The sequence below is a fragment of the Convolutriloba macropyga genome, chromosome 8 (genome assembly GCF_964194025.1).
Source record: "Convolutriloba macropyga chromosome 8, txConMacr16.3, whole genome shotgun sequence".
In the NCBI taxonomy this organism is placed as follows: domain Eukaryota; kingdom Metazoa; phylum Xenacoelomorpha; order Acoela; family Convolutidae; genus Convolutriloba; species Convolutriloba macropyga.
Genome location: NC_134475.1, coordinates 24,602,853 through 24,747,031, shown reverse-complemented (window position 1 = coordinate 24,747,031; position 144,179 = coordinate 24,602,853). Strand labels below are relative to the sequence as shown.

The 144,179-nt window shown below is 35.6% G+C and overlaps 5 protein-coding genes across 8 annotated transcripts; 3 read left to right on the top strand and 2 right to left on the bottom strand.

Moving 5' to 3' along the window:
- The first annotated feature begins 187 nt into the window (after positions 1-187).
- On the top strand, positions 188-3,443 carry LOC142344616 (clathrin heavy chain linker domain-containing protein 1-like). The gene is made up of 2 exons (XM_075396420.1): positions 188-1,173; positions 2,229-3,443. The coding sequence occupies exons 1-2, from the start codon at positions 462-464 to the stop codon at positions 3,341-3,343; spliced, it is 1,827 nt and encodes a 608-aa protein (XP_075252535.1). The 5' UTR covers positions 188-461; the 3' UTR covers positions 3,344-3,443.
- Positions 3,332-10,349, bottom strand: LOC142344617 (beta-hexosaminidase subunit beta-like). The gene is made up of 2 exons (XM_075396421.1): positions 9,313-10,349; positions 3,332-4,599 (listed from the first exon to the last, which is right to left on the bottom strand). The coding sequence occupies exons 1-2, from the start codon at positions 10,094-10,096 to the stop codon at positions 3,785-3,787; spliced, it is 1,599 nt and encodes a 532-aa protein (XP_075252536.1). The 5' UTR covers positions 10,097-10,349; the 3' UTR covers positions 3,332-3,784.
- Positions 10,350-21,704: 11,355 nt separating this feature from the next.
- LOC142344615 (uncharacterized) lies at positions 21,705-43,861 on the top strand. The gene is made up of 3 exons (XM_075396419.1): positions 21,705-23,083; positions 26,613-26,974; positions 42,853-43,861. The coding sequence occupies exons 1-3, from the start codon at positions 21,972-21,974 to the stop codon at positions 43,281-43,283; spliced, it is 1,905 nt and encodes a 634-aa protein (XP_075252534.1). The 5' UTR covers positions 21,705-21,971; the 3' UTR covers positions 43,284-43,861.
- Positions 43,862-49,671: 5,810 nt separating this feature from the next.
- LOC142344613 (ciliary microtubule inner protein 2B-like) lies at positions 49,672-62,956 on the bottom strand. The gene is made up of 8 exons (XM_075396418.1): positions 62,655-62,956; positions 61,589-61,822; positions 56,533-56,608; positions 56,065-56,230; positions 55,677-55,904; positions 55,120-55,297; positions 50,501-50,619; positions 49,672-50,075 (listed from the first exon to the last, which is right to left on the bottom strand). Exons 2-8 carry the CDS (start codon positions 61,690-61,692, stop codon positions 49,939-49,941), a joined length of 1,008 nt encoding a protein of 335 aa, XP_075252533.1. The 5' UTR covers positions 61,693-61,822; positions 62,655-62,956; the 3' UTR covers positions 49,672-49,938.
- Positions 62,957-63,328: 372 nt separating this feature from the next.
- LOC142344030 (transient receptor potential cation channel subfamily V member 6-like) lies at positions 63,329-127,410 on the top strand. 4 transcript variants are annotated; one of them, XM_075395485.1, is made up of 17 exons: positions 63,329-63,842; positions 66,515-66,647; positions 77,420-77,637; positions 80,405-80,650; positions 81,330-81,464; positions 81,888-82,057; positions 87,546-87,758; positions 88,131-88,193; positions 89,503-89,670; positions 90,182-90,241; positions 90,353-90,460; positions 90,568-90,722; positions 116,180-116,393; positions 116,812-116,859; positions 121,974-122,192; positions 122,434-122,712; positions 127,163-127,410. In XM_075395485.1, the coding sequence occupies exons 1-17, from the start codon at positions 63,701-63,703 to the stop codon at positions 127,211-127,213; spliced, it is 2,622 nt and encodes an 873-aa protein (XP_075251600.1). In that variant the 5' UTR covers positions 63,329-63,700; the 3' UTR covers positions 127,214-127,410. The 4 variants fall into 4 exon arrangements, with proteins under 4 accessions (XP_075251600.1, XP_075251599.1, XP_075251602.1 ...); XM_075395484.1 differs by having other exon boundaries at positions 89,500-89,670; XM_075395487.1 differs by having other exon boundaries at positions 121,974-122,090; positions 127,163-127,409.
- Positions 127,411-144,179: the final 16,769 nt, after the last annotated feature.

The following is a 144,179-nucleotide window of genomic DNA, read 5'->3' as shown; positions in this document are numbered from 1 at the left end:
AGGTCCAAGCACCACTACTATTTTTCGTAATTTGAGTTAGTTAACTCTCTTTTTCCACCAAACTGAATCATTTCGTGAAAACGGCGTGCTTCCTTATTTCTACGCTAATTTTAATATACGCTATCACGTACTGTATTAAACAGGTGATGCATTGAAACAATAATGCATATTTTTAATGCTTATTTTAAATGTGCGTGCGTATTATGAATGTACGTATAAGCATACTGTTCAGATCACTGTGTATTCATAGAGCTTAATACATTAACAAATTTAATTTAGCTGTCTAGTGTATGCTTAAACATTACTGCTTTTTTCCTGTTATCAACGGATTTAGCAAATTATTAAACAAGCGTTTGGGCTGATAACTATTTTTGAAACTCAAATACCGACGTTAAAAGGAAATATATCAGGTTAAAATCGACATTTTTAGGCAAAAATAGCAATTATTTTGTCAAACCATAATGGATTTTGCATTTCACAAATCAATAGCCGAAAATCTGCTTCGGAAAACGGAACAGGAAATCAACGAAATTGAAGCTTCCGACTTAGTTTACGAAATGAAAGTTGCCCAAAGGTACCGTGTAATGCAACTAGCCTTTGATGAGCTGATCGAAGAGTCAAAATCATACAAAGATATTCTCAAGACCATCAAGATTTCCTACGATGACTATCTGAAGTTTCTTGAAGACAACAACTACAGTTCAATAGCTCTATCGAGTAAGTTGAAAAACATGGCTGCGAAACAGACAACTTTGACAAACTTACGAAAGCGAGGCGATCAACTTGAAGAAAATCTGATGCGATTACGCGAGCAAAACGAGATGTTGAAAGACGAATTGTTAAGTTTGGACTTCGAGTCCACGGTATCGAAAGATGGCGAAAATTCTTTCATCGCATCTAAGCAAATATTCACGAGCAGAAAACCGGCAAAACAGCAAAAATATGTTAAGGTTGAAAGTCCTGGAACAAAACCATTGTTTGACGAAATGGATATTTCAGAATGTTTAGATGAGGAAAAATTGAGAGAGACGCTAAAGGCTTTGACGTCACAGTTTGAGATTGTGAAACAGAATCGCGACGAGAAGTTTATCAGCAAAGACGTCCATGATGCTAGCTGGAATGATTACTCGAAGAAAGCGGAGCAGAAAACGCTTCTGGAAAACACTTACTTTGGCAAGTATTTCAAATTTATTTTTGTTCCTCGCTTTTTTCGAACCACCCTCCATCAGCGGAGAACAGAAATGTTTCAATCGGATGTAAATTTTGTGCAACTGTTTAACTCTTACCCAAGGAAAAGTGGGATTTGTGGGATAAAAAAAACTGTCACGAACGCAAACTACTCAACGAATTAACTAATGTATTATTTCTGATAGATTACATAACTATTACATAACTTTCGGCTTGCTTTTTTTGACTTCAACTAGAAAGCAGATGAGATGTGTTCGTATTGGGACTAGGTAAAAAGTCGACAAAAAGCAGAGAGAAAAGGGGCTGGAATTCAAAGAACCGTTGAATTTTTTGGTACAAAATAATTTGAAAAGTAAAAGAAATCAGCTTTCAAGTTAACATCGGTTATGACTCAAATACCAATAGGAACGATGAAGTTTGCATCACACGAAAATGATTGGGACTTCTTATTGTTGAGGCTAAGTTAAAATTTGACAAAAGGCATCAAAAGAAATCGAAAATCAAAAGATCATCGAAAATATTCTGTATTTTTGAGCACTATTAAAACTACAATCATTAGCTGTCTATTGACGGCCTTGAAGAAGAAGTGCATTTACATCTCAATAGGAAGCTAATAAACCCTGTCATTTGTTAGATAAATTTTTGGCTGCAAAAAGAACACCAAATACAGGCAAAACTAGAACTTTAATTTAAAAAGTTTGAGTGAAGAGTGTCGAAGGCTGTAAAAGAGTTGTTCAGTGAAAATCGTTGTTTATTATCAATTTATATTCTTTTCGTTTCCAATGAGATTTCTCAATATCGTGATAATAAGACTATAAATAAATATTATGAATTATAAACAATTATACCAGAATCACAAAATTTTCAAGAAAACTCGTAGTATCAAGGGCTTTCTAATGATACCACTCGCAACTCTACAATGAACAATATACCGATCGGCCATAATTTACTGGACAAAAAACCAGTTGAGCATATAGTCCCCCATGTTGGGTCGGAACAATTAATTGTCCCTGTATCAATTTGTCAAATTATTGGTTTAGATTTACAAAAAGAGCTCTATCTGGTCTCGGTGGCAAACGACGCTGCTCGCAGCTATAACGAAGCAGAGGTCAAAGGCAAAACGATTGCTGCTCACGTATACGACACATTAGTTGAAGCATTCAAACACTCTCTGCAATTCTCTGACCAATTAGACGAACGTTCTCGAGATCAAATGCTCGGAGATTCAGAAGCAGCATCAATTATCACTCACGTAGAACATTTTCACATACTTTTTGATGAGAAACGTTATGAACAAGCTGCATTTCACGCCTCTAAAAGTCCTAAAGGAGTTCTAAGAAGCATTGAAACGTTTCGTAAGTTTAAAGAGGCGCAAGACAGCAACCCAGGAGACCCGATAATGTACCATTACGCAATGGCTTTAATGTCAACCACCCTGCACGATGGGATTCCCAGTAAAATTCTGAATGACGAAATGAGCGTTGAGTTTGTCCGGGCCATGGTGAAAGCTGGCGAACAAAAACTCGTATACCAATGGTTCCAAAATGGACTGATTAGCACCTCGAAACAAGTTGCGGATTTGCTTGCATGCGATAAGCATAACCAAATACACGGAACAGTTGTCGCGGAGACTATCTATATGAGGTTAGGGTTGTACCATGATGCCATAAGGTGTATGGCATTTCGAGGGGACATACCTGCGGCCATTTCTTTTGCCCAAGATACTGCTTGCTATGAACGCGATGACTACATTGATCTTCTGCTTAGCGTGCCTTCTGTTAAATTAGCGCGGGCTCTTTCGGTCCAGAAGTACCCTGGAACCAACAAGGTTCTTCTGCCATGCGGTCAAATTGCGTTGCTGCTTCTCAAGGATATAAATATTGACATCGTTGGTGAGTTTTTAAAGGGATTGGACCTAACACCGCCTGTTGTTGCGAGGCAGACGAACTCAGACGAGGAATTGGCTGACATAAACAGTTTGACAGTTGAGCCAAACTGCATTTTCAGCGACCAACAGACATCGAGTGAAGATTGGTTCCATATAGTTAAACATTTAGAACATACTGTTTATGAGAACTTAGGCGTGGAAATTGTTACGGCCCTGTCCCTAAATGATGCTTTGGAAGCAGCTATGAAGCAAGTGTCATCAGCATGAATTCAATTAATCCGATTCATTTACGATAGTTGACTTGAAACTGTTTTCTTTCCATTGTAGATTATGAATATCTGGAATTGATATTTTTAAACCTTCATAATGGCATTTGTGCTTCTAATGGTTATTTTTACGATTTATTGGGCTACATAAACCATTATTAGTGCCAAATCACGCATTAGTTTGTTCCTGGGGGACAGATCCGTTGACTTGATAGATTTTTTTGCAATGATCAATAATCCAACAAATCAACTTCTGCAACAGATGCAGAAAAATTCTCTTAGAACCATTTTTAGTATTAAAGTAATTACTTTTAGTCGTTGATAATAATTTCTTTAGCTCAATTTTCTGTAAGTCCTAACGATACTCACAAACAAACAGTTATCCGATTATTTCATGACAAGATTAAAGTTAATGACCAATTTGTCGCTTAATTTTTGAGATTCAGTCCCAATTTTTCCTGCGGTAGGAGCCGCTGCTCCCGTAGGAATCCCATTCATGTTGGCAGAAACCTGGGTTAAGAGGCTCAGCCGGAATCCCACGTTCGACCAACTTGCATCGCAACTCCCCCAATCTCGCCTCCGCGTCGTCAATGTCAGTCGTGTCCTCGCTGCTCCACGCCCGTTCGGCAACAGCAGATGCTCGAGGCCATGTTCGAGAGATGAAGTTTGTATCGTCAACATACTCGCCCCACATACATGCCTCGCAGCCCGCGAAATGTGCTTTCTGTGATTCGGTACCGTTGAAGTCCAATGGTTCCACCTCGTAGTAGTTCTTCCAGTCCTCGCCGTAACTTATGTAATTAAGGTACCATGGAGCAGAAAGCATGACGTCATAACCTTGCTCGGTAATCGCCGAGAGTTCGTCTTTATAACCTCCTGATTTCCAAACATTGACGACTGCAGTCTTGGAGATGTTGAGACCATTGTCGAATACCTCCTGCCAAACAATCGACTGTCTCTTTTTGGGTAAGTTGTCCACTAGCTGCAGAAGTTTTTGTACATAATAGCTCTCAAGACCGGCGTAGTCACCGAGATTGTTTGCATCGATAAAATCTTTGTAAACCGAATTGCTTTCCCAGCAGTTGTAGGCAACTTCGTCCCCTCCCAGGAAGAACGTCTCATCTGGGAAAAGGCTGTTGACTTCAGTGAACAACGTCTGAACGAAATCATAGGTGGACTGGTATCTGGGCTCCAAGGGTCCAGTGAAGGATACATTGCCATCGGAGTCGACGCACTGGCTCAAAAGGTAAGGGTACCCTGAAATACAATATGCTGGGGATAACATTTAGCCGGGAAGAAGAAATTCCCTAATCTAAGAGCATGTTTTTGATGGTCTACTATAACCATCAAGAATTATTTGGAGCATTAAAACAAAGAGTGAGGTATGACTTGTTGAATAAAGGTTCATAATTGGTTTTAACAATAGATTAAAAAAAACCTAAGAACAAAAAGGAATAGAATGCATAAATAGCACAAAAATAATGAAGATCACTTAATCTCCAAATTAAAATTCAATTTTGGCAACAGGGGACAAATTGAGAAATCGAATAAAAATTATCAGAACAAGTTTAAAGCTGCCATTTGACTATCATGGCAAACCTTTAAATTGCTAAACGAATTAAATGGGACGAGAAGTCAAAAACGCAATCAAACGTACTCTCATCATATTATATTCGTCATGAAGAAGCACTAACAGGTGAAAAATGCCAATGTTTTTCATAATCACATTGCCATCATTGGCAAAAAAGTCAGCGCACAACTCTCTGCAAGAAATTTTGCTAGCTTTTGTCGAATCCCTTTTCACAAAGAAGGTTCAAAAGTTGATCGAAACAAGGAGGCGCGGTAATGTGCGTACGCACATAAGGTTCCGACCCCGCTCATCCACATTCTTCGCTTCATTGGCTACCAAATGAAGAAATGATAGAAAACTTTCAAAAACATACATATCGTTCCATAAACAACCAATGGAATACAATAATGCCACCCTAGAGGGCCGATTAACGTTGTTGACAATATGACTACTAGAAGGGACAATAATAAATATCAAACAACAAACATTATTTACGACCAAAACTCGATTTCCATAATAAATAAAATCATAACAAAATCAAACTCGCATCAGAAAAAATCTTAGCGGAACAATTTAATCTATACATCTTTAAAAAACACTTGGAACCTGTTCTCAACGCGACTGGTTAATAGGTCGACAAAAAGGTGAAAATAGATGCGAAGTTTAAAAATAAGTCTCTTTAAGAAAAGAAATAATTTCACTGAAATGCAAAAAATGTTCTTTTATATCTCCATAAGAAGCAACTGCGACATGTCAATATCCTAAGTTTATTTGCGCAAAATTTCAAAGCCAATGGGACCTACGATTAATGTTATAAATTAAGAAGAAAAAATCCTTCAAAAAAACAAATATAAAAAATCTCAAATATTTTCTGAAATCTCGTAGTAATAGCAGTAACGAAGCCAAGAAACAAATGTTCGAAGCTGAAACCATTATAGAAATTGGATTATAGTTCACTGGAAACGGGTTGTTACCTGTGTTTGCAGAGACTGAGCTACAAATCGACCAAAAACTTAATTAAGAATGAAGCTCAAAAACCCAATAAAATTTTGGAAAACAAATATTAAATGTCATAACTGAAAAAATTTAAAACACCGCGAAGGATTAAATTCCAATACCTCATGAAGCCAATTGGACCTGTTAAAAATGAGACTAAGCCACGACACCTCAAAGAAAAACAACAAATATATAAAGAAGCCAAAACTTTAAGTAATTTTACGAGATCATACTGTTCAAGGCACTATAATTATGAGATGTTAACTGCAAGAACTGTATATCGTCATCTTCTCCTCATTTAATTGAACCAGTTAAAGAATTCAGTTCATAGCTGTTTGTTTTAATGACTTTCAAATTCAAACAAGAAAAATTATTTTCAACTCTTTCATTTTTGCTTTCTTTTTCGTAACCATGTGACTCAATCTCACCAATTAAAAAACTCAATTACTTTTGTCGACCCAAGTTTTCGTTTATAAGTTTTGCGCTTGGTTATACGTCGTGACTGATTACTTCGACCATTAATTTCATAAAAATTTTCGAGCTTTGCTGTTCAATTTCTGGTTTAGAAATCTCGATATTTTTTAATGAAATTAATGGTCGAAGCAATCAATCACAACGTATAACCAAGCGCGAAACGTATGAAAAATTGCTTGAATCGTCAAAAGTAATTGATTTTTGTATCTGGTGAGTCGCATGGTTACAAAAGTGAAAGCAAAAATGATACAGTTGAAAAAAAAAGATCTTTTTTGTTTCATTTTGAAAGTCATTAAAAAAACAGCTGTGAACTGAATTCCTTAACTGGTTCACTTATACGCCCAGGGGAAACAATTGAGATCTATCGTTACTAGGTGTATGGCGTATAACAACAAAAAGAAAGACAAACATAGGCAAAATTAAAAGAAAATACAAAATTTTGAGAGATAACTGTGTCTCAGCGCAAAAATCATAAACTATAAAACAAAAATTATTAAATGCTCAGATACGCGTTTTTCCAAACTGTACTCTTCTTCAATTGCACCTGTCCATAATGCAATGATACGACAAGGAAACAAACTGAACATGAAATTTACAGTGAAGCTCAAAAAATTGAAAAAGCGTAGTATCAAATCAAAGAGACCATTAGTTGAACATAAAACCGTTACGTAGATCAATTTGTAACCCACAGAAAATCGGTTTCTGCTTGTTTTTAATGCGCCCGAAGTTAAGAGAAATAAGATAAAGTAGTTGCAAAATTCAAAAATTAACCGAATCTTTTTTGAAACAAATGTTTTCAAAGTCATAATGTACATTAGACAACAACTGAAAGAAGTATCAAGGTTCAATTATGCCTCCTCAAAAACAGCTGGTTCTTTGACTGGGTACAATAAATTATTGGGTTTAAAGATTGGACAAAAAAGATAACACAAGGAAGCAAAATTCAAGAAGTACATAATTTTTTTACGAAAATAATGGTCAGAGCCATAGAAATCAAAACCACACGCTTAACTCTAAAACCATAATATAATATAGGCCTCGCTTTTTGTAAATAGTATCTGTCGGTAATTGAGCCCTGATTTGAAATTGTTGTAAGTAAAGTGAATGTATACATAAAAATCTTTTACATAGCGGAAATATTTTGAAAAAAAAAAACTCGCGCCCCATTAAAATCTAAACAATTTTTTATTGTAGGGATCCAAGGCGAGATCAAGATGAGCCCAGATATTGCTGCCCGCCTAAAAAAATACTTATTCAATAAAATTGTTGCAAAATGGAAAATTTTTTTAACAAAATCTTTCAGTTTGTCAAAAAAAATGCATTTTGTAGATTTAATGAGTTTGAAAATTTTAACTCCAAAAGATTCTCAAAGCCAGTGGGTGTACAACTGGCTTGATTGTCAGCCTAAAAAGAAAAATACGCAAATTAAGGTATTTACTTCCGGCAAATTTTAAGCAAGTGGGCTGAGAGAGCAAATTGTAGAATTGCAAATTGCAAAAATGAAGAATTGTGAAAAATTGAGCATAAATTCTAGCCAACAAACTCGGACCGAACAATTCATCAACCCTCCTCTATCTTTAGATATAAAATTATTTAACACTACACAATTTGAACAGTTCACAATTTGAACAATTGGTAGCAAAATTGAGGAAAATTTGGTCAAAAATACCGAAAAAGTGAATAAAAATGGCCAAAATACGTCTAATATTCACTAAACTTTAAACCTCGATAATTCCCTATGAAAAAAGAAAATTGAAAAAATCTTTTAAATTCCATATTCTACGCAGGACGGGCTTTTTAATGATACCATTGACAACTCTCTACGATGATTATATCGATCGGCCAAAGTTGTCTGAAAAAAAATCCATTTGAGTATATAGTTCCTCCCCCACTAAAGTGGGTCGGAACAATAAATATTGTATTATATCATTAATTACTGTCTGGAGAAAAAAGTTTGAACGTGCAATTTACTACACGTTATATAGTTTTGTCGAAAATCAACATCTGGTTTATGAAAAACAATTAGTTTCAGACCTAAGCAAAGGACTATTGATGCATTGGTTGAACTGACGGCAAAGATGAGACTAGATAGTAAATTGAATAACGCAACACTTTTAGATCTGAAGAGGTTTTTGATCTACTATACTCTTTTATTCAGATTAGAACCATATGAGATAAGAAGTAAATGCGTGGAATGGTTCAAATGGTACTTTAAACAGATAACAAATAGTACATGTAAATTGAGTTTCATCGGAGTGACAGAAATGCAAATTAAAGATCGATCTTATGGCAGCTGCTATTTTTTTGTATAGGTGATCCACGGAGAATTTTTCTGTTTGCTGATGATAAAACTGTTGAAGCAATAGGATATAGACATGTATATCTACAAACTGAGCTTTTCAATTGAGCACTTCAATACCATTATTACTCCAGTCGTTCAATATGGTGCTTTAGTTTTTTGCTGCTGCTGCTTTTTTTCCAAACTTTAGCAATTGCAAAAAAATTTCAAAAATCTTTCACTTTCGAAAGAAGCGTAATTAATGCGTGTCAGGACTTGTTCATAAAAAAATCAATTCTATCAGTGTATTACTTTCACATATATAAGTTTCTGAAATTTTGTATTGAAATCAGTGTATGTTGAACACATTCAGGTTTTTGTAATGAACAGTTTGCGATCAATGATAAAGTGAGAACAATCGGATGCTTTGACTCAGATTTGTTAAGATTACATCTTACGAAAAGTACATAAAGTTCAGTTGCAAAGCAATGCCTTTTGTGTGTTCTATCGGATCAGAAACAATAACTTAATAATTAGAACAAATGCAAATGCTTGTTTTTTGTGATCCAAAAATAGTTCGCTATTTTTCTGAAAACAATATTAATAGTTAAAATAGTCGTTTTTTGATTCACTTCAGAAATATCAGACTAACCTGCACCCCACGACAATGTGTGTCCTGGTGTATCGAACTCTGGTACCACCCGAATTCCCCTCAATCGACTGTACTCTAGAACCTCAATCACATCTGAATACGTGTATATGTGCGTGTACGGATTGTAAGACCCTTTAAACGACAGATCCGGGTAAACTTGACTTTGGAAAGGGAAGCTCTGATCATCCACAATATGCCAGTGGAACACATTAAACTTGCTCATTTCCATTGCATCAATGTGCATTTTGATTGTATCCAAACTCAAATAATGCCTCGAAGTGTCCACTAGAAAACCCCTGAAACTGAATCTTGGGAAGTCACTGATGGAGGTTTTGTTCATGACCCGTGTTAGGGTATTTGAGTCGGTGTACAGAAGCTGTGAGAACGATTCGATGCCTCGCAACGCACCCCAGACTTCGGGGCTTTTGAGTGTGCTGGTTCCAGCGTTTACGTACAGGTAATAGGATTCGTCCATTTTGGAACTGGGATAATCGTCGGAACAGCCCGATCCAAGGACGATTTGTAAACTTTTAACAGTGTTGGAATCGTCTTTTCGCGAAGCTGAGTACTGGTTTAGACCCATGATATAGGGGTAGTGTCGCTGGATAGATTTCTCTATTATTTCGCAATAACTTCCCTCGTAAATCATTTGAAATGAAGTTGAAATTGACAACACCTGGTCTGTTTTTGTTTGTTGCTGCGGCTTCGGCCATATTTCACCGATAGTTTGCGGTGTACAAAAGCACCCACAAATACTGGCTGCAATAATCAGCAGAGCCAACATTTTGAGAAGACAATCAAATCTCGCTTAATTTTATCCCACTTGAGTTTTGTTTAAGTCACAGAAAGATCGAAATTCAAAATAGCAAACTTTATAAGAAGGGCGTTCAATGCTGTGATGACTTTATCTACTCAAACAAACTTTGAGCTCTATTTTAGAATTTGCGACAGACAACTGCAATGACATTTAAAATGTACTAGAAGTTATGTTGATTCAAAATTTGCAGACTAAATAGAACAAAATTTCAATATTCTACTAAGCTGCAATGTTGCTTTGCTTCAATTTAAGATCTATATTGTTTATTCATCGCCAATTGGAATAGAATGGACTGAATTGTATAAAAACTTTGTAGTGGTTGGTAATTGGCTACTTATCTTCTACATCAACATCCGTTGTTTTGGTCGCCGCGCCGGGCAGTTGGTGTTGAAGTAATTTCCTGTGCCACTTTGAGATATAGTGATAAAAAATAAATTTCGTAAACAGTCTAGTAGATATATATCCAATGGAAGGAGCTGCATGTTGCGATAATATTTTGCAGTTGAATTGAACCTGGGGGCGATGCTTTGTGCCGACACACTATCTTTAGTTTTACATAGTAATATTGGAAGGGCTTAAATTATTGTTCTCTATTGTCCTCTATGAAATTATAGCAGGTAATTTTATGCCAGCTGGGTATTTTGTTGATCCGATTTGGGCCAATCGAAATCTTTACTCAGAGAAACGGAAGTGGCACTATTGAAAAGGTGTAATGACATTCAATCAGAGGGTAGCCACAGTGCCACGCATAAATTGAAAACCCGATTGTGTGGTTTCGTTGGCTCCAATTGGAGACCTGATTATGCGGATCCATTGCTGCAACACTTGTCTGGTGTCTTAATCAATTGAATACTTTCGAGAGCTGAACTGCTCCTGAGCAATTCCATAAACTTATTCAATTATCAAGAATAACCATGTAACTTAACCAAGTAAATTTGCAAATCGTTCAAGATTAGTAATATTGAAAAGGTTTCGAAAACCTGAATCGATTGTTAAGGACTTTATATCTACCTATAGCATTTCAACGTCTATCAGACGGTTTGTATAATTTTCATGCAGTTTTCTAAGGACATCTGGGTCAATTTGGTTCCACATTTAACAATTTTTCTAAATTTTCCTAAAAACTCTGTTCTCGTCATCGCTGCCTCGAAATTGGCCATAAAGTTTCTATTGCATTTAGATCTGGACCATTTGTTGTCGATTATCTTCGATTTATGCACAGGAGCATTATCTTGTTGAAAATAATGTCCTAAAAATGCATTTTTCTCCGTATTTTTCAGAACTTGTAAATAACAGGTACCGTTTACCTTGTGTGAACACTTAACAAGCATTTTTCATCCGTCTAATCGTATTGTTCCCCAAAATAAGCGATAGTTTGTCGGAACTCTGATTTTTTTGTTTTTTTTCAATTTCTTCAAAGAACTCAAACAATTCCATCGCTTGAGATGCGCACCCTCGTTTCATCAGTAAAAATAATATTTTTACAGGAAGAGAACAGCTGCTTGAGCACATTGATAAACCATTTTGAACGAAAGCGCTAGATTTTTTCAAACTAACTATTTTGCAGAATTTCTTGAAAAATTTGAATTCGTGTATCTGTACCGCTGGAAAATGTATCGTAGCAAGAGAAAATGTTATGAGTAACACTGATACACTCCAGAGGGGTTTTGGGATCTCATAAAACATCCTAAACTCTTTTTTTGTATTTTTGGCAATTTTGGGTGTGCCGCTCGATTTTTTTTGCCGCAAAACTTTTTTCAGATAACCTGAGTGTGCATGCTGCGCACTCTATCTTGGTTTCAAATTGATTTGTTTTTGTATTTTTGTCCATGAAAACCCGATAACTTGTTGCGTAACAACTTTTAAAAACTCAAAAACTTCAAACTTTTTTTCACGCCTTAGCACACCTTTTTAGCACCAAGCACAAATCATTGTTTAAAATAGAAAACGATGTGCGTAGCTTTTTGGTACCATAGTGTATAAAACATTAACTTACTCACCTTGCACTATCTCACTGATAGGTAAATGATAGGGAAATCTACTATGAAAATGGACCAGTACTGAATTTGAACCAGCATCTCTCAATTGCAAGCCTTATGTGCCAACATTACACCATTTAATCTTGAGCTCTTGAACTTTGGCATCTCTTATTACCCATTCTCATTTTTTTGCTCGCTCCTCAAGGCTTCCTTTCTCTAGCCAAGTATACATTGAACAAGTAGAAATTCTTGTCAATCTAGGCCGAGCTTATCTTATGCTCAAGTTTTTTAGGTTGTCCTCTCTCAACCTTCTGGCACTTACTGAAACTTAGAGCCATCATCCATGCTACCTAAAATTGTGAAACATTCGTCATTTTCAAATATCTTGGCCCATTCAAAGACTTTAATTAACGAAAAAATATATACAATAAAAATAATAGAAACGTTTATATCTAATTCGGCTTCACAGTCAAGAATTTCGATAACGTCAACAGTATTCTTTTATATTCATCTCAAAATTTGCCAGAAAATTAAAAATTATGGAGTTCAAATTGATATGGCATTGGCTTTTCATACAAGTGATAAAGTTTTTTTGTGGTGAAAAAGGCTTGTAGTCATTAAATAATTCTTTTCCACATTCGTTTGTTTCATTTCTCATAATCAAACTAAGTGGGTAAATTTGACTGCCTTGAGCTTCAAGTGACTCCATATTTGTCACCCCTTATTCTTTAAATTACTCAAAAAATGACTTTGTCTTATAAACAACAATTGATGTGATAATTTATCGAAATACCTTTTAAAAAACTTGCCCAAGAGGCGCTCGTTTTATTGTATGATTGAAAAGTGTTTATTTTGATACTGTATTTTGGAATGAGCAGAAACAATATCTTTATTGAATTTAACCTTGGCGTGAGAGGCTTCTGCAGAAAACTTAAATTGAACAATGGTTGCATTGCAGAAAAACGTACATTTGGTGTTAGACTAGTTCAGAGTAGATTTTTTTTCAAAAAAAAATTGCTTCAACATTTTCAATAATTTAAAAAAGAACATGATTTCCAATTTGTCTTCCAATGCAGTTTAATTTGCCCTTTTGATAAGAAAATAATGTTTTGATACTAGGTTGCCTGTCTTCCTTAGTTTAGTAATGTTTATAAATTTGAAACTTTGAAATGGCTGCATCCTAAGTAGCAATTAAAGACTGAATTTTGCAAAGATTTTTTAAATCTATTATGCTCGTATTTTCATACTAAGATACATTTCTGCTTTAATATTATAATAATGTTGCCTTTACCAATTGATTGTTAGACTCTTGTGCCAATTAATGTCCGTAAATGTCCAAATAAATCAATGGAACTATCACAGAACCCATAATTGTCTCCACTTCGTTGGCACTTATCATGAAACTCAATCTTGCATTTTTCTGACGTTTCTTGGAAGATGGATTTCCTTTTTTGTTACTTTTTGTTTTTGCTTCTGAATGTTTGAATGATGTTTTCAGGTTTATTGCTAAAAAAGATCTGCCCACTGTTTTGAATTGGAATGAATGATGCCAATTTGACCCCGGAGAACTTACGGCGCTATGTTCAATTGAAAAATGTTTTGTTTGAAAGTGTTTTTCCCTCTTGTCCTCTTGACTAATATTTGTCTGAGGTTTAATTGTAATTGTCAGTTTTATTAATAGATGAGTTAACTCTTATTTGAAATATTAGCGTTGGCGGCAAAGAATTCGGAAAAAAAGATGTATGTTTACCGTCAACCATAATTTTTTCGTACTGTTAATCAATAATGAAAGAATCCTACTTTTGCATTCATAATTAATGTAATCAGTTGACTCTTTTGATCTCAATAAGTCGGGATTTGAAAAAGAAATGAAGTCGAATTTATTAACAACAAAATACACAACTATGTAGTTCTACGTTTGTTGCGGTTAACTGATTAAAAAAAAGTTATTTTCAGTTTTTCATTTAGCCTCAGTTGTAGTTCTTTTGTAACTGTTATAGATTTTGAAATGATTTGTAATGATTGTTGTGATATTTTGCAATTATTGTAAGTGATTTTAAAAACAATTTTATCAAAAGTATTTTAATAAAATTATTCGCCTCTTTAAGCGTATCGTAAGATTTAGCTATCTTGGTCTATGCGTGCTTTAGAGATTTTTTCTTGTTTAAATTCAAACTGTTTATATGGAAAGGTCTGGAATTTGTATATACGTTTCTTCTCTTAGTCAGTAGTAACTCGACTTTTGGTGAAACGTTCCTAAATTTTTGTTGTTTAGTGGTCTAGCAAAATAATTTGGGAAATAATTTTGGAAAAAGAAGACCACATTCAATTTAATGTCATTAAATTTTGTTTTGATTTTTTTCATTGGTTAATAAATTTTTGGTTGGTTCTTGATAATTTTATTTGAAACTCAAATTTTTTGTCAAAACTTTTCATAGGTGTATTGCCAATTTTGTTTTCTTGATAAAAAAATTTTGCTTTTGAAAATCATCAAGTATTTTGGGGAATATGAAATAAGTTCTTGTTCAATCTAATTTTTCTTGAGTTTCAAAAAACTTCGGAGCTAATTTTGTTATATTTGTTTGGAGTGAACCTCTGTTAAGTAATCAATTGAAACTCTCATTTTTTCCTGTTCTCTTTGGTTTTTTATTGTGATGACTGATTATTGGTTTCATTATTAGTCTTTGGGTCTTTAATTGTTTCAGTTTGTTAAAATGATAATGCACTCCGCTTGATGAAGTGCTGTTTCTATTTGTTCCGACCCCTTTGTGAGGCGAGGAACTATATACTCAAATATTTTTTTTGTTCAGACAATATACTCAAATGTTTTTTTGTCCAGACAATTTTGGCCGAAATTTTGACAATTTCATCGTAGAGAAATATGAGAGGTATCATTAAAAAGCTCGTCCAGCGTAGATTTCAAATTTCATTTTTTTTGAATTTTGTATTTTTCGAGAAGTTGTCGAGTCTTAAAGTGTTGTGTGAACAAGTGAAAATTACATGATTTTGTTCACTTTTATCAATTTTTGTTCAAATTAAGGCATTTCTATAAAAATGTTATTTCAAAATTACACTTCACGCTAAAAAATGAAAAAAATTTGTGTTGCCAATAGATCGATAAAAGCGCTGGCTCTGGTCTAGTGAGGAAGTTTAATATAAAAAAACTCGAATTCATTTTGAGAGCTGTTTTTTTAGGAAACTTTTTTATTTATTTTAGTTTTTTAGTCACTTAGATACTAGTTAAAATCATATCAAGGTTCCATTAATGACTAACCTTGTTTACAGCCTAATGACACTCAATGAACAAAAAATTTGTTTTCAAGGAATCCCTCATGTTCTTTTCTCTCTTCGACTCATGAGTTTTCGAAATACTTAATGAAATTTTGAGTTTCATTTTGAGTTTTTACTAAATTTTGTGAGTCCTATGGCATAAAATTTCTCAATAAAGTGCAATCAGCTTTCCAATGTGCATGAGGTAAACCTATATAGAGCTTTGAGAGGACAGCTAATGGCTGTCAAGACTTTAAAAAATACTTTTTTGGAAATCTTTTTGAACGTTAACCGATATTAAACTTATTTTGATGAACATGAAATCACTCTCATTAAAAACAGGACCCCTCTTTTACTGCAACCAAAATTATTTGAAGAGCGGTCTAATCTTCTAACTATTGGTTTCATGACTTCCATGCCACCAGTTTTCATAATTTTATAAAAAGATTTCAGAGTAGCGCTTATGGTTTAAATGGCTTCGACTCTTTCTTCGCGCATTTTTCTACTGATTTTTTTGTTTTTGCGTGTATTTGTCGTTGTTTTGATAATCATAGGACTTATTGTGATGTCTTATTAATGACTTATTGATGAAAAACATCTTGTTTTTCCCATCAAGGCATCACGTATTGTATTTTTTGACTTCCGTTGAAAGATCTTGAATTTAATGGCTGTTAAAACTTTAAAAATAAATTTTTAGAGGTTTTTCGGACATTAGCCAGTCTTAAACTCGTTTTCGTGAACTGTAAGTCATTCTCCTTTTTTTACTGCAACTAATAAGAATCTGGCTAGCCGTTTGTTAATCTAATTTTTTGTTTTATGACTTTGATGCCACGAGCTTTCATATAATTTTTTTTAATTTTTGGATTTTTTGAAATTTTGTTTCCCTTTGAAACTTTATCACATTATCCTAATTTTAATAGTTCTCAGTGGCTTAGAGAAATAGAAAAAGTCTTCATTGGATCATATATAAAGTTTTCAGAGAAAAGTTTATGATTTAAATGGCTTCGACACCATCTTGAACTTTTCTAATAAAATTTTTGGTTTTTACCTCTCTTTGTTGTTGTTTTCATAATCATAAGACGTATTGAGATGTTTTTTGATAACTTTATGATGATTAACATTTTCATCTCCTTTTGGAGGCATAATTCTTCTTATTTATTGACTTCTGTTGAGAGCTATTGAGTTTAGTCGCTGTTATGATTTAGTCGCGAGTTTTTTTGGACACTAAACTTATTTTCATGAGCTGTGAGCCAGTCTCAGTAATAACAGGACCCTCTTCCTTTTCACTGTAACCACAATTATTCTGTTAAGTGGGTTTATCTGCAAACTATTGGTTTTATGACTTCGGTGCCACGAGATCTTAATATTTAAAAAAAAAATTTTGGATATTTTTTTTCGTAATTTTGGTTCCTTTAGAATAATCTTATCTCATTATCCTAATATTAATAGTTCCAGTTGGCTTATAGAAGGCGTTCAATGGTTCAAAAATAGAGTTTTCAGAGAAACGCTTATGGTTTAAACTGCTTCGATACTTTCTTCTCGAAACTTTCTACTGATTTTTTTGGTTTTTTCATGTATTTGTCGTTGTTTTCATAATCATAGTACTTATTGTGATGTGCTGTTGATAACTTATGGTTGACAATCATCCCTGCCTTCTCATTTAGGCATAACTTTGAGGCGTACTTTTTGTCGTCCTTTGAAAACTATTGAATTTAACGGCGTTGTTATAACGTGTTTCCTAAAAAATTTCGTAGTTTAATTATATTTGTTCACACTTGTTGACTTTCTGAAGTATTATTGTTAAAAAAGAAGAACTCCATTGCTCTTTAAAAATTATATAAGATTAGAGAAAATTTTATCAAAAATTTCTTTATTTATTGGCTTCGACACTTTTCTCGCTCAATTTATTTTTGAATTTGCTGTTTTTGCCTTTTTGTTTTAAATTCTTCATGTAGTCGCAAAATGGTGAGTGGTCTCAAGAGCTTCTAAATGAGGATTGAATGAATGAGGGTGCTCAATGCACTCTATTTATAGCCAAAGTATTAAAGTTTAAGATTTTTTCTTTGTCAAAGATTTTTTTATACTTTTCAGTTTTTGTTCTTTTCGTAAACTTGTAATTTATTCTCATCTTTGAGAGGTTCCATCCAATTCCTTGTATTTCAAAAACTATTTTTCCATTGATATTTTGTCGTAACTGATGTTTTGTTTGTTGAACAATATGGGTTTTCATGAAAGTTTTGTGAGTGGTCAATATTTGTGTTTCGTTTCCTCTTCTTCTAGCACATTCGCTGAAAAATTTATGTTTTGGCTTATTTTGCTGTTTGTTTTTTTCTCGCAGTCTTTCTAATGGCAGACCTTGTGAGCGCTGTATTGAGGCATGGTATTATCCAATTCAATTAGTAGTTCGGCTTTGTAACGATTTTTTAAACTGAAACATCTATTTTTAATTATCTCATCATTAGGTTGACAATTGTGTCAAAAATGTAGATGAGCTCGGGTCGGAACAAAATGTGCGATTGCACATTAACGAGCATCCTTGTTTGTTTCATTAATCAGACATTCTTTTATGCAATTGTGGTGAGATGTGTTCCCGTTCATGGTGTCTGTCGAATGTTAAATGCAACGATAGGATAAAACGAAAACGTGCAGTTAAAACCATCTAAGACAATGTAGAAACGTTTCTGGGACTGTTGTTATATTGCAGTAATGGAATTTCGATACTTGAGAGAATTAACATCATTTTATTTTTTCGAAACATGTGCAGTCATGAAGTCAGTTGTTTTTCTTCAACTTAAAAAAGATTAAACAAATTCATATTCTTCTGCAATAGGCTAACGAATGCAGTGGTATGACGCTGTCTATGCTGTGAATTACGAAGATGGGAGCTTGCACTGCCGCTTGCAGGCCCAAGCAAACCTTCTTGATAATTTGGTTCTTATGAAACAAGGAGGCTCGGTAATGTGCGATCGCACATAACGTTCCGACCCCGCTCATCCACAATTTTGGCATAATTGTCTACCAATTGAGGAACATATTGAAAAACGCAAACATTTTTTTGGGTATCCCAGAAAACCAAAAAAAGCAAAAAAACCCAAATATTTTTTAACAAATAGTGTATGAACGAAAAAATAGCTCACAAAGCAAATAACTCAGGGGAGTAAAAAATGATGCACTATATTTAGGAGCCAATGATATGCCAATAATAAGAAAGCGATCTAAGGCGAACAGCAAAATCAAACAACAATAACAAAAATTAATTACATCAAAAACTTTATGTCCGTTTTAAAGAAAAAACCTGAACAACTGGACAAAAAAGAACAAAAACAGTAAAGTTAAAAAATTCGCTTGTTTCTTTAAAACAATTAACTTCAAAAAAATGAAAACCATTAGAAATCAAGTAAAATATCCCAAATAATTACGATTACCAGTGCTTCTTTTGAAGGGCATTAAGACCTGTGCGGGTTCAATTTTTTTGTGCGGCTAAAAAGACCAACAAAAAGACAACAGAGAAAAATTCAATTAAAACTTGCCAGAAAACGCTGTTCGAAGACGTAAAGCCATTTTTTGGCTCTCAAAATACGTTCGATTGCGCACTCTTCAAACGTCAATAATGTAGTATGTGGCCTTTCATCTTTTCATTACTGAGACTAGGTAACAAGTAGACAAAAAAAAGAAAAAAAGGGCAAAATTAAGTAATACTTTTGATTTTTTTTGGAAACAAAATTTTTTCCAAAGTCCTGAAAGCCGTTAATTACAAAATGAAATATTTGAACAGGTTGGTTTATTCGTCTAATTGAAGCCTTGAGAACTGCATGTATCCAGAATATGTCTTGCGTCAACAAAAAACGTCAGAGATGACAAATCAATTTATTGTGAAAAACCGAAGTCGAAGCCACAAAGGTCACAACGAATTCTTTAATTATATTAGATTTTCAGACACCAATAACTTTTGACAACTTGAAATATTTGAACAGGTTGGTTTATTCGTCTAATTGAAGCCTTGAGAACTGCATGTATCCAGAATATGTCTTGCGTCAACAAAAAACGTCAGAGATGACAAATCAATTTATTGTGAAAAACCGAAGTCGAAGCCACAAAGGTCACAACGAATTCTTTAATTATATTAGATTTTCAGACACCAATAACTTTTGACAACTTTTTTGACCCCATAATTTCATATTCGATCTGCAATTAACGAGACTAGGTAGCAAAAACACAAAAAAGACAATTGCGAATTAAAAAAGTTTTTTTTTAATTTGGAAAACAAATGTTTTCAATGTCATGAAAGCTATCAGCTATCTATTAATATCAAAAAATCCTTTCATATATTCTTCCATGAAAAGTCAATGAGATCTTTCGTTATTCTGGAAATTTCATACGACTAAAAAGATAAAGCAAGAACGTCAATCAAAGACAAATTTTAAAAAAGCTGATTATATTCTTCGAGAAAGGAGTGTCGAAGCCGGTAAAAAGATAATCTAATTCTTTCAGAATTTTAATATGTTCACTTGTGTCTTATTTTTGAACGCCAATAATGTGATATGAGAAGTGTCAATAATAGGATAAGGCGACAAAACTGGAAAACGTGAAAAACTGGAAAATATCTAAAAATAAAAAAAATCTGAAATCTAATGCTATCAGAGCCAGAAAAACAAAACTTATGGCTTAAAAGTGCCATAGAGATTAAATTTTAAATCAGTAGAAAGAAGAAGCAGTGTTGATGACACTAAGCTACAAGTTGACCAAATTAAGAAAAATAGAGGAAAAATTCATTGAGCCAATATTTATTTAAAAATCAATTACTTTTAAAAGTCAAAACGACCATAAGCTTTCAAGTAAAAAACTAAATGCTATAGCTTGGAACTGCTTGGGGAGTCAATTAGACCTATCGCTACTAAGCTTTGATTTGATATGTTATGTTCTTTAATTAATATAAAAAGATCATTTTTTTAAAGACCGGCTGATTTCAATACGAATTCTTTTTGGATTGTAACCATCCAAGATTGGTCCAAAACTAGCCCTACTAACGTTTTTCGCCCTCTTGAAAAACTTAATTTTTCGAATGTTATAGATATAGATAATTTGTTGTTTAAAAACTCAATAATAAATTCTGCGTTTTTGATAATCAACGAGTAAATTAAAGAAAAACGGCAAACTTTCAACTACAGAGCACTCTCAACAGAGGATGAAGTAGGAATACAAAGATGAGTCTACAAAGATTGTATTAGTGTTGCTTGGGGGTGTGCTTCAGACAAATTTAATCAAATTGGACTAAAGAAGGTTATTTCGTGCTACTTTTGATGAAAAAGGATGTATTTTGAAATATTTAGCCCAAACTTTTGTGGAAAAAAAATTAATTGAAAATAATCAAAAAAACTTTTTTGTCTTCAAAAATAAAATCAACAAAACTATTCTTAAAAATTTCAACAAATTTCAGCAAAATAGGCGAAATTTTAGTCAAAGATTCCGGAGAATGTTGATAAAATCAACGGAATTGACTCAATTTTTTTCCTAAAAGTTTAAACCTCGATAACTCCCTGTAAAAACCGAAAATCAAAAAAATCTTTTTAATTCCATGTTCTACGGTGGAAAAGCTTTCTAATGATACCAGTCTCAACTCTCTACGATGAATATATCGATCGGCGAAAATTGACTGAACAAAAATACTCCAATTGAGTATATAGTTCCTCCCCCCTCAAGAGGGGTGGGAACAGTAATTCACCAGACTGTGAAACTATGCATCAGCAAATTTCAGTTGAAATAAATTTGAAGGAATCTGGACAAGCTCTCAAGGTCAAAGTCTATTTTTTTTTAATTTTCAGATTTACGAACTTTTTTAGTGTTTTTTTAGAGGATGAGCCCCAATGAAAGCAAAGTTTTCAGAACAGCACGATTCTGTCAGGTAAAGATGTTCAGGTGAATTTGAAAAACTCATTTGTTCTAATAGCAAACCGTAAAAAATATTATTTTTTTGGATTTTGACGCATTCCATTATAGTTGTGCTCTCATCTGAATAGATTATCCCTGCTTTTTCAGTCTCCAACGTAAAGTTTTTATCACACGTAAAATTACGCAAAGCTCTCAGTTGAAATCAATTAATAGCGCGACTGAAACGACTTTTTTCAATCAAAACTATAGCGCGTCCCATAAAGTTGAAATAAGCGAACGTCTCAAAAGCCACAGGTTAGAGTTCAAAGGTCAAAGTTCAAATTTAAAACATGTAGAAAAAAGTTGATGAATATAAGCTTAATCGAAAAAACGTTGACATTCAAATGGCCAATTTGATGCTCAATTGCCTGTTTTTGACGTTTTCGAACGTTCGCTTATTTCAACTTTATGGGACAGACTATAAAATCGACTGCGCTCATTATTTCTTTACGCAAACTAAACATAACTTCAGAGTTCTTCGTTTTCGTTGAAATCATGCAAACTGTGTGTTGTCTCTCAAGCACCATCTTGATGTAAGTTCAACAGCATGATAAAATTACTTATCGGCACGGTTATTTGATTTTCTTTGTCTCGAAATAGTCGAGTTGAAGTGTGGAACGAAAGGCACTTTCAATCAATGTCAAATAAGTGTATCATTCATAATCATGGGTTGTAGCCAGATTCATACAGAGTCTGACAGATTTAAATTTCGTTACTTTCGATGGTCCAGAATAATTCCACGAAGAATCTCATATTATGGACTGTTTTGGACTGTTTCCATAATGTCTTTTACTCTGGCTGTGGGTGATAGACTCTGGATAAGTCTTACGGAGGGTGATATAATGTTGCATCGAGGGTCCAGAAACAAGTACCCAGAATATTCTCCGGACAGAATCGGAGGCTGGATTACAGAATGGTTTTGGATAGTTACAGCTCGCACTCTAATTGTATCTTTAAACATTGCTTTCGTCACTGTAATGTGGGTTTTTCCAAACATGCTTGAGGAAGCGGCTCCGAGATGGATTGACATGGACGTCCGGCATTCGAATTGGGCGATTCACAAGTTTGCGGGAATCTGGCTGAACGGAGTTGTGGTGGTACTGCATTGCGCATTACTGATTCTGCCGACCATTCTAGACGGGACTCCGTTGAATTTACTACTTGACGGAACCGACTTCCGTGAATGGTGGGATCCGTTCGTTAGGACCTTTAAAGACTACATACAAGATGGTCAAGTCGTGTTCTCAGTTGACGAACTATTCCGCCTCGTTCTGGCTATTATTTGTTTCTGTATTTTGATGCCTTTGAGTCGTGCGGACTGGATGCTTTATAAAAGCTATTCTTTGGCAATGGGAATTCATGCGTTTGCAGGATTCGCGTTTATGATTGATATGGTTCGGAAGAACTCACACCCACTTTGCTGGCGTTTTAACTTACCATTCATATTTCTTTACATTATTGATCGTATTTTGGCCACATTTTTCTACCGCGTTCAAAAATTCACAGTCAAGAAAATTGACAAAATATCGGAGGGGAGTTTTGTTATCTACGGTTATTTACCGAATTTACCCTATGAGGGTCAGGGTTGTGGGGATAATTACTGGCTACTACACCGATATCGAATTAGAGCCCCTTGTACACCTATTGTCCAGAGGGCGCATCCCTATACTTCTTTTCAGAATTGGGATCCGGCCACTAGGCACGTGTGGAACATCGGATTTGTCATCACGGCAAACCCGAAAAATAAACAATCTTGGAGCATGTGGTTGATGAACAGGTAAAGATGGTATTTTTCACGTTTTCAGAGAAATGATGGAATTTAAATTTTTCTTCATCGCTTTTTTGCTGACTGAAACTTGTGTTTCATTCAAGCATGTATATTTCTATTTCATGACAATAAAATCAAAGGTCAACACTTAAATGTCACTCCATATGAATCAAATCACATAGTATCATTTAGGAATTAAGAATATAGGAATAGTTTGTATTTTGATGTTCGTTTTTATTGTTCCGACCCCTCTTGAAGGGGGGAGGAACTATATACTCAACTGGGTTTTTTTTGTTCAGTCAATTTTGGCCGATCGATATATTCATCGTAGAGAGTTGAGACTGGTATCTTTAGAAAGCTTGTCCAGCGTAGAATATGGAATTAAAAAGATTTTTTTTTAAATTTTGTTTTTGAGAGGGAGATATCGAGGTTTAAGCTTTCGAGAAAATAGGGTGAATTCCGTTGATTTCATTCACATTTTTCGGAATTTTTGACTAAAATTTCGCCAATTTTGATTAAATTTAATGAATTTTTTCATGAAAATGTTGTTGATTTTACGTTTAAAGACAAAATACATTGTCGGCCATTTTCATTGAATTTTTTTTTGTCAAATTCCGGCTAAAAATTTCACAAATTTTAAGACTTTTTCATCAAAAACAGCACGAAATAAGTTTCTTTAGTCCACTCTGATAAAATTTGCTGGAAGTGCACACCCAAACACCACTAAAAGAATCTTCGTATACTGAAAAGGGGGCTAATTCTACTTCAACTTCCGTTGAGAGTGCTCTGTAATTAAGTATTTGCCGTTTTTTGCTATTAATATTATTCGTTGATTATCAAAAACGCAGCATTTATTCGTTGATTATCAAAAATGCAGCATTTACTTTTGATTTTTCAACAAACAAAATATCTATATCAATGACATTCCAAAAATTAAATATTCTTAACGGAAAATCAACACTAGCAGGACTAGTTCTGTACCAATTTTGGATCGTTACAATCCAAAAATAATTCGGATTGTCATAAGTCGGTTTTTTATTAAAAAAAAAAATTCGATTTAATTTTTTATATTAATTAGATAACATAACATTTCAAATCGAAGTTCACTAGTGATAGGTCCTTTTGGCTTCCTATTTAGCTTGAAATTAATTAATCTAGTTGATTGCTTGTGGTCGTTTAAGGTCGTTTTGTTTTTTAAAATATTTGAATTTTTAAAAAAAAATGGCTTATTGAACTTTGCCTCCGTTTTTCTCTTACTTTGGTCAACTTGTAGCTTAGTGTCAGCAGTCAAAGAGTGCTCCTTCTTTCTGCTGAATTCAAATTTAGTCTCTCCTGCGGTTTTACTTCTTAAATTGTGGTATTCTGGCTTTGATACTACTAGATTTCACAAACTTTTTTTAATTTTTAGGTTTTTGCCCATTTTTCATGTTTTCTAATTTTGTCAAATTATCACGCTATTGTCAGTTCATATGTCACATTTTTCGTGTTTAAAATAACGTACTATTGATAATATTTAAGTCCTTAAAGATATAGATTGTGGTTCTTTACCGCTTCGACAATACTTCCTCGAAGAAATTAATTGAATTTTTTAATTTTGTCTTCAGGTGTCGGTTTTACTTTGTCTTTTTAGTCGTATTTATTTTCCTGTACAATGACCCGATTTGATTTGCTTTTCCTGGAAGAGTAGATGAGCCGACGTTCTGATATTAGAAGATAGATAATGGCTTTCATGACTTTGAAAACAATTGTTTTCCAAAATAAAAAAAAATTTAAACTTCGCAATTTTGGTCCTTTTATTGTCTGTTTGTTACCTGGTCTCGTTAATTAAAGGTTTGAGATGACATTGTTTTGTGAAATGAAGGTGTCAAAAGGGATCGGTGTCACAAATTCTAATGTTTTTAAAGAATTCGTTATGAATTTACTGGCTTCGACACTGGTTGTTCACAAAAAAGTAAATTGATCTTTGATTTTTGACATATTTGACGTTCTTTTTATAGATGTAAGACATTTTCTTGTTAATTGCTGGTCTCGAGGGCTTTCTTTTGGAAGAATAAAACAACCTATTTAAATTTTTCATTTTGTAATTAATGGATTTCATGTCTTTGGAAATAATTTTTCGATAAAAACAAATTTTACATAATCTTGCCTTTTCTTTTTGGTCTAATTGTTACAAAGTTTCTTTAATAAGAGGTCAAATAATAAATTTCAAAGGAAGGTGTCAAAAGGGATTGGTATTACAAAATCTAGTGTTTTAAGAGAATTCGTTATGACTTTCCTGGCTTCCACACGGATTTTTCACAAAAAAAAGTAGATGAAATTTTGATTTTTGTCCTATTTGACGTTCTTTTTGTAGACGTAAGACATATTCTGGATATTTGCAGGTCTCAAGGAGTTCCTTTGGGTGAATGGATGAACCTATTCAACTTTTTCATTTTGCAATTAATGGCTTTCATGTATTTGGAATTAAACTTTTTTCCAAAGAAAACAAGTTTTACATAATTTTGCATTTTTTCTTTTTTGTTTAATTGTTGCTTATTTTCATTAATGAGGGGCCAGATAATACAGTATCAATGTTCGCAGAAGGTGCAGTCAAACATATTTTGGGGGCCAAAGTATGGCTTTTGGCTTCCAAAGCGTTTTCTGGCAAGTTTTAATTGATTTTTAGTTTGTTGTCTATTTGTTGTTCTTTTTGTAGTTGCACAAAAAATTGAATACCAAGCGTTCTTAATTCGCTTCTATAGAAGCATTGGTAATTGTAAACCTTTGGGATATTTTAGTTGATTCATAACGGTTTTCATTACTTTGAAATTAACTGTTTTCAGCGAATTATTTAACTTTCAAGTTCCTGTTCTCTTTTGTCTAATTGTTACCAAGCTTTATTATGAACTGGTGAAAAACCATTTTTTTTCTGGTGAATTCCAAGTTATTTTGTTCATTTTCAGTTTTATCTGACGTTGTTTTGATTTTGTTATTAAGTTTTGGTTTTTAAAACTGACATAAATTTTTTGATGTAATTCATGTTTGTTGTTGTTCTTTGATTTTGCCGTTCGTCTTCGCTCGCTTTCCTAATATCGGCGTAACTCATCAATCTAATGCATCATTGTTTACTCCACTGAGTTATTTGTTTTAGAGGCTATCTTTTCGTTCATACGCCAAATTTTGTTTTGGGTTTTTCTACCTTCTCCTCATTTGGTAGACAATTATGTCAAAATTGTGGATGAGCGGGGTCGGAACCTTATGTGCGATCGCACATTACCGAGCCGCGTTGTTCTTAAAAGTGGAAGACCTGATTAATTGTTCGCATTGATTGCCAATTGGCAAAAACTTACGCTGGATTTGGTTTCAATCTGTATGAAAAAAAATGTTTCAATACATTAATTTTCTCGGCAACAAATTACCCTTGTAATAGGTCGATTAGCCAGCACTCCATGGAACTTGCTTGATAATAAGTTGGATATACTGCATCCATGTAGCTTTGAGTATTTTTTTAAAACTGACCACCAAGTGGTCAGTTTTAAAAAAACTGACCGCATTTCAGGAAAGCAGAAAAACTGATGACCACCAAAAACGAGTTCCATTTGAGTGTATCAAATAAATCTGAAGTGAAATCAAACGAGCGAATAATTGAGAAATTTAGCGATACGTATGCTGCAGAAGGTGAACTGGCACTAAACAGCAACTTTGAACCCCGAGTGTTGGATACCCTCTTGGAAGACGATAACGAAGATGTTGATGATGATGATGACGTGGAGGATTTTGTCGACTTTGACATTCGCTCTTATGGACCGTACAGGAGTTCCTTCTACGCTATAGTGAACAACATTGACAGTTATGATCAGCTGGTTTTAATTGCAGGAGGATCTGGATTTGGGTACTTTTTGAGTGCTCTTGGATTGATTAGTAAGCTTTTTATAGTTTGAACAGAAATCCAAAATTCTTCCGTATGCTTTGAAAAAAAGCTCTGACGCAGAATAAGCTTCCAGATGAAAACCTTTTCTGCCTAAGAGCGAATCTGTTCTCCCATTGCGTTGAGGAAAATTTACGCACGCAGCCAGTGCTTGTCTAACTATAATGCATAAATTTCTTGGAGAAAAAACGGGAGAAACGACCAGATACAGTGGAAGCGGCGATAATTACTCCATTACAATCACATTTTTTGAATCTCAAAGTGTACGTAAGTTGCCGCAATCGTTTCAACTAAATAGCATCAATCCTAGCTAACCTAAGATGTGACAGTTAACCTAATCAGTGAGAACATGAAATGAATTTGTCTATAAATTTTGCAAGGATTGAATTAAAAGGATTAATTTTTAGTAGGCATTTCTGGTAGAAACTTTTAGAAACAAGTTTTTAAAGGAATTGATTTCTTAAGGAATTTAAAATGCGAAACATTTAAGAAAAAGAGCCAAATAAATTTACTACATCTTTACACCACAGCTGACCATTTTCACAGCATCCAGTTTTGAAACTTGCTGATGCTTTGTGGAGAAAAGTAATTTCTGGTCGCCGCTACTTACATTTTTGTGACTTTTTGGCCGTGTGGACGTTTTTTAAGGCGTTGTCGATTTTTCTAGCTCCATTTCCTATAATTTGTCTAATGTTCATTGGAATTTTTTGAAAATTATATCCACAAAACGTAAAGCTTGAAAAAAATAAAATCTGAGCAATGACAACAAATCAACGTTAAAACTAATTTGTATTAATTAAGTTTGCTCAATATCTTGGTTTTTTAAGGAAGATTAAAAATTGGCAAGTAATTTTGAAAATTGTTGGGAAAAAAGCTTTAATTTCCTATGTTTTCGATCAAAGTTCTGAAAAAAAAAATTTAAACGTGAAATTAGGTAGTTCTCGTACATAAGTGCTTCCTTTGAACGCGAGTTATTTTCCATAAAAAATTGTTGAATTTCTGTTTTTATTTAATTTCATTAAGTTTCTGCACATCCTCATGTTAATTTTGCTTAATTTTTTGGATAAGATAAATAGAAAAACTATCAGATTTCTAAATACTCCTTTTTCATCTAAAATAACTGTGTTCCACCGTTCCACCCGTCATTCGAATTAATCTGACTTTCAAGACGTTCCTGGACTTATTTTTAAAGATGTTTTATGCCAATTCCTCGTTAAATTTCTATTATAGTTTTTCAATATGCTCTCTATACCAGTCAGTAATGATTTTTATACCGGTGTTAGGTTACTCAGATTTGTTTATTCCATCAGTTTTTGCCAAGTGATGACTTCGAGTTCATCTTAAGAACATTACTTATAAAAACAACTACATTGCAAGAAAAAAATTTGATGGTAACCGGTGAGGGTAAACCCTATCGTACGCAAGTGAGATTGCGTACTTGTTCTTGAGTTGCGAGTTGCGTTTATGTTCTATGTCCTACTTGCGCGGCGAGTGCGCTTTACACAATTTCTAAATGAATCCGCTTAGCGAATCGCGTAAGGATTATTCGTTTACTTTACTCGATTTGTAAAGACAGTTAATGAAGAATAAGTTAAATTGAGCAACTGTACGCGAAGTGCAAAACTAAGAGAATGAAGATTAAGGCAACTGGTATTCCAGAAGTCATAACAAACGTGAACAATAATTTCCCGATATGGGAGATGGGAACAACAGACTAGCATGTGAAGTAACAATGACTTATACACATGCCCCTCAGGAATAAGTACACTAAATAAATGAAGTACATCGTATGATAAATTTACTGCACTGAATTGTTTTATGATGTATGACATTTCTCCCGCTTCAAAGAAAATTAAAATTACATAAAGTAAAATTTTAATAACAATATGAATAATAATAATACTTATTCACTGGTTAAATAGTATCAACAATATATTTACTGGTTATCATAGCTAGTCATAATTAATAATGTATCAAGTTTTAATTAATCAGAGTTTTCACATGTCTTCTTCATCAATGATTAGCTCATTTGAAGTGCTGTATACGGGGGTCCGTCGGTGACACCTGTCCTATGATAGGCGAGGGAAAGTCGTTTGCGATAGGTTCAACCCGCGTAGCTGTATCAACAATTGTTTGTACAACCGAAGGTTGTATCGATTCGATGTCGCCGACGCGTCGCTTCCTACGAGGTGGAGCAAAGTTCGGAGGACACGAATTAGTGGAGTCACCAGATGAATCTTCTTTATCATATCCATAATATTTAGGACTTTTTCTAGTCCGTTTTGTTGTTCTTGTCAGAGTATGGGGTAATGTTGTTGTTGGAACTGAAGGAGATGATAAGAGTGCTTCTTGTTGAGCATTTGTAGGAGGGGGTGCAATTAATACTTCTCCATTTATAATTTGCTGTTCGGGAGCAGCCTCTGGAATTTCGGGTATTACTTGGGGAGCGAAATTGTCCGGAACTTTAGGCAAGCGTACTCGCATTGCGCGAGCAATGTTGGATTTGTTTGAGGATACACCGCTACCAGTTTCTCGTTTTCGATGCTTCATTTTTCGGTCTCCTTTTTGTATGCGGGTACACTCTTTGATGTGGCTAAGTATCTTAGCCTCAGTTGTTTTCTCGTGCGTGCGGGGTCCTCGACGGTTTATGTATTCGGTTAATTTGGTTTTTTGTTCTTCCCGAGTACCAAATTTTGCAATATCACTATTGCGCACTGTCACTTCCATCTTTCCCGGCTCGCGAATGACCGAAGTGTATTGATCGGTCTTTTGTACTACCGATCCTGAGGCCAACACCTCATACAAACCGTCCAGATTCTTCTTGGATCTTTTATGAAGATGTTTCTTTCGGGCAATGTTTAACTGTACGGCGTGTTCTTTCAATGGAGGTGGACGATGCGCTTGCGTGGTGCGAAGGAAACGGGATTCATTATCAGTTGCTAGCCGTTCGCGAGTGGTGGCATCCTTTGTCGCCTTACACATGTTGCGTTCAATTTCGTCGTCACTCCGGCTGTTTCCCCAGTGTTCCTCCGGCAGCAATTCATTAGGGGTTACAGTTTCTTCATCTAAATAATGATTCAGAATTTTTTCATAACTTAAGTCAGATGATTTTGGTTGAGTACTTATATTACTAAGTGGTGTATTGGCTTTACGCCCAAAGTGAGATTCGAATGGCGAAACCTTAGTTGTTCTATGTTTACATATGCGAAGCTGGTATATAATTGATTTTAATGCTGCTTTAATGGTGAACGAATTTACTTCTTTATTTGCGTCTTTCATACATGCCAAGCGTTGTTTAATAGTACCAATAAGTCGTTCAACTAAACCTATTGCACGATGATAGTTTGCCGGAGCTGGTATTAGTCTGATATTATTTTTTGTACAAAAATTTTTTTTTTGGTTACCTATAAGACAACGAGCTTGGTCTATTCTTAAGGAACAAAGAACTCCATGAATTTGTATATAATTATCTAAGAATTTTATGACATTGGGGGAATTTGCATTATCAACCAATTGTGCAGAAGGGTATTTTGAAAATCTATCAATGCATGTTAAAATGTATATTTCATGTTCTTTTTCGTTATTAATGGGCCCTGCAAAATCTATTTGTATTTCTTGGTTTGGAACTATACATGGTGTAGTTGATTTAAATTGTTTTGCGGGAATGACAGATTTTAAATTTTTACCGATAACAGTGCAAGATTTGCACTCTATTGCTTAGACAAGCAAATCACGATTCATTTATGGCCAGCAGCAGTGCTGAGCCATACATACCATCCCCCAGCTTCCTGGGTGACTCGCATGTAAATCGTCAATGAGGGCATCTTTGAGTGCATTCGGAATGGCCACCTTCTCGTCCATACAAGCACACCCGCCAGTCACATGAAGGTCCCGCCAATAGCTATGAAGATACGGGTTGAGGGCCTTTAGTCTTTCTTCATCTCCCCGAATTATACAGTCCCGAACCTCTTTCAGAACTGCGTCCTTGCTTGTGAGTGATGCAATTAGACCTTTGCTAAATACTTTTCCCACCACTTTCTCAAAAGACCTTACTTGGAGACTATCCGTTAGTGGGGTGCTTAAATTTGAATGCGAGGAGGATCTGCGTGGCGTACTTGTGGTTGCATTGTCTGTGAATGACACGCGAGGCGAAGCTCTGGTTGTTCGGGAGGAGATTGATTTTCCCTTGAGAGATGAAACTTGTTGACTCATTGTTGATGAGAGTTGAATTTTTTCAATTAAGTTAATTGACAAAGAGGAACACAACTGAATTTCAGGTTGAGTTTGGGCAAAAAGCACTTGTTTGTTGTTTGTTAATTGAGCACGTGAGTTATTTAAAGTATTTGAGTGTGGCTTACTAAAAAAGGTAGGAATTTGAGGCTGATTTTTGATTGACAAGTGAGAATGACTTAATGGAGTAAATTTGGAAGTATTTTGTTAAGCGAGTGACGCTTTTCTTGTGTTTACTAGCATTTGAGACTCAATTTGTACAGGATTAGTTGTAAATGGTAGACTATGTGACGCAAATTTAGAGTGAATTGGGTAATTAGTAACTTGCTTTGCAAAAGAGTCATCTGAGGAATGCATTCTAGTCTTATGAGTAAATAATAAAGTATTATGCCGGGCGGGTGTTAAATTGTTAAAGGAAAAGCGTACTCGCGATGCGAGATCGGAGGTGGTATTATTTGAATTAGAAGTGTAAACTTTTGAAGTAGGATATGTATGCGCGAATACGCAATCATTTTGAATTGAATGTACTCGCTGATCATGTGCACTAGTACAATTAATACTATTAGTGGAATGGAGAAATTAGTTATGTTTTTGATCAGCGAATGATTTAGTATTTTTAGTTAAATGTACGTGCGGGGCGTGTGTACTATACGGATGATTGAATTTAAGGGAGGTTACATTAGAGTTGTATTTTCGCGCCGCGAGATTCGAACTTTCATTTGTTAAACGTACACGCTGGGCGGAATTTATGTCTAAATTGGAAGTTTGTTTTGAACAGAATTTTGAACTATGGTTTCGCGGGGCGAGTAAATCATGAATTTCAGTTTGAGGATTTGGTGTTACGTAATTTATGGTTAAAACTTGTTCTGTATTGGTGGTGGAATTTTTATTTTCACCATCAATATCAATATATAATTTTTGAAGTGAATTAGCTGAGAGATTGTGTTTTCGTTGAAGTAATTGAGCATCAGAATGTATGCTCGATAACGTCGCAACTAAAAATTCCTCGTCATATTTGGAAACACTTTGCTGGTTGATATGGATTTCGAGATATGTAATCAACTAGTCCCATTTTCGCGCCAGGTAGATGCTCTATTGAGAATTGATAAGGCAAAAGACGATCAAACCATCGTGATAACCTACTGTTGTAACTTTTATTTGATCGATGTTCTTTTAAAATGGAAAGTAATGCGCGGTGATCAGTGATAACAGTGAATTCTTTACCATACAAATAATTTTTAAAATATTCTATGGACCATACTACCCCAAGAAGTTCTAATTCGTTAATACTATAACGTTCTTCACTACTGTTTAAAAATCTTGATGCAAAAGAGATCGGCTTCCAACCATCAACTGTTAGTTGTTCTAGTGCTGCTCCCAATCCGGACCGAGAAGCATCACATTTGATTCGTGTTTCAAGTTGGGGGTTATAGTGAATGTTTTCTGTATGATTTGCTATGCGAGTTTTAATGGCATTAATTTGTAGTGTATGAGTGTCAGTCCAAATGTATTTAGTGGACTTACGAAGTAGAGGTCTTAAAGGATGGCAAAGTTGAGCTAAATTGGGAATAAATTTACTAATATAGTGGACTGAGCCGAGAAATGAGCGTAATTTTTTAAGTGTATTAGGTGGTTGTAATGACATAATAGAGGATGTTTTTGATTCGAGTGGCGATATCCCAGATTGAGTTATATTATATCCTAACCAGGAAATTTGTTATTTCGCGAAGTGGCATTTCGGAAGGTTAATTCGAAGGTTATCTGCATCCAATTTTTTAAGACAATCTAATACAAGTTGGAAGTGATCATCTTCTGAACCTTTGCTAACAATTAAGATGTCGTCTAAGAAACAAAATGTATTTTTAAGTCCAATCAGGGTGTAATCCATTGCCTTCTGAAATTCGGCAGGCATGTCTGTAAGACCGTAAAATCCCGTCTTGAATCGATATGTGCCTGTCATGTCACCACTTATAATATTAAAATTACAATGATTAGCAGTTTCAGGGTGTAAGTTTAGTTGGCTGTATGCATATTTAAGATCTATAGTAGAGAAATATATTTGTTCCGCTGGTTCTGTATTGTAGTTTGTTATTATTTGTGATATCGAATCCATAAGTGTTTCAATATTTGGCATCTGATATTTGTTCTTTTTGTATTGCTTTGTTAAGAGTTTTAGAATCTAGTGCTAACTTTATGGTTTGATCTCGTTTGACTGTGATTACAATAGGTGAAATAAAATATTGGTCAGAACAGTTATTCAGTTTTTCTATATGTCCCTCTACAAGAAGTTTTTTAATTTCATTATTTACTCGTTCTTGTAAATTAATGGTTACTCTTCTACCCTTTTGATGTTTTGGCTGAAAATTTCGATGGAATTTAGATTTGACAATATGTATTTTTGAGCGACCAATACGTGTAATAAGTTGAGGAAATTGTTGTGCGATACGTGTTTTAAATGGACATTGAGATGTGATAGTGTTGACCATACTACCTTCATGTTTTGGGATTTGAGTTACTGAGATTCCGAGAGCGTCAAATAGATCTCTACCCACTAGTGGTTTTAGCCCATCACGGACTACTACAAATTCAGCTTCTTCAAGTCGCCATCCATTGCTCGCAATTGGTGCCTGTATCATACCCGTCACGTTTATGGGTTCGTTTGAAAATTTTTTGAGTTCCTGGGGAGGCGCTGTCATCAGTCAACGAGCAAGGGGAAAATTTTCCACAATTTCCGAAGCGAGAGACTTGGGCAAAATACTTCATACACTGCCTGAATAAATGAGAAGTTCAACGTGGGTATTACCAATTTGTAAGATGGTGTTCTTTGGTTCGATCTGTATTGCGTTACTTGCGATGCTAGCGACCATATTGTCATCTGAGCTATCGTAGTCCGATTTGCATTGCGGGTTATAATTCATATTTTGTATAGCGTTTACTGTTTGGTCAGTTGTAGTTTCTTCAACGGAGTTAACATTAGAGCGGGTAGATTTATTTGATGATGACTTCGGTTTCCTGCACACTCGCGAAAAATGGTTTTGGGGGACACAATTATTGCAAGTCTTGCCTCTCGCAATATACTTGACTTTATGATTAGCTGACCAAGTTAAGCCACAGTTCCTGCAGAGTTGGTTTGGTGATCGAGGAAAGCTAGATGTAGTCGGCCGTTGATTCGGTGGTCAAAAAGATCGTTGAGGAATTATTGCATTAACTTGCGGAGCAGATTGCGAGTTTGTAATTTGTAGTTGGTTTCTTTGACCTAATTCCATATTTATGGCCAAACGTAATGCTTGGGCTGGTTCTAAAGTTTCTCGCAACAATTCCCGTTGAATTTCTGGATCTAACATATTTGCAATAAGTAAATCTCTGATGAGGGTGTCTTCTTGACTTCCGAGCTCACAATTTTCAGAAAGTTCTTTCAATTTTCCGAAGAAATGTTCGATGGACTCTCCTCTTGTCTGTTTTGTGGTGAGAAGTACATATCTATCAAATGTTATATTGCGCTGACGAATAAATGCTGTTTCCATGATTCTGCTGTTGAGAGACTGTCCATCTTGAGGTGTGGGTTTTGGCTACAAACAATTCGACGTCCTCCAGTGCCCAAACTGAGGTATAGCATTGACACAGTCTTTCGATCGGCCTGTGCGCATGGTTTGTCTCCGCACATTTTTCCTATCTCCAGTTGTCTCTGACACCGATTTTCCCAGTTCATTTTTGTTTGAGCGTTCCTCGCCAGTCTTTCCCTCTCCGATTGTGCCGATGATCCTGTTATCGTAACCTCATAGATCGGTTCAAATGGTAGTTGCAATGTTTCGGGTTTTGGTTCCAACAAAGTGTCTATTGTAATATTTTCCTTCGCAAGAAGAGCTAACTTGGCCTGCATCTGCCACTTTTCCCATTTCAGCGGCGGGTCTACACTAGGTTTATCCCAAAATGGCTCAATGCCAAGTGGGGTTCGCTTCTGAGCTGCTGACTGCGCCATGTCGTACGCAAGTGAGATTGCGTACTTGTTCTTGAGTGGCGAGTTTCGTTTATGTTCTATGTCCTACTTGCGCGGCGAGAGCGCTTTACACAATTTCTAAATGAATCCGCTTAGCGAATCGCGTAAGGATTATTCGTTTACTTTACTCGATTTGTAAAGACAGTTAATGAAGAATAAGTTAAATTGAGCAACTGTACGCGAAGTGCAAAACTAAGAGAATGAAGATTAAGGCAACTGGTATTCCAGAAGTCATAACAAACGTGAACAATAATTTCCCGCTATGGGAGATGGGAACAACAGACTAGCATGTGAAATAACAATGACTTATACACATGCCCCTCAGGAATTAGTACACTAAATAAATTAAGTACATCGTATGATAAATTTACTGCACTGAATTAATTTATGATGTATGACAAACCCAAACCCCTTAAAACTTCCCCCCTCATTATGCATCTTCTAGGTATATTATATTATTTTGTCCGCAGTCAAATTAAAGCTTTGTAAAGAAGTTTGATTGTTAATTTTTACACCCCTTCCACTGTTTTTGAAAAAAAGATGACCCCTTTAATCGTGCACTCAGTTTGGGACCCAATTTGAAGAGCGTTTGGAACAAGAAACTGAAGCGAGGTTGGCAATGAGATAGGAGTCTATTTAAAAAATTTTCTCCTGTTTGTTTCGTTGCCCTCCTTATCTGACACACATTATGGCACATAGAACCGACGTAAACATGAATATTCTTTAATTAACTCCACAAACATCAAGTAGAACAACATTTCGAGTTCAGTTCTGAGACAAGATCTTAGGGATATCTGAGTCAAATTTCCAATTCTATTTTGACCATATTTTTCCGAAGAAAGGTCAGCCTTCCTAATCTATGCTTCAAAATTGATAATTTTAAAAACAATTATTTTTAAATGCGTTCAGATGTGGAATATTTGCTGACCATTTCAAGAACTCCCTCTTTTCGTGAAGAAATTGCTGATAACTTTTGATTTACGCACTGAAAAACTGAAGCCAAAGAAAATTTATGCACAGATGGTTGTTATGTTAAACAATAAATTTACGAAAGTGGAGTTTCTTTTGTAAGTTTCAAAATTATGTTAGAACATTTGACATAAAATTTGAACATCTAATGAAAACGTGTCAATTTTTGAGGAGCTTGCAAAGTTCTTCAGCTGGAAAAGCATTGAACGTGACACTTTTTTGGTGGATGCTGCTTATCGTTTATTCATGCTGTCTACTAGATTTCTTTTTAAAGGTGAGCTGATCGGTCATGGGAACTGAACCTCTACAAATGCATCGTGGCAAACAGTAAAAAAATAGGCAGCTGAATTATGTTTCTATGCAAGCGGAGAATACGACATTGAGAAAACGTTTGAACTACAAAGTTTTACGAATTGTGAAGATAACAGCGGAGAAACCTCTTTCTCATTTCAATTGAGATTGTCCACCCTAATATGCGTCTTCTATGTACCTTATAATACTTTGTCCGCAGTCAAATTGACAATTGAATCTTTTTGTAGGAAGTTTGATTCAGTTATTTCTCACGCCCTAGTTTTCTTTTTTATTCCAAAACTGAACTATCCCACTAAACGTACAGCCCAGCTGAAACACTATTTGAGGAGCGTACACTATCTGATGTACATTATGGCAAAAGTAACTTAACTAGAAAAATTTTTAATTATTTCCACAAACATCAAATAGAACCACATTCTGATTTCAGTTTTTGGAAAAGCTCCCAAGAACATCTGAGTTCAATTGCAGATTCTATTCTGACCAAATTTTTTCCAAAGAAAGTCAGTTTTCGTATTCTATGCTTCAAAATGACCATTCTAATTGGAACTATTTCCAATTTGATTCACATGTGTACTATTTGCTGAACATTTAAAGATGTACCTCACCTTCTTGTGAAGAAATTGATGACAACTTCTGATATATACATGAGAAATTGACAACAATCTATGATTGAAGGGCAGGTTTTGCAATGTTAAACAATAAGTTTTTTTAATAAACAGTTTCTCTTACAATTTTACATGTTAAGCAAGAACCTTCTTTATACTTTTTGAACGTCTAATGAGTCCGTGTATTTTGTAGAGGAGTTTGTCGAATTCTTGCGAAGGAAAGGTTTTGAGCTGGACACTTTTTGGCACATGCTGCTTATTTTTTTATGCCTGCTGTCTACTAGATTGTGTTTTTAGGCTGAACTGTTATTAAAAGTGGTCCTTGAGAATTGAACTTCTAGAAATGCAACGTGGCAAAAAAGAGTTTAACTATGTTTCTGTGAAAGCGGAGAATACGACCAGGAAAGCACCTTTAAACTACAAAGTTTTACCAATTTTGAAGTTAGCAGCTGAGAAACAATCCTTCCTCCATTTGAAATTTTCAATCTTCATTTGCATCTTCTGGGTACACTATATTATTTTTTTCGCAGCCAATTTAACGTTTTAATATTTTTTGAGAAGTTTGATTCAGCTAATCTTTCTTTCCTTCTTCTTTCCTTTTTATTTAAAAAACGATGAACAGCTATTTAAACATCCCGGCTGATACACGATTTGAGGAGCGTTTGGAACAATACTTTGCAGGGAGTTTGATAATGAGATAGGATCTTATTTATAATATTTACTATTCTATTTTGATCAAATTGTTCAAAGAAATGTCGTCTTCATATTTAATGCTTCAAAAATGAAAAATATGATAGAAAAGATTTTGAAATTGATTCAGACGTGGACTTTTTGCTGAACATTTGAACACATACCTGTCTGTCCTTCTGGTTAAGAAATTGATGACAAGCTAAGATATATGCATGAGAATTTGTCAACAACCTATGATTGATGATCAGGTTTTGCAATGCTAATTAAAAAGTTTTGTAAAATACAGTTATACAGTTTCTCTGGCTGTTTTCAAGATTAAGCAAGAAAGTTTATGATACTTTGTGAAACTTTGAGGCATCCGTGAATTTTTTCGAGAAGTTTGCAAATTTCTTTTGCTGGAAAAGCTTTGAACCTGACACTTTTTGGTGCATGCTGCTTATCGTTTGTATGCTTGTTGTCTACTAGATCTTGTTTTTAAGCTGAAATGCTTTAAAAAACGGTCCATGAGAATCAAACTTCTAGAAATGCAACGTGGCAAACAGAAAAAAGTTAAGGCAGCTTAAATATGTTTCTGTTTAAGCGGAGAGTACAACTATGATAACTCGTTTGAAATTACATAATTTTTATGCTTTTAATATCGCTTTAGGGCAAATTGAGTCCTCCGAGCATAAGTAACGCATAAGAGCACAAATTTTGCTATAAGTAGTTTTTTAGTATTATAGTTCTTTTCCTCCATCCCATGTTAATCTTTGCCAATAACAGTTTTTAGGAAAATAGTCCCTAATTCAATTCTATACTTTAAGGACATTTCACTAACAAATTTTCTTTTTTATAGGATACTTTTGTTGTAGAATCGGCAATTTTCTTCAAGTTTTCACTGTTGAATATTCAAGAGCAATCGGGGCTGATTGCTATGGTTAAATTTTAAGCTGAACTCTACATCTTTTCCCCTTTCCAACATTTGAGCAAGACCCAAAATTATTTTATTCTAGTAGACGATTTTCTATCTGTGGTTTATTTGCCGTCAGAGGATTCACATTTTACACCCGCATTGAAACTATTTGTCTGATTTTACATCACGTTTACTTTCTTAACAGAATATTATCTTCACTCTTTTTTTTTGTCATTTCGTCGGCATTCAAATTTTGGTCAAAATCCTTTTACATCTTTGTTTGAGGCGGTTTTGTTTGGATTCGCTCATGTCTTTGCTGCTCACTTTGGGTCTTCTCCATTTCCTCCTGCAGCTTGATTTGTTCTTTTTAATGACACAGCCGCCCCCCAAAAGAGCGTGTGCAATATTCGTACATGTTGGTTGCATATATGACTTGGGCGGCGCAAAACGCCCCACCAAAATTTTTAATATTGGTAATGGGAACTGAACCTCTGGAAATGCAATGTGGCAAACAGTAAAAAAAGTAATATAGCTTAGCTCTTAACTTTGTTTCTGTGTACGCGGAGAATGGGACACTGACAACACGTTTAAACTGCAAAGTTTTTACGAAATATGAAGTTAACAGCGGAGAAACCTTCATCTCATTCGAGATTGTTAACCTTAAGAAGCGTCTTCGGTGTACATTATAATAATTTGTCTGCAGTCAAATTAATAGTTTAATATTCTTTTTCTAGGAGGTTTGGTTTAGTTAATTTTCTACGCCCAATTTTTCTTTTTTATTTAAAAACCCAATAATCCCCCTAACCGTACAACACAGCTGAAACACTATTTGAAGAGCGTACACTCTCTGACGTACATTATGGCAAATAGAAGCAACGTAAACACAAAAACTTTTAATTATCTCCACAAACATCAAAAAACACCAGTTTGATTTCAGTTTTTGGACAACTTCCCAAAGAAATGTGAGTCTAATTTCCAATTCTATTTTGACCAAATTTTTCCAATGAAACGTCAGTCTTGATAGTTTATGCTTAAAAAAAGACCATTCTAATTGAACCTTAATTCAATTTGATTCAGATGTGGACTAGTTTCTGAACATTTGAAGATACCTCTCCTTCTCGTGAACAAATTAATGACAACCTTAAATGAATGCACTGAGAAATTGATTACAATCTTATTTTGATGAACAAAGTTTTGCAATGTTAATCAATAAGTTTTTAAATGTACAGTTTCTCTTGTAATTTTTCGAAATAAAGCAAGGACCTTTATCATACTTTTTGAAAATTTAATGACTCTGTGAAGTTTTTAGAAGAGTTTGCAGAATTCTTGTGCCGCAAAAGCTCCGAGCTGGAATTTTTTCAGCGCATGCTGCTTACACTTTGTATGTCTGATGTCTATTAGATCTTGTTTTTAGGTGGAACTGCTTTTGAAATTGGTCCCTGAGTTTTGAGCTTTTAGAAATGCAACTTGGCAAACATTAAAATATTAAGGCAGCTTACCTATATTTCTATATTTCTGTTGAAGCGGAGAACACGACAAAAAAATTACTCATAAATTACAAATTTTACCAATTGTGACATTAGCAGCTGAAAAAAATTCGTTTGAAATTGTCAACTTTCTTTTGCATCTTCTAGGTACATTGCTGTTTTGTCCGCTGTCAAGCTTTCGTTTTAATCTTTTACTTTTGAGGAAATTTGATTGAATTGATTTTTGCACGCCGTTTTTTCCTTTTTGTTTAAAAAACCAATGATCCCCTAATTGTACATAACAGCTGAAACGCAATTTGAGGAGCGTTGGGAAAAATATATTGAAGGCAGTTTGGTAATGAGATAGGAGTCTATTTATAAAACTGTTAAATGTTTGTTTGGTTGCCCTCCTGATCTGACGTACATTATTGCACATAGAACAACGTAAACATGAAAATTTGTATTTAACTTGACAGACATCAAACCGAACAAAACTTTGTGTTCAGTTATTGGGCAAGTTCTCAGCAAAATCAAAGTCAAATTTCCAATTCTATTCTGAACAAATTTTTCCATTGAAATTTAAGTCTTTGTAAAATATGCTTCGAAAATCACCATACTAATGGAGAATATTTTAAATTAGATTCAGATGTGGACTTTTCTGCTGACCATTTCCAGACCTCCTCTCCTTTTCATGAAGAATTTGATGACTACCTTTGATATTTGCACTATAAAATTGACGACAGTCTATGATTTATGCACAGAGTTTTGCTATGTTAAACAAAAAGTTTTCAAATGTAGACTTTTTTGTGTAATTTTCAAATTTACGGAAGAATTTGAGCATACTATATGAGTATCTAATGAATCTGTGCATTTTTAGTGGAGTTTGCAAAATTCTTTCGCTGGAAACGCTTCGAGCCTGACAATTTTTGGTGCATGCTGCTTATCGTTAGTATACATGTTGTCTACTAGATCTTGTTTTTAAGCTGAGCTGATTTTAAAATTGGTCCATGGGAATCAAACTTCTAGAATTGCAACGTGGCACACAGTACAAAATTGAGGCAGCTTTAATATGTTTCTGTGTAAGCGGAGAATACGAAATGAAAATTCGTTTAAAAATACATAGTTTTACGTCTTTAATATTGCTTTAGCGCAAATTGAGCCTTCTGAGCATAAGTGACACATAGGTGCACAAATTTTGCTATAGGCAGCTTTTTAGTATCATAATTCTTTTCCTCCATCCCATGTTAGTTTTTTTTGCCAATAAAATTTTTTGGAGAGTAGTCCTTAATACATTTCTGTACTTTAACGTTGTTTCACTAATAAATTTTGCGTTTTATAGGATAATTTGGGGCAGAATCTGCAAGTTTCTTCAAGTTTTCAATGTTGAATCTTCAAGAGCAATCGGGGCTGATTGCTGTGGTTAAGTTTTAAGCTAAACTCTACGCTGGTGGTCAAGCAAGCCGATAGGCAAGCAAGCCGAATTTTGAAAATGAGGTCAAGGAAGCCGAACAATTTTGGGATACTGGTATTTTAAGTTTCACCTGGCGGGCCGGTGGGTGCGCTTCGCGCGCGTTGCGGCTTCGCCTGGATAACCTTACATCCCACAGCGGATGAGAGGAATGTCCATGGACAGCGGTCCGCTGAGGCCCGTACCCACAAGATGTCTAAAAATTGACGTATTTTTTTTTGTTTGGTACATTGGAATACATTATGCACTATAATACCACGCGCAGTATTGATTGTAACGGCTAACAATGTATTATTTCTGATAGATTACATAACTTTTGGCTTCTTTTCTGCCGGCTTACTTTTACTTCGGCTTCCTTTGCGTTCGCCGAACTCTAAATCTTTTCCCATTTCCGACACCTAAGCTAAACCCAAAATTCTATTTTTCTAGTAAAAGATTTTCTATTTGTATTTTACTTGCCGTCAAAGGGGATTCACATTTTACATCCGCATTGAAATTTTTCGTCTGATTTTACATCACGTTCCTTTTCTTATCAAAACATTATCTTCAATCTTTTTTTTTCATTTGGCCGGTATTCAAATTTTAGTCCTAATCTTTTTACATCTTTGTTTGAGGCGGTTTTGCTCGGTCTCGTTCTTGTCTCTCCTTCTCACTTCGGATCTTTTCCGTTTGCCTCCCGCAACTTAATGGATTCATTATAATGACACAGCCCCCCCCCCCCAAAAAGCGTATACAATATTTTGTTCATGTTGATTTAATGCCACGGGATATATAATTTAGTGACGCGGTGCGTAACGCACGGGGGCACAAATGGAGAAGAGATCCCTGCTTTGATTTTTAATTTTAGTTTATTGTTATGCCCCAAACCACAAACCTCTAATTCTCTTCTTATACAGCAAGAAATATGCAATACAGGAACAGTCCGAAGAGGTTGAATTCACCAATGTATAATTGACTATGGGTTAAATTCAAATTTGAGAAACTTCCAGATTTATTTGCTTTTACCCGCGCTCCTGTTTGCAACATTTCGCTGGAAGGATGATCTATTTACAGGCGTTTTACCTAACTTTTGAACCACATATAGAGTTAATGTTTTATATTAACTACGGGGCAACTTTGTCTCGAATTGATTTACCACAGATTCTGGAGCTATTGTGCTTGAGAACCTCGTACCATTTTGGAGGCTCACTTTGGGTTTCTTAAAGGTAAAAAAAGGGGACCTGAAAGACTGTTCTGTTTTAGACGATCACGAGGCAAGATCAGGTCTGGATAACAAGCAAAACCAGGACTCCAAGCTTACCCGAGTGACCTTGATGTACTCTGCAAGAGAGGCTTGCATGATCAAGTTGTACTTAAAACTGATTTCGAAACTCAAAAATTACCGAAAGTGTCGCCATATTATACATTACACAGGCAAGCAGCCACTTGAGCAGACTATAAATGTCACTGAAAATAAAATGGGCAGATGGTTTAGAACGGAATGCGATAACTTGACCTCTGACAACTTTCTGAAGGTCAAGAGAGGTCGCATGAATGTCGGCAAAACGCTAGAAGAGTACGAGAAATTTGGCAATCGGGCACTTGTTTGTGTCTGTGCCTCCAACGCCTTGCTCGAAGATGTAAAAATGCAGGTTTGCAAATACAACTTGCGGTTACGAGTTGAAGAATTCTAAAGATCCGAATTGAGATTTGCGATTGGTAATTTGAATACGCATCCAACTTAGAGAACGTTTCCATGTTAGGTCATTTCCTTGTTTGTGTTTTGTTAAGTCTTTATGAAAGCTTTGATGTTTCACTTTCTTCGTCGCCCAAGATGACGAATTCTAGAAATGCGCTAAAACTTCGAAATACGCAAAACTAAATGCGTAAAACTAGAAATGCACAGAAACTTCGAAATTAAACTGCGCGAATTGAATCTTATCAAATCAATTTAAAGACCTGAATTTATGCTTGAAATATTCCGCTTTCTCAGTGGTTAGCTAGAATGACTGGTAATAAGGGAGTAATAAGAAGTGGTTTCAAAATTTTAACTATACAACACACTCTTAGAACCGTGTGTTATCCATTGACCTGTCAAGTTTCTCAGTCCTGTAGAGGAATGACTCATGATAAAAAAAAGTACCAATTTGACGCAGTTTATTTATTTTCACTATAGAAATTCCCAAGAGTCGATTGTATATTTATGTTTGTTATAGATCGTGTTTGTCATCTGTTGTAAATGAGTTTGTTATAAAAATATGATTTGCCATAATTGTCTTGATGTTCAGCTGTAGAGCAGACTCATAATACTTCTAGAATTATGCTTGGTTGTTGTCTATTTTCTTCATGTTGGAAATAATGAGGCGGGACCAAATTGTTTACTAAAAGATGCGATTGACTGCCGTAGTGATAACCGCGATTTAATTTTTTGGAATCAAAATTTAAAATTATGAAACTTATAAATAATCGGTAAGTTACAAAGCATATAGATTTACAATAAAAACAGGCGGATGTTCTCCCCACTTTCAACCGATAGCAACAGTGCAAATAAAATCACATATTAAAAAAAACTACTGCAATCCCTCACTATTATCGGGTAAGAAGAAAACAAATCAAAACACAGTCTAACAGTCAGCATTCTCCATGTTTTCATCGCTTGCAAGCATATGTAGTTTGAAAACCGTGAAGAGCTGTAAATGATGCTATAGCTCCTTTTCCTCTTCACACTAAATAAAGTTAAGGTAAATTTACCTTAACGGAGTCAAGGTAAGCCGTTGTTAAGGCAAAGTAGCAGGGTACAGTCGATGTCTGTTTTTCAAAATAAAAAGCACGGCATCAATGCAAAGAGGCAATTACCTCTTTGCATTAATGTCGTGTTTATTTTTTAAAAAAACTGACATCGACTGCGTTACACTGCTTACGCTAAGGTTTGGTCGTAGCTGGGATTGGTCCAGAGAAAAACTAATTTTGAAGTTTCGTTAGACCAACGATAAGTTGGTAAATGAGTTTCTTTACATTTCATTAATTAGGGCTCGCTAGAAGTTATAACTAAATCTTACACCTGATTGCAAGAAACACTTAAATCAATCAATTTAGACAAAGATCTGTTGTAGTTTACTTCTGCATAAATTCTCATTTATATTATGAAAGTTCTTTGCAAAAAGTTCTCTTCAATGCAGACGGGGCACGTTAACAAAGTTCCTTAAGAACGCGATTTAGAGCTAAATTGCTGAATATCATGAGAGGAAGTTGACAAATTTTTGTCGAATATGCAAGAAAGGCTTTTGTTGAATACTTTCAAAATGTTTTAAAGTTGAACGGACCTCCAAATTTAACTGTGTTGAGCGAGGTCGCAAACCCGTTTTATCCAAGGAGGAACAGCCGACTTTGTTGCCTTATGGACAATTTGACGTTCGAATACTTGCTATCTTTCCCGCAGAATGTAAATCTTTTCCCTCAAAATCTTCTAGTATTTCCTATCAGAGTAATTTAAACTGTTTTGTTTTTTTTTTAAAAAAAATTGGTAATTATGTAATTGCTGTTCCAAAACGGTCGTCTTGATCGAAAATAATTGTTAATCTCAATTACAAGCCTGGTTTTTCCTAAAAACTTTGGTGCCCGTTCATTTTGAATTTCAGATCATCAACAGAAGTTAAGAGAAATCAGTTTGGCCGGCTGAAGTATTTATTTCAAATTTGGGCCCTAATGTAAAAACACTTTTCCAGAAAGAAAGTAAATATGATGGTGAAAAATTTTGCAAACTTTTCCACGGGAAAAATAGGAAGCTCTCTTTCATGCAATTAAGTAAATAGTCAAATGCAATTATTCAAAGTTTTATCGAATCTCTTGAACATAGCCGGCAGAATGCCGGAAAATAGCCGCGATAGACGCTTGTGGTGTTACATGAATTGAAACAACTATAGCAATAAAACAGACATCTCGACCACCAGTCCTTTAATAGAACACTAGACATTTTGAGTTGGCTTCGGACTGTCATTTTTATGAGACACATAAGCTCTATAAGGAGGAAGCCCTAATAGGGCTTCTGAAAATTAGGATCTTTTCCGTTTGTGCCCCCTCAGATTAGTGGGGGCATAAAATTTTCACCCCCAGATGCACGTGCAATATTTTTTACATAATGGCTTACTACGTAATGACACGTGCTCTGTGGAGAACATCCCAAAACGGAGAACATCCCAAAATTAATATTCGAAATCAAAAACTCGAGACTCTAATAATCAAGAATTAGAGCATATAAGTTTGGCAATACTTAGATGCACACTATTGATCTTTAACAAGTAAATGTTCATAAAATTTATAGTTCCATAAGTGAGTTCAAAAGTCACTTTTTTGAGTGAGGTAAGTCATTGAAAAAGTCAATTCTAAGTAGTCAGGGTAAGACGAAACGACGATCTGTTACACGAAGTAAAAAAAACATAGCAGGACAAGTCCTGAATTACAATTCAAAGAATTGAATGAAAAACTTAAAAGAACTCTATCTGGCCAGCAGATCAATTGAACAAAGCCAGCCAAAACATCAAAAAATGAGAAACTACAACAATCAAACAAACTAAACAAAAAATACTGACTACTAATAATCTTGAAGCTTTTTTCCCTCAGAAAAATTTCATCCCTTTGAAAATACATGTTTCAAAAATATGTTCAAGACCACTTTTTGTTTTTGAAATCGGTCCAGTATTATATCTGCACGATCTGAAAAAATTCATTGGCCCATGAAGATTGATTGACTCAAAATTGACCGAAAAATAAAAAAAAAATGAAATCAATTAAAAAACTTAAAAAAATATTGCTGAAAATTAAGAGATTAATATCTTCAGAATCATTTCTGTGTCTCTAGAGGCTGTCCGTTAACCCAATTTCAAGCAATAAAAAATGCATTGGCTCAAAGATCGATAGGCAATAACTTTTAGAAAAAATATCAGCTATCTAATAACTTATTATCAAACCCTGGATGAGGTTAGCTGGCTACTGAGGCAAGAAAAACTGAATATAAGACAACTTTTTTGAACAAAATTGCAAATTAAAGTTGTTAATGTTAATTTTTACCAGACCACGGAATAGCTTTTCTGGCACTTGAGAACGGATAAATATCAACAATTGACTAAAATTTAAGGAAACCTAAAAAAAAATTGCCAATGTTATTTAAAAAAAGCAAAAATTCGAGTCATTAAAATGTTGAAAACCAATCCATTATTACTAAAAACCATGCATTGCTCCATTTTCAAACCACAAAGGATATTTCATGGCCCCTGAAGCTGGAAAAACTCAAAAAATGACAAAACTTGAAAAAAATTGCAAAAATTAGTATAATTTTGCATGTTTGTTTTCGTAGTACCAAAACATTTAGCTCATAAAACGGTCATAACAAGTTATTTTGTCTTGCAAAAGGCCTTCATCATTTTTCAAAAACTTCAACATAGGACTAAAACAAAAAAATTTACAAAAAAACATGAAAAATTGCAACATTTTTAGTCCAAAAAATCGTCAAAATGGCTTTTTAACCTTTAATTAAGGCCATGCCAGCAGTTGCATCAGACTAAGCACATGAAGGACTAATGAAGCTCACTTTGGGCCTTTAATGGAACTTAATGCCCGCTGGGCTTTACCTGTTTATCCCGTTTTGAAATATCAAAGTCATTGAAAAATGTGTGAACACATCTTAAAAAAAACATAGCCGGAAGAATTCCGGAAACGAATCGAAATCCACTTATATGCCATCCTACTCATCATACAAAACCTCCTACTCGTCAAACAAACGCCTCCAATTATTTACGATTATCTTGAAATAAAACCATAAAACAAAAAGTAAAAAAAAATCAAATCTATTGAAATATGATAAAAAATCTGATCAAATTCTGTCATAAAATGATACCCCAAAAAACTATCTCTGCCTTAATTACTTCATCAATACCACACATCAACTACTAAAACCATTTATGAGATTTTTAAAAAAAACTTGAAATCAAATCATGAAAAAATAAGCTCTTACAAACAACTTTGCCTAAAAACTGGAAAAAATTTAATATATTTTTTAATATTATAAAAGCACATAGATCTAAACAAAAATTTTTTTCAGCCCAATATGGTACCCAGATGCTCGCAAAACAAAAGGCAAGTCATAATAGGTTAAGAAAATTGTCAAAAGAACAGAAAAAACCGAAAAACTGCAAAAAGTTATGAAAATTAGTTCCATTTTTCAACATTTTTCGTCATTGCTCAACAAAAAAATGCTTCATATCCACTAAACTGAAACCACATGTTAACTAAAAAATGCACAAGTAATAGGGGTTTCCTCAATACTCATTTGAGGCAGTAAAACAAAACAATACTAAAAAAATCGTAAAAATTAGCCCAAAAATCAGCAAAATACATGAAAACCATCCCAATTAGCATAAAATTCACATAAATTTTCAGAAACCTTCAAACCACCAGCAAACCCAGCCTAAAATTAAAACCAAATCATAACGAAACCTCCTTACCAAAAAAATGAGAAAATGCCGCACTTGAACAAAAATTTTCGCACGCATTTATAATCGTTTTCACACCTCAATATCTGGCTCTCTAGAAAACAGCGATATGAACAAAAAACCATTCTTTTTTCGCTCCGCTCTTCGGTTTGTTCAGCAACAAAATCACTTCAAAAGTTTTTCACGTGTTTCATTTCCCGTTTCAAAATTCACTCCAATAAAAATGATTAACAAAAGGACTTCTCCAATACTCCTCTTCGAGTCGTAAAAAAGGACTTCTCCAATACTGTTCTTCGAGTCGTAAAAACACAACGCCCCAATACTATTCAAATTCTTTGAATCGTAAAAAATTTAGGAGCGCTATAATAGCCGCCTGGAATTGAGGGCGCGGCTATTAAAAATAAATAATTTTTTATCTGAAATCTGAATTAAAATGATATCAGCTTAGTTTCGGATGTAATCGTAGTTTACAATAAACATCATTTATAGAGTCTTGGTTTATAAAAAAATTACTTTTTTTATTACTTCATTCTATCGCCAAAAAGTTCAGCGAGTGACTAAAGTATGATGGAACATCATTATGTTACGTAACAGCCATGGGATGCTATTGGTCTGTGAATTATTTTTAAAAAATACTTGAAGCCAAATCTTGAAAAAATAAGCTCTTTCAATCAACTTTGACTAAAAAAACTGGAAAAAATTTAATATTTTTTTTTAATATTATAAAAGCACATAGATCTAAACAAAAATTTTTTTCAGCCCAATATGGTACCCAGATATTCGCAAAACAATAGGCAAGTCATAATAGGTTAAGAAACTTGTCAAAAGAACAAAAAAAACCGAAAAACTGCAAAAAAATTAGGAAAATTAATTCCATTTTTCAACATTTTTCGTCATTGCTCAACAAAAAAAAGCTTCATATCCACAAAACTGAAACCACATGTTAAAAAAAATGCGCAAGTAATAAGGGTATCTTCAATACTCATTTGAGGCAGTAAAACAAAACAATACTAAAAAAATCGTAAAAATTAGCCCAAAAATCAGCAAAATACATGAAAACCATCCCAATTAGCATAAAATTCACATAAATTTTCAGAAACCTTCAAACCACCAGCAAACCCAGCCTAAAATTAAAACCAAATCATAACGAAACCTCTTAACCAAACAAAAAAATGAGAAAATGCCGCACGTGAACAAAAAATTTCGCACGCTTTTTGAATTTTTTTCACACCTCAATATCTCGCTCTCTAGAAAACAGCGATATGAACAAAAAACCACTCTCTTTTCACTCCTCTCTTCGTTTTGTTCAGCAACAAAATCACTCCAAAATTTTTTCACGTGTTTCATTTCCCGCTTCAAAATTCACTCCAATAAAATTGATTAAAAAAGGACTTCTCCAATACTCCTCTTCGAGTCGTAAAAAAGACTTCTCCGATACTCCTCTTCGAGTCGTAAAAAAGGACTTCTCCAATACTCTTCTTCGAGTCGTAAAAACACAGCGCCCAATACAATTCAAATTCTTTGAACTGTAAAAAATTTAGGAGCGCTATAATAGCCGCCTGGAATTGAGGGCGCGGCTATTAAAAATAAATAATTTTTATCTGAAATCTGAATTAAAATGATATCAGCTTAGTTTCGGATGTAATCGTAGTTTAGAATAAACATCATTTATAGAGTCTTAGTTTATAAACAAAATACTAATTTTTTTATTACTTCATTCTATCGCCAAAAAGTTCAGCGAGTGACTAAAGTATGATGGACTTCAGGGGAAGAATCGCGCAGATATGAACAAATGACATCATTATGTTACGTAACAGCCATGAGCTGCTATTGGTGTGTGAGGCGGTGGTGTTACGTAATATCACTGCCGAGCGCTTTTCGAGGCAAGTAGTCGTCTCTCGTTGGCCTTGTGTATTCCATAGGTTGGGAACTCGTGTCCACACACAGATAGACTTCTGCTCATATTGCCGTAAGTCTTTCCAAAGGCGTAAGGCTCATCTGAAAAAAAACAGAATTCACGATTCACGAAAGGAGAGAAGAAGGAAAAGTTTTGTATAATCATTACAACATTTACACCTAATTCAAGACAAAACATTCTTGCATTTTCAGTTTACTATTAAAATTTCAATGAGTTAATTACCAAGTCAATCATTGTACTTTGGGTTATATTTCTTATTACTGCGCATTTTTCAGAAATGCTTACATGAAAAGAAATTTAAGGCCTTGAAACATAGGACATTGGGAAAAGTTAAATAAAAGATAATTCGTTGATTAATTGATTTAAGAAAATTTCAAATAGAAATAAAATTATTTTTCGGTTTCCGAGTATCAATGAGAAATCTCAGAAAAAAATTTCCTTTCTTAATGAGAGGGTAGTTTTTGTACAGACATGGTAAGTGTTTGTGTTGTTATGTGTGTCTTACGTGGTAGGTATCCAGTATATTTCGGGAGCATGCCCGTCTGGTGGTAGAGACGCCTATCCATGTCATCACAGGAACCCATCCTGAAAATGGCCTCCTCCCCACTTGGCAACAAAGTCTTCCTACATCATAAAAGACAACGTTTGTTGAAAAATAATTATATATATCAAGCTGGAATTTTAACAAGGAGAATCTGTAACATGCGTTTGCACAATGCTCCAGCCGTTCAACTGCAAAGCACTGCCAAAAATTATTGAAAACTTTTTGGTTAGTCTTAAATGCTAAAGTTAAATCGTCTGGTCACACATTGTCGTGCTCCTGCTACGATATTCGGTATGAATTTAAAAATCGATTGTGGTTAGAATCATTGATGCACTCTTTGCTTTTGAAACTATAGCAAGAAATCCCTTGATATTTTTCTCCAATTATTGTTTCGTGTTCTTTAAATTTGATCGTCAACAACCTGTATGTGCGTTTGAAGGTTATTTAACATTTTGTTAGTAAAGGTTCCACTTTCTTTGTCCTAAGTTAGGGAAGGTGAAAATCGAACAGAAAATCCGTCTTCATACAACCAAGAACCCTAAATACAGTTTCGTTTTCTTTTTAATTTTCGGCAGCATATGATAAAATTTGCTTGTTGCCTTTTTAATAACCAAAAATAATAAATGAATTGAAAATTCGAAAACAATTCTCATTGTTAAAGATCAGATTATTCATATAAGAATTACTGCAGCCTTTTTCTTTTCTGTTTTTGTTAATTCGCTATTAAAAATGGCAAAACGAGCGGCGTGCTGATATCTAAATATGCATCTCTATTGGTAGTGAGAAATCACACATTTGTTGTAAAGAGCACTGTAGTATTACGAGAGCCGTTACAAATGAACGGATAATTAATCCCGCATTAGAGCGAACGTATTAAGGCGCTAATTAACCATTCTTTCGCCGCGCGCTAAACAAACTAACGCTTGTTAAGACTACCAGTACACAAGTATTTAAATAACTCAGTTCGACTTATTTAAATAACACAACTTTAGGCCTGGATCTCCTCGCTTATATCCAGGATAGAAAACGTACTTTGTTGAACCTAGGCGGCCTGTATAACCACACTTTCGTTTGATTTAAATTACTTCTGCTTTTGACAGTTGCAATGCAGATCCTTTTCCCCAAGTTCAATAAAGATGAAGCAGATTGCTTCAGGGGAAAAGACAATAGAGTCTCATAAAAAGCCCCCAAGAAAACCATAATTGTTGCGGTTTTAGAAGAGGGGAAACGCAGAAAACAGGCGCCTACGTGATCAATAATTGATGCTCTCATCTTTTTAGGTTTTTATTATTTTTTGGAGTTTCAATAATTTTCCGTAAGATAAAAAAGAGTTATTTCTCTTGCCTTCTCGGCCAATAGGAAAATTAAGAAGCACCTCACTATGAACGTGAGTTTGTGATTCGCTCCCTATCGGCTCAAACGGAGCTGAGGGGGATTTATTGTTTCTCTCAGCGAAGTAGGACGAAACAAAATTAGAGAGACAGAACCAACTTCCAGAAGTCAGTAGCAAACAACTGCTTTCATTTTTTTTCGAAAAACCACTTAAAACTTTGACCAAAAAAATATTCGAACAACATTGTTTAAAAACTTAAACAAATATTCCTAGATTCAATTTCATAAATTTCTTTTCTTGTCAAAACTGAAGAACTACTCAACTGAACGATCGCCTTGCTGCTCATCTCGATTCCACCACAACGCAACTGGTAATTAGTAAGCTGTAATTTTATATTTACTCTTTTATAAATTTAACACTTTCAGCCCCCCAACTATTTTAAATTGTGACTTATAGCACAGACAGGTCTTAGGCATATATCTTTGCCTTCGATTTGTTATATCTTTTGTCAAGTTTGATTGGCGTACATAAAGAGATCCCGTATTGTGAGATATGTAGCAGCCCAGCCAAATTTGATAACTGGTGCGCCCAGAGGAAAGAATCACGCCTGAATTTTTGTTTTTCAATCCGATCGTATTAAACTAGAAAAATAACCACTACCACAGAAGTGAAAGCACACTAATAGACAAACAAATAGAGTAATTTATATCAAATTTACGGCCGAAATACAGTAAATTTACATTAAAATAGTAACAGGCAACTGATTTTTTGCTCTTGTAAAATTGTTCCGACCCGGGTGGGGGTAATCTATGTCCGATTTTTGGTTTTTTTATATGATAATTGAAGTATTTTAACACTTTATAGTCAAAATATAACCAAAAATCATCCCCCCAAAACCTACTTAGCCTAATTTTCACCCAATTTTCATTAAATTTATGGTTAAATTTTAGTATTTACACTTTAAATAAACGAAATTCAACCAGATTTTATCCACCCAAAACACATTTAATTGTTTTTAACCCAATTTTCACCAAACTTATGGTTGATTTTTAGTATTTTCACTCTATATAATCGAAATTTATACAGAATTCATCCCCCCAAAACCTGTTTAGTCTATTTTTGACCCAATTTTTACCAAATTTATGGTTAAATTTTAGCATCTACATCCCAAATAACCAAAAATTATCCAAATTTCGCCACCCCAACACCTAATTATTCTACCCTTTAGCCGATTTTCACCAATTTCACAGTCGAATTTTAGTATTTTCACACTAAATAGCCGAATTTTAACCAAAATTCATCCCCCCAAATCATATTTAGAGTAACATATGTCTAGTTTTTACTGAGTTTCTGCCCAAAATATAGCATTTTCAAACAATTTAACGTAAATTTAACCAGAATTCATTCCCCAAATACGTGTTTAGTGTAATTTATACCAAATTTTCTACACATTTAAGCACAAATTGTTGCATTTGTTTCTTGAACTTCAATATTAGAGGCGATAAAATTAAAGCGAACGTACATAATTTTGTAACATTGTTTCGTAAACAACATAAAGAATCAAAAAGTTTCGGTTAAAAATAATTTTAAAAATTTCAAAAATGCTCGGTTTTACAAATAATTAGAAATTAACAATTTTGTTTAAAAACGTTTTCTATTGAAAAAATCTGCAATAAAATTTAAAAAACACAATGTTATCAACCCAAAATTTCCGAGCATTCATTCTTTAAAATCAAATTAATAAAGTTTCATTCGAGAGCTCATAAAAGTTGGAATTCAAATAAATTTATTTAAAACAGTTTTTAGGAAGAAACAGATCAATTTGGTCAACTTTGTCAATTTGGAGGTTTTTCCTTAATTACACTAAAAGTATGAAGGTTTTCATTGAAACTAAAACAATTTCTAACCTTCCGATCAACTAATTTTTAGTGGTAGATCAGTTTTCTGCTTTAACTGGAATATAAGCAGTTTAAATTACATTCGATTGTTGTTTGGAAAGAACATTTGTTTAAATTTTATTTTGACTTATCTTTCATTTTATCTTGTTAATGACTTCTCCGGATATAGTATAGGCCATTTTCTTTTTGTTCAGCTTGCAGATCATACGAAACTAGTTAAGAGTTTGATCTGCTGGTTTGAGAAAGCAAAAAATATTTTAGAAATTTCGGAAGAGTTCAGGAAGGAACAGATAACTATCTGATCAAAAATACGCTGCCTCTAATTGCAGCGTAAATGGAATTGCTCAGTTTCAAATATCAGTCAGATGCCTGAAGAAAATCAAGGTTTTTTTGGAAGGCGAACTTATAAAACTCGATTCAAGCTGCCGTTACCATGGTATTCAAACTGATGCAAAATTATTGTCGAAAATCAACTAACCGTTGATTAAATGTTGTGAGAAACAACAGAAATTATTTTTGAAAGATGGAAATGTTGCTTTCAAAACAATTGCGCGTTCACATCTGTAGTTCAGCAGATTTTTCTTGAGACTTTAGCTGCTAGAAATATACAGCTATTAAATCAAGTTAGCATGGGAACGAAATTGCTATTTACCCATGAAGCTCGATAGTTTTCGTGATCTTCTCCTAAAAGTTATTGTCTTGCCAGCTAAACATTTTTATCTCAAAAATTATCTAATCATAACCTCAAATAGATTCATGGTATTAAGGATTATCTGAAAAGTTAAATAGTTTGGCCAATCCTCTGAATAATAAGCAGAACCTAAGAACAAAACAACAGTACGAAAAAAAAAGAAAAATAGAGAAAAATGGAGTAAAAAATTCTCTGATACAAAAAGCGCTGAGAAGTGGAGTAGGTTGTCCTCACTTATTGGAGCTTTGAATTCTTATCGTAATTGTAAACACGTTTTCAATGGTTCCTTTCTTTTCAATCAATTTGACATATTTGTCAAAAAGTACCCTCCCACAGACATATTGTTTTTTTAAATATTACATTTATATCTAAAAGCATTTAAGAACAGCCTCAGTTTGATCATCATATTTCATTTTTAACCGATAACGTTTGGTGAATTGTGATTTGATAATTATAACACAAAAGTATTTAACCTAAAATTACGCTGTTTTATTTTACGTTTCCTCCAAAAAAGGAAAGATCTCAAAATGTTAGAGCTTGCAAAGTTACATGTTACCTGTTGTAAATAGATACTTTGCAGCAAGCAACTTAGAAAATTAAGATGTAAATCAAGCCTGAGCTGTAAGTCTCACTAGCTCTTCTTGTGAGTCCTACTCACCTGTCAATGGGCACTCCGAGTGTGGCGGCATGACTCATGGAGTTTTTGAAGAAGTCCTTGAACCCCTTCTCACTCGTCACGTGATACCTCCCTCCCAATCCAGTGTCTGTGACCTGTGTCCGTGGCACATAACCAGTGTACCCCGGAATGGGCGCTTCTGTTCCTGTCCTCTTATCCTCTGAAATTAAAAATTACTATCTTTAAATATACAAAGCAATTTCAGCGTGGATTTTCATCCACAAAAAACAGACCTACGTTTAAACAGAGCTCGTGTAACCAATTCCAATGATGTCCAATTAACACAAACTTATCGCTTCGTTCAAGCTTTTGTAAGAAATCAGATTTCTCCTTCTCAATTTCGTTTTGAACCTCGAAACCATCATCAATTGCTGATGTCTTTCCAAATATTCAGAAGCTAGTTTTTACTTTTTTGGCATGAACGTTTTATGCGACTGCGTCGTTTCGTAGCCGGAATATCGAGTAACAGTTTTTTAATTATAAAAACCAACCAGAAAAACGCTACCTCTTCAGCTGGCCGAGTGGAACAACATGAGTACCTGCAATGGCGGGTGCGCCTTCCTTGTAGTCCTTTAAGTGGTTCAACTTCTTCACGACTAGTTCTGGCTTGGTGATGGGGTGCAACTTGGGGTATGACTTCACCACTGCCTCCAGTCTCTCTAAGTCTGATATCTTCTCCTTCTTAGTGGTGAGGAACTCCTCCACACAGTCCTCGCACTCTGCTCTGTAAGTGCCTCCGAAGATGAAGGGACGTCTAGGAACGTAACCTGAAGAGAAGAAGACATTCTGCTAGTTTTTGTCAAGGAATTAGACTTAAAGATCTTTTAAGATCTCGACTACAAAATCCTTGACAATGAGATCTTTGAGATCTATTAACACCCATATTCTCTCATTGACAGCGCACGGTATTGAGTCTTAAATGTTCACCTGTGTACCCTGGCTTCATTTCTTCTGTCAGTTTGTTCACTCCATCAGCTGGGGGTAGTGTCACACTCCTCTGCAGTCGGGTGATGCCTCCGGTCGTGGCCCCAACAGGAGGCAGAATAGACCCAGTGTGTTTCAAACCCTTGTCTGCTAAGTCATTTAGTCGGATCTGAACAAAACATGGAATTATTCTCCTTCTATTCACCCCAGAATATGATTATCTGTAAATGATAAATGATAATTCGTAAATGGGAATTGCTATAAATTTTTAAATATATATTGATTGTAATGGCTGATCCAATCTCTATTTAGACTGAATAATTTTTTTACGGACGTGATGAATTCATTAAGTTCATCTGACTAAGCTGATGTGATTTTGACACTTGCTAAAATTTATTTCCACTGCACTGTTCCTTTTAAATAGATACAATTTTAATCTTTGAATTAAAAAAAAACGCTTCTCTAGCTAACCTTGTACATTTCGTGCGTTCCTTTTCCATAGGTGTATCCTTCGTGGAATTTGTATTTGGGAATGTAGCCACGGTATCTGTCAACAAACAAACGCGATTCAGAACAAAAACCAATCGAAGAGTTCACGCAAAATGTCTTAATTATTGAAGCTATTAATGTTTCTTTAATAAAGAAACAAACTTAGGGTACAACCGTTGGCCAGCCAAAAAGTTCTATATAGACTTTAAATCGTAGATTATAAAAAGCGAAATTATTGAACACAAAAATTCAATTCAGTTTTCTGTTCATATGCTTACTTTCCCATTAAGTTTTTGGCAATTGATTCATCTGTTTTTTTGAATTCAAACTATCTCGTCCTCAATCTTCCCGTTTGTAAAATTTAAGTATCGAATAACTACAACCTGTCTTTGAAACTTTTGGACAACCTTAATGGTACTTGACTCATCAAAAAAATGCATCAAAAAGAATTGTTGGAAGATCTTTTGTTTTTGTTTTTTGAAGTTGTCGGTGGAGATATGTTCAATTTGTGCACAGCATTTCTTCAACTTTTGGTTTTTTCAAATAAATTTTATGTAAAATCTGAATGAAAGATTTGAATAAGTTTTTTTGGGAGTCTGCGTTAATTGTCAATGTTCAGTTGGGTTAAACCAAGACAAAACGTATTGTTTTGGTCAGACTGTGTTTCAATTTTTTTAAATAAAAATAACAAGGCGGCTCGGTATTGTGCGATCGCACATAAGGTTTCGACCCCGTTCATCCACAATTTTTGCATAATTGTCTAGCAAATGAGGAACAGATGGAAAAACACAGATGGAAATGAGGAACAGATGGAAAAACACAGATGGAAAAACACATAGCCTCCAAAGCAAATAACTCAGTGGAGCAAAAAATGATGCATTAGATTGATGAGATATGTCGATATTAAGAAAGTGAGCGAAGACGAACGGCAAAATCAAACAACAACAACAAACATTAATTACGTCAAAAAATTTTTGTCCGTTTTAAAAAAAAACTTAAAAACAAAGTCAAAATAGCGTCAGATGAAACTGAAAATAAACAAAATAATTTGTAATTCACCAGAAAAAAAAAAGGTTATTCACCAGTTCATAATAAAGCTTGGTAACAATTAGACAAAAAGAGAACAGAAACTTTAAAGTTAGAAAATTCGCTGAACTTTTTTTAAAAAAAAAAAAAAACAGTTAATTTCAAAGTAATAAAACCATTAGGAATCAACTAAAACCACCCAAAGGTTTACAATTACCAATGCTTCTATAGAAGAGAATGAAGAACTCTTGGTATTCAATTTTTAATGCAGTTACAAAAAGAACAACAAATAGACAACAAACTAAAAGTCAATTAAAACTTGCCAGAAAATGCTTTGGAAGCCGTAAAGCCATACTTTGGCCCAAAAATATGTTTGATTACACCATCGTCGAGCACCGATAATGTATTGTGTGGCCGCTCATTACTGAAAATAAGCAACAATTAGACAAAAAAGAAAAAAATGCAAAATAATGTAATACTTAATTATTTCCAAAGACGTAAAAGTCATTAATTACAAAATAAAAAATTTGAATAGGTTCGTCCATTCTTCCAAAGAAAGCCCTTTACACCTACAATTATCCAGAATATGTCTTACGTCTACAAAAAGAACGTCAAATATGACAAATCAAAAATTCATTTACTTCTTTTTGTGAAAAACCCGCGTGGAAGCCAGTAAAGTCATAACGAATTCTCGTAAAACATTAGATTTTGTGATACCAATCCCTTTTGACACCTTTCTTTGAAATGTATTATCTGACCTCTTTTTAGTTAAACTAGGTATCAATTAGGCAAAAAGAAAAAAGCAAAATTATGTAATACTTGTTTTTATCGAAAAAAAATTTATTTCCAAAGATATGAAAGCCATTAACTTCAAAATGAACAAATTGAATACGTTCGTTTATTCTTCCAAAGGAAGCCCTCGAGACCTGCAATTATCCAGAACAAGTCTTACGTCTACAAAAAAACGTCAAATATGACAAAAATCAAAAATTAATTGACTTTTTTTTCTGAAAAAACCAGTGTCGAAGCCAGTAAAATCGGAACGAATTCTCTAAAAACAATAGATTTTGACACCTTTCCTTGACAAACATAATGTCATTTTTAACCTTCAATTAACCAGACCAGGTAACAAACAGACAATAAAAGGAACAAAATTGCGAAGTTGAAACGTTTTTTTTTTCATTTTGGAAAACAATTGTTTTCAAAGTCATGAAATCCATGATCTATCTTCCAATATCAGAACATCGGCTCATCTACTCTTTCAAAAAAAGCCAGTCAAACCAGGTCATTGTACAGGAAATTAAATACGACTAAAAACACAAAGTAAAACCGACAGTTAAAGACAAAATTAAAATTTCAATTAAATTCTTCGAGAAAGTACTTTCGAAGCGCTATAGAACCACAATCTATATCGTTAAGGATTTAAATATTATCAATTGTGCGTTATTGTGAAAGCGAAAATGTGATATATAAATTGACAATAACGTTATAAATTGATAAAACTAGAAAACATGAAAAATGGGCAAATGCCTAAAAATTAAAAAAAATGTGAAATCTAATAGTATCAAAGCCAGAACACCATAACTTAAGGCGTCAAACCGCAATAAAGACTGAATTTGAATTCGACAGAAAAAAGTTACACTTTTTGATTGCTGACACTAAGCTACAAGTGGAACAAATTAAGAGAAAAATGGAGGCAAAGTTCAATAGGCGATTTTTTATTTAAAAATCAAATATTTTAAAAGTCAAAACGACCATAAGTTTTTAAGCAATCAACTGGATAAATTAAATTTGAGCTAATTAGGAAGCCAATAGGACCTATCGCTAGTGAGTTTTGATTTGAAATGATCTGATATTTAATTCATATAAAAAAGATCAAAATTTTTTTTATAAAAAACCGACAGACGACAATCCGAATTATTTTTGGAATGTAACGGTCCAAGATTGGTACAGAACTAGTCCTGCTAATGCTGGTTGTTCATTAAGAATATTTAATTTTTGGAATGTCTTTGATATAGATACTTTGTTAATTAAAAAATCAAAAATAAATGCTGCGTTTTTGATAATCAACGAATAAAGTTAGCAAAAAACGGCAAAGTTTTATATACAGAGCACTCTCAACGAAAATTGAGGTGTATTTAGCCCCTTTTTTAGTCTACAAAGATTGTGTTAGTGGTGTTTGGGTGTGCACTTCCTGCAAATTTAATCAGAGTGGACTAAAGAAACTTATTTCGTGCTGTTTTTGATGAAAAAGTCTAAATTCTGTGAAATATTTAGCCGAAATTTGTGATAAAAAAATTCAATGAAAATAGCCGACAATATATTTTGTCTTTAAACGTAAAATCAACAACATTTTCGTGAAAAATTTTCTTAAATTTTATCAAAATTGGCGAAATTTTAGTCAAAAATTCCGAAAAAAGATGAATGAAATCAACGGAATTCACTCTAATTTCTCGGAAGTTTAAACTTCGATATCTCCCTGACAAAGACCAAAAATCAAAAAAAAATCTTTTTAATTCCATATTCTACGCTGGACAAGCTTTCTAATGATACCAGTCTCAACTCTCTACGATGAATATATCGATCGGCCAAAATTGATTGAACAAAAAAAGAAAAAACCCATTTGAGTATATAGTTTCTCCCCCTCTCAAGAGGGGTCGGAACAATAATCAGCTTGTCATAGCCCATTTTCTACAAAATTAAAAAGAGACTAAACGCAACTCTAAACGTGTTAGCCGGAATATAATCAAATCATCTTCTATACAGGTGTGATAAAATATAACCAAGAAGGATTTATTTGGTTGTTTATCGATTTCAACCCATTTCAAACAAAAACTAATTACTTGCAAATGACTTTTAATGTGTCTAACCAGGTGCAACGATTGTTAAAATGAACCACTCTCTTTGTTAGTTTTTCCGGTGCCATAAAAGCAGAAATTTATAAACTTTGCGGGCACCTTCAAATGCCTATTTATAATTCGTGGCTCTCGCACTTTTTCAGATGTTTTTAGTGGTTCAGCGTCTAATTGATGGCCGCTCTGTTTGGTAAAGACAGCTGCGTTGCAGCATCAAACTTGATTGGTGACAGACTGCTGTCAATTGGCATTTTATGGCCGTAAATTTACATTGATAGAAGTTCCATTTAAAGCATTCCCAATGCGTAGTAGTCTTTGTTTTTAACTTCTTTTGGAACTCATGTTCATCAAAGATTAAAGTTAATTGGTTCTGCTGGGACTTAACCCAATTATTTTTCCTTATGTTTGCGGCTAAATTTGGTCAAAATTATCGACTAGAATGACGCCTCAATATATATCGGACAATTTAATTTTTGTGATAATTTTGCGTCCCATAATTTTTGTGATAATTTTGCGTCCCAAAAATATGCGTCTAATTAGTTAAATTGTATTTAACTTTAGACTTGTAACTTCAATGTGGGATTGTACTAAATTACGAATAGTGTAGTTTGGCATTGGGTATTTTGCTATTGGTATTTTGGCATTTGGCGTTTTGGCACATTGGATAATTTGGATATTTTGGTATTGGGTATATTGTCCTGAAACCGTTTTGTAGCCAAAAAATGATTGTTGGATTTTGTTTACGGCAAAACCACATCGGTTGAGTTGTAGAAAGTCAAATAATATGCTAGAAATAATTTTAAAATCATTTTTATTTTTTTTCCAACTTAGAACAAACTAAAGTTCGGTTTTCTTTCTTTAATCTCATAAAAATTTCTAATTTCTGATTTCTTTACATAAGCTTATTTGAACAGATGTCCGGATCAGAAGCGGTTTGCCAGAATTGTATTTTACCATAACCTCTGGTGATTTATTTTCCGGATCACAATTTTATCCCATTTTTTTGCTGGATCGGTTTTTGAGATGTACAATATTAAGCGAGTTTATTAATACAACAAGGGCATGAACGATAAAAATTGCTCTATACCCTCTGAGCGGGAATATATAATAGGAAGGACCCGAGTTCGTTAACTGACGAGTTCGTGTTTGAGACTTACCCTGGGACCATAGTGCCTTCTTTGAGATCAGCGAAGTGGGATCTGTCGTTGACTGTGAGGACATGTTTGGGATTTGTGGACAGGAGATCAAGGGTACTAGTCATGTCTGCTTCCTCTCTTTACACTCTATCCTCTCTAGCAGCTGATTAGATACCAATACCAGTTAATAACTAGTGATAACTAGATTGGTTAGCACTAGTTGGCCGTAAAAAGGTAACTATGACTGCAGTGAAACTGAAACATTGAAACAATGTCGTTGCAGCAACAGACTGCAGACCAGAAAACTAATTCTAATGGCTCCAGTGGTAGAAAAAAGTATATTCTAAACGCCCCCACCCCAACCCAGTACGTTATTACTTTATGCAGTCTACAGTTTTTTTGCGCCCCTACAGCAAATGGGTCTTTCCCATTATAGCCCCCTTCTTCGTGGTCAGATAGCCTATAGCCCCCCCCCCCCACCCCCCCCCCCCAATCATGATAATTATATCATAATAGGGGGCTATAATTTTACAGGGTTGGGCTATAACGGGAAGGACCCCAGCAAATAATGATATAGTAAAATATAAATTGTTCCTGGGGTTTGTAAAAATTATCTATAACCATTAAGTTGGGGGGGGGGGGGGGGTCACAAACGGAAAAGAACCAAAATTGTTACCTGATTATTCTAGGGCTTAAGAGAATTTATTAATTACTTAAATTTTTAACAGGAAGGTTACAAGCTTGGTAACTGGGAACCAAGAAAATTCTAACAATTAATCTTCAAGTGACGACCAATAGATAATAGATAGCATATATTATTAACATTGATTGATTACACGTTCTACTTCTCATTAATTTGTCTCACAAACACCTGCTTTTTTCCATGGAAAACAGTGAAAATAAACAAAACATTTCATGCTTTGTAAACAAACACTCGATAAACAATTGAATGTCGGTGTAGCAAACTATGTTACGATGAAAAAAAGAACACAAACATTCACGTATTGCGCGGTGCTACTTCAAATTAGTCCATGGAAATTTTTATCGTTTTTTAAGTTTCCTCGAAGAAGAAGTACTTCTATCTAACCTGGGAACTTCAAAGTAGGCTGGCGTATTCCCAAGAAATATATCCAAGGAAAAATAAATAAAACGTGGGAGTAGCTTTGTTCGCTTAGAAGATAAATGAGTGTTATTTGTTTGTTTGTTGTTATTGATAGGATGGGAATGATGGTTCAAATAATGCTTTATTACACAATATGAATACGCTCTTGTATGTAGTGTATTTATGTATGCTTGTTTTCTGGATGGAAGATTCAATAAATTAGAGGCTATTTGTAGGCACGTGCACAAAATATACACAATACTACCTGTGCTGCTATATCAATCACTATCAACTGTATCTAGAGATGGTGTAATAAAATCATAACTAAACTGGTTATAACAGTTTTACTCAAAATGTACACCTCGGCAAAAAGTATGCTGGCCATTTTTGTTCAAGATCTGCAGTGAGAATTGTAAAACATGCATGCTCGACGGCTTATATAACTCAGATGTTCTAAAAAGTATATAAATTTATATATAACAAAGTTTTTGAAAAAAAAACATAAAAATGTAAATAAAATGGTATGAACATACTTCAAAAAGCCTCCAGTAGTTTAAGCGGCATGAAACACGTGTAAGAATTGACGCTTGACGTTGAATGGTCTCTTGACGTCTTTATAATACAAAAGACTCCGAAAGCGAAAAACAAATCAATCTTCAGTTTCTTTTCAGCAATTAATTTGTAGGTGTATGCTAAAATGTTCATGTTTTGTACCAACTGCACTAATGGATTTTGGAATCGCTTTAACTCGTTCAACTTTTCGAAGTTAACCAGAGAAAAAAGATATTTGATTGTTAAACATTTGAGCATAATAACACACTTATTTTTTATAAATGGCCATTACCTCATGAAAATGTCACTGTCAGAAACTTGATAACAATGTCTTTATAATTGCAGTTTTTATTACTTTAGAATTAAGATCTTTTCTAGTAAAACACTTTGGAGCTATTAACATTTTGAGAAAATAACATTGAAGCTCGCCTTATTCCAAGAACTCTTGACCTCTGATGACCTTTTGACCTTTAAAGAAGATGGTGGAGCCATTGGACCAAGAGTTGGTGGACGATCTTAATCGACATTTTTCGTCACTTAGCAACGAGGAGGGCGTGGAACACAGTGCAGATGATGGACAGCAGTCAAGGTCACAGATTTATTCCCTCTTCGATCTCGGAGGTGAGTTAAACAATTGACAATAAATGAATTGACATCACTTTGGTGGCCAGCTAGCGAGCACCTACTATCTTTAAAAGTTTATTGTCAATATGTTCAAATTTTGCATTAATTTACTGTCTGCAATGACGTTGGCCGAACCCCGAACACAAAAAACTGATAACGTATCCAGGAACATGCAAAAAGCTATGCAGGATGAAGTGTCTGGCCCAAAACAGATAAAAGCCAGACTGACCTGGTTTTCAAACACGGGCCCGGTGCCACCCAATTTGATTTTCTGGAATAAATTTTTGTCGCGCTTTCCACCTGGCCAGAACTATTGATATGCTTGATCCGATAGATTCCACAGTTTAGTTGGGTTCTATCTGTCTGGGCAGTACAAAACATTGATCTCTTTTCCTAGTCAGTTACCAAATTTCAGTCTGGGGGTACCCACAATTTGTTCACTCAATATTTTGTTCGCTCAATATTTTTTGAGGCTGACTGAAAATTAAGAGATCTAATTTGATACATCATATTAGCTAGGAGCATGTGACAACCATTAGTAGAAAATGATAACATAGACAGGAAGACAAGCAGTCAGGCCTACTAGGCTCCCTGATGCATGCAAAAAGAAACAGAGAGCGAAAAACTTTAGTTAAAACTGTTTTAACCCGATCTATCTCGCTGAAATCCAGGATGCTCTACTAAAGATTGATCGATTCAGCATGCACTAATTCCAAGTTGGTGAAACTGTTTTCATATGAATTGTTGACATAAAGTCTAGAATCATTAAGATTGTCATCACTGAATATTAGTTTACTACAATTTGCCAATAGCTTCTCATAACATAGTAGCTGTTGATACTCGCTAACATCCATTCTAAAGGGAAGAAAATGGAGTTTCGCAATATCACCATATTTTGCGCAAATCTTATAATTTTTACAGGTCGGGACCGAAAAATTGTATACGCCCCCAAGTTTGCGAAGCCAAAATCGCGATACTAATGTGTAACCACAATCACCCTAAGCGAATTTTTATCTCTTTATGTACTGGTATTTGTAGTACCCGCTTTACCGGTTGGATATCTATTAATACTTATGGGGGGTATAGTTTTAGTGTTGTTTCCGAAATCGGTCATTTTGAGCATTCATGAACACCGCCTATCCTAATGTGTATGTAGACTCTGGGCCAATGCCTGGTTATCGCCGGATATGATCCGCAGCTGAAACGGTCCTATGTAAACAAAACCCCAAGAATTGAATTTAGTTCGGTTAAACATTATTTTGGAGAAAGAGATTTGGCTAACTTGACATTTACTAAATGAGTATTGGTATTCAACACGCCACGGTATTATGGCATTTGTCTTCTTGGAACTTAACCAACAAACCAAGAAGAATAAGGAAAAGAGAGAGCTAAAATCCTTGTGCCCTAACGACGGTTGTTTTGCTTTAGCAAAAAATTTTTTTGCTTGGCTCTGTATAAAATTACCTTACACTATAAACGCAGCTCAGAAAATTCTAACGGTGAGCAAGTTATTAACTGATTTTTTGGCATAGTTTACCGGCACTGAAAAGCGAGATGCTCTTGTAATATTTATTAGAGTTACAAAAATTTGGATAGTTTGCCTGTGCGATAAAGTGCCAAGCTCAGAATAGTTGCTGTTATCGATTGTAGCGTCTGAGCAAAAACCTCTTAGCTGATATAAATCATTCTCAGTCAATTTTGTATGAGCGGAGCGCCGACGCTGAACTTTGTACATGTAGACTTACAAGCTCTGTAACTTGTGTTAGTTCGTTATAGTTTTTGGCAAAGGTTGCCTGATTGATCGAACAAAAAGCTCGGAGTTATTGTTGTTGCTTGACATTAGTTCATCAGTCGGTTATTGGCTGAGGGATATTTCCAGCTGTTTTAGATGGGCTTAAGTGGTAGCGGCAAATGCTATGTTTAGGCAGCAGATTTGAGGTTAACCTAATTGCTCATTTCTTGTTACAAGCTTGCGGGTGCTTGAGTTTCATTCAGTTAGTTTACTTTTATTTACTTTATTTTAATGTAGTTTGTCACTTGATGCCTACTGACTAGTTATTTTTAGTTATCATATTTTAGTTTAAGCGTATTACTATCGACACTTGTTAACAGCCAAGAGCATATTACCAGAATTATACTGTTAAGAAGAAGACGAAACACCTAACTAAACTTTTTGGAATTCTTGGATCTGGGCGCTATTCTTTTCTTTTGAATAGCGCTATTCTTTTCTTTTAGTTATCATATTTTAGTTTAAGCGTATTACCATCGACACTTGTTAACAGCCAAGAGCATATTACCAGAATTATACTGTTAAGAAGAAGGCGAAACACCTAACTAAACTTTTTGGAATTCTTGGATCTGGGCGCTATTCTTTTCTTTTGAAAGGCTGTGATCTGGATCAGAGCCTAAGTGGGTTTGCCGGTTACACTTATGTTTTCTCAATTTGGAAGCAAACAGAGGCGTGTTCATTTGTCAAAGAAGGTAAATACCTGCCATTAGAAAAAAAATAATGCTCTTCGCGTCCCATGATTATCAAGCTCAAACTTTCTCCGGCAATAATTTGTATATTTGCTATTTAAATGTTAATCTTGCAAGATCTCGCAGTATAACCATTCGAAGTCGACTGTAGATAACTATTTGCAGTTGACCAATTTCAATAATGGTTTCAGGACGAGGTCTTCTGGCAGAGAAGATGGAGGAGTCATTGGTCAAGTTCAACATGAGCATTGTAGATGCCGCAATCAGAGATCACGTGACCCCTTACCTATACAACAATGGCAGGGGAAAGTGGATCCCTAAAAAGTAGGAATGCTTGATTAGAATAAGTTGTATATGGGATGGGTTACTTTCCATTAAGTTTACTGTATTTTCGCAAATACTATTTATCTGTTGAGAAATCAAGTCTGCTACATGTACCCAAAAGTCAGTACATATATAAATTGCCATTTTGGTGCTCAAGATTGAGTGTATTGCCGTATAGTTATTCGAGGCAGTTTCAAAATATTTAAATGTAGAAAAAAACAATTATGAACAATTTACAATTTATAATCAGCTGATTATAAATTGTTCATAAACGTCTTTTTTGTTGCTGTGCACCTCAATTGGGAGACCGATGAAAAACGGTCACTGTTAGTAACTAAATAGATTTAAAGCGAGAGATTATTAGCCAATCAGAATCCAGTATTTAAATAAGCAATCGAATTGAATAAAATACGTTCCAATTTACGTACAAAGCTCGGAAAAAGTGCAATTAACATAATTTCAAGTAAATCTAATCATAAGACCTATCAAATAAGACGTGATTCGGCTCAATAATTTTCGGGTTTTTGGATTCATTGGCACAAAATGGTGACTGGCATTGAACTAATGCGTTATTAGACAAAATACCGGCCAAATGAGCATCAAAAATTGCCGTCTAAAAAACCACTTGTTGCTATGTACGTTACAATCTTAATACGTTGCTATCATCGATGAGCTATAGACTGACTATAATACGTTGTTTTATGAGTTTATACGTTGCTTCATACGTTTTTGAATTGAACATCCAAAAGAGTGTTGTTTTACACCTTTATAAGTGGCGCCCCACACATATTATTAGCGTAATCGTTGTGATAAACTGGAATAATGTTTCGTTCTGATTAATGATTCGTTGTTTCCCGGCATAGTAGACGTCCTTCATCCCAGATCTTACTCCTCAATTAGTAACTGCCGCATGTCACGATGTGAGAGGAGAGACACAGAACAATGTCAGATTTTGCGAGCCGCATTAAATTCACACTGCCTGCGTTATCCTCCACGACAGAGACTGGCTCGATTATAAGCTGGGGAAAACAAGAGAACGATCAGATTGGGGAAGATGAATCGTGAGTTTAGCAGAAATCCTTGGAACTGCGATGTTGTGGAGTTGTTGCTACGAAAAAAAAACAACTATGCTTCAACTGGAATCCTCTAGAGGAAGTGTTGAAATTGGAGCAGATCAGAACTCAATATCAGCAAGAATTCTGGGTAACCCTATAGGAGTAACAACTGTAAGACAGAAAATTAAATTTTGGAATCAATTCGTGCCTTAATTTACTTATGGGAGTTTAGACGGCAAGGAACCCATCCCCTGATATCTTTCAAAAATGTTTTTAAGGGGTTGTATAATCAATGAAATCATCCGTAAAAGGTCACCATTAACCCCCCACAAATAATTTTTGAGACGAAAAAACAGCGATTTTGAAAATTTTTGGTCGAATTACCAAAAATTCGAAAAAATTGATATACTCGGTTTGTATATCAAAAATTACCTCTGATATAGAGAAAATCGAGAAAACATTATGCTAAATTGTTCAATTTTGAAAAAATTTTGGTCAATTTTGATGCAAATCTGAAAACTTTAGAAAATCAATACCGAATTTTGATAAACCGTATTTTCAAGCTTAAAACCGTCCATTTTACTGGATTACCGTTCCGTAATCAAGAATTTGCAAAAAATTGACCAAAATTTGAAAAAAAATTGGACAAATGCATCAAATTTTGACAAATTTGTCAAAAAAAAAAAAATTCCAGCAAGAAGGTTCGTTAATTTAGTGAAACTTATTACACAGAAAAAGTTGTGAAAATTTTCACAACCTCCGGCCTACAAAAAATTATTGAATTCCCATTATTTTTCTCGTCGCTCGTTTATATACCGTTTTTCGTCCGCGTTCTTTTCGTTCTTTAACTTTACAATTCTCCGTTTTCCGTTTTTTTTTTCGATAACGTCGCTCTCCCAAGACTTTGTTTTCTTTTCCTCCGTTTACTTTTCCGGATTTCGATATAGTATGTCATATGTGATGAAGTATGTTGTTCGCTGTAGTATGTTGAGTATGCTAGTATGCTGGTTTGTTGTTCAGGTCTAACAGCTTTCTAGGGTGTGACTTAAGTTTATTCTCGAGTTACGGCTGGATTGTTCTTCGACTTTTCAACTTTACTAATTTACTAGCCTCCCTGTTGTAGTATATTGATTTTTGCTGCTGTATGTTTGCGTGTAACTGTATGAATGTTGGTTGGTTTAGGGTATTGCCTTCTAGGATGTGACTTAAGTTTATTCTGGAGTTACGGCTAGATAGTTTCTTCACTTTTCCAGCTTTCATAGACTACAAAAGCGCTGCATATTACTTAACTTTTGCTGTAGTTTGTTTAATATTGTTGGTATGCTGATCGGTTGTTTAGGTTTGAATACTGCTAGGGTGTGACTTAGGTTTATTCTAGAGTTACGGCTAGTAAATTTCTTGCTCTTTTCATCCATTTAGTATACTACAGCTTTGCCGTAAATTAGTTCGTTATTTGTATATATTAAGCCCCATAATGACTTGTGCTAGTTTGCCTCTTACAGTAGCATCTCTCCTCCTTCCTAGGTTGTGACTTAAGTTTGTTCTGGAGTTACGGCTAGTTTGTTTGGTTGAGTTTGTTGCTGCGGTCTGCTAGCATAGTGGTTCCCGACCTCCCCGCTCGCTGCGTAATCGTCTCCCGCCCGTTCCGACCCGCCTTTCCGTTTCGTTGCGTGCTACTCGCTCAACGCCTCCGTTCTGTCTGTCTCGTTTCCCGTTTCTTCGTGCGTCGCTCGTTCAGCGGTTCCGTCCCGTCCGTCGCGTCGCCCATTTACTACACGCGTTTTCGCCAGTTCCGCTCCGTTCCCTGTTGCGTTGCGCGCCGTTCGTCCGTCCTTCCCGCCCCGTCCGCTTCGTTTCCCGTTTCGTCGTGCTTCGTCCACCCAGTCCTCTTTCCCCGGTTGCCTGTGTTCCTGTTTAGTCTCACGTTGCTTTCAAGCACGTTAGACGCACCCTATAATTTCTTACTCATTTTCGCCGAGTAATTCATTACTCGGTAACTTCTTTTCTGCTCTTCGACGTCTTGATTATCATATCGTCGTCATTTGGGTTCGGTATAACCCGCATTCCACGTGGTTGGTTGAAGGTTACTCTACCTTGATAAACTAGCCATTTCAATATCATGGCCGAACAACAGGATAAATTGAAAAAGCTCTTTAACGCAAGATCTAATTTAGAATCTGAGTTATATAACATCCACAAGGACATCACAGATGCCATAGATCGTCAAGACAGGAGGGTTAAAGTTGAACGCTTGGTTTCTAAGTTGAAGGATGTCTTCAGTAAACTGGTGGAGAAAAATGAAGAACTATTTGACTTGGCCAGTAAAGCCGAGAACCCAGAATCAATTTACCTTGTCCTTGAGCAATGGTTGGATGATGTAACTAAGAACAATGATAATTTCTTGCTTGCGGCTAGAAGCTATATTGACTCAGTTACTCACCGAGACACCGTATATGAGGGCGTTAACCCTCAAGGGCAGTCGAAGAGAAGTTCACGTCGAACAGCATCGTCAATGTCTAGCCAGCGCAAGCATGACTTTCTAATGGCAAAACTAAAACGCGAAGAGGCCGAGAAACAAGAACAAGCTGCCATGCGCCTCGCTAAACAAAAACACGAAATTGCAATGAGAAAAAAGGAGCTTGAGATACAAATGGAGCATATGGCACTTCAAGAATTGGAGGAAGATCACCGCCAGCGTGTTGCCGCAGCTAAATTAGATGAGGCTGAATTAATGGATAACCAATCATTGTTTAGTCACCACTCAAGTGAACTGAATTTGCTTAAAGATAGGGGATCAGATAGAAGTCAGAGACTTGTTCAGGATTGGGTAAATTCTGTTCCAGCAGGTAATTCATTGACTGCTACAAGTGAGTTAAATTTTTCTCGTCCTGGTTCAGCAACCGCTGACCCCCCTGTTCAAGATACTGCCCATAGTAATCCTCCAGAAAACACAAATAATGTTGCCAGTAACTTGAATCACCTTGAAATGCTTTCTCAGTACACACGGCCAGGAGTTGCAATTTCTGTTGCTCAGCAAGAAGCGTTGTATCGGGAATACCTCCAGGCTCAACTGCAGCAACCACCCAGTGATCAAAGGGCACATAGTCCCTCAAGCAGTGATAAGGTGAACCAAGCGAACCAAGTACCAGTCGACGTACAAAATGTCGCACTCCCACCACCCAAACCACCTATGCAACCTCCCCGGCCACCAACACCCGTTATGGAACCAACGAACTCCATCTTTGTACCTGATTTTTCAACAAACCCACAGGTAAATCAATTCTTGGGTCCGAAAAGCTCCAGTGTGCCTTGTCAATTACATATGTCGATGCCTGTTGTTCAGCAACAACAGAATCCAACTCAAAGTAACATTCCACACCAAACACCAGTCCCTATTGCCCATTCCCCGCATAAGGTCCCTCTACCTGTAAACCCACTCGCGAACCCGCCTCCCGTATTCCCGCCTCAACAATTATTTATTCCTCAGCCTCCCGTGATTCCGTCGCCCCCTCCAGCAAGCACAGCAACATATTTACCCGTCCCCAACATTCCACAACAAAACATTGTCCATTCACCTCAAGCCCGCCTGTTACCATGCCCAACCGCACCCAAACTTCCCCTTAATCGTAACCCCGATTTAAACTTGTGGAGATTTCCTCAGAATAACCCCACAAACGTAAATCAGGCGACAAATAATGCAACCGTCTTCAAAAACATTCAACCGAACCTACCCCCAACCACAGCTGACCCCACCATAATCCATCCCATCTTGCAAATGAATGCACAACAAAATCCTAATAGCAACCACGCAGCTAATTGTAGCATCCCTGTTAACCCCTTTAGTACAACTACTAACATCGCGCCACCTTTCGTCACGCCGATTATACATCCAACATACGGGCATACTGCTCCAATACCATTGTGCTGGGGTGGCCCACCGCATCCCACGCCTCCAACGTCAGTATCTGAAAATGCAAGCTTGATTAAGGCATTCACTGACGCCTTAACTAGCAAGAGGAATGACCCGCTACCCGAATGGAAGTTGTCCCAATACAATGGGGATCCCCTACAGTGGCACGAATGGTATGGTCAATTTAAAAGCGCAATTGACTCTCAGTCCTTAACTGATGATGTAAAACTGACATACCTTAAGACCCTCGTAACAGGTAAAGCTAAAACAGCTATAGCTGAGTTCGCCTACTGCGGCGCAATGTACAAAGACGCACTGAGGACCTTAGAACGTAAATTTGGCCAACCACAGGCGGTCGTAAGTGCACATTTGGACAAACTCAACAGCTTTCCACCATTGAAGATGCACAATAGCGATAACATCATTAACTACTCGGGGTGCATTTCAAGTCTTGTCGGGGTATTTAAATCACTGTCATATGATTCGGATTTAAAGAGTGCTGCGCTTCTCAACACTGCCGTACAGAAGCTACCACCCAATATGAAGGAGTCATGGTCCCTCTTCACGGTCAAAAAGCATTGGGTGAAACCTACTCTTCTTGATTTCAACGATTGGTTAAAAGAGAAGGCCGAAGCGCACGATTTAATGAAGAATACCGCACTTAAAGCAAGGACTGAGGATACCAACAACTCAGTAACCAGATCAAAAGTTGCTTCAAAGGCATTTGCTGCAAATACGCAACAGAAGAGTAACCTTAAGCCGCAACAGAGATCTCCGTCAACATCATTCTCTAGTTGCATTGTATGCAAAGGCAGCCACTGGTTGTGGGAATGCCGTGTCTTTAAAGAAAAGACCCCCACGCAGAGAGCCAAGGTCGTGGCTGAGGCAAAGCTCTGTTTCTCTTGTTTGCGTGATAAACACATGTTTAGGCAATGCCCAAGTCCCCGTAAGTGTAGGAAAGATGGTTGCAACAGCTCCCATAACACCTTACTTCATGGAGCTGAAAGGGTTTTTCCAGCTAAACCCTCAACAAACAACAACATCGATACTTCGAAGTCGAACGCAGGTACAAGTAGGCCATCTAATGGTCAACAACAACCAAGCAAAACAACCACTTTGTCTTCCGTGACGGATGTCAAAGGCCTCCTTCAGGTCACGGAGCTGAAACTTACTAATTCTTCTGGCACTAGTACTACGGCGTTGGTTTTATGCGATACCGCTTGCAGTAACTCTTGGGTGTCCGATAGTCTCGCAGCTAGACTCGGTTTGCAGGGTACCGCATTAAAACTGACAGTCAAGGGTATAAACATGGAAGAACTCATAGACACAAAGGTGGTTCAATTGACCGTGACGCCTCATAAAGATCAAGACTTTGAAGCATTCACTGTGCGTCCCTACGTGAGGGAAACATTAAATGTAGGTTCCGACATCATTGACGTCAAGTCCATGCAAGAAATTTACCCACATTTGGCAGTTCTGGATCCAGTAAGATATAGCTATGGAGAAATTGAGATGATACTTGGACAGGATGTCTACCATGCCATCCGCCCGTTAGAGTATTTTTCAGCCGACGAAAAGTGCTCACCTTTCGCTGTCCGCTTGCCCATAGGTTGGGTTTTAAGTGGCCCACTCCCGTCAAGTTCAAGTTTAGTCTCGGTGTGTTTCAATGCCAATATTGAACAGGATTTTGAATTAGCTTGTCAGGTTAAATCTTGGTACGATATGGAATCGTACGGCGCGTTGAAGCAAGTTGACCCACGATCCGCAGCGGATGCTCGCGCGCAGGAAATACTTGAAGCAACAACTTTCCATAACGGCCAAAGATACGATGTCGGTATGTTATGGGCTGATGACAACATCCAGCTCCCGAATAACTACTTTTCGTCACTAGTACAGCTCAAGTCTCTCGAAAAGCGGCTATCGAGAGATACATCATTGAAAGAAACTTATGCTAATACCATCCGTGAAGACTTGGAAAAAGGTTACTTGATCACAGTCCCTGATGCTCACAAAGTAGAGCAGCGGTCGGATAGAGAGTGGTACCTACCACATCATCCCGTAATCAATCCGAACAAACCGGGGAAAGTGCGTAGGGTATTAAATGGTGCAGCAAAGTTCCACGGTACTTCTTTGAATAAATCTTTGCTCACTGGGCCCGACCTCCTCCAAAACCTAATCCACGTACTACTTAGATTCCGTCAGCACCAGTTTGCCGTGTCCGCAGATATCGAGGGTATGTTCCTCCAAGTGGGTGTCCCTGATTGGGACCAGTCATCACTGCGTTTTTTGTGGCGGGAGGACCCCACAACAAATGTTGTAGTGTATCAATACACGCGCCATATATTCGGGGCTAAAGACTCGCCCACATGCGCTAACTATGCACTGCAACGCACGGCCCGAGACAATGCCAATCAGTACCCGGAAGCAACCAAAGCCGTCCTAGAAAACTTCTACATGGACGATTACTTGGATTCGGTGGAGTCACCTGAGAGGGCTCTCAAAAGATCGAAGGAGTTGGTGCATCTTCTCCATCTCGGTGGGTTCAAGCTTACTAAGTTTGTAAGCAATGTACCAGATCTGGCTGATCGAATTGATGGGTCACCTCAGTCCACCGAACCAAAAGTAATTGCCTCATCTAAGGAGGAATCTTCGCACGTGCTTGGGTTGAAATGGGATCACAACAATGATACTCTAGTTGTGAGTCGGGGTACCTCCAGTACAGTAACTAAGTCTTTAACACAACGCTTGGTATTGAGCCTAGTGTCTAAGGTGTTTGATCCCATCGGCCTAGTAGCACCATTTACTGTTGGTGCCCGATTGTTACTAAAGGACATCTGGCGTGTCAGCGGGCAGCACTGGGATGAAGAATTACCAAAAGACACTGTTGAAAGGTTCCTCGAATGGAGTGTAGAACTACCCAAGCTTGCCGCAATCACTATACCAAGGAGCTACTTTTCCGGAAACTTTGAACACCTGGAACTACACATGTTTGGCGATAGTTCACAAGAAGTTTTCAGTGCCGTTGCATTTCTCCGAGCTCAAGTAACTACTTCGAGTGGGCCCCAAACGGAGCTTGCGTTTGTCCTGGGTAAAGCTCGCGTAGCACCTATGAAGGTCATGACTGTTCCAAAGCTGGAATTACAGGCAGCGCTTCTGGCCGCTCGATTGAAACAAGATATCTGTCGAGCTCTCACAGTAAACGTCAACAGGGTTTTCATGTGGACCGACAGCACTACTGTCTTGCAATGGCTTAACTCTGCAACCAAGCACCCAATATTTATTGCAAACCGTGTTTGCGAAATCTTAGAACACACTAGCGTTGACGAATGGAACCACGTTGCCTCAAGCGATAATCCGGCAGATGCTGGCACTCGTGGTATGTCCGCTGAGGTTTTGCAATCAAGTAGCTGGGTGAGAGGTCCAGATTTCTTAAAAACCAAGCAATTCCCGTTCGAACCAAGCACTGAAGTAGTTAATAACATCAAACTCGGTATAGTAACAAAGGAAACTGATGAAACAAATACATCATTGGCCGCATCCGTAACCAAGTCAACTAAGGAACCGCCCCCGCAACTAATTCCCTTCGATAAGTACAGTTCTTATCAGAAGTTGTTACGGATAACAGCGTACGTACTCCGCTTGTTACCTTCTCACGAATGTTACCGTAATGTCGATGGTAGCATCATAGACCCCACGGAGCTTGACGAAGCCGAGCGTCATCTCCAGTATCTTGTGCAAGGGGAGTCATTCAATGCAGAGAGAAAAGATCTTCTCGAAAACAAACCCGTTAAACGGAGTAGCCGTATTGCCCCGTTTTCTCCCTTTATTGGGCCAAATCGTCTAATCCGATCAGCAGGCCGCATCAAGCGGTTGGTCGAAGTTGACTTTGATGTAAAACATCCTATCGTTCTGGACGCACGCCATGCATTTGTAAAATTGTTTCTCAGGCACACGCACGTTAAACATCATCATCAGGGTATTGATTACCTGCGGGCAAAAGTACAAGAACGTTATACCATCCTTAAATTGCGTTCCTCACTACGTTCCATTAAATCAAACTGCCTTACGTGCAGGATGTTCCGCGCTGCCACTATTCAACCCATCATGGCTGACCTCCCAGTAGAAAGACTCGCATACCAGTCTCCTCCCTTCACGAACACCGGGGTCGACTACTTCGGCCCGTTTTACGTTACTGTACGTAGGACTACCGAGAAGAGGTGGGGTTTCCTCTTCACATGCTTAACTACTCGTGCCGTTCATGTTGAAATCGTTCCGTCCATGGACGCCAGTTCGTGTGTAATGGGAGTGGAGCGGTTCGTCTCCCGTCGGGGTACACCAGCCATTATCTGGTCAGACAATGGCACTAACTTTGTTGGCGCGGAAAAAGAACTACGCGAGAACATCGAAAAGTGGAACACCAACATCGCTGTGGAACTTGCCCACAAAGGCATCAAGTGGAGGTTCAACCCGCCCAGTGCGCCACACCAAGGTGGCATCTGGGAGAGGCTAGTACGTAGTTTCAAGCGCGTACTTTACACAATCCTTGGAACACGTCGCCTCACAGATGAGGTTTTAAGTACCACTTTTTGTCTGGTCGAACATGCACTTAATTCACGTCCGTTAACGCCCGTAAGCGCCGACCCATCCGACCTAGGCGCATTAACACCCAATCACTTTCTCCTCGGTAACCAAGCACGTAGTCTCCCGTCCATCATTGGTGTAGATGAGTTTGATCACCGTAAACGTTACGCCCGCGCGCAGTCATATGCTAACGCTATTTGGTCTCGTTGGATCAAAGAATACGTACCGGCGCTGAACCGACGTTCCAAGTGGCAGACGCCTGCCGAGCATAACCTTAAGACCGGTGATTTGGTTTGGGTAGTTGAAGAGACCAACCCAAGGGGTTACTACCCCACTGCTCGGATCACTGAACTTCGTTACGGTTCCGACAGCGTCGCACGCTCCGCCGTATTGCGCACGTCCTCCGGATCGCTCGTTCGCCCGCTTGTGAAATTAGTACCCATTCTCCCAGCATCTTCTTCTGGGCCGGAGGATGTTAGTAACTAAATAGATTTAAAGCGAGAGATTATTAGCCAATCAGAATCCAGTATTTAAATAAGCAATCGAATTGAATAAAATACGTTCCAATTTACGTACAAAGCTCGGAAAAAGTGCAATTAACATAATTTCAAGTAAATCTAATCATAAGACCTATCAAATAAGACGTGATTCGGCTCAATAATTTTCGGGTTTTTGGATTCATTGGCACAAAATGGTGACTGGCATTGAACTAATGCGTTATTAGACAAAATACCGGCCAAATGAGCATCAAAAATTGCCGTCTAAAAAACCACTTGTTGCTATGTACGTTACAATCTTAATACGTTGCTATCATCGATGAGCTATAGACTGACTATAATACGTTGTTTTATGAGTTTATACGTTGCTTCATACGTTTTTGAATTGAACATCCAAAAGAGTGTTGTTTTACACCTTTATAGTCACAAACATTATTTTTAGGGAAAGACAATTTTGAATCTTTTTCAGAATGAATGAACGTCTTTGAATATTTTAGTTATAGGAGATTATAGTGTTTGATGGTTTTTCCTACGTTTTAAACACGCTCGAGTTATAATTAGGACTATGAAACATAGCTTTAGCCAGACTTTCTGTCTCTACGTTGGTAAATGTTAAAATGGGGTGTGTTTTTGACGAAATAATGCATTGACTATTGTTTACTTGGTTACAAGAGAACAATAAGGTGATATTTTTTGTGAAATAACAGCTAAGCAATTATGACATTTCAGCCATCTTGTGTCTCAGCGCATAACTGAAATAGGGGGAAGGAGTGCCATCATAATAGCCAACTTCCAGCACAAGAAGATATCTCAACTGATGGAGAGAGACCAGCCCAGTCAGAAGTTCTCCCAGCTGGACCAGGACTGTGAGAACCTTCTAGAATACCAACAGCACAGGAACCAGCAAGAGAACAGCAAGTGCAATCTGCTATATGAAGAAAATATTGGTAAGAGATTCCGTAAGAGTTGGTTACTTCGAAAACTCTTGTAAGATTCTTGAAAAAAAACGGGTATCTCTCAAGATATGGCAAGTTCTGTCTGTTCGAGCTCTGCTTTCCTTGGTTTTTATTGACGTACTAGCTTTCAATTTGCCAATTTGCGGAGAAATGTTTTGAGATAAAGTACAGATTTCGTTTTTCTTCCCAGATCGAGTTGTCAATGCAAACAGCAGCTTAAAAACTTAAGAACTGAAGTGAATGAAGAAATTAGTAAATTCTAAATGCAGCGTTATATTGCAATTAACGAAAAAGTGCACCTTTAAGAGTTAAATGCGGCGAACACAGTGACCAAGAAATTTATATTTTCACTACTATAAACCGCAAATATGAAATAAAATCACCGATAAAACTACAGTACACATTTTGAATTATCGTATGAGTTGTTGATTTTAATCTTAAATTTTTTTCCACGCTTCTGTTGGTAGGGGCAAAAAAGGTGATTTATGGTATAACAGTATACGCAAAAAAACACTCTCACTAAAGAAAAGGGGGCTCCATATTTTGTGAAGGCGTGCTTTTTTGTAAAAATTGCACAGACTTTAAAGAAAAACAAAAGTTTAACGGAAAAACGACCGCAGTTACTACAAATTTCTCGATTCATTCTGTGGACAAAATCGTTTCACCGCAAATAACAACAACTCTTGCATTATTTCTCAATGAAACATGGACTCTGTGCATACTTGAAATCATTTAAAATGCCATACAGTTTTATCCTGTTTTGGCTTTAACTATGCTGATAAAGAATAAAACAGATGCAAGATTCTTTGTCTGCACCATTTTTTGTCTTCATCAAAATTTTCTTCATCAACCTTTTTCTGATTCTTTTACTGCATCAAACAACTAGCAAGGTTGTCAGCCAAACGTATGTGATGCTCTTTTCATGGTCGCAACAAATATATAGCCAAAAAGAATTGGTCTCGGAGGGTCTCAAAGCTTTAACCTCTTGTTTCAGGCTTTAAGTTTAGCTTGATCCTAATTGCAGCAAATTGTGTCATCGAACAAGTTATGCATTCCTCTAAATTAATTATAAACATCCTCAAGTACCAAAAATGACAATTCATTGGAATAAAATTTATCATGGGAGCAGTGGGAGAGCCGAATGCGGTTTGGACATCAGTGGACCGTGAGGCGCCGTTGTTATCATAACGTACACTCGAATCCCGAATGAGCGGATGGTGGCCCGCTATGCCTTCTCTTACAAATTTTACTAAATATGTCACCAGATTTCATAATTTCATCTGATGGAGTTTTGCAGTTTGAATGACGGCTCAAGGTTGGTGAAGAGGTCCCTTAAGCTTCGCTTCCAATTTCAAATAGCAAACGCTTGCTTTTTTAGTACTGTTTTTTGGTGATCAAAGTTTTTTAGTGATTCACGTTATGACTAAAGGTAGGTCAGCACTGCGGCTCTACAAAAAATTAATTCAGTGTTAACACATCTAGATCGTTAGCATAGGAACTGACATTGGTAATTGAACCGCTGTTTGATGACTGTTAAACTAAACGGGAACTTGTGAGGAGTAATTCATCTAGGAGCCGATGGTTGCCAAGGATTGTGTGCAGCGGTCGGTTAAAACTGCATACTAAATTTTTCCAAACCCGTTTATGATTTGGTGCGACACCTAGATTGAAGTCTACGTACTCTTATTTGTATCAAATTCAAGGCTATGGTCCATTTGTGCAAGTTGAGAAGATATATCTAACAACAGCTCCTCCTCGGTACCACAAAGTTGTTGGCGTTGTCAGAAAAAAAGACCAACGGTTTTGCAGTGAAGAGTTGCACCAATCATTCACAAAAAATATCCTCTGAGTGGTAGTATACAGGAACTTTCAAAATTCTGTATATATGTGTATCTCTGTATGTTTTTAGAAGACGATGAATAACAAATTTTGCCAATTTTTGCCATATTCTTAGAAGCTTTATGAGATCTTTGTGCAAAGCATTTTTCTTCAGCTGAAATCAAAATTTTTTTGAAGTTATCGAAAAGCTGAGATAACTATGATATGTGATAATTGGTCAATTGAATTGTTAATTGATTTAGGTTTGTCTTTCTGTTTCCCAATGGGGGGAAATAAAGATTTTTAACTACTCATTTTTTAACGCAACCCCATGTTGTTTTCATGTTGAGGCTTCTATATAGTAAATCAGGGAGGGTTTTTTGGCACTATTTCGACTCAATATATTTGAGCGCATTTACGAATCAAAACCAATTTGAATTTTTTATTTTCTCAGAAATGTGTTATATTACTAATCTGATTTTGTGTAAACATTTTCCCCCTTTAAACTATGGGAGGATGGTGTAGGAGTGATGAGGAGAGAAACTAAACTGTAATTAAACTTTTATCGCCATGCTTACACTATTATACTCTGAGTGAAAACAAAACAACAAAACCCACTTCTTTTTACTCCATTGAGTTACGTTTTTACAGCATCAATTCTTGACGCTTTTTTTAAAATAAAGGCAACAATATTATCTTGTCACATATGCGCACCAATAAGCGTAATATTCATGCTTGATCTTGTTGATCAGACTATCTTGTTCTCAAAATGGTCCCGGATCAGCCTATCTGGTCAAAGCCGTTTCTGATCAGAATATCATGCTCCCATGAGTTTCTCGTAGACTATGTAATTTCGACGGAAGAAGTAACAGTTATCAAACTGGGTGTTTAAAAGTATAACTGAGAGCCTTCAGATGTCACATGAGATCAACTGTTTCAGATTGTTCTGGAGAGCGTTTTTGCTGTTGGGACATCTGGCGTCGGGGGTCCATGGGGGAGACCCTTCTGCACGTCTGTCTGCTCTGTGGATCCAAAATAGCCAGGGAACTGGCAGTAAGACTTCTCAGGATATTCCCAATGTTGGTTGTGGACATCTACTTGAGCAACGACTACTATGGACAGACCCCTCTCCACATGGCACTGTTGAATGAGGATTTAGTGCTCCTTAAAATGATGCTGGACCTCAGTTAGTTATTCCATTCACGAGTTAATGTCGATATCACAAGTTTTGGTTTACCCAGTTCGAGGTGGCCAGACCGAAGTGACCCCTGATCAGACGATCTTCGAGCGCACACATGTTCCTGGTGCGCTCGAATAACATGGTCTGGAAAAAACTCTTTAGTCTGGACAATATTCTGGAACTTGTCTGATCAGAGGTTACCTCGGTCTGGGACTTAATTCTTTGTTTTATATTTAAAGAATTTAACTTATTTTTAAATAAATCAAACTTTGACTCAGATAATCTAATGTTGAGTAATATTTTAAGGGTTCTGGGGTTGCGAATATGTCAGATGGTACTAGGGCTCATTAGATAGAGCTAATTCGTTCGTAGAAACTCAGGTTTCAAATTACGAGTTTACCAAAAAGATAATCGAAGTAACAGTAAAGTTAATAATTCTCAGAATAAGTTCTCCCTTATTTTTTGTACCAATATTTCCGTGTTCACTAGAGACAAGTCCACTAGAAACGAGTCCTTTATAAGAACGTATATGTCAATTAAAAGATTATCAGCTGTAGATGTAATAGAAATATCAATTCCCAAAATCAGTTTTCGTCCATTTTCTTGATTGCCATTTTTATTCTAAAGTTGTCGTTTGATCATCACACGGATCGCACTTAAAACTAGACTTGTTTCGTAATTGCAGAAGATCCTGTGTCGAGAGAAAGGGTGGTGGATCTGAGTGCGAGATGCAATGGCAGTTTCTTCATTCCCATGGACCAGAAACAGGAAGTCAACCTCAACCCCAAAATGGGAGAGATACCTGTTCTCAACTCATACTGTAAATAACAATAAAATACTTGGCTCTGCCCCATTAAAACTCCAGGGGTTTGGTGGGGGGGCTAGAAACTACAGAGCTGCTACCTATTACCATGTACCACAATGAGGGCTATATTTTTGGGGTTTGGGGTTAGAAGAAGCGCCTAACAGGTGAGATATATCTCCAATTAAACGCTTGATTTTTTTTTTCATTTTTCTCCATATGAGAAAAACAGTTTCAAAATTGTTCAAATTTCTTAATTTTTGTTTGAATCAGTTTTGTGAAAGTTAGAAAACACATGTCTTTAAATTAAGTCTTCATCTATCGGAAAGGCGTCGACGGATGATTTTACAACTTGATCAAAACTTAGCATCTAATCTATGCAAAGACATGTCCTTGATTGACAAATGAGCAGCAGAGCTCAGTTTTTTTAATGACGTTTAGGTACAAATTACGCTGGTCCTTGTTACTGGGGAGAGTTCCCTCTGTCCTTTGCTGTGTGTCTGGGTCTGGAGGCCGAGTTCACGTGGCTACTACACAGGGGGGCATCTCCTTTAGCCACTGACCTCAACGGAAATAACATTCTACATATGCTTGTCATACACAACAAACTGGTTAGTTTCTATGACAACTAGTTATAAATGCATTTCTTGTAAGAATCTGGTCTACTTCTTATTTTCTGTTTACATAAAGGACCTTCCAATAGTTTTAACCCACGAATGCTTTTAAACAAAGTTTGCAGAAGATGCTTCACAAAACATTACGGGGTTTTATTTAATCTAGACGCCAGAACACTTGATCGAACAAATACAATTGCAAAGCTTTTTCTGATGCTTGGCTCTCTATAATAGCATGTTATTATTAAATTCAGTCAAATTGCGCAATATAGCCTCATATAAGCTGCAATATAGACATTTTGGCAGGTACTCAATGATTATAATCATTATTCACATCTTTTACGAGCATATATAAATAATTATAAAATCAAAATACAAAATGCGGTTTACGGAAGGGGGGTTGTTGATCACGTGGGGACAAATTGCGCCATTAAGACCAAAATAGAATCAGAATCATAAACAATTGAGCATGAGAGATGTACAGACTTTGCAAGATCTTATGACATACATTTTCATGCTCTACTATGACACTAAGACATTTTGTTAAAAATTTTTGAAAAGTCTTTCTAGCAGGTGTTTATATAGCATTGCATACAATCGAAGATGGGTTTGTAAACTCTGACATACAAAATAGTCACCGTGGAGGTTGTAGCAAGGAGGTCAAATGCTATTAAAAAGACTGTGAGAAGGTTGCGCTCTAAAAGAGAAATTTGAGTGAATGTGTCTTAAAAAAACACCTGAATTTAAGTGAACAGTTCTATTTACCTTAGTAGAGGCTTTTTGGTGAGAGATTTGATCATCCAAGTGTTGTCTGCGGACCACAGTTACCACAGCTCAACGACGGAGGAGAGTTTTGCACTCTCAAGCAGTATTTGACAAAATATGATTGCATTTGTGATACACTAACCATTTCAATTTTTCTGTTCAGACATTGACTTATAATCTGTTTAGTGAGAGATTCCTGAACTCCAGTTAAGGTGAAATTCAGCCCCACTCTCACTTCAAGTTCACATTAAGTGGCAATCACCGTAATCTAGTTTACCTAATTTTTGTTCCGACACCACTTGTGGGGGGGGGGAAGGAACTATATACTCAAATGGTTTTTTTTTGTTCAGACCATTTTTGCCGATCGATATATTCATTGTAGAGAAATGTGAGTCGTATCATTAAAAAACTCGTCCAGCGCAGAGTTCGGAATTAAAAAGATTTTTTTTGAATTTCGTGTTTTTCGAGGAGTTATCGAGGTTGAAGGTTTTGTGTGAACACGTTATGTTTGGCATGATTTTGTTCACTTTTTTGTTCAAATTCAAGATTTTTTCTATAAAATTATCAATTCAAATTTACATTTTTTAAGACAAATGAAACAATCTTGTGTTTCTAACAGACGAAGGGCCATAAAAAGGCTTTTCGTATCATAGGCAAGTTTACTGTAACAAAAATCGATTTGTATTTGAGAACTGATATTTTGAAAACAATTTTATCTTTTTTAAATTATTTTCAAGTCGTTTTAAGATTAAGCACTTTTCAAACCCAGGTTCTCTTCTTGGCAATCCTTATTTACAGTCAAATGAGGCCCAATCAAAAAATAATTCGTTTTTAAGAAATCGCTCATTTTTTTATGGCTGCGATAATTTTTATTGAATTTTCGATTTTATTTTGGGGTTTTAACAAATTTTATAGTCCTAGGAAATAGACTCGCTGACTAAAAAACAATGGGGTACCTAAAAAGCAGTAATCAGATCTATGTAGCAATTTAAGTGGACAGCTAAAGGTTGTTAAGACTTTAAAAATAATTTTTTGAAAAAAAGTTTTTTGAACATTATCCGATCATAAGAATGATTCTGTGAACTGTGAGTCAGTCGCACTAATGAAAGAACCCCCCTCCTTTCTACATCAACCAAAATTATTCCGGTTAACAGTTTTATCTTCTAACTATTTTCTTTATTACTTGGATGCCACGAATTTTTATAATTTTTTAAAATTTTTGGTTACTTTTTTCATAATTATAGATCTTTTTGAAATCTTTTCTCATTATCCGGTTGTTTCCTGTATCTTTATTACTTATCTGGTTGTTTTCTGTTCCCATTGGCATAGAGTGGACATTCAATAGACAACAGATAAAGTATTGAACAGAAAAAACGAATGGTTTTAATGGCTTGGACAATGTCTTCTCGCACTTTTCTACAGATTTTTTTTGTTTTTACCGGAGTTTGTTGTCGTTTTCTTAGTCATACGACTTATTGTGATGACTCATTGATGGTTTACGATTAAGAAAATTTATTCTATCGATGCATAACTTATTGTAACTTATTATTTAAGGATATCCGTTGAAAACAATTAAATTTAATGGCTTTGATACTACGGGTTTTCTCAAAAATTTTGTGGTTTTATTATATCTGTTCATATTGGCCGGCTTTTTAATAGTCATATTGTTAAAGAAAAGTTCCATTGTCGTTAAGAAATTAATTGAAAAAAAGTTTTTAATGAATTGTTCCTCTTTTCAATGGCTTCAAAATTTTCTCGCTCAATTTTTTTTGATCTTGCTGTTTTTACTTTTTTAAATTCTTTAGCTAGCCATAGAATGGTGACTGGTCTCATAAGCTTGAATTGAAGGTTCAATAAATGATTTATCCAAAAGAGTCAATTTAATGCGAAAAATCTTAAAATTTATGACATTAAACAATTTGAAGATTTTTAAGGATTTTCCAATTTTTTCAGTTTTTGTTGTTCTTTTCGTCAATTTGTAACTTACTACCATCATTGAGATGTCCCATACAATTCCATTTATTTAAAAATTAACAGATTTTTTGATTTTATGACTTAACGGATGTTTAATTTGTTGGACAATATGCGTTTTCTTTCGAAGTTATGTTATTGGTGTATTTTTGTTTCTCTTTCTCTTCCTTTAGCACAATCGCGTAATAACAGACCCCAAATATATTTGATTGTGGCCCAATTGAGCTTATTTATTCATTCAGTATAATTTTAGTTGAATTAGTACGAATAGAAATTGAAATAAAAATACATAATATTCAGATAATAGCGAATGGTTCTAATGGCTTCACTAAATTGTTGTTCGTAATTTTTTGAGTTTTTCTGCTTTTTTAGTCGGTTCCTATAGCTTAGTCTAACCGAAGACAGATCTTATTAGTTCCATTATGATTTTACAGTAAGATTATCAAGAATTATTTCGTTAAAAGCTAATGATTTTTAAGAATTTTGAAAATATTTGTTTAAAAAAATGTTGATTGATTTTTGAATTTCGCCTCATTATTGCTTCGTTTTGTCAACTCTTTACCTATTCTCTTTATTTTAAAGTCCCATCTGCTTTGTATCAATGAAAATTAAATTTGTTTGGTTCAGCTTTTTTCTGATTGTATTTTGACGTTGTTACTAGGTGCTTTAGATGTTAAATTTTTGACTCTGAGTTTTCCTAATTTTTATTGAATTTTCGATTTTATTTTGGGGGTTTTAATAAATTTTATAGTCCTAGGGAATAGACTCGCTGACTAAAAAACAATGGGGTACCTAAAGAGCAGTAATCAGATCTATGTAGCAATTTGAGTGGACAGCTAAAGGTGGTTAAGGCTTTAAAAATAATTTTTTGAAAAAATGTTTTTTGAACATTATCCGATCATAAGATTGATTCTGTGAACTGTGAGTCAGTCTCACTAATGACAGAACCCCCCTCCTTTCTACATCAACCAAAATTATTCCGGTTAACAGTTTTATCTTCTAACTATTTTCTTTATTACTTGGATGCCACGAATTTTCATAATTTTTTTAAATTTTTGGTTACTTTTTTCATAATTATAGATCTTTTTGAAATCTTTTCTCATTATCCGGTTGTTTCCTGTATCTTTTTTACTTATCTGGTTGTTTTCTGTTCCCATTGGCATAGAGTGGACATTCAATAGAAAACAGATAAAGTAATGAACAGAAAAAACGAATGGTTTTAATGGCTTGGACAATGTCTTCTCGCACTTTTCTACAGATTTTTTTTTGTTTTTACCGGAGTTTGTTGTCGTTTTCTTAGTCATACGACTTATTGTGATGACTCATTGATAGTTTACGATTAAGAAAATTTATTCTATCGATGCATAACTTATTGTAACTTATTATTTAAGGATATCCGTTGAAAACAATTAAATTTAATGGCTTTGATACTACGGGTTTTCTCAAAAATTTTGTGGTTTTATTATATCTGTTCATATTGGCCGGCTTTTTAATAGTCATATTGTTAAAGAAAAGTTCCATTGTCGTTAAGAAATTAATTGAAAAAAAGTTTTCAATGAATTGTTCCTCTTTTCAATGGCTTCAAAATTTTCTCGCTCAATTTTTTTTGATCTTGCTGTTTTTACTTTTTTAAGTTCTTTAGCTAGCCATAGAATGGTGACTGGTCTCATAAGCTTGAATTGAAGGTTTAATAAATGATTTATCCAAAAGAGTCAGTTTAATGAAAAGAGTCAGTAAAAATCTTAACATTTATGACATTAAACATTTTGAAGATTTTTAAGGATTTTCCAATTTTTTCAGTTTTTGTTGTTCTTTTCGTCAATTTGTAACTTACTACCATCATTGAGAGGTCCCATACAATTCCATTTATTTAAAAATTAACAGATTTTTTGATTTTATGACTTAACGGATGTTTTGTTTGTTGGAAAATATGCGTTTTCATTCGAAGTTATGTTAGTGGTGTATTTTTGTTTCTCTTTCTCTTCCTTTAGCACAATCGCGTAATAACAGATCCCAATTATTTTTTATTGTGGCCCAATTGAGCTTATTTATTCATTCAGTATAATTTTAGCTGAATTAGTACGAATAGAAATTGAAATAAAAATACATACTATTCACATAATAGCGAATGGTTCTAATGGCTTCACTAAATTGTTGTTCGTAATTTTTTGAGTTTTTCTGCTTTTTTAGTCGGTTCCTATAGCTTAGTCTAACCGAAGACAGATCCTATTGGTTCCATTATGATTTTACAGTAAGATTATCAAGAATTGTTTTGTTAAAAGCTAATGATTTTTAAGAATTTTGAAAATATTTGTTTAAAAAAATGTTGATTGATTTTTGAATTTCGCCTCATTATTGCTTCGTTTTGTCAACTTGTTGCCTATTCTCTTTATTTTAAAGTCCCATCTGCTTTGTATCAACGGAAAATTAAATTTGTTTGGTTCAGCTTTTTTCTGATTGTATTTTGACGTTGTTACTAGGTGCTTTAGATGTTAAATTTTTGCCGAAAATAATTTTTTTTCTTTTTGCTTAATTTGTCGTTTATTTTTGTTGCACATTACGAGCCTCCTTCTTTACCTATACTTTTCGAATATGAGCTGCATGTTTGACAAAAAACCATTCGACAATCGCTCATCCTTATTTGTGTTATACTGAATGCGGAATTTTTAGGGTTTTTTTGTATAACTTCAATGCTAACATTGCTCAATTAGAACCTGGTGGCGTCAATTATTGACTATGTACACTTTAGGACATGTTCAAGTCTTGCATTGAACTTCTGGAAGACGACATTTTGGGTAAACTGCTGGATACGAAGAACAAACAGGACTACATTCCATTGACCCTGGCTGCCTTCTGTGGCAGGAAGGAGATCTTCAACCTCATTCTCTCCTACCAGTCAAAAGTACTCTGGATATACGGTGACTTACACGCTGTGGAGTATTTGCTCACCGATATTGACACGGTTGGCTTATTTGCAAATGCTGTTATAAAACTACCCACCCCTCCATCGAATGCAAAAGCAACGCTGATCAACACATGCGTTAAAACTGAATGCAGAATTTGTTTCAGTTAATCATGTTGATTGATTAGGTTAACTTCAATTTGCTAGGGCCTAATGTTAATATTTTTACACAAGAAACCCGAAGGTACGCTAAAGAAAGTTGTCACGAGTAAATGAGTTTTTTATGTGTCGGTTTTTATATGGGAGATACGTAATTTTTTTGCGTGATTTATTGGAGCAGTTTTTGTGTAAATATCGGTAAGAAGAATTGGGAAAAACTCAAAGCTCATATTTTTCTATTGATTGATTGATATTGTTTTGAAAAATGTTTAGATTCGACCAGATGGCTCATTGAACCAGAATTCTGCACTACATATCATTGCTATGAAAGCCAAGGTTAGAATGCGTGTGTGCTGAACGAAGATTGGTTCATTTTATATTGTTTTATTAAACTATAATCACTGCACAAATATTTGATATTATGATAATATTGAGCTACCAGCAAAACACTAGGTAACTAACTATAAAAGGTTTTACTTCACCAAACAAACATCTATTTAGCTCAAACAATTATTTTACTGCATGGAATTAAAAAAAACTCAAATGACTTCGTGGAATTAAATAACCATTAAATTAAGTTGGAGATATTTATCAACAGAAATTTATCAACGGATTTATGACAACAACCAAATTAGAATTTGAAAAACCCGAAAAAAAACAAAATTCGGACCTAAAATCAACAAAAGTATGTGGATATAACAAAAGATACATCAAAAATTGATTTCAACCGTCAAAATCTTTGTAGTCAAAAAATTCCATTTTGCAAAATCAATCGTTCTCAATTGAAAAGAATTCTGACTTTCTTTTGTGAAACATTAAAATTACGCAACAAATGTTTAATCCTTCGATATCTCAGGTGGCGGTCAAGCAAGCCGATAGGCGAGCAAGCCGGATTTTGAAAAAGGGGCCAGGGAACCTAAAAATTTTGCAAATAACTGTATTATAAGTTATCTTTTCACCACGATAGCCGGCCCGCGATTTCCGGATTATATCCTACAGAGGATGAGAGGTATGGCCATGGAAAACAGTCCACTGAAGCCTGTAACCTTCAGATGTCTAAAAAATGATAATGTTTTTGTTTACTTGATACATTGGAAAAAATTATCGATCAAAGCACTATGCACTGACTTGATTGCAACGGTTGACATTCTATTAATTCTGATAGATTATATAACTATCACATATTTTTCGGCTGACTTCGGCTTACTTGGCGTTAACCGAGTTCTCAGTGTCAGTAAGAAGACTATGAGTTCTATTGAGTGCCGTTCAAATTAAAGTAATGTCTTTCTATATAATACTATGTAGAAATGGATTAATTAAAAAAGAGATATTTCTATTCTAACGTTGAGTTTAATTGAATAAACAAGTTGAAAGATCAATTTTCAGTTTTAAGTTTTCATAGCGCAGACAAACACTTATTCTGGCGTGGCCATTTTTGGAGTCAACTGATGACCAAGTAAAGATAGAAAATTGGCAAAGATCTAAGATTTTTCTTAGATCTTAGAGTTTTCTAGAATTGGGCATGAAGTTGGGTGTTATTCTTCTCCTTATTCTCCATTCACAATTTATTCCCATACACTATCTCTTTTTTGGATTAAACCATAGTTCTCATGTTTCGCCAACGACTTTCGATTTTTCCTAGCAGGACTCGGTGGATCATATGGACATGCTGAGTGGAGTGATGAAGGAACTGGTGGATTGGAAGTGGAGTTTATTTGGGAAACAGATTCTCCTTGCCAATTTCCTTGTCTACTTTTTGTTCCTAATCAGTTACCTACTCGGAATGTACCTCCGAAAACCTGCGGTTGCCTCTGTAAGATACATATTCATTGGTTTTGCTTCTTTCACTGATTCCTCTAGCAAAATGTTCTTCTATTTCACTAGTTTGGATTTCAGTTTTTGAATGCAGTTTAAACTGTTGAGTTGTGTTCTCGGAAGATTTCATTCACTGAAGATAGTTGGAAAAAAATCATTTAAAGAAACTTGGAATTTAAAATTTTCATGATAATTTCAGTTTTCAGAGAAAAACTCTTTTCCTTTCTCTTAAATTAGGATTGTTTCAGTCCAAGCATTGTTCCTAATTCTGTACTTACTCGCAGCGTAATACTTAGCAATTGATGTTCACGCAAAAATCTTTGCAAGTTTGCACATATCTTGATATATTCTTGCCACGCCAGATATTGGTAGCATTTAAATACTTACAGAGTTCTGGTTCGAAGGGAATCCTCTTTATTTATGAGTATTTTTTTGAAAAAAAATTATTATCTGGCCACGAAAATTAGTCTAGCCTAAAGAAGTTTTGAGAAACCGACCGTATGTTTCAGAAGTCGTCTGCCAGTTCCTCAAGCTGCTATATCCGAAATGTCGAAAACAACACAGACTACGTAAGTATCCAACTTCTGATCTCTGGTTGACAGCAAAACGCTATTTAGAGCAATTTCTGGTATTATTTTAAAAGTTTACCATGTAAACTTATTTCATAGTCATTATTCCAGGTGATGTCAGTGATAGAGGTGTGGACATATTTGCAGCTTCTGCTGCGTGTTGTCGTGGAAGTGAGACAATTCCGAACTCTAGGGTGGAAACTATGGGCCAATGATTTGGTAAAATTTGATGAATTTACTTGTTTTAAAAATTTTCATTCAAAACTCTAAATTTTGTATGAAATGTCTTTAAATTAATATTTAAGAACTGTATTTGTTTATTTTAGATTTTGGCGCCGACTAAGATCTGTTTTCTGATTGGTGTGTTTGTGTTGATCCCTCTCTCCCTCTTGTTGAGGATTATATGTCAGTCTGAGTTGGAGGACTATGCCTGTGTATTCACCGTCTTCTGTATCACACCTCACATATTGTTCTACATAAGGTAATCCCACATCAAAAAAATTTATAAGTTTTTCATTGTGATTATACACTTTCTATTAGATTTTTAGATTCGACTGAAAAACGTATGACGTATTGCAAGCAGATTAATTGTAGCATTATAGAATGATTTCTTTGTAAAAACTTTAAGGTAAAAATGAGCCTCAGATGATGTGAAAAAATCAGTCAAGTGAGTGTTTCAAAACCAAAAGGTCACTAATTGAATTTATTACGACATAGACACATAAAGAATCGAAAATTTTTAGCGGTTATTTAGGCCTCACTCATTATCATAACAATCTAAAATCAAGCAAACATAAAAACTAAACTCAAGCAAACAATTTGTGGTGAAAGTGTATCAAATTATGCAAAAGTGAAAAAAAACACCACAAAATCTTCAATTAGCCAGAAAAAGCAAAAGAATTTTAAATAAATTGATCATGCTAAAGCCAAAAATTAATGTAGAGACTTCGATTGAAATTTTTAAAGAAACAGAACAGATAAACGACTTTTGAAAACGATTGTAACTTCAATGTACATTGATGTTGAATTAATCCTGTGTTAATGTGTATTTTTTAAAACTTTTATAATTTAGTTCTACCTTTTAGTTAAAACTATGGTTCACCTGTGTCCAAAAATTAAAACGGAGGACAAATACGTTACCTTGGTGACATAGTTAAATTTTAGCAATTACAAGTGGAAAAACTATCCACGTGGGCTGAAATTAAGAGATCACGTTTATATACTTTATAAAAGGTTGAAACTGTTAACTTAGAGGAATCAATTTGATCCCTCCTTAAGGCCACGCAAGGCAATTAGGAAATGATTCATTAACTCGATTTTTCAACCTTGTATCGCCTATCTTTTCACTTCTCTAGTACTTCACTCCGATTAAAATATGTTGCGGATGCAACTTCAAGATGGCTAAATACGGAAGTTAAGATGATTTGCCGCAAAAAACTTGACTTTATGTCCCACATTGCTAACTGTCAGTTACCAAAAAACATGGAAACAAAACATCTGAATTTGACTTTTTCAATGCTAGAAAAATGTTTTTCACTACATATTAATGGTAACTAACCGACATTCAACCTTCTGATGTTACAATTACAGACGCTAACGATTACTTGGTTGTGACAAGAGCAGACAGTGATATCCTGCATGGATTTTTTACTGGAATCAGATGTCACCAAAGACAATTTTTTTTGGAAGTTGGGTTTCAGACGTCACTTCTACAAGAGGTTCTAGTTTTTTTACTGGTTTCAGACGTCACCAGCAGAAGTCCGCCCGAGGTCTCAGGCGCCACCTCTGATGTCCTGTTCCCCGGTTAGATCGAGCCAAAAATCTCGACAAAAACCCACCTCTATTTATTCGACAAAAACCCACCAAAAAAAATTTGAAGTTTGCGCCCCAAAAACCTGTTTTCTGTTACTATAGCACCTCGATTGATAAACTTTGACTAGTTTTATCATTCTAATAGCAAGTAAAAGCAATTTAACTACTTTGAAAGAAAAATTTGGTGAGAAAAAGTCCAAAAGTCAGAAAAACGGTCGCAAAATCAGAAAAATAAAAAAAACCATTTTGATTTTCTGATTGCATATTCTAATGAAATACCAAAAAAGCCTTCGAACTATTTTTTTGAGCTAGTTTTCATATAGCGAGAAGGCCATTCTAGTCGATATATCATACTGGAGTCTTAGAAACAAGAAATGTTAGAAAATTTTTTCTGAAATCAGAAAATTCAAAAAACCCATTCAGATTTTCTGACCACATATCCTGTTGATTCACATTATAAGATGTTAATCTAGCCCTGTGAGTTTGTTTTGAAGTAGCCAGAAACCCATTTTAGTCGATATATTGCACAGGGATCTCAAAAACAGGAAATGTTAGAAAATTTTTTCTGAAATCAGAAAATTCAAAAAACCCATTTTAGTTTTCTGACCCCATATCTTATTGATTCACAAAAAAACTCTGAAACCGTCTTTGTAGTTTAATTTTGCAGTAGCCAGAAAGCTTTTTTGGTCGATATAGTATACTGAGTCATCAAAAACGAGAATTGTCGGAAAATTTTTTCTGAAATCAGAAAAATCAAAAAACCCATTTTGATTTTCTGACCCCATATCCAATTGAATCACATAAAAACTCTGAAACCGTCTTTGTGGTTTAGTTTTGCAGTAGCCAGAAAGCTTTTTTGGTCGATATAGTATACTGAGTCATCAAAAACGAGAATTGTCGGAAAATTTTTTCTGAAATCAGAAAAATCAAAAAACCCATTTTGATTTTCTGACTCCATATCCTATTGAATCACAAAAAAAACTCTTAAACTGTCTTTGTGAGTTAGTTTTGCAGTAGCCAGAAAGCTATTTTGGTCGATTTAGTATACTGAGTCATCAAACACGTCAAATGTCAGAAAATTTTTTCTGAAATCAGAAAAATCAAAAAACCCATTTCGATTTTCTCACACCCATAATCTATTAATTCAAAAAAAAGGCTCTTAAACTATCTTTGTGAGTTAGTTTTGCAGTAGCCAGAAAGATGTTTTAGTCGATATAGTACACTGGGATCTCAAAAACAAGAAAGATCAGGAATTTTTAAAAAAAATTTTCTGAAGCTAGAAAAAAAACTACTTTTGATTTCCTGACCTTATAACCTGTCTATTTGCAGTTTTAACCTTTATGCTAGCCCTGTAAGTTAATTTTACAAAGGAGAGAAAGCTATTTAGGTCAATACATCGAATTGTGATCTCAATAACGCGAATTGCCAAGAAAACTTTTTTGAAATCAGAAAAAATTCAGAAAAATAGTTTATTTTTCTACTACACATCGCCTTGAAAAGCAAACCAAGTTGTCAAACTAGCCCTCTGACTTACCATGCAATTGCCGAAAGTTGATACTTAGTAGATATATTAGTCAGCCTCAGAAAAAAAGAGAAGTTAAAAAGGCCTTTCGGAAAAAAAAGAAAAGAAAAACGGTTTCGATTTTCGGACTGCACAGAAAAAAACCTAAATTGTAAATCAAACAGTCTCATTTTTGAGTAAGATTTTGAAATTTTCTCAAAAGTTTCTTTTCGAATATATTATATTCGGAGTCTGGAATCAATAAGAGTTACAGAAAAAGTTCGAAACAGGTTTCTTGCTTACATTCAGGGAGAAAGCACAAACTAAAGTTTACACTCAATGTCCGAAAAAAAAACTATTTGAAAACAAAAAAAAAATCTATTCGCAGCAGTTATTTGGTCCTGTTAAAAAAAGTTGATAGACGTTCGAACGAGTTTTTTTTCTTTTTTTAGCAAATAAAATCTACTATCATTAGCATCATCACAACCTTAGGATTCTTGTTTTTGAAAAAATTTGCGTCGCTGAACTTTTATAGGAAATTTTTTTGGCTGATTAGCCAAATTAGATTTTGACATCAAAAGTTCGTCGCTCCGGTTTTTAGCCGTTTTCATTTTAACCTGAAAGACAAGCATAACAACAACAACAACAGAGATCAAAGATGTCACAAAGGAACAACGACGACTGTCAGTTTGCAGTAAACATGTTTAAATCATCGAAAAGTTCTTTGAAAACCCAGCTTGATTTGTTACAGAAGGCAATAGACGATAGAAAGAGCTTCCGATCATTAAATCTACTGATAAACAGAGCCAAAACGCTGCAAACAGAATTGGACAAGAAGACAGAAGCAGTGTTGAGGGCGAAGCCTCATCAGAGTGCAGCAACTTCGATTCTCGACAGACAGAAAGCCTTAACAATCAGACTGCAGCAATCCGAACTGGAAGTTGACACATTGGACGATGACGGTCTATTAAGCCAGTCCTCAACAAGATTTCGCGATGACGTCACAATTCCCTCTCGCCCAAGCAGCCGACGACTGGATTCAGAACGATCAACACCAACACGTAATGTTATCACTGAAGAAACATTTGTCGAGCAAGCAGCCAGTTCACAACCGAACGACACAACAGTCTTCATTAATCCACCGCCCCATTCCTCCAAGACCAGTCAAACCATCACTGTTCCTGAACAACCAGCAAATCCAGGATTTTCTTATTAGCCATTTGATAAATTAACAACAAAATTTCCATCAACAGAACAGAAACCAGTTTGTTGGCTCCAACTCAACACATCATGCTAGTTATTTTCATCCAATGGCATTAAACACCCTAGAACAACCCAATGCTAATCATCAGCAAGAAACCTTAATTTTGCCGCCTCTCAACATGTCAGACTTGGATCATCAGTTGAACCAAGAACCCAATTTTCTAACGGCAAAGGATTTAGAATTCAGCGGTTCTCAATCCAAACAGAAGCAGTTTAGTAACCGTTTCAGTTTATCTTTGACCCCTGAAAGTCAGAGAGGCTTCCGAAACGTCAACGTACCTTGTCCAACCCTTCAAGATGAAAGTGGAAACCCATTCCTTGGCAAAGCAATTATTGACAAGCCTCTTAATCATGGACCTGAATACTTGACAATAGATCAAAACCCTCACTCATCTAAACAAAACTACCTTCAGCCTATGCATTATTGTTTCACAAACAATCTATATTCAACAACAGCTGCAAACGTAATTTCGGACGTCCAGAGCTATTGTTTTTCAAAAGAACAAGATGTTCAACTCAAACCTCAAAAGCCTGAAAACAGTTTTGTGCAACGTGTCAGTTCTTTCAACATCGGTCCAATGATCCTGTAAAAAAAACAACCTTGACAAACTGCTTCCCAATTCAGGGTTTAGCAGTTCAAAGGCCCCCTGTTTACCCATCTACTACCCCAGCGCAAGCAAACATCCAGTCAGTGCAGAGCGATCTACAACTTCTTACAACGCATTCCACAACCACTTAAGAAGCGAACAAACCAGTCCATAGCTTCAATACGGCTGCTCAAACCAGTATGGTGGATATTGGTCAGAACAACACAAACGCTTATTTATCATATCATTTACCCATCAAGAACATGGCAGCTGAACCCGTTGTAAATCAAAGTCATTCAAACGGCGAAATTTCGCACTTGCGACCTCCCCCTCTACCTAATCTTTATCCAACTAACATCTTGCCAACTTCAAGCGTAAGGCTGCATCAGGCTCCAGTGTTTGCTACAGCTGGACAATTTGTCCCCTCAATGACCAATAGTGAACTTCAGCCAACATCCGTCGACCTAAAATGCTCGATCAAATTGCCGCCATTAAAATAGCAAAATTTTAATGGTAACCCCATGCACTATCACGAGTGGATAAATAATTTTTTCTCAATGGTTCACAATAAAATTTCAATTACTGACACACACAGAATAACCTACCTACAGAATTCAGTGTCGGGTAAGGCAAAGGGTCTGATACTTGCTTACTCTTGTGATTCATCCTATTATAATACAGCCCTCAACGAGATAATGAGCCGCTTTGGCGACCCTTCAGTTGTTGTCAACGCTTTTATCAACCAAATAGAGAGCTGGAAATGTAATAGTTCTTACAATAAGCAATCCTTCATAGCATTCTCTTCATTTCTAAAGAGACTTGTCCAGGCTTTTCAGAACCTAGGTTTTCAAGCCGACCTTCAATCGTCTACTTTGTTGAGGAAAGCGAAGGAAAAAATTCCCCACAACTTGCTTCTTAAATGGACTGAATACACCCTGACATGTAATGTTACAACAACTACCCTTGTTGAGTTTCAAAAATGGCTTGATGTTCAAGCAAGGGTTTATGACAAAGTAAACCAGGAAAATAGAACCAGTACCTTCACTCACAACAAAAACGGTAATCATCCTGCTGTGACAGCACAACAATCGGTTCAAGAACGGTTTAAGCAAACAACTTCAGGACAGTCTCAAAGGAACGATTTAGATCAACAAAAGGTTAATCACAACGGCTCGAAAAATGAGCAACAGTTTGCAAACAAGCACACAAATTGTGTTCAATGTCACAAACCGCATTTTGTTGCAACTTGTTCAGACTACCATAAATTTTCCCCTGTAGGTCGATTTCAAACTATCCAGAAAAATAGCTTGTGTACAAATTGCTTAAGTAATCAACATCGCAGAGACACTTGTCCCTCCTCGAAGCGTTGTCAGGTGTGTAATGTTTTTCACCATACAACACTACATAATCCAGCTACACAATTCAGCAGAACACATGCCGATTTTACTACCAGCAACGTCCAACAGCAAACTAAAACCTCAGGTCAACAAAATTTGTCATCAAAAGACGACAACAACTCACAAACGCAAAGAATAAAATAACACAATTCAAACCCAAAAGCAATCTCAGGTACGGAAAAAATTTTGGAGATAATGATAATCAACAGTCATCGAAACGTGCGAATTTGAATGGACCTTCTACCAGCCAAATTTTCAATGTCAACCAAATATCCAGTACACCGAAACATTGGTTTGAGCAGTTACAGCTGCTGCCAGTATCCTTTATCAAAGAAGATAAAGTATTCGACACGTATGCTCTCATTGACCCCGGCAGTCAGTTTACGTTTTTATTAGGTGCTGTTTCTGACTACCTGGAACTCCCACGCGAATATCAGTCATCAACTACTGTTCAATATCTAAGCGTTGATTACGAAATGCCCCTATCAAAAATGAAGCAACCAAATGCAGTTTGCCCTTTCAATCATTTGATGAAAAGTTCCAAATATCCAGAGCATACAGCACCCCTACATTAAACGTTAATGCGGCCAATGTCACTGAGCTAAACTATGTTTGCAGTGCATTCAATGAACCTCGACACATATTTTTCCCAGACGTTGCCGAAGGTAAGATTGGAGCACTCCTTGGTGTCAATGCTTTTGCCTTTACGCATCCTACTGAAGTATTCAAGGCACCGAAATCCGCCCCTTTGGAGTAAAGACAAAGCTTAGATGGACACTTGCAGGAGAGTACCTGAACACACTAGGAAACCGCTCTTCAAAATCTTCTAACAAATCGAATGTATTTGTATACCATGTCTGTCGGAAAAGTCCAGAACAACCCTTGGACAATTTGATACAAGAATTTTGGTCAATAGAGAACGATGGTACCAGAAAAGAAGATAATACTATCACTGAAGATGAAAAGTCTGCCATTCCAATACTTGAGAGTACTATCAACCACACAGGCGAAAGGTATGAAATAAGTCTTCCATGGAAAGTACCTGCCAATCTTCAAAATAACTAATTTTCTGCCCTCAATCAACTAAACAGTTTGAACAAACGACTTAATAATGATCCAAAACTAAGTGATATGTACCAACAGACTCTTGTCACAGATCTCGAGAAAAATTACGTCAAGCCAGTGGAAATGACAGACCCACACCCTGAGAAAATATGGTACTTGCCGCATCACCCTGTTCAAAGTGCAAACAAACCAAACAAAGTGCGGCGTGTCGCCAATGCAGCGTCAAAATTCAAAGGCGAGTCACTAAATTCCAATCTTCCAACAGGACCAGATCTCTTAAACAGCCTAATATGAATTTTGGTCAGATTTCGTGAAAAACCTATTGCTATATTGGCAGACATTGAAGGAAAGTTCATGCAAATCGGCATCCGAAATGAAGATCAATCTGCACTACGTTTCTTATGGTCTACTGACAAGGACGTGCGACAGTTTCAATTCACCAGATTGATTTTCGGTGCAACTTGCTCACCATCTTGTGCAATTTTTGTCATAAAAAGATGCGAAGAGGACAACGTCGAGACATATCCAAGGGCACAGAGCGCTATAAAGTCTTATTTTTATGTGGATGACTACATCCAGTCCTTCGACTCTCCTGAAAATGCCAACGCGACTGCATTTGAAGTAAAGAACTGCCTGAGAGCCGGTGGTTTCCGCCTCACAAAATTCCTGTCAAATCATCAACAGGCTCTTCAGTGTATTACTCCAGAAGACCTCGAGGATCCCAAGAGTGAAACAAGAGTCCTCGGACAAAAATGGAACATTGAAACAGATACATTTTTCATGAAGTCCCTCGGAGAATTCCCTAAAGAAGCTGAACAATACACTCAACGGAAACTTTTCAGTGTGGTGTCATCGATTTTGACCCAATTGGGTTTCTTGGCCCAATGACAATAAAGTTCGAAATTCTTCTTCAGCTACTTTGGAAGTTAGGTAGAAAATGGGACGAGCCACTCCCAATTGAACTTCTACATCCCTTACAAAAGTTCCTTAACAGTTATCAATCTATGCCTCAACTTGAAATTCTACGACAGATGACAACAGAGAATCTACCGGAGACAGAGAACCAGTTGCATGTTTTCGTTGATGCATCGATTGTGGCAACGTGTGCTGTTGTCTACCTCAGGAGCTTGAATAAGACCAGCAACGAAGTACAAACTGCATTCGTGATCGGGAAATGCAAAGTAGCGCCCGTAAAACAGTTGAGCGTTCCAAAGTTGGAACTAGAGGCATCTGTCATAGGTGTTCGACTCCTGAATTTTGTTAGACATGAACTCTCTGTTGAAATCAGCAATGTTTTTTATTGGACGGATAGTCAAGTTGTCCTTGACTGGATTGGTTCTTCCAAGAAGCAACCAGTTTTTGTTGCTAATCGCATTGCAGAAATAAAACTAAAAAGCAAACCTGACAATTGGAATCATATTGCGACAAACCTAAACCCAGCTGATCATGGTACTCGTGGTTTAGAACCCAAGGAAATTGAAGCAAAATGGTTTAAGCCACCAGGTTTTCTCTCCACAAATGATGTCATTTGTAGACCTACAAAGCAAATGCCGATTTGTGCTGCAACAACACGATCTGCCTTAAGAACCAAGACACCAGTACTCGACCCTAAACAGTTTTCAACATGGACAAAGATTTTGCTAACGATAGCTACTGTTTTCAATCTGATCTACAGAGCAAAGAAACAGCGTGACAATCACCATCAATACACTGTTGAAGATATTGAATTATCAAAATCTTACTTGATACAAATGTCGCAAGTCAATAGCTTCCCAACCGTCATCGAGTTGCTAAATGGTAGCCGTAAACTGGACCCGAAATTCAAACACAGGTCGTTAAACCCAATGCTTGATAAGAACGGTATATGACGCGTCTGTGGAAGGCTAATTTTTGCTCCCAGTGAACTCGAGTTGGCCAAGCGGCCAATAATACTTCATGCAAAAGATCACATTTGTCGTTTATACCTCGAACATGCCCATCGCATCTGTGTGCATCAGGGAACAGAAGAAGCCACTAAAGCTTTTGTACAGCAAAGGTACTACGTAATTGGTCTCCGCCGAACACTGCAGAGCATAAGATACAAACGCTTCCTTTGTCGACGTTTCGAACTGCAAAGCATTAAGACTTTTATGGCACCGCTACCTGATTGCCGCTTCCCGACTGAAAACAAACAATTTACATTTGCCAACTGCGGATTAGACTTTTTCGGCCCATTTTACATTGAGGAAGAAAAAGATAAGCTTCAGAAACACTACGGCCTCATCTTTACTTGTCTGGTAACGCGAGCTGTTCACTTGGAAATCTGTCCAGATTTGAATACAGACACTTTTCTGAACGCCTACCGCCGCTTCACTTCGCGAAGATGTCAGCCCGCTGATTTGTACAGTGACAACGGTAAGACTTTTGTTGGTGCCAAAGAAGAACTCAAAAGGTGTCTGAATGATCTCGACAAGGACAAAATTCACGAAGCACTCGCAGCACAGAACACCAAGTTGCACTTCAACCCTCCTTATGGCCCTCATTTTGGCCGCGATTGGGTGCGGCTGATCCAGAGTGTCAAGCGGACGCTCCTGATCATTCTAGGGTCAAGAAAATTTACTTTTGACGTTTTCCACACAATCATGATTGAAGCAGAAGCTATGATGAACTCCCGACCACTTACAAACGTGTCGGACGCCATGGAAAACGAAGAACCTTTGACGCCAAACCATGTTCTACTTCAGCGTCCTTACAACTCTCTTCCCCTGGTATCTTTCCGTCAACCAAGCCAGCTAACATGAAGTCCTGGAAGAATGATCCACAATTCCTCAACCACATCTGGAGGAGACTGGTCCGGGAATACCTACCGATCTTGATAAAGCGACCAAAATGGACCGAAAACGACGGGAATTCACTCAAAGTCAACGATGTGGTGTGGATCCTGAAAGACTTCACCCCACGTGGTATTTGGCCTCTGGGAAGAGTAGAAGAAGTGTTCCCTGGACGAGATGGTAACAACAGAGTAGTTAAAGTGAAAACGGCTTACGGCACCTTCGTCTGCCCCGTGTCTGGTCTCGCCCGTGTTTTCGCTGATTAGCTTTTTTGTTGATATTTTTTGTGCTCCGGTTTTAGGCAATGGGGGTTGCATATAGTTTTATACAATTTAATTGGTTTTATACAATTTAATTTAATTATGGATTCTAACTGGAATTGGAAACAATATTTATTTGGTGGATTTATTCGTATTTTACCCTCTTATTCCTGTTGCCCCCGTGGAGCATGTTGCGGATGCAACTTCCAGATGGCTAAATACGGAAGTTAAGATGATTTGCCGCAAAAAACTTGACTTTATGTCCCACATTGCTAACTGTCAGTTACCAAAAAACATGGAAACAAAACATCTGAAATTGACTTTTTCAATGCTAGAAATATGTTTTTCACTACAGAATACATGTTTCCACGGCCCTTGGGACTTGATTAAAACTATCTCAACCAAACTTGGGATCAAATTATTGTCTCTATTAAGGTTAAACATGCGTGTGCTACTTTGACTGACTGCTACTTTGCGATGAAATGATAGAAAGCTTAAATAGATTGGGATGGAAAGAATTAAAACCTCTAATTTTTTATGGTGACGAACAACTATTCCGACATACAAACCGGATATAAGATTGTACAAAATGTATTCAACTTTTCACCCAAAAAAAATCTAAACCAGCCAGATTAGTTAAAGTGAAATTAACACAAAGATTCTGAACCACTCGCGAGGAAGTGGTGTGGTGAGATCATAGATTTTTATTTATAAGGACAGGATAATTAGAGAAAGATAATATTAATGCCAACTATGATAATTGCGGACATTGGTCATGCCTCAGCCAGTTGGATTTGATATGAACTTATCACAACCCAACTACTGATAAACTTGTCTTGGCTGCTTTGATAATACTTTTAGCTAGCATTTAATTGATAAATGATTGGTATTGGCTGGCACTTTTGAAATCAGTTTGAGCTTCTGCATTCTTAAGTGTCGGCATAGTATTACGTCGACACAGCTTTACGTAACTATTTTTTGACAAACTATTAAAAAAACGCAATTCATATGATGAAAGTACAAACCCTCATTTTTCACATTTCGGAAGATGGCGAGGAATGCAAGTTTTAAGTTCGTCGCTAGTTGAGTTATCAAAAGCAAATGGTAATTGTACGGCTATTAAAACCTCAGTCATCTGGTTTTTAGAGTGTAAACATGCAAAAACTGAAAACTAATAATGAATGTTGTCTCAAAACACACTAGCTTCTGCTTTAACGGGTACATTTAAGTTGCTCCATGGTTGTAGACTCCGGTTTCTCTATTGGAAAAAAGTTTTTTGTTGGCCAAATATATTTTGTTTTTTTTTTGAACTGTTCAGTAGTAGTGAAAATGCCTGGTTTGTAACGGGGGGGGGGGGGGACAGGTCCCCCCCCGTTACAATACAGGCATGGCCTTTTTTAGGTATCCTTTTCGAAAACTTGTAAAATTTCTCGAAATTTTTGTTTCTCGAGGTTGGCAAAGATTTGTAATTTTTTTGTAAAATTGGTGTTGTGAGAGTGGTGGAACTTGTAAAATTTTTGGAAAAATAATTTGGTGGGGTGAATGAGTGAAACTTGTAAAATTTTTCGAAAATTTTTCGAAAATTTTGCGAAAATTTTGTTTTTCGTGGTTGACAAAGATTTGTAATTTTTTTGTAAAATTGGTGTTGTGAGAGTGGTGGAACTTGTAAAATTTTTGGAAAAAAGTGCGAAGTATTGAAATTGGAAGTTTGTTGAATTTCAAGCCTGGAGAGAAGTTTCAATTACAGTTTCGAACTGAAAACAGCGCAAGGGAATGAATGGGCGACAAAATATCGTGAAAATTGACTGAAAAATTGAAGAAATTGGGGTTTAAAATTTGTCTGGAAATTGGTTAAAAAAGTGATTTTATCGCTTTATTACAGTGTCGGGAAATGCTTGATGTGGGGGTCAATTGAATTTTGGTGAAATTACGGGTTGAAAATAGTTTGAATGGAGCGCTTAAGGTGTATTTTTAAAGCCATTTTGCGTCAAAAATAGACAAAATTTTGAAAAAAAGTGCAAACATTGCTGTTTTTTGGTAGTAAAAAGTTAAAAAAAAATGTTTTTCGCAGCCAATAAGCATTTTATACAATTAAAAAACTGCTAAAAAATGGCGCGAGAAATATTGTCAAGGAATCGGGTTTATATTAAATATTATTTAGTGATAACTTGTTACTACATTTTTTGTAATTTTTGATGAAAAAAGGCCAAAAATGTGCAGAAATTTTTAATTTTTGAGGTAACAATGTAGAATAAAATTTTCTATGCTAGCTATAAGTGAGTGGGCAACAAAGTTTTATAATGTGAAAATTTGCTCGAACAATTAATAATGAGTTATTGGGTGTTGTTTGCATGTTACTTTTTGATAAATTTTTGTTATTTTTCGGCATTTTTTGACCAAAAAGTGAAAGAATTGATGTTTCATGGCCGTAGAATGTATAATAAAGTAATGTTTTTTAGCTGAAAAGCAATTCGCATTGAAATTTTGTCATTTTAACGACTTGGCGAAATAAATAATACTGATTAACTGGGTGCTCCTTATTTAACTTTTTTTGTTATTTTTTTATGTTTTTATTTAAAGCAATCACTATTTTGCGAACCAAATGTTCTAGGAGAACGGTCAGCTAAAATAGCTGATCTCCAATTGTACAGTATTCAGTGTGCAAGGTCATTTCAATCATTTGAGCTGAAATTGTGGATAAAAAAAGTGTGAGAGATTAAGAACAAAAAAGGCATGATTTGGGCAATTTTGCCGGTGATTAACACATTTATGTATCTATGAAGACTTCTTTGAAGTGTTCATGTATGACTTCACTACATGGTCGACAAAACTTGGGTGTGGCAACTGGGCTGAGTTTGAGTTTGAGTTCTATTTTTAGCGTATCTGTGCAATCGACCATGTAAAGCCAAAGTGAGGAAAATTGGTCTTAAATAGTTTTTATTGGTATTGCATTTTCTTTGCGATTCAATTCAAAGCAAGCCGCATTTTTTAAATTCTTCTAACAGCGTGTTGATACCATTAGGATTAGGAGTGTATTTCTTGTCCACAACGGAAACAAAGTTGTGACTGAAAAATTTTCTTTTCTCGATAATAGTGACTTTTTCAACGAATAATATGAAGTGCTTTTTTTTGCTAAAATCTGATACTTGAAATAAGCTAAATGATCTGAGAATTCAATTAAAAAATGTCCAAAATTTATAAAGTCAGCTTCACAAAAGAATGTCACACACTCAATAAACAATATCAACAAAGGAACAAGTTTGATTTAGTTATCATAATTGAGATCGATTCTTCATTTCTTTGGTGCAAAACACTTGCTCACAGGTGGAGTCGCAAAGCTTCCACTGCTCGAAATATCATCTGGTTTGTTTTCAGTTTTGTTTTCAGGTGTACAGACAAATGTATCATGAACCATGGAAGGTGTTGGTGGTTCGCTAAAAGTTTCTGGGCTCTCAATATCTGGTTTCATTTTCCAAATGCTTTCAACCAGTTCAAGATCTCTCCAGTAGCTCTCTTGATTTTCATACAGCGGGATTTCTTTCACGTCATAATTGTAAAAAAACGTTCGTCCTCCATCGTCCAATGTGCCTGGGTTGAATACAAACTCTCTGACATAAGAAGTTACAAAATCCAGCAAGTATTGAGCTCTTTTCATAAGGCCTTTCTCAAATCGAAATGACTGAATAATAATAAAAAAATACAATAGGCATGTGATTTACTGTAACCCACTCATCTAACTGATAGTCCTGCTGTACAATGATAGCAGTCTGTTTTCTGTAAGTCTCATAAGCAATTGTTCGGCTGTCAGGCGCGACTCCGCCTTTAGAATGATGGCTAGAGGAGACATTAGAATTATTTCTTTGATTATAGCAGAATTTGGTAATCGAATAGAGCAATAGGAATCTGTTGTCAAAATCCAGGAACAGTTCTGCTAAATAAAGTCTGGAATTGAGCAAATGAAAGTTGAAGCGAAAATAAGGAAATGAAGAGTTCAGTTATAATTCTAAACTAAGGCGTGTTCACTCAGTTCCTTCCGTTTTTGTTGTAAAAGGTCACTCAAGTAGCTATTACACATAAGTTCATTACACTCAAATCCTTGTATTTTAAGTGAACCTTAGTATACTATTCGTTTTATCGTTTCCAATCTTTTCGTGCTACCTGTACACACCCAATTTTATTACTTTCTTATCTAGAGCAATTAATGAAAGCACTATGTTGTTCAAATACCAAACAGCGTTGATCTGAGGAATGCCATGTAGATCAAAAAATATAAAAGGCTTTAAGGTTTGTTAATGTCTGGGACTTAACATGTGTTCTCGCAATAGTGTTTTGTTACACTCGCGGGTTTATTATGTTTTGGAACCAAACTTGACCTCACTGCTTTTACGCTACCTTTGGTGTCTGCATAGCACTCGAACGTACTTAATGCTTTCCTAACAATGGTAATCAAAAGTATAACGTTAACATTTTTGTATGCATTTTGTGTGTGTGTGTGTGTGTTTGTGTGGTTACAAGCGTATTGTGTAAATTATTTATGAGGATACATACACACTAAGACCAGCATATGCTAGGAAAACTCTTTTACTGCTTTCTTATCTCAAAACAGTTTCAAAGGAATTTGCTTTTATATGATCAAGGTTAAGTATGTGCTTAATAAATCAAATCCCATTTTGTCTGTTGTTATTGAATTGTTTTCGCGACTCAATGGTCAATAATCCGTATTCTTATATTCTCAATCATTTTGTTGCGCAGCCAGGCTAGCGAAAAGAAGGTATGCGTCTTGAAAAACCAATTGTATTCAGAAATTGTTTGAACAAGATTCACAAATATTATTTATCGGTTTTATCACTATACCCAAACAACAGTGTAAAGTTAAATTATTTTCTGGCTACAAGTGCGTATTTTAGTGAAATTGAAGGGTTTGATTTTGATATAGCGCTAAAATTGAGGCCCTACGGTGGTATTATTGGCATAGATAATTGTTCAGTAGATAAATACTTGAAAATCTCAAAATTTTTACGTTTGCACGCTATTTTACACGACGCAGGTGGTTTCATATACGAAATATATAACCAAGGACCTGGCTACTCTTATATGCTTTCGTGGAAAACCAGCAACTGTTTTAGTGGAAATTTGTTAGGAATATTGTTTTGCTTATATATAAAGGTTTTTCATCCGTCAATTTTTCATTTATTGGAATGCTGAGTAGCAAAACAGTTGTGTTAGACGTTGAAGGGTTTCGTCACAGAAAAGAAAAATTTATTGTTAAAGAACTTGGTGTTTGCACCGACGACTATCTTGACTGCGTGTCATTTTTACCTCCAACAAGTTATAGGGAGTTAACAACTCAATAAAAGCAATCTTTTGGTTGGTTGACTAGAAATTTGCACGGTATTGAGTGGGATACAGGAAACTGTCCTTATATTTATCTTACACAAATAATTCAAAGCGTTCGCTTGAGGATTCCGGGTGCAATATTCTACGCTAAGGGAGAGGAAAAAGTAAAATTTTTGTCATATTTGCTTGAGTGTTCTATCATTGATCTGAATTCACTCGCGTGTCCTTCGATATCTTTGAACTATTTTACACAAAACTGTCAAAATCATTCAAAGGGCAAAAACAATTTCAACATTGTGCAAAAGAAAAAGCCATATTTTATTTCCACTGGTTAACAAATGAGAGAGGAATTGACGAAGGTGGAAGCACCCTTGTCACCGAGTTCAACATTTTGCGCCTTGATTACGGGGGACGGGAATCTGAGTCTTTCAATTTCCAAAGACGAAACAATAAAAACCGGAAACCAATTTTTACAGAGAAAAGTTAAATTCTTGCTGACTGAGGACGAAATTCGCTCATTTACTCATTTAGTATATTATATTGAACCTTTTCTTCAGTGGAGAAAGCAGAATGTCAAAAACTCAACCCAGAGTCTGTCCTCCGAGACTCTTACTGATGTCGAAACACCCTGTTGGTGAAGAAATTGACAAGAACGATCTTTCACTGCCAAAAGAGATTCAGCACTTGGTGAATGAAGTAAGAGTACACAAAACTGTTTATTATGACAAAACTGAGCAACTTCCGGAGTGCTTTATGGTTCATATGAAAAACTTTCTAACTGAGTTCAATTGCTATGAATTGTTTTATATAGAGTGACTTTTTTCTCAATACATTTTTTAAGAAAATTTATTTTGTCGCAAGATGGAGGGAGTAACATTTGATCAAGTTAACGCTGTTGTAGAAGAAAGTTTTTTTGAAAAAGAAAGTAGCAGCAAATCTTCATGGAAATTTTGTAATCAAACAACGTTGCCACGGTCAGAAGTTGTATTTTTCGTTCAAATGTTTGTTATTTTACTGCTGATATCACTTTGTATTGTTAAATTAACCATTTTAAAACCACATCGTGAAGAAACTTCAGTTTGGATATCAATACTGTCAAGTTTAGTTGGATACATTTTACCAAATCCAAGACTTTGAATAAGATTATATCTACGCAAGATAGAGTCTTCATGGCCGTTGTAGGGCCTTCAGGTTGTGGCAAAACAGAGTTAATTTTTAAAATGTTGATTGCAAACACATTTTACCCAAAATTTAACAACATCATTTTTTATACAGAGAAATGCAACAAATATACATCAAAATGGAGAAAACACTTAGTGTTACGATTAAAAAGTATGCCAATTTAGAATTTTTGAATAGCCTTGCAAACTGTCTTCTGATAATAGACGACTCGTGCAAAGAAATTTACAATGACAAAGAATTTGTTAAATTGGCCACTGCAGGGCGTCACAAAAACATTAATGTTATTTATATAAAGCACAACCTTTATCAACAGAGCAAGTGGTCTCGTACAATAGACTTGACCACGACACACAACATTTTGTTCAAATCCGCCCGTGATATTCAACAAGTCGAATTTTTAGGTAAACAGTTGAACCTTGTTAAATTTTTAAAACATTGCTATCAATTGGCAACGAAAGAACCGTTTGGGCATTTGCTTATCGATCTTGATCCAAAGACTTCTGATTGTTTACGATGCTGTTCAAACATTACTGAGCCAGGTCCTTCAGTTTTCTATCTTCCATCTGATAAAGCAGAAACAACTCCTCTAAACAATGAAAGGGAAAAAACTATCTATACTGAAGCAAATGGTGCATTTGCAGCCAAAACAGTTAAAGAAATATTTGCATATTTGTGATAGTGATGCTATACTTGTTTTGTGTGAATGTCTTCACAATGTTTTACTGGGCCATGTTAGAGTGAAAGTAAGAGACTTAGAAAATTACAGACGCATATTTGAAGGCGTTCTCGAGAAAAAATCGGTTTCGAACTGATTCAACTCATTATTAAATTTTGTTTCATCCATTTGAGTTAAGCATTGACAACTGCTGAAGAGTTTATTTTGATTCCCAAAAATCAGTTTATGAAGGAGCAACCATATTCCTCACAAATTCTAAATGATCCCAGAGTTCAGCATAGAGGTGCTCAATTTTCGTTTTTGCACCGTATGCGACCAAATGAAAACCATGACAAAGAGAACCAAGAAATTTTGAATACAAGGGAAACGACTGATCCTACTGAGTTGTCAAAAGTACATGCAGACAAATTTCTTCAAAATCTCAACATGCTAGCGCCGCCGAAATTTCCCAGGACGGAAAAAATAGTTAATCTAATTAAAGAGTCAAAAAACGTTGTTATAGACGAAAAAGAGAATTTCATTGTTGACGGAACAGCGACAGCAATAAATGTTCCCAATTTTCTCTATGATTTGCAGCAACCAATGAAAAAATAAATAATCCAGATTATTTCAATATTCTAGAGGCTTTAAACATAAAAGAAGACTTGTTGATCAACAGTAATGCTAAAATTGCGATCCAGAAAAGAACTCAAAGAGTTACCAAACAAAAAAACAAAAAGAAAACTTTTGCGCCAAAAAGAATCAAGCTCAAAGAAGCCAGCCAATTACTTACAGAGGAATCCTCAGACACCGGAAGTGGGTTCGAAACCTCAAAGGAAGACAGAACTCAACAAGAGAAGGACTGGGAGTTTTTCGACGAATGAGAGAAAAATGCTTGAGTTAAAATATACGAAAGGTCCCGCAGCATACGGAAGCATAAAAAATCTACAAAAAAGCACAAAATTGAAACCAAGTATAATGAATTTGTTTCTAGAGGGTAAAAAGGCCCACACAAAGCATAAGAAATATAGAAAAAGATTTCCAACACTGAAAGTTATTGCTTACGACATAAATGAGATTTGGTCGCTAGGCTTGGCTTAAGTGGATAAATTAGCAAAAGAGAACAAAGATGTAAAATATTTATTGATTGCGGTGGACTGTCTCTCAAGTTATCTACGAGTCGAACCCCTGAAATCAAAATACGCCACAACAACAGCAGATGCGTTTAAGAAAATGATAAAGAGCAAGCGATCTAAAAAAGTGTGGGTAGATGCTGGTACAGAATTTAAGGGCTCCTTCAGCACTCTTTGTCAGAAAAATGAAATTGAAGTTTATAAAACTTTCAGCAAGAAAAAATCAGCATTTGCTGAAAGAAATATACGATGGGTCACGAATCTGATATACAAGTATTTAGAGGATAAATGGACATACTCGTATATTAATCAATTGCAGAGCTTTGTACAAACCATTAACTCTAGAGTCAACAGAGTAACAAGAATGGCGCCCAATAAAGTTACAAAGAAAGACGTTCCTTACTTGATATCATTAATGTTTTATTCATAAGCAAAACTAGTTCGTCGACCAAAGTTTTACGTTGGGGACTTTGTGGGAATATCAAAAGCGGATCTTCCTTTTAGAAAAGGATACAAGCAAACATTTACCAACGAAGTCTTCGAGATTTACGATATACCTACAAAAAATCCCCCTACTTATAGTCTCATTAACGCAACCCAAGAGCCAGTCAAAGCAAAATTTTACGAGTTAAAGTTGGTCAAGGTTAGAGACAATAGTAGTGAAATAACACAACATGAATGCATTCACGGTTCACTTAGTTTCGTCAGCCTCTATGAATATTTTCCCTCAAAACACCTTGTCCTCATTCAAAAATTATTTTAATGAAGAAATTAATTTGGAGGGGAATTGGCGAGTTGCTTTAAGTGAAATTATCTTCCCGGCAAAAATAAATCAAGTGAACAAAAGTGATCTGAAGATATTTTCTTCTGAAGGCCTTAAGTTTTATGAGAAAAGTATTCCATTTGATGCAGTCTCCAGACCATACGGAGGAGAACGAGCTGTCATTGGAATTGGTTCCTATGAAAACCGTGACCGTCTTTTGAGATCTCTAAAAACAGCTAGCGGATTGCCTCATTTTGCCTATCATTTTAACAAAATCAATGGGTTTTTGTTCCTCTTTTTCGGTAAAAACGAAGGAATTACTTTTCCGGATAACGAAATTCCAAGTATCCTAGGTTTCAACGGTATTCATGATGGGTCTGGTTATCATATTGGATACAAGATGTTGGAAACTTTTGAAAATCTGGCCACGGCAGATGATGAAGAAAAGACTTTTGTTGGTGATTATCTTTTTGATTTGTCTGCAGGGAAGCAACTGATTTTTTTTATGTTAACATAATTGAGTATCAATACGTAGGTGATACTAAGGCGCCTCTTATGCGAGTCATTGATTCAAAACAACGCTTGAAAAACGGTAGCCCCTGCGAAATAGAGCCAACAAACAGAATTGTTTTCAGTAACTTGGAATACAAAAATTACTATCAAAAAATTTTCAGTCAATTGAAATTCAATTGCGGACAGAAACCGGACAATTAGTTCCATTCGCTGGAACAGGAAAAGTTATTTTGACATTAAATTTTAAAAAATTCGATTAAATGGAAGCCTACTATCAACAGCAACAGGGATCACCATACTTTTCAGTACACTATCGCCAACGAGGAAGTGGTTTTGGGGCTTTAGCGGCAGGTATTGGCAGAGCCGCATTACCGATTGCAAGAAAGTTTCTTTGGCCTGTAGCCAAAAAGATTGGACGTGAATTAATTGTTCAAGCAGCTCCTGAGCTGGTAGAGGTTGTTACAAAGAAAAAGTCTCCAAAACAAGCAATAAAATCGACTGTGCAAAAAACTGTAAGAAAACAAGTGGGCGGATCAAAAACAGGAAGAATGCGTAAATTAAAAACTAACGGTGAAAAACCAAAAAGGGGCATTCGTAAGAAGAAGCCTTTGACGAGAAGTTGGTCAAATTTTTTTTCTAAAGTTCAAAATGATTACTAATTTACTGCCCGCAGAGGCAACACACACCACACTTGAATTGTTTGAAAAACAGCCTCTACTTATTACTTTTGACAATGCTTTTACTCAAAAAGTCGGACCATCATATTCCCCGGACGGTCCAATGCTTGAGTATGAAGTTTTGGGCGATAGGAACAATTTCATAGATTTACATAAACTTCTCCTTGAAATTAAATGCCAAATCTCCCGCAACAATGACGGCGATTTAAGGACAGGAACTGATGCTACAAATACAGACGCGCCATCCTTAGCAACAACGCATTACATTCTTTATTTTCAGTATGCACTGTATCTGCTAACGGTGTTAAAATGTTCAACACAAACGGAAACTATGCGCACAAAGCATTCATTGAAACGGAATTTTCTTCAGGAAAAACTGCAAAAAACACATGGCTAGTTTTTCAGGGATAATATTACAAGGATGAGCCAGCAAAAAATTGATGGCACTGACGGCCGCGCGGACGACGTGGCGGCCAGAAAAGCTCTTGTTGCTAATTCCCAGGAAAACTATTTCATTGGAAAGCCGGCGAAGGATATTTTAACTTGTGATAAACACTTACTTAGTGGTGTTACTCTGCGAATTTCATTTAGAAGATCTACAAATGATTTTGTAATTTCAGAGTCAAACAAACATTACAAAGTTAGAATAATTGAAGCTATTCTCTACGTTAGAAAAATAACAATAGCGGATCAAGTTTTGACGTCAACTGAGAAAACTCTACTAAAAACACATGCCGTGTATCGCTATACAGAAGTATTACCACGAACATTTTTGGCTACAACTGGAATAAGAAGTTGGAGCCATGAGGGTATTTTCTCAAAAGAACCTGTACGACGTATGATAATTGCGATGGCAACAAATCAAGCATACCTTGGAACTAATCGCACTAATCCTTTTCACTACCAGAAATTCAATTTGAGCTATATTGTTGTTTATAGAAATGGTCAACCTATTGTTGGAACTCCGGTCTCAACAACTTTTAACCACCGCTTTTACTTCAATACTCTGGAAGCCCTGGATTTTCTTGACAAAGGTGGGCATGGCATAATTCTGGAAAATTATCCCAATCACTTTATTCTAGCTTTTGAATTAACTTCAACGCAAGAGGCTTCTCATGATTTCATTCATCCAAAACTTACAAATTGCTCAATTTCGGTTCAACTTACATTTGACGGAGCATTGGCGCCCGACGTCGAATTTTTTTTTCTGGGCGAAAGAAGCTCAACGTTTTATGTTAATTCAGAACAAAAGGTGACAAAAAACTCAATTATCACCTACCCCGCCGATGGATAGTGATGAAATACGCTATTTGTTGGGAAAATGTATTCATTTGAAATATTGTTTTTACGGAGTTTTTGCAGCGGACATTTTCCCAAAGCTAACAAGAGAAGATTTTATTATAGTTAATGCTTCACCAGCGCAATATGAAGGAAGTCATTGGATGATTATTTCATTGGATGAAGTCATTGGATGAAGTCATTGGATGAACTACCAAATATTGTATTCCCGTCTGATACAGTTTTACAATGAAGTAACTCAAGTACTCAAAATTAAGCCAATTCAAAATCAAAACTCACAACTATGTGGACTTTTTTGTATTTATATTGCGCATGTGATGTTTGATTACGAATATCCTTTATTGTTGAATATGAACGATAATGATTTAACACGCTTTGCTAATCATATGCTCTAAAATTTCTAATTATTTTTTTTGCTCAAATTTTTCTTCAAAAACAACAAAGAACACAAATATTAATTCGAAGATTTCGATTCCATATTAAAATTTATCAAAATCAAACTATTGTCAACATTCAAACAACCATAGCCACTATTTAATATATCAAGTATTTTTGAAAGCTCACCGTACAGACCAACATTATAAATACTATAGAATCTATCAATTGTACAAGTAGGCAAAAAGTCAGTTTGAGTTTGAACACTATTAGTAAAAACATAATCAACATTAGGTAATTTTCTCTTAGAGTTTGCAAAGTTCAATTGGTGTTGCTCGTTAAATTTCACCGCTTCGTCAATTTTGTTCATTATTTCTCCACGAAAAACTGTATTTGTTAAGTTAGTTTTAATAAGTAGTTTAAAACAAGTAAAAACACAAGGTATAATGAATGGTTTGGATGCTGTAGACTTGAAAGAATTAGGAAGTTCATCATTGGAGCAAATAACATGATAATGTCATTCATATGCAAGCTGTAGACAAAGTTCTTTGTTACTGTATGGTCAAATATAGGCTCACTTCGACATATAAAGTAACGATATTGTTTGGAATACTGGCAAAAATATTCCGGTGTGCGCTCAACCATTGCCTCCACCATTTTGCTAATTAATTTTCTTTGTCACTTTCACATGCTTTATTTGTTGTTTTTTGTCGTGCTTTTTTTGCTCTTCCACTTTCACACTGAGGTCTTTCTTCGATCTCACTTTCACAAAGAGATCTTTGCCTTCGTTTGGTTTTCTTTGCAGTTCCTCGAGACGATAGATCTTGAATCGTTTGTAATTTCTGGCCGAGAAGATCGAATTCAGCAGCTGAGAGAGTTATTCTTTGGTTAAAACGAAATTTCTCGGAATCTTTTTTGAAGAGTTGTAGAGTAATATATGTTCCCGTTGTTTCGTATGTTTTCACTGAAGCAACAACAATTCGTTTGCCAGAGCACGAAATTTCGTGGTAAAAGTCACTATTATCGTGAAAGGAAAATTTTTCAGTCATAATTTTTTTCCGTTGTGGACAAGAAATACACTCTTAATGGTATCAACACGCTGTAAGAGGAATTTAAAAAATGCGGCTTGCTTTGAATTGAATTGCAGAAAAAAATGCAATACCAATAAAACTATTTAAGACCACTTTTCCTCACTTTGGCTTTACAAGGTCGATTGAAGAGATAAGATAAAAATAGAACTCAAACTCAAACTCAGCCAAGTTTTATGGTTGCCACACTCAAATTTTGTCAACCATGTAGTGAAGTCATACATGAACACTTCAAAGAAGTCTTCATAGATATATAAATGTGTTAATCACCGCCAAAATTGCCCAAATCATGCCTTTTTGTTCTTAATCTCTCACACTTTTTTATCCACAATTTTAGCTCAAATGATTGAAATGACCTTGTACACTGAATACTGTACAATTGGAGATCAGCTATTTTAGCCGACCGTTCTCCTAGAACATTTGGTTCGCAAAATAGTGATTGCTTTAAATAAAAACATAAAAAATAACAAAAAAAAACAAATAATGAGCACCCAGTTAATCAGTATTATTTATTTCGCCAAGTCGTTAAAATGACAAAATTTCATTGCAAATTGCATTTCAGCTAAGAAACATTACTTTATTATAAATTCTACGGCCAAGAAACATCAATTCTTTCACTTTTTGGTCAAAAAATGCCGAAAAATAACAAAAATTTATCAAAAAGTAACATGCAAACAACACCCAATAACTCATTATTAACTGTTCGAGCAAACTTTCACATTATAAAAATTTGTTGCCCACTCCCTTATAACTAGCATACAACATTTTATTCTACATTCTTACCTCAGAAATTAAAAATTTCTGCACATTTTTGGCCTTTTTTCATCAAAAAATACAAAAAATGTAGTTACAGTTATCATTAAATAATATTTAATATAAACCCGATTCCTTGACAGTATTTCTCTCACCAATTTTTAACAGTTTTTTTAATTGTATAAAAATGCTTATTGGCGGCGAAAAACAATTTTTTTTAACTTTTTACTACCAAAAAACAACAATTTTTGCACTTTTTTTCAAAATTTTGATCTGTTTTTGACGCAAAATGGCTTTAAAAATACACCTTACGCGCTCCATTCAAACTATTTTCAACCCGTAATTTCACCAAATTTCAATTGACCCCCACATCAAGCATTTCCCGACACAGTAATAAAGCGATAAAATCACTTTCTTAACCAATTTTCAGACAAATTTTAAACCCCAATTTCTTCAATTTTTCAGTCAATTTTCACGATATTTTGTCCCCCATTCTTTCTCATGCGCTATTTCAGTTCGAAACTGTACTTGAAACTTCTCTCCAGGCTTGAAATTCAACAAACTTCCAATTTCAATACTTCGCACTTGCTTGTTAATTCAAACATATGGGCAATAAAACCCATAAAATTAATACCACTTGTGCGGTCTCAGACTCGCAAAACTATAAAATTTCTTACATTGGAACAGAAACTTACCAATTTTAAACTATCTTTTTTCATCCCTCACCTCAGTATTCCATCAGGTTAGTCACTTTCGCTTTTCAGTCCTTCATTAGTCTCATTAGACTAGAAAAAGGATTCAGAATTTTAAAAAAAATTCAAAACTTTCGAAAAATTTTACAAGTTTCACTCATTGGCCACACCAACTTTTTTCCAAAAATTTTACAAGTTCCAACACTCTCACAACACCAATTTTTCAAAAAATTACAAATCTTTGTCAACCACGAAAAACAAAATTTTCGCAAAATTTTCGAAAAATTTTCGAAAAATTTTACAAGTTTCACTCATTCACCCCACCAAATTATTTTTCTAAAAATTTTACAAGTTCCACCACTCTCACAACACCAAACTCTCGAAAAAATTTCAAGTCTTTGCCAACCTCGAGAAACAAAAATTTCGAGAAATTTTACAAGTTTTCGAAAAGGATACCTAAAAAAGGCCAGGCATTTCATTTGTATTGTAACCAGGCATTTTCACTACTACTCTGTTCATCGATGCATCGTTTATGAAAATTTTTGTTTACAAAAAAATGAAAACTTCGGTTGACATCATTTCAAGGCACTTATTGCTTTGATTTTAAAATTTGGGGCTATTTTTTGAAAAAAAATATTTGCTCATATATAACTGTACTAAATTTTAGTTTTCAATCTTGAAAATGCAGTGTCAATGTAAACTTTAAAAAATTGGGCTTAGTGGGTTTATCTTTGGCTTTAAACAAACAATCTGTTTGCTGTGTTGTCATTAAACAGGAGTACCAAGTGCCTGGGTCCTCTGATAACAGTAATGTACAGAGCAGTGTCAGACGACTTGAGACGCTTTGCAATTATGCTCATAGTGTTATTGACTGCATTTTCTCTGAGCAGTATTGTGATATTCAAGAGTTCAGAGGACGAGTCTCCTTTCAACAATTTCTTTCTCACAATCTACTTGAGCTTCTGCATGGTCATGGGGGAAGTCACTCCAGTTAGTTAAGTTGTCAGATTAGTAAATTCAGATAGGAAATTGGTGGGCCAACGGAATGCAAATTTTCACTGTGCTACAAAATGTTGTTTTTTTTGTAAAAATCAACAATTAACAGATAACGACTGATTCTTGTTTCGATGGACAAAACTTTTCCAACACTGCTAATCACTTCTGCTAAAAGCTTATAACTTGTTAATAGAACTTTCTGTCATGAAATTCGTACCGCACTAATGCTTTGACAGGCTACACCCCCCTGAAATTGAGCAAATTTGGTTGAAAAAAATTAGGTGAATTAAACTTAATTAAACGTCATTAATAACAGAATGGTATGAAAATAATTATGGAAAATAGGTGAACAGTTTTTTTGTTAATACTACGTAAACGAAATTTTAGCAGTAACGTTTTTGAGTTGTTTCAGAGCATCTACGACTCAATCAAGGAAAGCCCCTATCCTGTCTTCACTCAGGTGATATACTTACATGTGGATCGCAATTTTTATTGTAGATAATAAATACGAAACTAGCAGGCCAGAAAAGTCTTCTAAATGCTATACGTATCATTCCAATGCAATTAAAAATAAAAATTCAAAAGATTGCAACAAACAGAAAAATTTTGAGCACCCTATATATCTCTGCCTAAAATGTTTTGACAATGTTCAGACAAAAATGAAGCATAGCCTTGTCAACAATAATAAATAAGCGGGCAAAGCATTGTATCGTTATCAATCAATTAAGTTTCAAAAGTTCCATAAAGCTGAAAAAGATACCAGACCATCAAAAAAATTTTTGGAGGCAGTGGCATTGATACATGTTACAATTTTTAGTTGTCGTCAGTATTATTGGTGTCTTTTGAACAGTGCATACGGAAAGAATTTTTTTTCATTTCACAATTATTCATTGTCCTCACTAAATACTCTTGACATCATGATCTTCTCAGTATCACTGCATCTTTTCTCGCAAATCCTAATACTGTGTATGAACAATGGAAGTAAAAGCGTTAAGTTCTTTAAAACTTTTAATGATTTCTTTGACGATCAATTCTGATGCCTAATTCATTGAATAAAATAAGTACAATACTTGAAAAATTGCTAAGAGGGAAGAGAAGCAAAGAACAGATAAGCTTTTGACACATAGAATCTATTTTGGTTTCTTTTTTGGATGTCCATACGGTTGACAGTTCTCAGAATTTAATTATTTATACCAATTTTGTCACTAGTATTTTATTGCATAAACCTAAAAATGTTAGAGAAAATCTGGAAACGGAAGCGTCAAATTTCTGTCTTGATTTTAAGAAAATTAGTAAGCATAATATCTTCTTAAGCTCATGTGGACGACAGTAAAAAATACTCTGCGTTCGAAGTTCAACCGTCAAATAATCCTTTGCTGTAAGAGTTATCAGAATTGTGAAGCAACTAAGAAGCTTTTTATCATCCCATGGTAACCATTTTAACTAAAACAAATATTCGAATTTCCACTGTGGTGAAAAGGGCATCAACTGCAAATAATTTCCAGACCATCTTTAGAGACATTTGAGTTTAGAAGATCTAAAGTTTATCTGATCAATCGAAAAGTCGAATTTCTCATTAAACAATTGTCAAAGGTGAAAAACGGAAAGATATCACTCAAAACTATGCTCAGATTTATGCAGCAAATAATTTTGCAATCGAGATTCATCGTAAGTCCAAACTAAGCTTTCTAGAGAATCCGTGACAGCTATTTTCATTTCAGTATTCTTCTTGACATTGTTTATTGTATAACGTTAATCAAAAAGGCATCCAAGAAAAAATCAATAAGTTCAAGCAAACAATGCTTTTAACGTTAGCCATTATAAGAGTTTTTTGACTAACACTAGTGCACTTCCAGTGAATACCGTACATTTCCACTTTTCATCGCTTCATCTTTTCTGTAACTTGTTTTCCTACTTAATTAAATTACAGTTTTCAGGGTTTTCGCAGTAATAAGAAAGCAAGCAATCGCTCAATTCACCACAAATTATTTTCTATATGAACACAAACAGAAGTTTATAACTCAATTAAAAGTCATGCCAATATCAAAACGATAATTGTATCAGATAGAACATGGGTATCAGAGGTTGATATATTACCATTGTTTTGAATTCTCAATTTTGATAGCCAGCAACAACAACTTTTTCTCCTTTGACATCGCTGCTCTCTTGACTTTTTTCTTCTTCTGCAGATTTCGATTATTATTTTGTTTTGCCTTCATCTGACAATGCACTAGTTTTGGCCTGTATTCACTCCATTTCTTCTACCAAAAAACTTTTTAACAGGTTTTTGCAGGTGACCGACAGCCTTTCTCTTGGATCACTTTTAACTTCTTGGATACCCGTTGACTGCTTAGCTCTCAGCCCTGGGCACTCTCCGCTGTTTCCATCCCGGACAGCCCAATTCTTTAAAAAAATGGATTGCCACCTGAACCACTCTGTTTTATATGCTTTGTTGCAGGGTCTCGTTTTCTGGCCGCATACAGTAGTCACTTGTTCAAACAACGACACCACCTTTTTTGCCACTCCTCCAGTTGTAGCTATATTAGCATGATCTTTCCCTTGTACTTTCACTTTTGCGCACTCCAGAACTAGACATATGGGCATCTGCTTCGGCGCCGGTTCTACAGCCAGGACTTGACTCCCACTTTACTTGTTCAACTACTTATTTTTATTTTTGGCTTTGATATTAGTGAGAAGTCAGCACGTCATATTGTCAACTTTCATACCAATAAGGTCAATGCGAATGAATTGAAGTTAATGAACAACTGTTTTTGCCGGAAAAAAAATTTGAGTTCGTTGTTCTTATCCATGATTTCCGAGGCCGGCACAACAATCCCAATCGGCATTTTTAGGTGATTTGTTGCTATAGTGATCTGATTATTGCGCTCTGGATTGATTTATCAAAGTTTTTTTGTAAAGTAGCTGTTGCGCACGACGCGTTCAACATTCTTGGTTCGTTGTCTGTGAAAACAGCAAATTAGGCAAACAATAAATCCGGTCATTTTTGCAGGTATTTAATACTTGCCAGACACAAACACAAATTATTTGGAAAACGGAGCACAAAAAATGCAATTACCATTTTCAATTCGAGCATTTGATTCATCCGCTAGCCTTTATTTGGCACTAATCACCCCACCTCCCACCCTGACTCGCATACTCTCTCTCTCGCTAACACATACATACATACACACACACACACATATATATATATATATATATATATATATATATATATATATATTTATATTTATATATATATAAATATATATATTCATATGTTTATATGTATATATATATATATATATATATATATATATATATATAAATACACATTCCTGTTGTCAAGATGAAAGAACTAGAATATCCCTAGCAGCAGTTTATATGAGGAAAAGTATTCTTGAAAAGATATGGTGAAAGAGCAACTCCATAAATCAAAGGCAAACATACATCAAAGAGCAAAATCCAAAAAAGGCACAGTGGGAACGCTTCGTTAAGAACACAGTATTGCAGAACTTAAGTCAAAAACAGTCTTAAATGTATAAATTCCCACCGCTTAACTTGCGATATAGCCAAGTGAGATACGCGCCTGCCGTCCAACCTAGAGACCTGGGTTCACTCCTCAACTCAACTCTTTTTTTGCGCCATCTAGGCCAGCCACTAACCTAAAATGAAATAGCACAAGTGTCCCTTATTTTCCGCTTGAAACATTTCAATCACGTTCTGCCAAAAACGCTTTTAATCATGAATCCTTATTGAATCAAGCTTTTTAATTTTGATTTTCAAAACTACAGCAAAAAATTCATCTCACCTAAATGTGTCCTAATTGATGTGCTTGAATTTTTGTTGAACATTTAGTGCTGAATGTCCCTTGATGGAGTCCCAGTGAATTTCAACGATAGATCATAGATATTTGACAAGTTATGTCAAGTTTCATTGATGTTTTTTTACCATATTTGTATGTTCAATGGCATAGCAAGGGACTAGGGCCTAGGCTTGACAGCCAAAATTAAAGAAAAGAAAATAAATTTTGGCGTCAAAGGTGTTAGTGATTTGAGCAATTCAAATTTTTTTTGCCAAAGTTATAGCTCTTTCGTGGAATAATTACGGTTTTTTGATAGATATTTGAAATGCCCATGGCCCTCAGTGGGTTTATGGACCAACTTGCCCGGGTTGTTCAGCGCCCCGAATACAATAATACTGCTTAGAAATAGGATTGTACTGCACTTACGTTTCAATGATGCCAACTATTATACTCAAATTTTAATCAAATCTAATAAACAAAATCATTGAAATTGTTTAGTCTCGACAGTCCAGCTCTTGAGAGGATCATCAACAATCCTTCCAAATAGTGCATTGGCAGAAACATATAAACTTGAAATTTACTTTCATTTGCCAATGCTCTGTTTAAAAAACAAGCTCTTTAATTAAATTTGGGACGCAAATTAACTGTGAATACGTTGATTTGTACCAGAAAACTTTTCCTTTTATTTTCATTTCAAAAGAAAACAAACGTCTTTTACGAACAGAGTGGTTTGTCTATTTTGAGGAGTTCTGAAAACTGAATAAATTTTCAAATGTTTTCAGGATAACAAACAAAACTTCGTTAATTGCAGCATGTTTGTTTGATTTCTGCAAAAAATTTCTGGTAAATTGAAGTTTTTGTCAGCTATTTGGTAATTGTAATAATCTAAATGCCTTAGACGTATTGTTCATTCGTGATTAAATGGCACATTTACACAACCGACTTGATGATTTGAAACAAGTGAAGAAAAATGAATGGTCTTAAAACCTGAGGTCGCAAAATATGAACAATTTTCTTTCCATTAAATTGTTTTGCGCAAAATTAATCATAGTTAGAAATCAGGAAAGTTTTCCGTTTGCGAGCAATAGAGGCTTCACCGCAGGTTTCTCAAAATTTTTCATAATTTTTTTTGAAAGGTTTGGTTGAGTTTTTTTAAATTTTTTTTTCATATCATTTAAAGTTCAAATATGCGCCAGTTTTCAGAACATTCAGATCACAATGTCAACAAGTCTTAATTCCTACTGAAAAAGAATGAAATCTTTAAAAAAATTTTTAGTTTATGCTCAATTTTCAACAGTGGTAGTTTTTAGTAATATTAACACGATATAGTAATAAGAAATAATCAAATTTCGGCTTGATTTTTTAACAAAAGCGAGATCCGATATCAATAAAAAATGTGACAAATTGAGTGATCCAGCAGAAAGGGAAAATAATAATGAAATATTGGTTTGACAAAGTTTTGTTGATGATACCCAAGACGAGTCGGTTTTTCGACAAATTGCCTTTTATTGTCGGGACGTCTTTATTGACTTTTTGCCTATTATCAAAGATCTGATCTTTCAGATATTTGATTTGATATCAAGCCAGATTTTACTTTACTATCACACCGACCAGATTTTGCCCTATTATCAGGTCATACCCTAGACCATTACCCAGAGAATCTATTACTTTCCTGTTCAACCCCCGTGCGGGACCTATGTTGGTCTGATAATAGGGCTAAACCCAGAAAAACGTCCGGAATTTTCAGCAAATGTAGTCGTATTTTGTTTCAGTTCTACTGGGTCATATTCTTCGTCCTGTCTCACCTGCTCTTGATTAATGTGCTTGTGGCCATGGTTTATGAGACGTTTCACGTGTACAAACAGTCGCATCATGAGTGGTACAAAGAGGTATGCCAGAGAGCGAATCTGCTATTCATTGAGTTCGATCGGAATCGAATAACGAACAACTACAGTTTCAACATTTCCTACTTCAAAAATGAGAGAAGACACGTACGATGAATGCTTTGAAAATGCTCTGAAAATTTTCTGACCAAATCAACGGTTTAAGTTTTCAGAACCTGTAGAATCTTGTCAGGTAAAAAAGTTTACAAAATTAGCATTCAAAGAATAGCTATAGTAGCCGGAAGACTAATGGCAATGAAATGTTTGCCGCAGAATAGATCCACAAACTCATTTGAAAACTTTTCAGCTCTAGGAAAAGACCTCTTATTGTCCAAATTTTCATTTTTAGCGCACTCGTCTGGTAGTGATGTACGAGTACCTGTTAACCGACAACTGTCGCAAGAAAGTCCTCCACCAGTACTCCCAGTCGGCCCACCGGCCACCTCAAAAACAACTGAACCCTCTCCTCATACCAGTACCTGGCCACCGCCCATCCGACACGGGGCCACAACATCAAAACGGAGCTGGAGAGGGCAACGAGAGACGGGACAAGGTTAATGACAACAATGAAATGAAAGCAAAAATGTCAACTAAAGAGAGGAAAGTGACAGTTAAACATTATTTCAGGGTGAGTGATTAAATAAATTGATCTTTTCCGTTTGTGCTCCCTCCCAGCTTAGTGGGTGCATATTAATTGCACCCCACCCCCAGACACACGTGCCATATTTTTACCTGATGAATTACTATGTAATAGCACGTGCTCTGTAACTGGGGGGCGTATAAAGTACTTGGGGGAGGGGGTCGGAACGGAAAAGATCCAAATAAATATACGGTAAACAAGCTTGCGTAACTTAATTGTTCTCATTCCCTCACTAACAAATAGCTTCTATGAGATGTCATGGAAGATCCATTAGTTAACTAAGATTCAAAATTCATTGTACAGATTCATTAATTTAGTGCCTCAGATCACAATCGGTCATTCTCGGAACGAGACCTTTGCGTTTCCGAGTATAACTCAGGACTCGCAAATATATGCGCATGGCTTAACAACACTGAATTAATTTCGTTCCTGTGCAACAAGTAATGACCAGTTTTATCATTTCAGGGCCCGATAACGATGTCTAGCGATGCATTACGACATTAAAGCGTTTTTTTTGTATTCGAAAACCTTTTCGATGTTGCTCATTTCCGTAATTAGGAGGACCATTTTTTGTACTGTAGGCATAGAGCACTGGACAATAAACAAAACAGTAGTCAACAAAATCCCGCTTTTCCCGATTTTTTGCAATTAGAAGCAAAAATGCTTGTAAATCGGTTCTAAAATGATCTTCGAAACATTCTTAGTTGACGAAATGTTTTTTTGAAACATTTTTTTCAAAGACAAGTTTTTGGAAACACATATTTTTGGAGCAAAAAAAGTCAGTCTGTTACCGTTATCATCCCACAGAAGAACGCCGGAAATAAATAATTTTCTGGTTTAACCACTCAATCTTGAGATTTTCAGCTTCTTATATAACTGAGAGACTGGTAGCGATTGCTTCATCGACGTCTCGGTTGGAGCAAAAAAAGTCAGTCTGTTACCGTTATCATCCCACAGAAGAACGCCGGAAATAAATAATTTTCAGGTTTAACCACTCAATCTTGAGATTTTCAGCTTCTTATATAACTGAGAGACTGGTAGCGATTGCTTCATCGACGTCTCGGTTGGAGCAAAAAAAGTCAGTCTGTTACCGTTATCATCCCACAGAAGAACGCCGGAAATAAATAATTTTCTGGTTTAACCACTCAATCTTGAGATTTTCAGCTTCTTATATAACTGAGAGACTGGTAGCGATTGCTTCATCGACGTCTCGGTTTAGAACCATTCACAGTAGTTCCTTTCCGGACTCAGTTCTCAAATTGTTTCTTTTTTCGGAGTAGACAAATGGTTTGCCAAAAGTTGTTTTCTAATAATTCTTACGATTCAACATTATTTATGCTGATGATACACAAATGAGGCACCGCTTGCAATCATTGACAGCTTCAAATGGACATTGATAACGCCATCAATCAGAAGAAATAAGAAAAACTGAGATTCATTTACCCAAAATCAAAAGCCTAAAATTCATTTGATGTAGAACAAAATATCGCAAGATTTGCTTAACCAAGATAACTAAACCATTTTGCAAACAAAATTGTATGGAACACTTCTGAGTATATCCTCGAAAACGTATTTTGTGACAATTACTTGCATCCGGTAATAAAGAAACTAGCAAATCTCCGGACAACAATCTTTAGCTGTGAAGATGTTGTGAAAGGCACCTTGTTAGAATTTATGTAATGTCAGAATTGTCTTTTTCACGATTCCACTGCATGGTAGGCTAATCGAACTGTTATGCAACAAGCGGTAAAGTTGCAGTTCAAATGTAACATTTCAATGATCAGGAGTAAAATGACTGCTTGCAATAGCTAAATTCATAGCCAACTTCCCAAAAAATATGCATCTCGACCTACTATTATTTACGATTGAAATGAAAGCAAAAATCTCAACAAAAAAGAGAAAAGTGACAGTTAAACATTACTTAAGGGCGAATGATTCAAAACTATTTAACGATAAACGAGCTTACGTAATTCAAGTGTTCTCTTTCCCTCACTAACAAATAGTTTCCATGAGATATGCAGTTCAAATGTGTATCTCAATGATCAGGAGTAAAATGACTGCTTGCAATTGCTAAACTCAGAGCCAACTTCCCAAAAAAAATGCATCTCGACCTACTATTATTTACGATTGAAATGAAAGCGAAAATCTCAACGAAAAAGAGAAAAGTGACAGTTAAACATTACTTAAGGGCGAATGATTCAAAACTATTTAACGATAAACGAGCTTACGTAATTCAAGTGTTCTCTTTCCCTCACTAACAAATAGTTTCCATGAGATATCATGGAAGATCCATTAGTAAATAAGATTCAAACTTCATTGTACAGGTTCATCAATTCAAAGCTTCAGATCGCACTTGGTCGTTCTCGGAGCGCGACCCTTGAGATTCCATTTAACTCAGTACTTGAATATATGCGCATTGCTTAATAACACTTAATTAATTTTGTTCCTGTGCAACAATGTGCGACCAGTTTTCTCATTTAAGGGCCGGTTAACGATATGGAGCGATCTATGGCGACATTATAGTGCCTTTTGTATTCAAATTTATTTTTTTTCTAGTTTGCTTATTTCTGTGATTAGGAGGACCAATTTTAGTACTGAAGGCATAGAGCACTGGACGAGAAACAAGACAATAGTTAACAAAATCCAGTTATTTCGATTTTTTGGCAATAACAGGAGAATGTGCTTGCAGATGGATTCTACAAAGATCTAAAAACCATTCGTTAGTGGTCAAATTTTTTCCACTTTTTTTAAGAAGACGTTTTTGAAAACACGTTTTTCGGAGCAATAAAATCAGCTTTTACCGTTTTCATACCACAGAAGAACGCCAAAAGCAAATAATATTTTGATTTGACCACTCAATCTTGAGATTTTTAGCTTCCTATGTAACTGAGAGACAACAACAGGTTGCTATTGCTTCATCGGCGTCTAGGTTTAGAACCATTCACAGTAGTTCTTTTCGGGGCTCAGTTCTGGCATTGTTTCTTTTTTTGGGAGTATATAAATGGTTGGCCAAAAGTTGTTATCTAATAATGCTTACGAATCAACTTTATTTATGCTGATGACGCACAAACGAGGCACCGCTGGAAAATATGAACAAACTCAAATGGACAATAAGAACACTGTCGATTAGAGCAAAAAAATTGAAATTAAATTACCCAAAATCGAAAGCCTGCATTTCATTTTGATTGAGAAAAATTATTTTTTGTTATGATTTTTAATGATAATGAAAAAAATGTTAAAAAAATTTAAAAAAAGTGATAAAATAAATTTGAAAATAATTTTCTATTTATCGTATATCATTCTTCTTATTATTAGAATGAATTATTTAGAAAATCATAAATGAGGGGGTAAGTCAAGATGATCAGAGTAGCAACTAATTCCGGAATAATCAGTGTCGCAACTAAAAACAGCAATTTTTGCAGCAAGTTTTCTGCATAGATCTTGTAGAAACATGTACTCTGAGAAAAGTGTCATTTTAAGCACAAATTAGTGAAGTGAAAACAGGAATTGATTATAAAAGTATCGCTGCGTGTTTCGCTTTTTTGACAAATTCGTGCCAAAATTTTTCTCATTTTTTTCAAATACCTTGAAACCAAATGTCTGAGGGCCAAGGTTTTTAAGTAGTTTGTGAAAACATTGATTTTATAGCCAAATAGATATCGTACGGTGCATTGATTTATATGCTGCAACCTGAAAACCAAAAAAAATTCGTTTGTGATTTTTCTCCCAAAACGGATTGTTTTCGCATGCAGAATTTAATCTAAACTAATGGTGAAGTCTTTTGTAGCTTGCCGCAACTTTTTTTTAGTAAGAACCTTAAAATTTCTTGATTTCTTTCATTAGAAATCATTTTTTAGGAAGTTCTTTTTATGCAAAAAGCAATTACATTTCGAGCCATTAAGTTGGAGTGATCGATTTTTCTATCGTGTTCCTACCCGAATAGCAATCAAAATTATTACGCTCACTGTTCCTATAATTGTTATAAACGTTGCTGAAGTAAAAAAAATAGCAAAAACTGCTAATTGTCAAACGTTTGCTGAAGACCATCACATTTTCGGCTTGATGAAAACTCGTTTTCTCCCTTGAGTTACTGAGGCTTGATGAAATATTTCGCTTCGAATTAAATTGTCTGAACCAAACACGAACTTCAATAAAAATTTTTATTGGATCATTTTTTTCCTTGAAAAATACATTTTATCGGTATCTTACATTCTACAATAATTTTAGAAATGGAAGTGTTAGTGTCATGGTTTCTACACAATTCCAGAAGCTGATCTAGACTAATCCAGCCGTTTTTTATTCACACGTCATGGGTAGGATTATCTCATCACAAAAATGTTAGGACTTCGTCAGGATAATGTTGAAAAGAAATACAAACAACGTTAATTGAGATCTCTTATGTGTAATTCTCTAATTTGTGTTATTTGTTTGTTTTCAGAATGGCAAAATAGTGGGGGAGATCTTGCCGAATGGGGATCCGCGTCAATGACGTGTTGTTAGCTCCAGATGTTAATGGAAAGTTAAAAACTACATCCGTATGACAGAGGCAAATAAACACGAGCATCTTTGGAAAACTTTCGTACTTCGCTGAAGAAACTTTACGTACCCAAAAAAGTAATTTTCGGATACCTGACAGTCAGTTTTACTTAAACACACTGTGAAATAGTGGCAGGCATCTTTTTAGGCGCCTTAGAACTTAATGGGGCCTATGGTTATGGCTGCATATCCATTTTCATGTCGTTTCACTGTTTGGAACATAAAATGGGTCAACATAATTGCAGCAAAATCAAGATACAGAAAGCTGAACTATCAAATTTGGCTGGGCTGCTACAGATCACACAATACGGGATCTCTTTATGTATGCCAGTCAAACTTGACAAAAGATATAACAAATCGAAGGCAAAGATATATGCCTAAGACCTGTCTGTGCTATAAGTCTCAATTTAAAGTAGTTGGGGGGCTGAAAAGTTCAATTAATTAAATAGATAGTTTAAATGAACAAGCTTACACTCAGTAGTATTAAACCGGGTTGAGCTGTTACTCGATTGTGTTGTTGTTAAATGATTGTGTCGTTGAAAACTTCTTCCAGTTGATTTCTCACAAGTATGTTCTGTTGGAAAATTTGCTAAGTTGGAAATCTTTACTAAAATTTCTGTTTAAATTTAGGAATTTATTTTGCAAGAAAAATGAAGCAGTTGTCTGCTGCTCGTCGCTGGCTCTGTTATTTGTCTCTCTAATTTTATTCCGTCCCACTTCGCTGAGAGAAACAATTAATTCCTCTCAGCTCCGTTTGGGCCGATAGGGAGCGAATCACAAACTCACGTTCATAGTGAGGTGCTTCTTAATTTTCCTATTGGCCGAGAAGGCAAGAGAATTAACTCTTTTTTATCTCACGGAGAAATTATTGAAACTCCAAAAAATAATAAAAATCTAAAAAGCTGAGAGCATCAATTATTGATTTTGTAGGCGCCTGTTTTCTGCTTTTCCCCTCTTCTAAAACCGCAACAATTATGGTTTTCTTGGGGGCTTTTTATGAGACTCTATTGTCTTTCCCCTGAAGCAATCTGCTTCATCTTTATTGAACTTGGGGGGAAAGATCTGCATTGCAACTGTCAAAAGCAGAAGTAATTTAAATCAAAAGAAACTGTGGTTTTACAGGCCGCCTACGTTCAACAATGTACATTTTCTATCCTGGATATAAGCGAGGAGATCCAGGCCTAAAGTTGTGTTATTTAAATAAGTCGAACTGAGTTGTTTAAATACTTGTGTACTGGTAGTCTTAATAAGCGTTAGTTTGTTTAGCGCGCGGCGAAAGAATGGTTAATTAGCGCCTAAATACGTTGGCTCTAATGCGGGATTAATTATCCGCTCATTTGTAACGGCTCTCGTAATACTACAGCTCACCCCGATTTTTAAGATAGAAAAGAAAATGATTTAAAAAAAAGAAAAATATTGCATCGTATATAATTTTATTGCGTTTGGAACATATAATTGAGTTACTACAAGTTCAGATAGTTATGAAATTAATCGCAAAGGGCGATAATGGTATGCTATAAAATTAATCGCAAAGGGCGATAATGTTGTGCTGTATTATTCGAAAAATTCTGGGGGCAAAATGACTGGGCTTGGCACTGGACTTTTTCCATCGTCTTCGATCAAAAGAACCTCTTGTATATCTTGACTGTCATCGCATGGCTCTGGGGTCTTCTCGTGCTTAGGGATCAGTGACTTTATTAGTTTTTTTTGTTTTTGCCTCTTCCTTTTTTCTTTCTCTAACTTGCAGTTCAGTTGTTTGACCTGTTCAACTAATTCCTTGTTTGCCATTCCTAGCTTTTTGTTAGCCGACGTTATTTCAAGATGCTTCTGAGCAAATGCTTTGTTAATTTGCTTCAGGTTGCTTTCTTCTGTTTTTTGTAGCTGTTTTGTTAGGACGTACTGCCTTCTCCAGTAGTCATCACTTGTTGTTCTTCCTTTCTCTGTATTGCTCATTTGCAGACTTTCGAATTTAATTTGCAGTTCCTGCAATTCCGTCTCTTTGATGAACAATTCCTGTCTGAATCTCGTATTTTCCGAAATTAGGGATTCTCTCGTGATTTCGTTCTGTTCATTAGTTGAAGGAAAAGCAGTTATAACCGCATATGGTACATTAGCGTAAATGTCCAGCTGATTGTTCCTGATGTTATACGTTTTTGTGGTCGGATTTCGGTTTTTAATCCTCCATATATTTTGGTTGTCGTTCAAAGAGAAGTCTTTAAGAATGGGTAGTTCGCTTGCTTTCATGAAGAGGTCTTCTCCGGTAGTGATATTGCTCACTTTGACCCTTTCGGATACGGCGAATTTATTATACTCAGTTTTTAGCGCATATTTGAGGTTTGTAACAAACCTGGGGTTTTCAGTGTTAATTTTCGCTTCTCTTGTTTTCTGTATGTCTAGGCAGTGAGGGATGTTTTTTCTATCACCTTCCGTTAACAGGTCGTTAATATTTGACAATTTCTTGATTTTTTCAGCGTGATTGGTTTGATGATTTCCTGGAGCTGGTCTCTTGCGATTAACTATCCAATTGTTTTGCGGATCATATTGACTGGAAGTTGATGGAGGTGCAATGGTTGTAAATGGAGGCTTTGAGAAGATAGGAGGCTGGGAAGAGTGGGTTTGTGTTTGTTCTTGTTGTGTTGTCACTTGTTGATGTTGATTGGGGATTACCACGCTTGCGAGTGTGGGTCTGGTAGTCATTCTGAGTGTTTCTTTGTTAATGATCTAAAATATTTTGATTTTGGTTAGCCTGTGTCATCAATATCACACATTATGGCTTCTTTTCAAGTTTGCAATTGTATTGCTAATATAAAAAAGTATTCTATTGTAAAAAATGTTTTTTGTAAGGTTTTGTTGCTAACTGCTTTACTTAAAAATTATAATGCTAAATGCATTTGTTAATAAAGTTTGGTAGAAAATCGTTTGTTTTGCTAAATGCAAAGTTAACTTTAATAAAGGGAGGGGTGTCATAAATTAAAAAAATTTTTATACTTATGCCAGGCGGGCAGCCCTGGCACAAGTACGTCTTTCTCCGCTGCCCGGAGGTGTGAGTCTTGGGGCGTGCGTCACACTAACACGGCTGCAACGACCCGTGCAGCTGGGGAGACAACTTTGATGAACTGAAAGAAAAATTTTTCGGGTCATTTTTGAAATTTTCAGTTATCGTTAGTGTTCTGAATTATTTAGGTTCAAAAGCCAGGGGGGCAGGCTGGAGAAAGCTGAGATAACCCCTTCCCGAGGAAAAGTTAAAAGGAAAAAAAAAACGTTTGTACTTGAGTTGTTTTTGGTTTATTAGACTACGTCGTCTAAAAAATTTTTGCAAATGGGACATTTTTTCTGCTTGTTTATGCAGACTCGACAGAATCGGTGTTCGTCATGTTGGGAAAAATGTGGGTGTTTTGTTATTCCTAATTCTGTTTTCATTTTTTTGCATAAATTGCATCGGAAGTAGGATGTGATCAGGACGGGAAGACAAGGTCGAAGACAGATGGGACATTTAGGGTTTGGGTATCTTTTAAAAAGTGCTTTTCTGCAAGGAATACATACATAGTGGGGATTTTCTTTGGGGAATTGCTTATGTAGTTTTTCTACAATAATGGTTTTTCGTGAACATATGGGGCAGATAATGTCCTTATGGGGATAGAGCCAACGGAAACCGTCGATTAGGGATTGGGAAAGACCCATCGAGTGACTGTTCTCTTATTTTCCTTAGATAGAAACAGGAAAACCTTTGAGAAACTGCAGTAGGATGAGATTAATGAGGAACGATATGGCAAGCAAGGTAATTAGGATTAGGATAAATATTTTTGTGGATAGGTCTAGATTGGTCATTTTTAGTATCTGGAGAAAATTTGGCGAATTGCGGAAAGGAGGAAGTTATTAATAAAAAGGGATATTGCCAATGCGCATAAGAGAACAAATAGAAGAATAAACAATGTTATGGGTTGTTTGTTTGAGATTAGATTATGTGGTTGTTTTTTCGCAACGAGGGCATAATTTATAATCTTCTACGCAAAATTTACAAAAGTTGACGGGCTTATGATCACTGTGATGAAACGTTTTTGCAACAGAGTATTGAAATCTTGTTTGTTTGCAAATATCACATTGAAACCAGTTAAAGATTGAAAAGATAACATTAAATTTAGAGCATTTGGGACAAAAATCGTAGCCCATATCTTTTATAACATATTGGTAACAGAGCAGACACATTACGTGGGGTAGTTCGTCAGGGGGGTTCTCGTGTAATTTCTTGAAAACAATTGTTTCACGTCTGCAGCATAAACAAATTAATGAGACCGGTTTGGATTCTATAGTATTGGTTTCTTTGTCAGTTGTATTCATTTTTGGAAGATTGTTATTGGAGGGGATTATGGGACTGGTATGGTTGGAGGATTTGGTTGTTGATTATTTTGGGATTTTATTGCTTGGTCTATTACTAATATAACTACTAACATCAAAAAATTGAAAGGAATACTTACAACAACGAGGAAAACGGTTAAAACGAAGGAGAAGGCTGCTGCAATAATCATGAGGGCCATTAATAAAAAATCAAGTACTTTGGGGATAAACATTTTGGATAATTTGTGAAGGTAGTTTTGAATCAAGGATTTTACCACGGGTTGTTTGGGTCAATTGTTTGTTTGCATAAGGGGCATTTAGTAGTGGTGAAGGTCATACACTGCAAACAAATTGATTGTTTTGGGTGAAAATCTCTGAAGTGACTGTGGCAGGTGGATAACTTTTTGACTTCTTGACAAGAATCACACTGGAAATAATGGCAATGACTGATTGTATAAATGGGAGTTACGCAAATGGGGCATTTAGGTTGGTTCCAATATTTAAATAATTCGTTTCTACAAGGAATGCAAGCAAAATGCGGGGGCTGACCATTTGGGTTTTTGTGCAATTTTTTGAATTGACGGCAAGGGAGATAACAAACAGGGCATTCAACTTTAGGGGTTGTATCAATTTGAGGTTGCTGAGACGATATCTTCAGAATGTTTCCCATTATAAGGACAAATTAGAAAGATTCGGGTATACGAGTTCTAATCCATGGTGTTCAAGTTCGTTGGGGATAGTTACATTTAGATCTGCAATAGCAAAAAAGAAATTCCAGTGTTTCTCGTTTGGATAAATGTAATAATGATTAATGGTACCGGTGCTTAAAAACATATAAGTTATCTTGATACATGCTTTATACTGTGTGAAACAAATATTGAACCATCTTTCTACTTTAACAATTTTAATTTTTTCCTTACCAATAAACAAAATCATTTTAGTTTTAACAATTTGGAAAGAAATGTGGGGAAAAGAACAAATTGATCAGAAAAAAAAGGATAGAATAAAATGAAGAAGAGGAAAGGAGAAAAAAAAAAATTTTTGTGAAGAGCAAGTTATGTAAAACAAATTACTTTACTGAAGAGCGCCCAAGTTGACTGGGAAGTGCTCTTCGATATCGATGAGTGCGAGAAAGAATTCCCAGTGCATCATTCCCATGGTGACTCGAGTAGAACCCTCACATCCACGTTCGTAGTCAGTATAATGTATGATTATACAGGGCTTTATTTCTGCAGTGGGAGTTTCAATGAATGATTTCTCGAGGGATTCTACTTTGACTAGTCGCTCACCAAAGTGGAACAGCATTATAGGAGATCTAAATTAAAAGGGATTTTGGAACCATTTAAAGCTTGGGATATATTTATAAAGAATGTCCAATAGGGGGAAGATGGTGTTAAGGTAATGGTTCCATCAGTCCAAGTGTTTAAATATTCAAAATGGAGTATTAATTGTGGGATTACTCTGTTGCTTTTTGTCGTGACAAATGATTTTTCAAAAAATTGTATTTGTATAAGGCAGTTTTGGTATGAAAATATCATTGCTGCTTTTAATTGTTAATAGTTTCCAATTCTTTAGTAATGAAATCGTTTGGAGAACAATCACTTTTCGGCAATTCAAAATAAAGATTGTGAGGTACACAGTTTGGGTTTTCTAGAATAAATAGGAAGAATTTCCAATGAACTGAAAGAGGATTAATACTTATTAAACAAATTTTTTCACTTTGGATTTCTTTGAGCGTTACTAGCATAGTAGGTACAGGAGTTGGGTATGCATCAAAAGATCGTTGAATTTTTTGTAACTCTACAAATTTATTGTTAACTGCAAATATCATAGTTTAGAATGATACCTAAGCAATGTAGATTGGATGCTGTACTTGAAATACCGAGTTCTCTTTGAATGCTAGAAAAATGGTGAATTCGGCGAACTGAGGATGAGTAATGAAAATAGTTAAAAGTCTGTAAATATTTGTCATGGGTTTTTTCGCGAAAGTCATTATACTTATGGCGGAAACATAGTATACGGCTAATAGCTCAAAATTTTGGTTTCCGATTCTGATTTGTAAGTTTCTATTAGTTAAATGAATCATTTTGCTGATCTAGCTCATTTGGCAGACTATTAGGGTCGAATTGTGCTAAATACACGAAATAATTCCAATACAACGAATGAGGGTTTAAAATCACAGTATCGTTTTCCCAAGTGTCCCAAAACTCAAAATTTATAACGATTTGCGGGAAAATGTCTCCGTGATTTTCTTCAAAAGTTTTCTTTATTTGATAAATTGTAACGAGTCTATCTTGAAACAAAAAGTACATTAATGGAAGCGTTTTAGTTGTTAATTAACTTATTGTTCTTCATTTCAAAACTATGTATAAAAGTATGTAAATGTAAAAAAAGGATAAAAAAGGGTGTGTCAATTATTTCTGAAAAGAGGATTATTGACAACGATTGATATTTATAGATAATATATCAATCGGATTCACTGAGGCAAAATCGGAGTATGGGAAGAGTGCAGGCAATAGCTAGATAGACATAGTTGCGATTACATAGTTGAAAATGGATTATAAGAATTAAAAAGCAAGGAAGGAATCCACACATGTCTCTTACAGGAAAAGTCAAAGTCTAATAATACTTTTCTTCAGACGCTTTGAAACAATTTTGTATTCGACTCCAATGTTTACAAAAGTAATTGTGTCATCAATCAGGGCTCTTAACAATGAGAAGTATTGAAAATTTGAATGCGGTACGTCCAAGTCTATAATGTCACTGAAGTAGAAAGATGCAACTCTAATAGTTACAGTAGTTTTTAAATCGGAAAGACTTGAGGATAATATCTGTCCGGTGTATTGTCCAAATCGAATGAATAAAGCGTTAGGCTGTTTTATGAATTTGGGTTGCATAGCATAGCATCCTTGAGGTGTATCTAAACAAGATATTAATTAACTTATAGAGTCTAATACAAATAATTTTTTTAATTTTTGAGACAAATTATTTTTTTATGAAAAAGATGATTTTTTTATTAACAGCTTTAAGGAGGTGCCACCACACTTTGAATGGTTCCATCATTTTGTGGTTGTGGTTGATGTGACGCCAGATTTGGGTATTCTACTTTATTATTTTCTGTATGACAATGCTCATCAATTTTATTTTCTCTTGGTTGATCCTCAACGCATTTGTAAGTTTTTTCTATTGTGCTGTAAGGTTGGTAATTACTAAGCGGTAAAAAATGATTGTTGTTCTGCGGGGCCGACGGTTTGGTTTCGTTAGAGAATACCTGTGTAAAGAACGATAAGATACAAAGATTATATGTTGCTCCTAATAGAATTTTCCAAAAACCCATTGTTTTGTTGGATATTTTGTGGATTTCGAACGCTCTTATGATTGTTACGATTACATCAGTTAAGAATTTTATGCACAAGAAACAAGCAAAATAAACTCCAATTTTTTCCAGATAAAAAGTGATGATTCCAAAAGTGCCTTTGAACTGGTCTGTAAAAAATGTAGGTGAAAGAAGAGAATCTAGATAAATTTGTCTGTTAATTCCCATTGCTGACGCATAGATATCTTTTTGAGAATAGTCTATGCTTCTTCCTTCTAGAACTTCTCTTGAAATTTTTGTCAAAACAGATTTTGAAGCTTCCGAATGCAAGATATTGTCCCAAAACGATTTAAGTTGATTTGGTGTGTAAATTCCGGCACGTTGCGATTCGTAACCGGTAAATTTTGGAATAGAACTAATAACTCTTGAAGAGAATATTTTTGGCGGTTGTAAAGGAACAGGTGCTGGCATCAAATGGTACCATGAATTTTCATTATCAATATCTAATTGGTAGGCATTTTTGTAGCCTCCAACACAATCTACTTCGTTTGCAAAAGGGTAGGTTTGTCGAGTAATTGGGTCGACGAACATTGTCCTACCATCATAATGAATAGGAATCCTATCATAACACTGTTCAAGAACCTGAAGTGGTGAGTTTCGTTTTGGACAGTGGTACAGCCAACCTATGCTACCATCTGTGTCTAAGAACATCGAGCGGTTGCCGGTTAACATATATCCAGCTAAACGATTGTTTTGGATAGCCTGCATTAGTATCATTTGTTTTTGAGTTCGATCAAGTTCGCATTGCTCTATGACCAAACCTTTCCATGCTTGTTTTATTTGCATGTAATTATGATATATGACAAAATCCATTTTTACCGCAAGGTTAAGATCATAGTCTAACTTGTCTTTGTCTAAGTGTTCCCATGCAACAAAACCATTGTCGGATGTTCGGATCTGTTCATCTGAAGGCTTCCTATTAAACCCATTTACACTTAGGCTATTGTAAGGTTCAACACGAAGTTTATGAAAAAATTGTTGAGTTTTTGTTTTATAAGGTTTGCCAGTCTTCATATTAAATCCGCCTTTATAAGAAACATATAAAGAATCTAAATTTGTTCTGTAAATAAATTCTGGTTTTCCACACACCTTTTCTTTTTCATCAATTTCTCTAATTTTTATGTCCATTTCAGCAGGAGAATACGTTCCTGGTCCTTCATAGGGCGTCTCCGGTTTTTCATCACTCACTATGAAATACTGTACGTTACCAAGTTCGTTTTCATGTTTTAGCATTTTTGCGTTTTGTGAAAATCTTTTAGTAACTATACAATTTTCCGGTGCCTCCCAATTGTATGCAAAGGGGTCGAGTGATGTCGAATGACAACCTCCTTCTGAGAGGGCACAAGGAAGTTTTAGTCCTTGACTGTTATAGACAGTTCTGTCATTAAGATCAATATCGAGTACAGTTTCTTGCATCAGGGTTTCAAAAGAGAAGTGTTTAATTTGACCACGATTATCACAAGATGTTGATGATTCACCTTCAAGATCAACTCCCTGGTTTTTATAGGAGACAGTTTTTATTCCATGTTTTATGTCAATTTCCATGTCATCATCGTCAAATTCAGTAACAGTAATTTTTCCAGTTTTATTAGCATTTAGGCATTGTTCGCGTGAAACAATAATATCGTATGTTATTATTGGAGCGTTGTGTACAATTGATGAATGGGAAAACATACCACAATTATAACGAATGAGCATTGCAGTGACTTTGCACATAAGAGCTTTAACAAAGGTCCGATAAGACCGTTGATAAAGTGTTACATGTGTATCAACCATCTGAATGTTTTCGGGTGTAATTTTGCAAGGAGAAACTTGTGTTAAAGCATACATTTTGTTTTCTTTCATTTTAGAGCAGTCATAATGAATGACCCTAAGTTTGTTAGACACGTCATTAATATCCTCAAAAGGAGGTCCAGTAGCGTTAATAACTATAGAAAAAGTACAAAAGTAGAAAAGACTTATAAGTAAATAAGAAAAATAGAAATTATCAAAACAAGGATATCTTTTCATCCTGTTCTTTTTTAGCGCTTCAAGTCGGGAATTAAGGCTATGAGTTGTAGTAATAGGCACTGCCAGTAAATGTTGACTGGATTTATTGCTACCTAAAACAAAGTTAAGTAAATCCGGCTTGATAGCGTGATGGCGGCTTGGCCGAGCGACTAGAAGTTCGCCTATTATTATTATTATTTTCTAAATTTTGTAAATTAGAAGGTCCTTGTTCCGATGTATTAGGGCGGAGAGGACTTAAATTAGGGTCTAGAGGTATTCTAGAATTGTGCTGTGGGCAAGGAGTTGAACTTCTTGTTTGACTACCGCTAGGTAGGTGTGTTTGGACTGGAGGTGGGTTATTACGACCACCTGAACTTGCTTCGTTGAATCCAGAATCGAAATTGGTAGGTGTTCGGTCAGGGTCGAATTTCTGCACAGGGGAGTCTCTTCGTATGAAATTATCCACGGGGAAATATTCGGTGTTAGTGGGGCTTTGGAAGGAGAATTTAGTCAAAGGACTATTGAGTTTATTCATCTGACTTGTCATTAGATTATTATAAAATGTGTCACAATTATTTTTATCTATACCATACTCTAGGGTTAACTCTGGTATAGTTTCAGTAGCTGGGTAGTACTCGACTAGGTGATTTCTATGAGCGACCTTCCTGGTGGCCGGGTTGCTATCTAGAGTTAATTCATAGTTAACATTGGTTAGTTTTTTTTCTACAGTATAAGGACCTGATCTTAGTTCATGTAGTTTTTTTGACTTTCCTAACTCAATTTGATGGTTTTCCATTAGAACTTTTTGTCCAACCTCAAGTGGCTTGCCTAATTTGTGTTTGTTTCTATGTTTATGTGCGCGGTTATTGTTTTCTAAGCTCTTTTTATAAGCGTTATTGTATATTTGTTTGAATTGGTTTTCTCGCATAAGCAACGAATTGTTAATAGTCGGTTTTAGAAGTTTGTCAATTTCGGTGTTTTTTGAAGTTTGCAAGGTATGCCTGTGAAGAGGCAGGTCTTTGCAAAACTCGGAAGAGCATGTGAGTTGTGAATTTCGTAGTAGTCCTAACTTAAGTGACAGAGGTATCTGTGGTTTTTGTCCGAACACAATTTCATAAGGTGAAATTCCAGTACTAGCATTTGGAACCGTGTTATGAGAAAAGGCAAATTTTGGTGCCAGTTCGTCCCATTTACCTCGAGCTTGTTCTAGAAAAATTCGGAAATGTGCTCCTAGATGTTTGTTTTGGATCTCGACTTTACCATTAGTCCAAGGCGCATAAGCAGTTCGAGGTGCGGGTGTTATACCTAATTCATGAATGTAACTCGCAAAATCTTGGTTCATGAATGCCCAACCCTTATCATAAACAAGTTTTTGTGGTATTCCAAAAGACAAGATGAAATTTTCTAAAGCTTTTATGGTGTCTACTGCGTCTGTGGAACGTACAGGGTATACTTGAATGAAACGCGAAAATGAATCGACAATAACTAAACAATGGTGTTTACCGTTTGATGGAGGATTTAAAGGACCTTTGTGATCAATATGGACCGTATGGAAGGGGAATGGGACTGTATCAGTCCACTTTTCGAGAGGTGCTTCGTGGATATCTCTCCGTTTTTGTTTATTTTTTTGGCATTCAAGGCAATCAGCAATTAGGTTTTCAATCCATTTATACATTCCGGGCCAATAAAAAAATCGTTTTACGTTAGCAAGTGTTTTATCTAAACCTACGTGACCTGATAGTTCACAATGAGCTAACTGAAAAACTTTAAAGAACAATGACAGTGGTACGCAAATTTTTAAATATTCAATATCTGGCTCGTCTGTTTGTTGTTGAATACATAAGATGTTGCCTACGAAACTCAGTTTTTCAAAGTTATTAATGTATGACATTATGGCTTTAGATTGTCGGAATTCAATTTTCTTTTCATCTTTGTTATTGTTCGTCCTTAATTGGCGAATTTGTTGTATCACTGGGTCTTTTAATTGTTCTTGACAAATTACCGATGTATTTAAATCAACTTCTTTAGAGAAGATTGTCAGTTTATCGATGAGTTCTCTTGCATCTTGTATATTTGTATTTTCGGGAAATTTTTTTGCTAATTCGGTTTTGTCTATACAAGTGCTATTTTTTACGAGAAAAACTTTATCGTATTCTAGAGGGAATCTGTACTCCGAGTCTGTGGTATTAGTTTGATCAATGTAGAGTTTGTCAAAATCTAATTCCGGTGACTGGTTCTCATTGAACAATTCAAATTCCGAAATTGGGTCAAAATTTTGTTCGGTTATCCCTTCATCAGGGTAGGAATCAATTTCTGTATAATGATCAGACGTTTCGTCTTCCTCCTGTTCTGACACAGGGGTTATTTCGTGTTTGCGGTGACGCCTATAGTGGTTAATTGATGAACCATACGAGAAATCTTCCGAAATATTGTTTATTGAGCAAAGTCTGTTTTGATTATTGTCGTACTTTTGCTTTACCATTTTGTCATTTTTGAAAATGAATTTGTCGATACCCGTTATGCTTTGTTTTAGGATTGGAAAGAAGTCATCTGCTGGTCCCTTTTCATTATCACGCAAAATGAAGTATTTTTCCTCGTTACCATGCTCGTCGTAAAAACTAATGTCTTTTGGTATCTTTTTGTGTTTAAGTTGATACTTGCCCAGATCTTTAAGTTTCACATTGCGACTTAGGATGTCAGGAAAAGCTAAGTTTTTTCCTTCAGTCCAAATAATTTTCAAGTTCTGAAATTGAGATATTACTAACTGGTATCTAAAAAACCTGTGAGAGAGTTTTCCTCTTCTACCCCATAGATACATTAAAGGCTTATGGTCGGTGTACACATATACTGGATGGGGAGAACCAATTAGGTAATGCTCATAAGTTTGTAGTGCAGATATTACACCGCAAAGTTCGCGTGCTGTGGTGCTCATTTTTTGTTCCTCTTTAGTGTAAATTCTAGAATTAAAAGACACTATTCGTTTCCCTTCTGGAAATTCTTGAATGAGAATTGAGCCTACTCCTATGGAAGAAGCGTCTACATGCACGTGGAAAGGGTATTTAGTATCAGGTATTGCTAAGATAGTATCTTCGCTAATCCTGTTTTTAATGTCGTTAAACAGTTTTTCGTGTTCTGTTGTCCAGACAAATTTAGTTTCTGTGCGGGTTAGGTCATAAAATGGTTTGCAGTCAACATGCAAATTTTTGATGTACATGCTGTAGAATCCTAAGCAACCTAGAACTCTCATGACATCACGTTTGTTTTCAGGCGACTTAAGTGCTTTTAAATCTGCTACTCGCTTCTTGACTGGTTGTATCCCATCTTTACCTACTACATGTCCCAAGAACTGTACTTTCCTAAGGAAAAATTTAGTCTTTTCAGGTTGAGCTTTCAATCCTGATTTCCTTAAAAGTTCATGGTACTTGTCAATTATTTCAAACATTTCGGTTTCATCTTGCGCTTGCATGATGGTGTCGTCAATGTAGGTTATAGCTTGTTTTTTTCTAATTAATGGTGCAAAATGGATAGTCATTATACGAATGAAGAAATTAGGTAGACCGCATAGGCCGTAAAATCCGCGTTCAAATGTGTATTGCTTTGGACCAATTACAAAACTTACCAGCTGTTTGGTTTCCTCAGTTAGAGGGACTTGGTTATAGGCTGAACAAAGATCACTGGTTGTGAAGAAATTACCTTTTAATCTAGTTAATAGACTTCCGATTGGTTCGAGTGGCCATGAATATCGACTAAGGTCTGTTATTGAATTCAGATATCGGGCATCTATAACCAGTTTTACTGTGTTCCCCTTGGGTAGGATTATGATTGGATTAATAAATTCTGATCCCATTTCTTTATCATTACCCATTTCCCGGATTATACCTGTTTTACACAGTTGTTCCAAAAGGTTTTCTAGTTTTTCCTGATAATGTAATGGTACTTTGGAAGGTCTCTGTTTGGTTAAAGTTGAATTTGGTAAAAGTTTGACATGAAATTTTTGCTTTATCTTTCCAACATCGTATTTGTGTTGGGAGTAAACGTCTTTATTTTTAGTTAAAATCCTCAGTAACTTGTCTAAATTTTCGTCATTGATATCAGCTTGACTGAAATCAAATTTTTTGAGAAACGCTTGATCGGTTTTCTCAAATCTGTTAAGTTTTTCTTTGGGAAGTTCAACGGGTCTGATGTTCTCATCAGTTGTTTCTAATTGTGGCTTAAGATCCTTGAGGTCGTCGCTAAAGTCTGTTTCTAATTCGTAGTTGTTGGTAAAATCTTGTTGCCTTTTTCGCTTTTCTGTTTTCTTTCGTTTTTCAGGAGTTTTGCCTGCAAAGAAATTTTGAATTTTTGAAATTTTTGGACCTTGTTTTTCACTAACATGGAATATTTGATCCCAATTAGTGTCACTATTCATTAGGTGGTTTATGAATGCAACGTTGTCAACTACAGAAAATTCTGGGTCTTGTCTAATTTCAATGTCTTCTAAAGTGTGCCCAATAGGACCCTTTTGGATGACAATCTTGTTGTTTAGAGGATTGTTTAGCATTATTGGTAATTCCTTTTCTTTTCTAAAACACTGAACATTGTAAGTATAAATTCCTTGAGCTTGCAGTTCACTTCCAATTACGAAGGAGGTTCCCTTTCTGAAGAATTCATTCGGAGGTCTAATTGATATTACTCGAGTTGATTTTGGTGCTAATGGTAGTTGCTGGTCAAGAGTTACAATTTTGTAAGAGCTAATGTATGGATAGCTTTTCGTTTGGTATCTAGATAATGTGACGGCTACTTCAGGTTAAGTTTTTAAATCAATTTTTGGAGTGGTTAGGTCAATAGATTTTACTGTAGATTCAAGGAAATCCATTCCCAACAAATTCGGCTTGCAACCATCTTTGGCTGAAACCCATGTGGTAACTTCCACTTGATACTTCCCTTCAATGTCGAAAGAAGTTTTGAAGGTAATTTGACCTAGAAGTTTTAGTTTCTCACCATTAACCGCTAAAGTATGATTTTTTGAAGCTTTCATCTCAATGTGTTGTAATTTACATAGTTCAAGATAAGTGTGGTAATTAATTATAGAGCTTGATGCTCCTGTGTCCAATAAAAACTGTGTTTCTAAGCCGTTATTTTTATTTTTGTCTCCGACGGATTGGTATAAATTAATGTAAATATGTGAGTAACTTGTTTTGTTATCAGTAGTGTTTATGAACGGAGACATGTCTAGTTTAAATACTCGTCGTTGTGGTTCTCATTATTGTAATAGTCTCTAGAAGTTTCACTGGTAAAGTGAACTCGAGGGCTTCGCCCTTCACTGTTATCTCTTGAATGAGTATTATGGTTTTGTCTAGTAGGTGTCCTATCTCGGTCATGGTCTCTACTCCTATCACGATATCGATTATCTGATCTTGGAGGACCATTGCTTTGTCTATCCCTACTATTTTGCCTATTGTAATCTCTGTAAGAGTTGTTTCGATGGTTATTGTCTCGTTCCTGTGATCGGTTATCGTAAGAAGATGATCGGTAATTGTTTGAAGAGTTTGATGGGTACGGTGATCGATGTCGGTAGTCTGATCTAGAGTTGTTTTGATAATTGGATTGATTCTGGTTATAACTATTTCTCTGTCTGTCCCTAGAATTCCGATTGTCATAATTGTTTGATTTGTAATTTTGTTGACCTGGTGAATGGCTCCTACTACGTTTATAATTATCTGTGAACTTTTCTCGTTGTTGAGTTGGGTTTCGGTTTTCGTTTTTAAAGTCCTTGTACTTAAAGCAGAAAGCTATTGTGTGACCTGAACGTTTGCAAAACTTGCAGAATCTAGTCTGGTTTTGTTTGAATCTGGGATTGTCGTTGTTGTATGTGGCGTTTATTTTATGATCTTTCATTAGATTTGCAATTTCTGTGAGTTGGTTTTTTAACCCTTCTATTTCTATTTTATTGTCGATACTACTTGAGGCAGTACCCGTGAATTCACTGCTAACAGAAAAACTTAAGTCTTTAGTTGCTACATGATCCTGTAATTGTTGCCAAGTTGTAGCTGGGTTTTCTATTAACCGCTGATGTGCCTTTTGCTTGAGTGTAGGTGGCGTTAATCCTCTTACAAAGTACTCCATACACTTAGCGTTACGCTGGTCGTTGTTAAAATCTGGATCTGGCCATCCTTTTTCAACTGCTTTTGTTACTCGGTGTGTATAGCTTTTAATCAACTCATCTGGTTGTCTTTTAATACTCTCGACTTCAATTCTTTTCCTATACTTGTCCTTTGCATCAGTAAAACGGGTAATGAACTGATTTCTAACTTCGTTCCATGCTAAACCTGGTGCTAAGGTTTCAAACCATTGGGCTGCGGGCCCACGCAAAACCGAACCAAACAACGCTTTTTGTCTAGCGTCGTATGCTGCTTGCAAATCAGCATCCGCAGGATCTCTTGTTCCTAGTGAGAATTGGATTTTTCTTTGTATTAAACTAAAGAATTCCTGGGCATCTTCAGATGGATCTAAACCTGTAAATTTCTCTAACGCTATGTCGGGGTACGCAACAACGTTCGCTGCCATGTTTTATTTTAGTGTACGAAAAGAATATTTTATACGAAAGTATTATTAGTTTGGGTAATTAGTGTAGAAAATATTTTTGTTATAACAATTAAGTAATAAAACACTAATACTAAAGTAGAAAGTTGAACTGTTTGTTTTGTGTTATGAATTTTATTTGTTTAGGACCGTTTAATGATTGTATTTTAAATTCAAAGTTTTTGCCGTTATCAGTACTAAAAATTTCAACCCAAGAGTAAATATCGGTTTGCTCAACGGTAAAATTTAATAACCAAGGATAAGTGCTTTCAGAGTGTTTAAATTCAACAGAGTATTGGTGAAATCTGTTTATTTTTGAAAATCTAATTTGTGTGACAAATTCTGTTTTTATAAGTAATTTAACTCTATCTGGTAAACTCGGATCGTCAGGAGAAACGTTGATGTATTTTGGTTTAATAATTTTTAAGATTTGTAAACCAAACGGGGGAATTTTATTTTGGTGGCTCATCCACACACAAGATGATAAAGTTTATGCTAATTCTATCACACTGTTCTGATTTCTTAGAGCACACAAAAGTTCCTTAAAGTTTGGGTTGGTCCACTTGTAAGTTATGTAGATTTCAGTTTCTGTTTCGCTAGAAGAGTGATGGTAAATGCATAAAAAGTTTCTGTTCTTGTCAGTTAAATAATATGAAAC

Bases quoted from the DNA above. Each gene is read 5' to 3' on its own strand.
- LOC142344613 (XM_075396418.1), bottom strand. From the start codon at position 61,692: ATGACTAGTACCCTTGATCTCCTGTCCACAAATCCCAAACATGTCCTC. The intron at 55,905-56,064 runs GTGAACATTTAA...TCTTCTCTTCAG, and splicing joins AATGAAGCCAGGGTACACAG to GTTACGTTCCTAGACGTCCC. The intron at 55,298-55,676 runs GTACTCATGTTG...TTTTAATTTCAG, and splicing joins AGGCGCACCCGCCATTGCAG to AGGATAAGAGGACAGGAACA.
- LOC142344030 (XM_075395484.1), top strand. From the start codon at position 63,701: ATGGTGGAGCCATTGGACCAAGAGTTGGTGGACGATCTTAATCGACAT. The intron at 77,638-80,404 runs GTAAGAGATTCC...CAACTGTTTCAG, and splicing joins GCTATATGAAGAAAATATTG to ATTGTTCTGGAGAGCGTTTT. The intron at 81,465-81,887 runs GTAAATAACAAT...AATGACGTTTAG, and splicing joins ACCTGTTCTCAACTCATACT to GTACAAATTACGCTGGTCCT.
- LOC142344615 (XM_075396419.1), top strand. From the start codon at position 21,972: ATGGGTTGTAGCCAGATTCATACAGAGTCTGACAGATTTAAATTTCGT. The intron at 23,084-26,612 runs GTAAAGATGGTA...ACCGCATTTCAG, and splicing joins AGCATGTGGTTGATGAACAG to GAAAGCAGAAAAACTGATGA. The intron at 26,975-42,852 runs GTAAGCTTTTTA...GTTCTGTTTTAG, and splicing joins GAGTGCTCTTGGATTGATTA to ACGATCACGAGGCAAGATCA.
- LOC142344616 (XM_075396420.1), top strand. From the start codon at position 462: ATGGATTTTGCATTTCACAAATCAATAGCCGAAAATCTGCTTCGGAAA. The intron at 1,174-2,228 runs GCAAGTATTTCA...TTATTGGTTTAG, and splicing joins TCTGGAAAACACTTACTTTG to ATTTACAAAAAGAGCTCTAT.
- LOC142344617 (XM_075396421.1), bottom strand. From the start codon at position 10,096: ATGTTGGCTCTGCTGATTATTGCAGCCAGTATTTGTGGGTGCTTTTGT. The intron at 4,600-9,312 runs GTTAGTCTGATA...ATTGTATTTCAG, and splicing joins CACATTGTCGTGGGGTGCAG to GGTACCCTTACCTTTTGAGC.